General features: G+C 40.4%; 1 protein-coding gene across 1 annotated transcript; it reads right to left on the minus strand.

Moving 5' to 3' along the window:
* Window positions 1–38,963: 38,963 nt before the first annotated feature.
* LOC139473389 (ubiquitin carboxyl-terminal hydrolase MINDY-3-like) lies at window positions 38,964–114,838 on the minus strand. Its single transcript, XM_071255946.1, has 12 exons — window positions 114,647–114,838; window positions 108,550–108,693; window positions 101,466–101,661; window positions 101,063–101,177; window positions 97,837–97,910; window positions 95,784–95,863; window positions 93,091–93,161; window positions 92,777–92,857; window positions 84,179–84,251; window positions 66,098–66,170; window positions 46,494–46,656; window positions 38,964–40,460 (listed from the first exon to the last, which is right to left on the minus strand). The coding sequence occupies exons 1-12, from the start codon at window positions 114,753–114,755 to the stop codon at window positions 40,311–40,313; spliced, it is 1,329 nt and encodes a 442-aa protein (XP_071112047.1). The 5' UTR covers window positions 114,756–114,838; the 3' UTR covers window positions 38,964–40,310.
* Between the last annotated feature and the right edge of the window lie 2,897 nt (window positions 114,839–117,735).

A 117,735-nucleotide genomic window follows, 5' to 3' on the forward strand; every position in this document is an offset into this window, starting at 1 on the left:
ACTTGGAGTGTGTTATTATAGTGAGGTTACTATCTATATGTGTGATAGTGAAAGACTAGGAGTGTGTGGTTACAGTGAGGTTACTATCTATATGTGTGATAGTGATTGACTAGAAGTGTGTGATTACAGTGAGGTTACTATCTATAAGTGTGATAGTGATAGACTAGAAGTGTGTGATTACAGTGAGGTTACTATCTATAAGTGTGATAGTGATAGACTAGGAGTGTGTTATTATAGTGATGTTACTATCTATATGTGTGATAGTGATAGACTAGGAGTGTGTGGTTACAGTGAGGTTACTATCTATAAGTGTGATAGTGATTGACTAGAAGTGTGTGATTACAGTGAGGTTACTATCTATAAGTGTGATAGTGACAGACTAGAAGTGTGTTATTATAGTGAGGTTACTATCTATATGTGTGATAGTGAAAGACTAGGAGTTTGTGGTTACAGTGAGGTTACTATCTATAAGTGTGATAGTGATAGACTAGGAGTGTCTAAGTATAGTGATGTTACTATCTATATGCGTGATAGTGATAGACTAGGAGTGTCTAGGTATAGTGATGTTACTATCTATATGTGTGATAGTGATAGACTAGGAGTGTGTGATCACAGTGAGGTTACTATCTATATGTGTGATTGTGATAGACTAGGAGAGTGTACGTATAGTGATGTTACTATCTATATGTGTGATAGTGAAAGACTAGGAGTGTGTGATTACAGTTGGTTACTATCTATATATGTGATAGTGAAAGACTAGGAGTGTGTGATTACTGTGAGGTTACTATCTATCTGTGTGATTGTGATAGACTAGGAGTGTGTAGGTATAGTGATGTTACTATCTATATTTGTGATAGTGAAAGACGAGAAGTGTGTTATTATAGTGAGGTTACTATCTATATGTGTGATAGTGAAAGACGAGAAGTGTGTGGTTACAGTGAGGTTACTATTTATATTTGTGATAGTTATAGACTAGAAGTGTGTAACTATTGTGATTAATCTGTCTATAAGTGTGATAGTGACAGACTAGGAGTTTTTTATTATAGTGAGGTTACTATCTATATGTGTGATAGTGATAGACTAGGTGTGTGTGGTTACAGTGGGGTTACTATGTATATGTGTGATAGTTATAGACTAGGAGTGTGTAACTATAGTGAGGTTACTATCTATGAACGTGACTGTAGTAATTTAACAATATATGTGTATGAAAATGATGGATAGTGATGCTCAACTGTAATGACGTTGCAAGGTAGGAGTGTGAGTCAAGGACTAGGATATTTAAAACGTCAACGCCAGAGACCACCCAGTCTGGTTTATCCGCCGAAACAGCCTAGTAGACTCGGCATAATTGATAAATGCAATTGAGTTTCTAACGGGTGTGACTTTATAGTGAGGTTACTATTTTTGTGTATGGACGTGATGGAGTAGGTGTGTGTAACTGTTGTGATGTTACAATATGTGTATGTTAGTGCTGGGCTAGTGATGTGCAATTGTAGTGAAATGCTGGTGGTTTAAAAATGTGATGATGTTGAAATGTGTGAGTGTGATAGAGATGGAATAGCGGTGTGTTACTGTAGTGCCGTAACAATGTGTGAGTTTGAGTGATAGACTAAGAGTGACGTTACTATCTATGTGTGTTATAGTGATCCACCTGATTGTATTAAATGTCAACAATGAATCTTTGAGCGCACACTTTACTTAAACCTCGGTATCGGTATTGTACCATGGACAAAGACTATGGTGAAACACCTCCGTAACCCTATGTACGATTAGAAGTCGCAAATCCATCTAATTTAAAAAAATTCAAATGGAAGTAGGAAGTATTCGAATATAACAGATGATTACTGAAATACAAACTGCTATCGAGTGATGGTAATTGATGGATAAGAACACGACGACAGGGGTATGTAGTTAAAAAATGACCGTTTGAGATGACTTGATCAATAATGGGTCATGCCCCCACGATTCGTCAGACATACGTTTATCCTGTGTGGCATGGTCCGAATCAATCTCACAATGACAATTTGAGAGCGCCTTGCCCTTTCGACTTGCAGCGCCTGATCCACTTCGGTTGACGAAGCTGTTGGCCTTTGACGTCGGCGTAAACATGTCCTGATCATGTCCCAGACGTGGTCTGTAAGGGAAAGGTCAAGACTAGTGTCTGGCAATTGCTTTTCTGGTGATGCGTTGCTGCTGAAGGTAGTGAACAGCGATATGATTGGTCTTTTCGGCTCGATTTCTTCAAGCCTGATCTATGGATCCTGAACTTACGCTGTTGACCTACGTCACACTGTGCGGGGTCGATCATTAACATTGTGTGTATACAGAAACCTCTTCTAAAGTCTGCAATTAACAGACTGAGATACATTAAACATAATGGCTACCTCTCGCTGAGTTCTACCAGGTTGAAGCATTCCAGTGGCCCTAAGGCGTTCATCACTATGAGGACGACGCGTTCCCAATCAGATCATATATACTGCAATTGTCAAAATCAAGAATGCCCCCCTTATGGTCCACGTGCAACGTTTCGGGTGTGTTGAGAGCGTAAGATTTTGGTTCTGAATTTGTTCTTTCTTTTGACGACCGATCCTAACTTTTATGGGAGAGTATATCATGTGCAATGCATATTACATTATAACGCCACACCTTCTACTTCTCTAAAACTCCCATGGGTAACACCGAATCTCTCAACAAACGTTTGCATTTGTGTTGCTATTAGAACCTATTAATCGTTGTGACAACGAATATAAAGTAATTTAGAAATGATACACGTTATTTCAAGGTAGTCATGGTCGATGGCTACACAGTGTCTAGTCTGTGCTTAACTTCGATGTATTTTCATTTAAGAGAGACAGAGCTTATCGTTGAGTATGTGTGGATCCTTTGAAATAGACAGTATAAAGATTATGGATGAGAAACAGGTTTTAATCTTTATTTTCTAATCATCTTACTTATTTAAACAGGTCCGATAGACCAGGACAGATACAAATGCACTGAGAAAAGGCGGGGTTTCCTTATACCTTGAAAACTCCATGCGTACCAGTGAGTGGGTCCACTGCTGCATGAACATATCACGTGAAGAATAGGGATTACAACCGCAGGTGAAGGAACAAAACATGTGGCATGAAGTGCGTAATGCGACATACGCGCGTGCGTTGGTATCTATGTCTCTGCATCAAACCAAGGACGCTTGTCGGCAGTCAAGGAGATAAAAGTGGATATAATACACATATAAAATAATATATGGATATAGAATGAATCCACTTCATCATTAAAGAACGCCAGAGAATAACCAGTATCGACTATCGGCTGAAAATTAATGATGACACCAGGCGTGAGCGAAAAGTTTAAGTATGACCTGCCTACTGGTTGCACCCATGATTGGTTTCCATAGGTATTGGGCAAACATGAACCTGTATGTGTGGATGTCCAATTATCATCGGCTGTCAGTAGCATTTTGATATGAATGTAGCATATTATTTATATATTGGCATCTTTACATACACATACATGGAATCCCATATCCACATCAGACGCCAAGTTGTGCCTAAAAACATGCATCAATAGATTATCATTATGGAACACGAATCTTTATGGACTGCGTTGGTGAGGCGTTTTCTGACTGCCACAACAAGAGGGATATGAGAGATATCGGCAATACACACTAAATTACGGAACCCTTTAGGGCCATTTGCTTTTGCTTTTTTCTTGAAATCTCAAGACAATGGGATAAAATTCCAAGATGCTGAAATTGCAAGACTCTATGGTTAAAATTTCAAGATGCTATGTTGAAATTTCAAGAAAATGAGCTACCTCAGTTCATTACACACGTGACGGCAAATTGTGAACAAGTAGTAGTGAATCTTGACATCTAGCATCTTATAAAAAAATATATAAGCAAATGGCCCTGAACGGTGGTCCGTACTAATTTCCAGAATGTTTTAATATGTCAGTACATAAAGAGGATACGAACATCACTGGAAAACAACTTTGACTTGTCTATAAGGATGCCATGCGTTATCATGAAGACTATTTCCCATGTAAAATTTTACTGCTACAGAACTGTTGAAGGCTTATATCAATTATGTTTCTCTGATATCAGTATCAGCCAAGGGGTTTAAAACGTTGGCTTATCACGCCGAAGACTCGGGTTCGATTCCCCAGATGGTTACAATGAGTGAAGTCAATTGTCCGGTGTCCCCCGCCTTGATACTGCCGGAATACTGCTAAAAGCTGCGTAAAACCATACTCACTCGAACACTTGTGTCTTTCTGATTCCGGAAGATAAACAAGCTCTTGCTGCTTTATCCAAGAATGAGCGTGGCGGTCAGTGCTATGTCTGTGTGTGTGGCACACTGGCACACATGGTATCAAGATCTCGCTCTCCAAACACAGAGCAGATATAAAGGGAGCTCACAGTGGAAGATATGGCCCATTTGTGTGGCGTAACTAGGCATATGTGTACCATAGATTTCTGTTATGCAGTGTTCATATTAGAAAGTGTGACTACATTAATAGGGACATGTATCACTGACAACGCCAAGGTCTGAGAACTGAAACCAAGCACCTTCATATCAGTATGGATTGAGGCACTTTCCCGTCTTCAACAGAAAAATCCTCATTGTTCTGTTTGGGATCGAGTGTTGTATATTTAACCTGAACTCGACGAGCTTGATGAAAGGTGAGCCTCGCTTGTACAACTAGGCGCCCATGATAAGGAGTTTAGATACGTTTAAAAGACGAAGGAACCCATTTCAAATTGATCAGGAAATGCTATTTCCTATTTACATTTCCATCTCTGCACTGTTTGCACTAATAATCGGATAAATGCCCATATTAGTCTTGTCCCAGAGTCCTTATTGATTCCCGCCAAGTGTGATATGTAGTTCAAAGCTTCTCTGTGGAGGGCGCCACAAGAAACAGTAATTGTTGCTCTTTGTTCAGTGAGCAAATACCAAACGAATCGATTATTTTCTCAGTTCATTCATTTGTAAAATTCGTGTAAATATGTTTCCACGGCGTATTCTGTTCACATTTATTGAAGCCTCGGGCCCGAGGAACAGCTAAGTAATATCCCTCAATACGTCCCGTTCCTCATATCCCGCCCTCCGCCATCATCGACGTGGACTGTACTTGTAGTTGAAGGATTCCTGATAAATTATTGTTTACCTGTGACCTGTTAACCTACTGATGATATTTGAGGTAAGGCACTAACATAAAACAAATACTGACAAGGAATGATGTCGTAAGGTGTTGAAAGAAGAACCATTACGTATGTATAATATGACAACGATGTACAACTTCTGATGATTTCTACATATCACAGATACAAAGTGACCCAAGAGTGAAAATGTGCAGCTGACAAGATGCATAAATAGACACGCAACACGTTATGTATATGGTCATGTTTGAGTTTACGCATTTACATATCAGTGACCCCATGGCATACTGCTATAGCTATTTCTCTTCATGGAGAATTAAATAAATAGTTATATCCACTGCGCTCAGCAAAAGTAATGGACTGAAACCTTGCTATGCACATGTATAATAATCAAATGAGTGGTCATCCTTGTCGAGAATGCTCCGAAGGCTCACCACGTTCCCTTGTTACATGACTATAGAGAATAATAAATAGTTTATACATCTTTATTTGGCTATTGAGAATATCAAACAGTTTATCCTTCATCATCTGACTATTTAGAACATCAAGTAGTTTATCCCTCATCATACTACAGTTTGAGAGACAAATTAAGCTCTTGTACTTTTTAACTGCTACAGAGGGAGGATACCAATTTTACCTCATGTGCTTTCTCCCTACTACAGGGGGAAGATACTTATTTTTTTAAATTACTCTTTAATACAGTTTGAAGAGCAATATTTTACTTATGGTACAATCTATGGTACCTACTCACTCCCAACTGTAGAAACACATTGTACTATTGTAATTAATATGCTACGTTCTCTTTATTACAGAGAAAAGGCACATTTCACCTGTTTTGCTACGCCTCGATACATATTGTAGACACAATTTACATCTTGTACTTTTCCCGAGCTCCAGAACGTACAAATTGTAGAGATGCAATTTACATCTTGTACTTTTCCCGAGCTCCAGAATGTACAAATTGTAGAGATGCAAGTTAAATCTTGTACTTTTCCCGAGCTCCAGAATGTACAAATTGTAGAGATGCAATTTACATCTTGTACTTTTCCCTAGCTTCAGAATGTACAAATCGTAAAGATACATTTTAAATCTTGTACTTTTCCCGAGCTCCAGAATGTACAAATTGTAGAGAAACATTTTAAATCTTGTACTTTTTCCTAGCTCCAGAATGTACAAATTGTAGAGATGCATTTTACATCTTGTACTTTTCCCGAGCTCCAGAATGTACAAAATGAAGAGATACATTTTACATCTTGTACTTTTCCCGAGCTCCAGAACGTACAAATTGTAGAGATACATTTTACATCTTGTACTTTTCCCGAGCTCCAGAATGTACAGAGTGCAGACACGCATTGTGCCTATTCTACGTTCTCCCAACGTGAAGAGGCACATTTAACCTATTGTGATTACTTCTTACTACAAAAGTGAAGAGTAACGTGTTACCTAATGTACTTACTCATCCCTACAGACTGTATCTCTCAAAACTGAATTGAAAAATAAACACAATAAGTAAAAAAGGCGTCTCTACTACCTGCAGCGAAGGGTAAGTACAATAAGTTAAAAGCGTCTCTCCTATCTGCATTGAGTAGTAAGTGCAATACAAAAAAATGTCACTACTATCTGCATTGAGTAGTAAGTACAATACAGAAAAGTGTCTCTACTATCTGCAGTGAATAGTAGGTACAATAAGTAACACGAGTCTCTCCTATCTGCAGTGAATAGTAAGTACAATAAGTAACACGTGTCTCTACTATCTGCAGTGAATAGTAATTACACTTAGTAACAAGTGTCTCTACTATCTGCATTGAATAGTAAGTACAATAAGTAACATGTGTCTCTACTATCTGCAGTGAAGAGTAAGTACAGTAATAATAAACGCGCACACTAACGTTCGCATGCGCGCAATTTCAAGCATTTCCATTATTTCCATGAAGAAATTTCCAAGTTTTCACAAGGAAACAAATCGAACATAATTTTAATCTAATATGGCCGCAAACAAAATATTATATCACAAAACGGCTGACACATGTTGATGTACTGTGTACGGAGACCATTCTCAGAAATTTTCATCCAGTAGCTTCAGCAAAGTAGGGCTTTGAAGACGTATGTACCCCACTCTGAGTAAAACGCACTCTGAAAAGTTGGGTTGCCAAATCCATGCAACTTATAACCAAAGTTAAAGAACATAAAATGCAAAGCACCTAAAGCAGTATATACATGCAAAACTTGACCTTATTTGGACAAGCGGTTGCGAAGCAATAGGGCAAAATATGTCTTAAAAAATATTTGTTTATTAAGTATCTTCCCTTTGTCATAAGGTTTATGACCTTAGGATTTTTTTAGGTATCTAGTACTCAACTGTCTACTTACACATGCAAAAATGGAAAGAATCGAGCTAGTCGTTACCTTACTATCTGGTATAAACATCGGCGGAATAATAAAAATAATAATATATCCGACGATTACAATAGGGTTTCCAGCCTTTCTTTTTGGAGCCCTAATAATAAAGGCTGTAGGATATCGCCCATATGAATGTAAGTATTGTATCAGTATATGTGCTGAAGAATAACTCTTATTTCAATGAAAGTGAAGTTGTTGCTATCACCTCGGTCATCATGTGATCACTATGCACAGTTGTAACACTGGTCGCCCCAGAAGGTAAAGACTGACAAGCGGACTCCTCATGCACTAGTGGGGAGGACACGTGAGTCAGTTTGATGTTGCTGTTGATACTGATGATGTTAACAACATACTGAATGTATACCAAACCAGGAGGGAGACGTTGCAAACATTAATTAATTATCTAAAAACTTTTAAAAGAACATTTGGGGTTACATTAAATACACATATCCTCATTTGAAGAGTCGAAAAAACGCTTTGCCCAGCAAAGATGAAAAGATCGGCACACGTATGATTTTCAGACACAGACTCTTTTCCACAAACAAAAACCATTGTAAATTAAATTCAACATAGTAATTAAAAGTTAATTTAGCATCGAAAGCTAGCTAATTTGATGAACACCAAAATCTAAAAAGTGCTACTTTAAAAGTAGAACTGGTTCAGCTGGGATCTAAACATGTTAACAATCTAAACGTTTTCAGAATCAAACATATTCCAAATATATACATTCATAGTTGGCACGTTGTGCCAAGTGTAGTTGACTGCTGCTCTACGATGATGTTCAAAGCAACGACACTATTAACGCCGAGATCTTCCAAGTTGTGTGTAATTTCACACCAAGTATCCCTCGACAATCAGTGACTCATATTCGCTCTTGTATTTATTGAAACAACGTGAAACAAAAATTACTCAGACAATCTAATATTTGATAAGTATATACATAAATACTGCTTTTTTTATTCAAATATGATTATGTGAAAAATAAAAGCTTCAGAAAATATTCGCTTCAGACTGTAAAATTCTATCACATAATGATCAGCATTTCTTTCTTCACGCATGCAAGATTTAAATGTCTAATGATGACACTTTCAAGTCTCTTCCCAAATTAAATACTTTTTAAAGCAGCGTTAAACCAGACTCAGTCACCATCGCACTCATTCATTGATTTCCTGTACCGAATGATGCAACAGTAGATCTGTTATAACATCGTAAAGTACTTCGGATAACAAGCGAAAAAGAGATAATTTTGGAGTGCAACTTTTAAGTATATTCCCAACTTTTGCAAACACATTCCCCACTATTTCCTACACATTTTGAATTTTAACGTATTTATATTTGAAACATGTTCAGACTTGAAGGATGTTGCTGGTATGTAGTCAAATCTTAACCCATTTCCAAAAGTTGCGTTCCTGGGACACGCCAGAAACCTATGATTGTGGGTTGGAATCCCGGTTCGTCCCGATTATGTTTCTAGGTTTGTCAGCACCATACCCGTGCTCATGGGTTTCACCGAAGTGATAAACGTCTGATATATGTAGCACTTCACACATCACGGTGGGTTTTTGCTGTGATATCACTGGAATACTGTTCAAAGCGGCGTTGAACCAACTTACTCCCTCTAAACGTGTTTTAATAAACTCCGCAAAACCCCCGTTCCGTTTAATTGTTAAGCACAACCCTTTACATGTTTAATGCCATATCTGGCATGTGTTTAATACCTAAACACTTTTGTACAGTGTGGAAGTATTAACTTTATGGCGTGTTTTTGCCTGTTAATATTTGGAATTTTAATGCTATTTTTTTATCAAGGAGCCTTTCCCGACATGTTTGGATCGGTACTTCAAGACAAGGAGGAACGACCAGATGTAGAAACCTACCGCTCAATTAGCCAAATAAATGGTTTTAGTAGACATATTATTTGTATTCTCAAAGATCGTAACTGCCAAGGATTGCCCCCTGGATTCTGCCTCGCTAGATACAACGCCTGGCTACTTCAGAACACCCTTTCTGCTTCTCCATGCAGATGGTACAAACATGTTAGCATACTCACGGAAATATTTTCAACTATCCCTCAGTAAAGTCGAATCCTATTGTAAACAATGAGAACCAAAGCAAAACTTTATCTGAATGGAAAATCACTGACTTACAAATAATCACTTTGGAATCATTTTCAAAGGAATAATCATATTCTGTACGATATCATATGCAACAAAACAATTAGTAGGCAACAAAAGATATGTATTTTGTTCTTAACCCCAAAAGTGTGGTAGATGTGCTTGGAGTTATTGGGACATGTTTGTTTCAGAGCCTGTATTGCAGACAATGAACACGCCAGTAACACCAAAGCTCCATGGCTATATGTTCTTACAAACTCTGCATGTTTTCCTAATCCAAACATACTGTTTTAGAAAATGATTAATATTTGAATAATAATCTTTTATTAACCATATCAATAATATATAAACTGTCCTATTACATGTGACCGCATCTGTGGTCTAGTGGTAGAGGGTCCACCTGGAGAGCGGAAGGTCCGGGTTCGCTACCCGGCCGCGTCATACCAAAAGACATCATACTAAAAGATGATACTTGTTGTTACCCTGTCTGGCGCCCGGCATTAAGGGGCCAAAACAAGGACTGGTCGGCTCGGAGTCAGTATACTGTGTCTGAGTGGGGTATTCATGTTAAACTGCGGCATGATATCTCAGTGGGCTAGCATGCTATAAATCGGCATCAGTTCGGACTAGTACAAGCAGCAGCAACACAAACACACACACGTGCATGCACGTCGCTATATAAGTGCAATAATCTTGGACGCGACGTTAAACCCCATTTCACCTCACCCCCTACTACATGTATATGTTACAGTAAGACTGGGTGCGGCGTTAAAACAACAAACAAACAAAACAAACAAACACATAATAGGCTCCAGTTATATAGTGTAATCCCCGAATGTAGAAGATTCCTCATTATTTCAGGGATAAGGCTTTTAATCAAAGATATTCAGTCTACAGATATGCAGTATTAGATCTTCCGAGCATTATGAAGTTGTCATGGTTTACAAACTTGGGTTTTGTAATGAATTACATTTACAACTCATGTACAACAAAACATGATTATCATGATAAAGAAATATGCATTGGACAGCTCTATTGTCCCAATTTTACACATACCTAATAACACTACAATGCATCTGTAAGCACAATTTTGGGGCGGCTAACACAATCATCACAAGACAGTAACATGACGAATTCTTATTTTGACAAGTGAGACGGCTGTGGCACCTGCTGTAACAAAGTCTCTTTGCTTTATAACACTTGCACATGTTTGTCTGTGCACTGTTTCAAGCCTTTATTTCAGTCACAGCGGAAGAACCATTCTAGGCCAGAAGGTGTAGTCTTGAGAGCTTGACGAAGTGTAATGGTACCATCCGTGTTAACGTCAGAGTCAATCAAGAGTTGTTAAGGACAGAGGTTAAACAGCTTCAATTGCAGTTCTGTACATGTCAACTTCATCATTTTATGGGTCACCACTCCCCGCATCAACCATGGAAATGGGAACCACAACATTATCTCCAACTTCACTCCAACTTTATGCTGACTGGTGATGTCTTGAAGCTGCTTGCCCAGGCGTGCAGAACTCAACGGAGGAGGGCTGTGGTGATCATGCGCTTAAGGAGCCTGGAAGCTCGTAGAAAACTGACTGGTGACAGGGGGCGGCGGTGGGTGGTTGATGGCAGGTGATCGTTGGTTGGTAGCTGGAGAACATGGCGGCTCCCTGGGGACAGAAAGCGGTGGTGGCTGACTGTTTGCCGGTGGAGATGGTGGACTGGTGGCAGGAAGTAGTGTTCATCGGTGACTGGAGGTGGTTCACTGGTGTCAACCAATCCTGGCTAAGTTGCCGATGCTTGGGTTTTATTTGCTGTGATATCACTTGAATACTGTTCAAAGCGGTGGCTGATAAAGTGCCAGTAGGTCGTCTCCAGAGTAAAGCTTCTCAAGAATTTCAGGTGGGAGGCGAGATGTGAAGCCAACTTTAGGGTCCTCTCCTAATATGGCTTTGTAGGGATTCGGTTGATGTCAGCATGGTGCGCACTGTTTTTTTGTTTTTGTTGCTCAACATATTTGAGTCCCACTGTCAGGTCCTGAGCGCTGTTTTCACTCATCCAAGACACCAGAATGTCTTTTAGGTGACCATGTGCTCTTTCGACAGATTCCTTGCTTTGGGGAATTCTGTGCCATTGTCACTCTGAAAGATGGCTGGTGGACCGAAGAGGAGGAGGGCCCAGCAGTTGAAGGGCCACTTCACAAACTGAACCACCTGACCTGACCTTGTGGGAATGACTGCATGTCGAAAAGACTTGACAACACCACCTCAATAAAAATAATAATCTATTTTAGCGCATGACATAAAACAATTTCAATATGCTTTACATATTTGGCACGAAGCAATAAATAATATGATATATAAATTAAGTGACGTACATGCAGTCTTCGGAAGTATCCCCTTCTCTTGACACACAAGGCAGTATGGCTTGAAGAGTTCAACAGCATCTGTTGTGATGTTGGCATACTTTTGCCGAAGATATTTCAGCATCCTGTCATGACCACGACGGAAAGTAGCAATGTTAACCTATGATGTTAGGTGTTTCTATATAATGGCATAGGAAATTGGGCAATGTTCTGGAGAAATGCAGGTATGAATTAATGAGCGTGGTGTATATGCTTCTTATATGATGAAGGCTATGTTAAACTGAAATTATCATCATAACATTTAGACCTTTGAAACACCTACTCATCAACAGTGAACTCATCGAGACTTTGACAGCTGTCACTTTGTGACACCACGTTTTAATTGCTGCAAATGCAAATAGCTCTTATAATTGTTCAGAGCTGTGGTTGTGATTACACAAATTCCCTGAAATTTATCCAGTAACATTATGAAAAATGAAAGCGTTATTTTCCAGTGATTTCATGAAATCCCTAGAGTTTGTTATGATATCGTGAAACGCCCAAGTTAATCAGTGATTTCAGGGATTGCGCAAAACCACTAGATACACATTCTTATCGTAACACATGTAACATATGCACAGGCACCAATGCTAACTATTCAACATTTCTTAAATAAGTCTTACAATAGCTACAAAAACGCTATTAGCATAAGCATTAGCATTAGAAATCCCCCATTCACCTCAAAAGCCGAGTTAGCTGCACCACTCCGGCCATACCAGAAGCACCTGTCCCCAAGCCACAAGACATGGTCATAAACACATCAACATTACCAAAAATACGTTTTGGCAGATGCATATTCATTCAATCATAAATGAGCACAAAAGCAATCATTTCATCAAACAGATATTCCATTTAAATAATATTATCAATATAATATTCAAACTTGACTGTGCTTTCTGTGCTATCACGGACACTTTCTTCCCAAGTCTACTAACATGAAAATTCTTCGTTACCTTGCTGTGCATGAGAGAGAGTTCCGCGACCAATAGTATCTACCTCCCATTATCCCAACCCTCTATCTACCGATCGCCCCAGATGATGAAACGTCTTATGGTCCTGTGCTGTGTGGAAATCATGTCGTGGCGTCGCAAGGTTAAAAACTGTCATTGCGTCTATACTAAAACGAGTAGCAATTCGTGATGATCTTGTTTGAAGAGGAAGTAGCTGTTGATCCTGTCAGTGAAAGTCAACGTCTTTATAAACCAACCGCGTCTATGGTTAGTTCATCCAACATATTTCATAAATGTCGTCAGGGAGGACTAAGTGGATGTCACTGTGTATATGTCATTCCAATGTCTACACATTTTGGAGCGTTCTTGCTGCAAGGAGTGTTTAGTTGGAGAACAAATAAATGAAAAGCGCGAACTAAAGTTCACCTTGTGAATGAGATACATACATTATTACTGTATAACTGTGACAGTCACTTTCCAATAACGGAAATATTTTGTTCAGCCTTCTATCGATTCTTTTTCCACCAGCGAGTTACACCATTTTATTTACTCGGAAAGTGTGGACATTTGATACGACGCACGTGTTAAACAAGGGGCTGAATAATAAACGAGCTCTTGAGGTCCTTTACAATCTCCTTAGTACAATGTCAATACAGCGCATAATCAGCGCTTCCTTAGCGTTAACATTCGACCATCCTGATCACTGTGCCCGAGCACATGCCATACATGGCGACATACAGCGCGTATGCCACACCATGACATCATCGTACAACTAGTAACTTGCCGTGCTTTCCTCTGTTTGAGAGTGAGAACTCTTGGGTGTCTGCTTGTCCAGATTGTTGTCGACCAGTGCAAGGTGTGTCAGCAAGTGTGATGTATGTCGGCTAGTACGATGTGTGTCGGCTAGTGTGATTCGTGTCGGCTACTGCAAGGTGTGTCGGCTTAGGTGATGTGTGTTGGCTAGAGTGATGTGTGTCTGCTACTGCAAGGTGTGTCGGCTTAGGTGATGTGTGTCGGCTAGTGTGATTCGTGTCGGCTACTGCAAGGTGTGTCGGCTACTGCAAGATGTGTCAGCAAGTGTGATGTGTGTCGGCTAGTGCAAGTTGTGTCTGCTGCTTGAGTGATGTGTGTCTGCTTCTGCAAGGTGTATCGGCTTAGGTGATGTGTATTGCTTGAGAGTGAGAACTCTCGGGTGTCTGCTTGTACAGATTGTTGTCGACCAGAGCAAGGTGTGTCAGCAAGTGTGATGTGTGTCGGCTGGTGTGATGTGTGTTGGCTAGTGTGAGGTGTGTCGGCTAGTGTGATGTGTTGGCTAGTGTGATGTGTGTCGGATAGTGTGATGTGTGTCTGCTACTGTAAGTCGTGTCGGCTAGTACGATGTGTGTTGCCGCTAGTGTGAGGTGTGTCGGCTAGTGTGATATGTGTCTGCTACTGCAAGGTGTGTCGGCTAGTACGATGTGTGTCGGCTAGTGTGAGGTGTGGCGGCTAGTGTGAGGTGTGTCGGCTAGTGCAAATGTGTTGGCTAGTGTGATGTTTGTCGGCTAGTGCAAGGTGTGTCGGCTTAGGTGATGTGTGTTGCCTAGTGTGAGGTGTGTCGGCTAGTGTGATGTGTTGGCTAGTGTGATGTGTGTCGGCTACTGCAAGGTGTGTCGACTTAGGTGATGTGTGTTGGCTAGTGTGATGTGTGTCTGCTTCTGCAACGTGTGTCGGCTGGTGTGATGTGTGTTGGCTAGAGTGATGTGTGTCTGCTACTGCAAGATGTGTCGGCTTAGGTGATGAGTGTTGGCTAGTGTGATGTGTGTCTGCTTCTGCAAGGTGTGTCGGCTGGTGTGATGTGTGTTGGCTAGTGTGAGTTGTGTCGGCTAGTATGAGGTTTGTCGGCTAGTGTGATGTGTTGGTTAGTGTGATGTGTGTCGGATAGTGTGATGTGTGTCTGCTGCTGTAAGGTGTGTCGGCTAGTACGATGTGTGTTGGCTAGTGTGAGGTGTGTCGGCTAGTGTGAGGTGTGTCGGCTAGTGTGAGGTGTTGCGGCTAGTGTGATGTGTGTCGGCTAGTGTGAGGTATGTCGGCTTCTGCAAGGTGTGTCGACCAGTGTGATGTGTGTCGGCTCGTGTGATGTATATCGGCTTCTGCAAGGTGTGTCGGCTAGTGAGATGTGTGTCGGCTAGTGTGAGGTGTGTCGGCTAGTGTGAGGTGTGTCGGCTAGTGTGAGGTGTTGCGGCTAGTGTGATGTGTGTCGGCTAGTGTGAGGTATGTCGGCTTCTGCAAGGTGTGTCGACCAGTGTGATGTGTGTCGGCTCGTGTGATGTATATCGGCTTCTGCAAGGTGTGTCGGCTAGTGAGATGTGTGTCGGCTAGTGCAAGGTGTGTCGGCTAGTGTGATGTGTGTTGGCTAGTGTGATGTACATCGGCTTCTGCAAGGTGTGTCGGCTAGTGTGATGTGTGTCGGCTAGTGTGATGTACATCGGCTTCTGCAAGGTGTGTCGGCTAGTGTGATGTGTGTCGGCTAGTGTGAGGTATGTCGGCTTCTGCAAGGTGTGTCGACTAGTGTGATGTGTGTCGGCTAGTGTGATGTACATCGGCTTCTGCAAGGTGTGTCGGCTAGTGAGATGTGTGTCGACTTCTGCAAAGTGTGTCGGCTAGTGTGATGTGTGTCGGCTTATGTAAGGCGTGTCAGCTAGTTCCTGTTGTATCGATTAAGGAAAAGCGTGTCGATTTGTCGAAGGTGTGTCAACTGTTTCCGGCTGTGTCGACCCCTCTAAGTTGTGTTGACAAGTCCAGGTTGTGTCGATTTATATTCCTCAGCCGCTCAATATGAATAATATCGTGCGCAAGCCTTAGGAATGAGCAACAACAACAGGGTAGTCGCACAATAGGATCCTCCGCGGGACAGATGGACACTTGTCTTAAACAAGTATCCTTTGTCAGCTTAAATGCCGTCTTACTACCATTACAACAGTGCATACTGAAGGCCCACTTCTCAATGCTCATAAGTAGACTTTAAGTCAAAGCGTTTAATTTCCAAATGTGTTTTGGCGTTTGCGAGTAGCCATGTAATGTTCATGTGTTTGTATTGCCCGCACAAGGGATGTTTGAAATAGTCTCCGATTACTGCACTAAAGTCGGTACAAGTAATAGGGCCTTAATCCTCTACAAATACGCCGTATCAGAGTTAAACTGAGCACCATCCAGGACGAACAAAGCATTACACAGCCTTAGATCCATTTGCCGCGTATGATATCAAAGGAACATGTTAAAGCAATGTGTTGATGTAAAATGTTTATTCAGAAAGTGGCTGAAATAAAGTCAAAGTTATCACTTACATATGAGAGAGCAGGTTTAAACTATCCTTTTACTATTTCAGGGATAATCCATTCTCAATTCCCACCTTATCATACAAACACTGTCATCAGCTACCTGCGCCTTCGCTGTGTACAACACCAAAGAACGTCATAGTTCCTGAAAGTGAAATTCAGCATGTACTTATACGTTCGTCAACAGCATTTCTTCATATCTATCTTCAACTAGGGGATATCACACATTCACAAATCCATATAATTAAAGTAGGATGGATTGTATATGTCAATCAATCGAATTTTCGTTTTTCAATAATTCTCAAACAACAATAACCGCTACCTCGGTTACAAGATCAAGGTAAAATACACAGTTGTTGATGAATCCGTCATAATAAAGCATAAATATGTTGAAATACTCACCAATACAAATACTTTTATATCTTTTTTTAAAATATCTCAATATGGATTGAGCTATATCATTAAATAATTGTCATTCATTAAAATAGAGAATCCGATTTTCAGATGTCACGCATTCGTATTCTTGAATGCAAATAAAACAAAGAATCTACAGTAATTCTGCGTCTCATACATGACATATACAAAGGTGGGCGACATGATGTCAGATGTCAGTATTACATATTACAATGGTTGACGGGTGAGGGGCGATTCCATCACTACAATTATATGGGAGCAATTACTTTACAAGGAGCAAGAAGTACTTTAACAAGGTTCAAAACTATCACGCCACGCCACGCCACGCCACGCCACGACACACACAGTTATGAGGCGACTGCAACATGGGTGTTTCCATCCCTACATTTATATGTTTGTAATTACAAAACAAGGGGCAAGAAGTATTCCAACAAAAATTCAAAACTATCACTTAGCCACACTACAGCCCACCCTGCAATTTCCACGCCACGCCACGCCACGCCACGCCACGCCACCTCACACTACACCACGCCACGCCACGCCACGCCACGCCACGCCACGCCACACAGTTATGAGGCGACTACAACATGGTCAGTTTCAAACGTTAAGTGTTGTGAACTTTTCGTCGCCATATTCCTCTTGATAAAGTTCAGATTATACCAGGTTGAAGTGTTATCCACACATAAGGAAGAACATAATTTCTAACTGCAAACAATGGAGGGGATTACAATGACAATGCTGTTCATCCTAATCAACCCTCGTATCTTAGTTAAGGAGCGATTATCGGACTCTGACACAGAACCATTGAAGGTGGACAGTGTCAGCCAGATCTGTGGTCAGTTAAAGATTTGACCGCCTCTTCATATCCGAACATCTCATCCGATTATCTGTACACGCAGCATATCAAAGGCAGGCGACAATGTCCCCTCGTCAGCTGGAGTGTTCGCTATGACTACAATGCTACTCGAAACTTTCTGGATAAGCGTCTCTTTGGCCCCAACTGACCTAGATGGCCAGTCTAACTGGTCGGAGATGACCACTCCAGCCACGCGCGCAGGTGGCCGAGGTACTGTTTGTTGACGACTGCCCCCAGGCAGCGAGAAGACCCGACGGACAGGGAAGACTGGATCGGCACGTATGTTGGTCATTGGAGTTGGCTTCCTTATTGGACATACATCCACCCGAATAAGGCCATAGAGCGTTTAATAAGGCGTGATAGAGACTTCAAACAGAAGGAAAACATTGCAAACATGTTTTGAAAAATTATTTTAAGTTATGGTTATAAACCTCGACATGTTTGCAAAATAATCGAGTAAAACTTTTTTGTTGCTAATTATTCTCAAGAGAGAAAAATGGGGCTTGCGAGTTCAACTACTTCAAAAGCCCCTTCAGTGGGGTGTAAACGTGAGCAAGAATATTTTACATGAGTTTGTTTTCCCTGGCGGAAGGAAAAGCGATTGTTTTCTTTCAAAGCATCGCGTTGTGTCGGTCTCCAAAATCTACAGCTAGATATGTTTATACATGATTTTGGAAAGTTTCACATTGTCACAACACTATATGGGTGTGTTTCGAAACAATAACATTTACAATAGATATTCTTTTGGAAAGCAAATGGTCTTTTGCTCGAATAGTTAGTTTAAGTATCGTATTCTCCCACGCTATACATGCTGCAGCAGGGTCCTATAGTATCTGCACAAAGAGTGCAGGCTCACATACTGGGAAGAGTAAATGGTGCATGCTCACACACTGGATAGAGTGAATGGTGCAGGCTCACACACTGGATAGAGTGAATGGTGCAGGCTCACACACTGGATAGAGTGAATGGTGCAGGCTCACACACTGGATAGAGTGAATGGTGCAGGCTCACACACTGGATAGAGTGAATGGTGCAGGCTCACACACTGGATAGAGTGAATGGTGCAGGCTCACACACTGGATAGAGTGAATGGTGCATGCTCACATACTGGGAAGAGTGTATGGTGCAGGCTCACATACTGGATAGAGTGAATGGTGCATGCTCACACACTGGATAGAGTGAATGGTGCAGGCTCACATACTGGATAGAGTGAATGGTGCATGCTCACATACTGGATAGAGTGAATGGTGCATGCTCACATACTGGATAGAGTGAATGGTGCAGGCTCACACACTGGATAGAGTGAATGGTGCATGCTCACACACTGGATAGAGTGAATGGTGCATGCTCACATACTGGGAAGAGTGAATGGTGCAGGCTCACATACTGGGAAGAGTGAATGGTGCATGCTCACATACTGGGAAGAGTGAATGGTGCATGCTCACATACTGGGAAGAGTGAATGGTGCAGGCTCACATACTGGATAGAGTGAATGGTGCAGGCTCACATACTGGATAGAGTGAATGGTGCATGCTCACACACTGGATAGAGTGAATGGTGCAGGCTCACATACTGGATAGAGTGAATGGTGCATGCTCACATACTGGATAGAGTGAATGGTGCAGGCTCACATACTGGATAGAGTGAATGGTGCAGGCTCACACACTGGATAGAGTGAATGGTGCATTCTCACACACTGGGAAGAGTGAATGGTGCATGTTCACACACAGGATAGAGTGAACGGTGCAGGCTCACATACTGGGAAGAGTGAATGGTGCATGTTCACACACTGGATAGAGTGAATGGTGCATGCTCACACACTGGATAGAGTGAATGGTGCATGCCCACATACTGGGAAGAGTGAATGGTGCAGGCTCACATACTGGGAAGAGTGAATGGTGCAGGCTCACATACTGGGAAGAGTGAATGGTGCATGCTCACATACTGGATAGAGTGAATGGTGCATGCTCACATACTGGGAAGAGTGAATGGTGCAGGCTCACACACTGGATAGAGTGAATGGTGCAGGCTCACATACTGGGAAGAGTGAATGGTGCAGGCTCACATACTGGGAAGAGTGAATGGTGCATGCCCACATACTGGGAAGAGTGAATGGTGCATGCTCACATACTGGGAAGAGTGAATGGTGCAGGCTCACATACTGGATAGAGTGAATGGTGCAGGCTCACATACTGGATAGAGTGAATGGTGCATGCTCACACACTGGATAGAGTGAATGGTGCAGGCTCACATACTGGATAGAGTGAATGGTGCATGCTCAAATACTGGATAGAGTGAATGGTGCAGGCTCACATACTGGATAGAGTGAATGGTGCAGGCTCACACACTGGATAGAGTGAATGGTGCATTCTCACATACTGGGAAGAGTGAATGGTGCATGTTCACACACAGGATAGAGTGAACGGTGCAGGCTCACATACTGGGAAGAGTGAATGGTGCATGTTCACACACTGGATAGAGTGAATGGTGCATGCTCACACACTGGATAGAGTGAATGGTGCATGCCCACATACTGGGAAGAGTGAATGGTGCAGGCTCACATACTGGGAAGAGTGAATGGTGCAGGCTCACATACTGGGAAGAGTGAATGGTGCATGCTCACATACTGGGAAGAGTGAATGGTGCAGGCTCACATACTGGATAGAGTGAATGGTGCATGTTCACACACTGGATAGAGTGAATGGTGCATGCTCACATACTGGATAGAGTGAATGGTGCATGCCCACATACTGGGAAGAGTGAATGGTGCAGGCTCACATACTGGGAAGAGTGAATGGTGCAGGCTCACATACTGGGAAGAGTGAATGGTGCATGCTCACATACTGGGAAGAGTGAATGGTGCAGGCTCACATACTGGATAGAGTGAATGGTGCAGGCTCACATACTGGGAAGAGTGTATGGTGCAGGCTCACATACTGGATAGAGTGAATGGTGCATGCTCACATACTGGGAAGAGTGAATGGTGCAGGCTCACACACTGGATAGAGTGAATGGTGCAGGCTCACATACTGGGAAGAGTGAATGGTGCAGGCTCACATACTGGGAAGAGTGAATGGTGCATGCTCACATACTGGGAAGAGTGAATGGTGCATGCTCACATACTGGGAAGAGTGAATGGTGCAGGCTCACATACTGGATAGAGTGAATGGTGCAGGCTCACATACTGGATAGAGTGAATGGTGCAGGCTCACATACTGGATAGAGTGAATGGTGCATGCTCACACACTGGATAGAGTGAATGGTGCAGGCTCACATACTGGATAGAGTGAATGGTGCATGCTCACATACTGGATAGAGTGAATGGTGCAGGCTCACATACTGGATAGAGTGAATGGTGCAGGCTCACACACTGGATAGAGTGAATGGTGCATTCTCACATACTGGGAAGAGTGAATGGTGCATGTTCACACACAGGATAGAGTGAACGGTGCAGGCTCACATACTGGGAAGAGTGAATGGTGCATGTTCACACACTGGATAGAGTGAATGGTGCATGCTCACACACTGGATAGAGTGAATGGTTCATGCCCACATACTGGGAAGAGTGAATGGTGCAGGCTCACATACTGGGAAGAGTGAATGGTGCAGGCTCACATACTGGGAAGAGTGAATGGTGCATGCTCACATACTGGGAAGAGTGAATGGTGCAGGCTCACATACTGGATAGAGTGAATGGTGCAGGCTCACATACTGGGAAGAGTGTATGGTGCAGGCTCACATACTGGATAGAGTGAATGGTGCATGCTCACATACTGGGAAGAGTGAATGGTGCAGGCTCACACACTGGATAGAGTGAATGGTGCAGGCTCACATACTGGGAAGAGTGAATGGTGCAGGCTCACATACTGGATAGAGTGAATGGTGCATGCTCACATACTGGGAAGAGTGAATGGTGCAGGTTCACACACTGGATAGAGTGAATCCAATTTGGCGGAAAGTTCACTTCAGCGCTCGTGTTAGCGTATTTCCAAAACATCCTAACGATTCTAGGGTTATCACAATGTTTTGGAATGAACATTGGTGATTTAATAAAACACAGATACCCGTGATCACTAATATGGTATTTTGAAAATCATTTCTGCGAGTAAATATCCAAAATTTAGCTTTAAAAAATGCTGTAAATAACGCCGTGAATGGTGATTTGATAATGTGTAAAAAAGGCCGACATTTACGATGTACCTTATTTTCAGAGGTAATTTTCAGGAATTTTGCTTTGCCAAAAATGGCAGTGGATGATGTCACAGAACAGGTTATTTCCCACAAAATTCAAAACTGTGAAGTATATTTGTGTGCGTTATATAATTTTATTCGACTTCAAAGTGCGGGTTAAATCCATTGATGTTATACGAAATTTGTCCATGTATATTTATCATGCTCTGTCAGTTAGAAATTAGTCCATGTTGTATACATGCTGTGGGCCTGTATATCTGAGTGGCACATTATGTACACATTCAGTATATCTGAGTGGTAATTATATATATATATATACAGTATATCTGAGTGGTAATTATATATACATACAGTTTATCTAAGTGGCAATTATATACACCTACAGTTTATCTTAGTGGTAATTATATATACATACAGTATAACTGAGTGGTAATTATATATGCATACAGTATATCTGAGTGGTAATTTATATACATACAGTTTATCTGAGTGGTAATTATATATGCCTACAGTATATCTGAGTGGTAATTATATATGCCTACAGTATATCTGAGTGGTAATTAATATCCATACTGTTTTTCTGAGTGGTAATTATACATACATACAGTTTATCTAAGTGATAATTACATACACATACAGTTTATCTGAGTGGTAATTTCATATACATAGAGTATATCTGAGTGGTAATTATATACACATACAGTATATCTGAGTAGCACACTATATGCAAATACAATATATCTGAGCGGCACACTAAATGCAAATACAGTATATCTGAGGGGCACACTATACGCAAATACAGTATATCTGAATGGCACACTATATGCAAATACAGTATATCTGAGTGGCACACTATATGCAAATACAGTATATCTGAGTGGCACACTATATGCAAATACAGCACATCTGAGTGGCACACTATATGCAAATACAGTATATCTGAGTGGCACACTATATAATAAATCTGAGTGGAACACTGTGTACATTGCAGTGAATTAGACGTACAGATGTATTTCAAAGGTGAAACAGCTATCGCCCGAACTGACAATTTTATTGTCACTTTCATCGTGTCAGAGAAATGTGGTTGCGAGAACTCAAGTTTATGACGTACAAGCAAATCCGACACACGTCGTGCTATTATTCGTTGGTTATCTCTGTCAAGTATGTAATTAAAGTCTCACATTTGGAAGTTTTAATTTTCTCGTCTACTTGAACATGTTAGTCTTTATTTGCTACCCACTCCGAACTGTCATGGCGGGTAGATGTTTCCGGCCGATTTACACTTGTTGTGTGTCACCACATCATCCACTAGCCCTAGCCAGCTAGGACAACAACAGCTAGGTTGGACCAGGCTGCGCACATTTTATGTGGGAGAAGCAAGACATACGTTGAGGTGACACACGATGTTAGACATGTCCTAATTAGCGCATGATGAGGAATGATAACAAAAGTTATCATCACCACCCACCCCCAAACACACCCTGTGCTCACTCAACACCCTTTTTGGACCCTGACTCCTACCCCTATCACAAATGGTAAGTCCATCTGGTTAGTACATATCCACATGTACATGTGCCTATCACTTGCCCCTCTGTTATAAAAGAGCATGCATTCACTTAAATACAATGTTGTTAACATAAAACTAAAATAATAATGGGTATACCCTGGACCGGTAAATTATATTCAGTTCGATGTTTTTACGTACAATGTTGCTACTATCTTATAAGGTTGTGTGCTGTAGAAAGTATCTTGATGAAATTTATGATTGTGAGGTGCACATGCCATCTCTGGGTGGGTATCTAGACGGTTGTGATGTTTAATTGTAGGGAATATATCTTGATGGTTGTGATGTTTAACTGTAGAGGGTATCTATGTGGTTATGATGTTTAACTGTAGAGGGTATCTATGTGGTTGTGATGTTTAACTGTAGAGGGTATCTAGATGGGTGTGATGTTTAAATGTACAGGGGATGTAGACGGTTGGGATGTTTAACGGTAGAGGGGATGTAGACGGTTGTGATGTTTAAATGTAGAGGGTATGTAGACGGTTGTAATGTTTAACGGTAGAGGGTATGTAGACGGTTTGTAATGTTTAACGGTAGAGGGGATGTAGACGGTTGTGATGTTTAAATGTAGAGGGTGTCAAGACGGATGTGATGTTTAACTGTTGAGGGTATCAAGACGGTTGTGACATTTAACGGTAGAGAGTATCTAAATGATTGTGATCTTTAAATGTAATAACTGTTGAGGGTACGTAGACGGTTGTGTCGTTTAAATGTAGAGGGTATGTATACGGTTGTTATGTTTAACGGTAGAGGGTGAGTAGACAGTTGTGATGTTTAAATGTAGAGGGTATGTAGACGGTTGTGATGTTAAGAGGTAGAGGCTATGTAGACTATTGCGATGTTTAACTGTAGGGGGCATCAAGACGGTTGTGGTGTTTAAATGTAGAGGGTATGTAGACGGTTGTGATGTTTAAATGTAAAGGGTATCAAGACGGTGGTGATGTTTAACTGTAGAGGCTTTATAGACGGTTGTGATGTTTAAATGTAGAGGGTGTCAAGACGGATGTGATGTTTAACTGTTGAGGGTATGTAGACGGTTGTGGTGTTTAACGTTAGAGGGTATGTAGACGGTTGTGATGTTTAACGGTACAGGGTATTTAGACGGTTGTGCTGTTTAACTGTAGAGGGTATTTAGACGGTTGTGCTGTTTAACTGTAGAGGGTTTGTAGACTGTTGTGGTTTTTAACAGTGGAGGGTATGTAAATGATTTTGATGTTTAAATATAGAGGTATGAAGACAGCTGTAATGTTTAACTGTAGAGGGTATGAAGACGGTTGTGATGTTTAACTGTACCGGGTATGTCGGTATGTATCTCTGTATATTTTGTAGTGTACAGGGACATAGGTCATCTGTGTATTTTGTAGTGTACAGGGACATAGTTCATATGTGTATTATGTAGTGTACAGGGACATAGTTCATATGTGTATTATGTAGTGTACAGGGACATAGGTCATATGTGTATTATGTAGTGTACTGGGACATAGTTCATATGTGTATTATGTAGTGTACTGGGACATGGGTCATATGTGTATTCTGTAGTGTACAGGGACATAGGTAATCTGTGTATTCTATAGTGTACAGGGACATAGGTCATATGTTTATTCTGTAGTGTACAGGGACATAGTTCATATGTGTATTATGTAGTGTACAGGGACATAGGTCATATGTTTATTCTGTAGTGTACAGGGACATAGGTAATCTGTGTAGTCTGTAGTGGACAGGGACATAGTTCATATGTGTATTATGTAGTGTACAGGGACATAGGTCATATGTTTATTCTGTAGTGTACAGGGACATAGTTCATATGTGTATTATGTAGTGTACAGGGACATAGGTCATATGTTTATTCTGTAGTGTACAGGGACATAGGTAATCTGTGTATTCTGTAGTGTACAGGGACATAGTTCATATGTGTATTATGTAGTGTACAGGGACATAGGTCATATGTTTATTTTGTAGTGTACAGGGACATAGTTCATATGTGTATTATGTAGTGTACTGGGACATGGGTCATCTGTGTATTCTGTAGTGTACAGGGACATAGTTCATATGTGTATTATGTAGTGTACTGGGACATGGGTCATATGTGTATTCTATAGTGTACAGGGACATAGGTAATCTGTGTATTCTGTAGTGTACAGGGACATAGGTCATATGTTTATTCTGTAGTGTACAGGGACATAGTTCATATGTGTATTATGTAGTGTACAGGGACATAGGTCATATGTTTATTCTGTAGTGTACAGGGACATAGGTAATCTGTGTAGTCTATAGTGGACAGGGACATAGTTCATATGTGTATTCTGTAGTGTACAGGGACATAGTTCATATGTGTATTATGTAGTGTACAGGGACATAGGTCATCTGTGTATTCTGTAGTGTACAGGGACATAGGTAATCTCTGTGTATTCTGTTTGTGCAGGGAAATACATAATATGTCTGCGTTTTCTATAATGTGGTACGTATTTGAATGGTTAAAGTGATAGTATTCTGTATCCTTAACGGTTGTGATGTTGTGACCTTGTTGCTTCCTTCGTTTGATTTCTATCGTATAGATCCTAGAGAGAACTTTTATTTCATAGCTGATACATGAGAACAGCGCAGCACGTGGGGAGCATTATTAAACCCACGTGGCCTTCCGAAATAAATGGCGTCTACAACAAAACCGCCATATTTGTTAAAATCAAATTAAACAAACATTTTCGCTTTTGACAAACAAATTACCAGATTGTGCACTTGTGTGATTTGAAGCGTGTGATAAAGGGGGTTCACGCCGGGGATTAATTCTAGCTGACTTGCCTGGGGCACAATTTCATAGAGAAATAGTTTGGCTTTATGTTGAGTGGTGTTCCAAGGCCCTGTTCTGGTCCTGGACTGAGACCTTGAATGGGCAGTTGGGCTTGTGCCCGAAGGACGTGTTGATTGCCTTGTCAGGCACTGAGGCTGACAAAACAACGGAAAGATGTTTCAACATTCTGTGAATGTTGATGTTGAAGGAACAGCAATAATTCATGCCGAAAATAAAAAATATCATGACAAAAGTATGATGACAACTCACATAAACCTATCCACATAAATGAAAAGAACACTGGTAAACTATGAGTGTAACCAAAGACACACAATCATTACTACCTGTTTATTAACAGTTGATATTTGCACAATATGCATTTCTACAACAGATAGTACTCGCACTTATATCTGGATGAGTGAGTGAGTGGGTTGGGTTTAACGCCGGTTTTAACATTATTCCAGTTATATCACGGCGTGTCAGCTTAATGTGGAAGGAAAGCCCGAAGTGATGCAGGTTTCAGGCGTTTACCACTTCGGTGAAACCCACGAGTACGGGTATGGTGTTGACAAATCTAGAAACATAATCGGAGCGAACCAGGATTCGAACCCACAATCTTAGGTTTCTGGCGTGCCCAAGAAACGCAACTCTGCACAGCCCCACCGTGGTGTCAGTTCCCATACGGACCCATCGTGGTGTCAGTTCACACACAGGCCAGCCGTGGTGTCAGTTCACACACAGATCCACCGTGGTGTCAAATGACACATAGGCAGACCGTGATGTTAGTTCACACAGAGGCCCACCGTGGTGTAAGTTCACACACAGGCTCACCGTGGTGTCAGTTCACACACAGACCCACCATGGTGTTAGTTCACACACAGACCCACCATGGTGTTAGTTCACACACAGACCCACCATGGCGTCAGTTCACACACAGGCTCATCGTGGTGTCAGTTCACACACAGGCTCACCGTGGTGTTAGTTCACACACAGACCCACCATGGTGTCAGTCCACACACAGACCCACCATGGTGTCAGTTTACACACAGGCTCACCGTGGTGTCAGTTCACACACAGAGCCACCGTGGTGTTAGTTCACACACAGGCTCACCGTGGTGTCAGTTCACACACAGACCCACCATGGTGTCAGTCCACACACAGAGGCCCACCGTGGTGTCAGTTCACACACAGACCCACCATGGTGTCAGTCCACACACAGACCCACCATGGTGTCAGTTTACACACAGGCCCACCATGGTGTCAGTTTACACACAGGCTCACCGTGGTGTCAGTTCACACACAGGCCCACCATGGTGTCAGTTCACACACAGGCCCACCGTGCTGTCAGTTCACACACAGGCCCATCGTGGTGTCAGTCCACACACAGGCACACCATGGTGTCAGTTCACACACAGGCCTACCTTGGTGTCAGTTCACACACAGGCACACCATGGTGTCAGTTCACACACAGGCCTACCGTGGTGTCAGTTCACACACAGACCCATCGTGGTGTCAGTTCACACACAGGCACACCATGGTGTCAGTTCACACACAGGCCTACCTTGGTGTCAGTTCACACACAGGCCCACCGTGGTGTCGGTTCAGACACAGGCCTACCGTGATGTCAGTTCACACACATCTCACCGTGGTGTCAGTTCACACACAGGCTCACCGTGGTGTCAGTTCACACACAGGCCTACTGAGGTGTCAGTTCACACACAGGCCCATCGTGGTGTCTGTTCACACTAAGACCAACCGTAGTGTCAGTTCACACACAGACCCATCGTGGTGTTAGTTCACACACAGGCCCACCATGGCGTCAGTTCACACACAGGCCTACCGTGGTGTCAGTTCACACACAGACCCACCATGGTGTCAGTTCACACACAGGCCCACCATGGTGTCGGTTCAGACAGGCCCACCATGGTGTCAGTTCACACACAGGCTCACCATGGTGTCAGTTCACACAGGCCCACCATGGTGTCAGTTTACACAGAGACCCACCTTGGTGTCAGTTTACACAGGCCTATCGTGGTGTCAGTTCACAAACAGGCCCACCGTGGTGTCAGTTCACACACAGGCCCACCGTGCTGTCAGTTCACACACAGGCCAATCGTGGTGTCAGTTCACACACAGGCCAATCGTGGTGTCAGTTCACACACAGGCCAATCGTGGTGTCAGTTCACACACAGAGCCACCGTGGTGTCAGTTCACACACAGACCCACCGTGGTATCAGTTTACACACAGGCCAATCGTGGTGTCAGTTCACACACAGCCCCACCGTGGTATCAGTTCACACACAGGCCAATCGTGGTGTCAGTTCACACACAGCCCCACCGTGGTATCAGTTCACACACAGGCCAATCGTGGTGTCAGTTCACACACAGCCCCACCGTGGTGTCAGTTCACACACAGGCCAATCGTGGTGTCAGTTCACACACAGAGCCACCGTGGTGTCAGTTCACACACAGACCCACCGTGGTATCAGTTTACACACCGGTCTACCGTGGTGTCAGTTCACACACATGCCTACCGTGGTGTCAGTTCACAAACGGGCACCCCGTGGTGTCAGTTCACACACAGGCTCACCTTGGTGTCAGTTCACAGGTCCACCGTAGTGACCAACATTTAAGATAGAAGGTACGACCCATTATTCCGAGGGGGGGATGTTTTATCCAACTTATAAACAGCCTGCATACAAGAAATAACAGAAAACATAAGAAGATGCGGTGAAATAATACAGCGTATCGAGGAATAAAACTTATTCGGGTAAAGTCTGCTTGAGAAAGACGACCTGTAAGATCAAAACCCTTTCAACACCTTCCCCGGACGCTCAGTAGGAGAACTGTGGGTAACAAAACTAAACACGACATGTGAGGTTGCAGGTTCTATTCACGTCATGTACAAAATGTGAATTTTAACCAATTAAAAATCAACTAACGAGGTGTCAGTTCACCACATACTACTAGAGCCCAGCTGATACTATCGACAAGAATGAAATGTCATTTGACAAAAGTGAGTGAGTGAGTGAGTTAATGTCTACATTTAGAACCTCAGAAAATGTATCGCTTGGTGCTGAATGTTAAATCGTTATGAGGGTGTGTCTCTGAGCAGTTCTAAAAAATACCAGAATCAACTTTGTCCCAGCAGAATGCTGAGAAAGCCGAGGAAGCCGAAGATAACATTTTCCGATTGTCTTGCAGGAATCTGTGAATGTGAAGACTGCAATGACAGACGTGCCTGGAAGGCTGGCATGCGTTCCTGTGTTTTGTGTGGCCAGTCCCTGAGTTGCCCCCTCTACAGTGGGCTAAACAGAAAAAGTACAAGAAGTAAATATTTTCTGAATCGAGCGCAAATACACACATTTCTATACAATCGCTCAATTCCTCTTCTCTCAGTAACCAAAATATCTGTTCCATATGGTTTCACTAACAACCATTATTGGGGCTGGTAAAAGCACGAAGCCTGAGTAGGCTTCTCGGTGCATTGCTCTTGAGAATAGTCTCACACCCATATATTTTACAAAACGTTTCAATCAGCATTAATTCACATAATAACCGTCCCGTACGCTGACTGTTTCAACAGTTATTGAATGATCCCGTAGGTTTCACCATCTTCAGAACGAATACCTTTTCTAGTGAATCTCAAAAGTCGTTGTAGTAATTAGGAGGGTGGGGGTTCGCTAATTGGTCGTTTGTTTACCCTGAATTCCACCCGTGTCTGCTGGAGTATTGTTTTATACACGAATTTGTATTTGACCGTGGTGGGTTCGACCTAAACGACTGGTGGGACATGCGACACACAAAGGAAGGCGATTTAAACACAAGCTTTAAACGGCAGAGAAATCAATCGTTGTTATTGATCCATTGTTATCAATATACAGTTATTAATAATTATTCGGGAAATAGAGAGAAACTGGCTGCCACAATGATTGCGCATGCTTGGAGACGAAACTGAGGTTGAAAGTCAAGAAGCTTATCAACATCCCTGCGCGTGCCAGATCTCCGCGGCATCATCTGAGGCGTGCTTTTCCCGCCAAGTGATTTCTTTGAATGCAAACAAAACAAGTGCATTGTATCACCACGTAGATATATTTCCAGATCCCTTTAGATTCCAACAACCAAGTGTGAACAAGGAGTTTCTGTTTGTCAGACAGACCCTTCAGTGAATATGCTTTGTAAACATTTACTGTACAAACAGGCAACGCACGTGTGCCGAAGTTTGCATATGAGATTGGATATCGTATAGCAAAACAGCGCTGACACACACACTGCTCACTGCACCTCCTTGCATATGACTTGGGGTATAAACAATACAGTGTGTATAGAAAAACTGATCATTGTCTCTCCCTGCATTATGAGAAACAATACATGGATGGAACGTACGCAGAGCACTCTACATCCTTGCAATATATGCCTCGGGTAGACAACAATATATGGATGACATACACGCAGATCACTCTACATCCGTGCAAGATATGCCTTGGGTAGACAACAATATATGGATGACGTACACGTAGATCACTCTACATCTTTGCAATATATGCCTTGGGGTAGAAACAACATATGGATGACGTACACGCAGATCACTCTACATGCTTGCAATATATGCCTTGGGGAAGACAACAATACAGAATTTGTATCTGATTTTAATGAGAATGAGGTAATCTAAGCATGTGATTAATCCTGTATTTAAAGCATTAATTGTTTATTGTTAAGCAAGTTTATCTCTGCATCCGTTGTAATATGCAGCTACCAGTCGACTCGTCTCGCATCAAAACACTGGCTGTGTACTCGTGGGCAGATGACCACGGAGTACGCTGATCACTGTGTCGGATTAACGAGACTGATTAATGAGTGATTTCGGTAATTCATTGCAAATTTGGTCTGTCGGAGTTGGAGTGCGAGACTGTCGGATTAACGGGTCTAAATAGCACTTATTTAATCGGTTCCCATGATTAGAGTGGGATAAAGCCGATTGTCGGATTAACGAGTGTCGGATAAACGAGACGACTGTATATGGATGACATACACGCAGAACACTCTACAGCCTTGCAATATATGCCTCGGGGAAGAAACAACATATGGATAACATACACGTAGATCACTCTACATCCTTGCAATATATGCCTTGGGGTAGACAACAATATATGGATGACATACCTAAATAGGTTTAGACAACTTAAAGGCAGGGATTCATTATAACTTTATAATGCAGCAAGACATAAGTACAATGTCATGTGTAGAAAAAACGAAATAACTACATTTGTACTTCGAAAAACAAAGGATACTCTTAGCAAACAGTATAGATGGCCCAACCCAGTTCTGGTCAATATCAAGAAAACTTAGAGGTAATTTTTTCCAAGGCAATTGAATGGGTTTCTCACTTTAAAACTCTTTTCGAATCAAATAGTAATGATATGGATATGGACCATGTACATACTACAGAGTGTGACCGAATTCGTGAAACCGATGATGTCGTAACTGACATTTTAGATTCTCCAATTTCTTCTCAGGAAATGATGAATAGCATAGATAATTTGAAAAAAATTAAATCGCCAGGAATTGACAAAATGCTACCGGAATTCTTCAAACACTGTGCAGATATCATAATATCATATTTATCACTTGTTTTTAATCATATTCTACAGAGTGGGAAGTTCCCCGAATCATGGACGGTTGGCATAATTGTCTCCATCTATAAACATGGTGATATTAACAATACCAATAACTACCGAGGTATAACACTTTTAAGCTTCTTTAGTAAATTGTTCATATACATTATAAATAAAAGATTACAAAATTGGGCAGACATAATGGGAAGAATTAGTGAAGCACAAACTGGTTTTCGACAGGGATTTTCTACCATCGATAATATTTTTACACTACAGTCTAATAGAGAAATGTCTTAGTAAAAGAGGTGGAAAATTTTATGCACGTTTCGTTGATTTTTCAAAGGCGTTTGACAGAGTAGATAGAACAAAACTATGGATACTATTGGAATCGCACGGAATTAGCTTGAAAATGAGTAATCTTTTGAGAAGTATAAACACCAATGTCAAAGCCTGCGTGAGAAATAATAACGAACTGTCAGAAAGTTTTACTATTGATTTAGGTGTTAGACAAGGCTGTATAATGAGTCCGTTTCTATTTTCCCTTTTCATTAATGAATTAGCTACTCAAATACAAGAAAATTGCTCCCATGGTATACAGTTACATCCAGATCTTACGGAATTATTTCTGTTGCTGTTCGCAGATGATGTCACACATTTCTCCACGACAGTGATTGGTTTGCAAAGGCAAGTTAATGAACTTGAAAAATTCTGTAAAGAATCAAACTTAGTTGTAAATAGAGAAAAAAACAAAAGTTATAGTCTTTAAAAATGGGGGGAAACTAGCATCAACTGAAAAATGGTTTCACAATGGAGAAATTTTGGAAACCACTTCTTCCTATAAATATCTTGGTGTTTATTTCACAAATCAACTTTCATGGCATTTTCACGTCAATCAAGCTGCTATACAAGCTAAAAAGGTTTCGACTGGTATATTTAGACAGTCTCCATTTCTAAGAGACATCTCATTTAGATCATATTTTTAAAAAAATGATACAAAGATAATTCTAATACTACACTATGGTGCTGAAATCTGGGGTATAAAAATTCATGATCAAATTGAAAAAGTACATTTGTTTGGTTTGCAAGAAATATTTAGGAGTTAAAAATAGTACACGGGTCGATATCCGCTGTATATTCAATCCTACTTAAAAGTTATCAAATACTGGCTTCGCTTGATAAACATGACTAATGATAGAAACCCTAGGAAGTGCTATGATATGTTAAAACTCTACGGCAGTACAGGAAAACGAAATTGGGTAACAAACGTAAAAGAATTATTATTTATTACGGGTTTTAATTATGTATGGTATAATCAGCGTGTAGAATCAGAACCGCTTTTTTAATGTCCTTCATCCAGAGACTAAAAGATATGTATTTGCAAAAATGGTTAGAATTAATGTCCAAATCGAATAAATGTTTATATTATAGAATCATGAAAAGTAATATTGAAACTGAGGCGTACTTCTATAAACTTGATTTTAAAAAAAATAGAATTGCACCAGCACGATTTAGATGTTCCTCTCACAACCTGTATATAGAGACTGGTAGATATAATCACACTGATAGAAGAGACAGAATATGCACATTGTGTAACACAAATTCATTTGAAGATGAGTTTCACTTTCTCCTGGTATGTCAAGCTTTTGTACATTTACGTGATAAATATTTGCCATCTTTCTACTCTGTACACCGAATGTCCATAAGTTTGTAGATCTTTTAACTTCATCTAATGATACTATGTTATGTAACCTGTCAACATATGTTTATCACGCGATGTCACATAGAAACGGAATTATTAGTTAACAACCACGTCACCTACATGTAAATAGGCATTGTACTATGGGCCTGTGGCCTTTTAAGTACTGAATAAAACTGACATACACGAAAAGCACTCTACATCCTTGCAATATATGCCTCGGGGAAGAAACAACATATGGGTAACGTACATGTAGATCACTCTACATGCTTGTAATATATGCCTCGGGGAAGAAACAACTTATGGATGACACACACGCAGATCACTCTACACCCTTGCAATATATGCCTTTATGGTAGACAACAATATATGGATGACATTCACGCAGATCACTCTATACCCTTGCAATATATACCTTGGGGTAGACAACAATATATGGATGACATACACGCAGATCACTCTACATGCTTGCAATATATGCCTTGGGGTAGACAACAATATATGGATGACATACACGCAGAGCACTCTACACCCTTGCGATATATGCCTTGGGGTACACAACAATATATGGATGACATACACGCAAAGCACTCTACAGCCATGCAATATATGCGTTGGGGAAGAAACAACATATGGATGACATACACGCACGCAGATCACTCTACAGCCTTGCAATATATGCTTTGGGGTAAACAACATTATATGGATGATATACACGCAGATCATTCCACCTCAATGTATAACAATACAGGGTGGATACACACAATGTCTCTTCTGGCAATATACCGCCTCTTATTACATAAAGCTGGGGGTTCAAGCAATACACCGTTGATAAACTTACAGATCATTGTCTCTCGTTGAATTATAAGCCTGGGCGTACAATGATATATACACTGGTCACTGTACTTCCTTGCAACATAAGCATGGGTGTAGGAACAGCAAAGCGCTGTTGTATCAATATTAGCCTGGACGTAAAATGATATACACACTGGTCACTGTACTTCCTTGCAACATAAGCATGGGTGTAGGAACAGCAAAGCGCTGTTGTATCAATATTAGCCTGTACTTCCTTGTAACATAAGCATGGGTGTAGGAACAACAAAGCGCTGTTGTATCAATATTAGCCTGGACGTAAAATGATATGCACACTGGTCACTGTACTTCCTTGCAACATAAGCATGGGTGTAGGAACAGCAAAGCGCTGTTGTATCAATATTAGCCTGTACTTCCTTGTAACATAAGCATGGGTGTAGGAACAACAAAGCGCTGTTGTAAACAATATTAGCCTGGACATAAAATGATATACACACTGGTCACTGTACTTCTTTGTAACATAAGCATGGGTGTAGGAACAACAAAGCGCTGTTGTAAACAATATTAGCCTGGACGTAAGATGATATACGCACTGGTCACTGTACTTCCTTGCCACATAAGCATGGGTGTAGGAACACCAAAGCGCTGTTGTAAACAATATTAGCCTGGACGTAAAATGATATACACACTGGTCACCGTACTTCTTTGTAACATAAGCATGGGTGTAGGAACAACAAAGCGCTGTTGTAAACAATATTAGCCTGGACGTAAAATGATATACACACTGGTCACCGTACTTCCTTGCCACATAAGCATGGGTGTAGGAACAGCAAAGCGCTGTTGTAATAATATAAGCCTGGACGTAAAATGATATACACACAGTGGTCACTGTACTTCCTTGCAACATAAGCATTGGCGTAAGAACAACAGAGCAATGTTGTAAACAATATTAGCCTTGACGTTAGATGATATACGCACTGGTCACTGTACTTCCTTGCCACATAAGCCTGGGTGTAAGAAAACCAAAGCGATATTGTAAAACAATATTAGGCTGGACGAAAAATGATATACACACTAAGTAGCCGTAAGCATAGGTAGTTACACCATCCTTATCAATCCACCTCTTTGTATTTAAGGGGGATAATCATGTCTTGTTCATTCTTAATCCATGTATCCCGTGATTGTCACATCTTAAAGTATTCATCTTATGTTTGAATGTTCTACCATTGAATAATGCTTCTTTACACTGTTCGTGTTTGATATGCCTTTTTACCACATACTTTTTAACGCCATCCAAGGTCTTTGATCAAACTTACGAACTCTGTGTATTTTCTTTAGTTTCATGCCTAGTGATAGACATAACTGGATATTTCTAAAGTGGACTATATATTTTGTTTTATCCATCAAATTTGGTACGAGTTTTTCTACGTTAGCTAACCTAGTATTGCCCATCAAATTATGTTGATATTCCGACATTCAATTAAGGATTGACTGTGTATTTTTTTCGGTTCACTGAGGTATGAATCGAAAAACCGATGTGCAAACTGTATGAATCCGCGTAGCGGATTCTTACAAAAGTTTGCACATCGGTTTTCCGATTCATACCTCAATGAACCGAAAAAAATACACAGTCAATGCTTATAATTAAATTCGACAACGTAAAACATGTTTTATCTACAATAGTTTAACCCAAAACAGTTGCATATATCAAAACAGACAAAAATGACGGCATTGATGAACATTCCAGGTGTAGGAATACATACAGTGGCGTGACATGAATCAGGTGATCGTTTAATTTATGCACATAACTTGACACGCCTACACAGTCAGTAGCCAATCAACGGAGAGTGGGATTAAAACAATGTTCATTTGACCTGTCAATTAAGGCAAGAGGCGAAAAGACTTGCAACAGTCAGACTGTAACGAACCGGAAGAAATATGTCCGAGAGAAGGCGGCTGTTTCAAATAACATGGTCATTTACTGCGTGATTCAAACATTACTTCTCTGATTACGGTAAAACAGTTGGAGAAATGCTAGTTAGAAATGAAACGAGAAGACATGAAAGTTGAACCGAAGCGAGCGGTAAAAAAAACTGGCGAGCGAGCCTGCACGTTTGCTGTTTCATTCATTCTCGGCCTTCGGTTTCAAAGGGTAGTTTGGACAATAAATATGCATGAAAGTCGCTAAATGTCCTGTGCATGACGATACACGTGAGCAGAAAGGGAATTCCCTCGACTGTAATATTGGGATTCCCCGACATTCCGAAGTAATAAAAGTAGTGCGCAGCGGTGGGCGTGGCTTAATTTTTTACATTCATTGGGAAATGAATGCAATAACACGTGACCAATTCAGCTAATCAGAATGCAGGAATTTCCATGAACACAACGAAAATTTAATTATTCTTTATTAAACATTAATCTTTCGGGAGCTAGCGGATAACTGTTATGGTCTTTGTGTAACTCTTTTGGATAATCTAGTCAACTTCTAGTATGTACCCTTTATCGGAATCTTTGGGAATATTATTCACATCGATATTGTTTACCCACTCAAAACCACCATTGGGTAAAGGTTGACTCATAGCCCATCTGTACAAATTGTTGGCGTCGAAATAATATGTGCGTAGTAGGTTTACTCAAATCACATCCTTCAACTAATTTATTATGGGCCTTAGAATACCTTTTCGCAGTCATTGATATACCAACTCTTAATCCATTATCAACAAACAAGTGCATATCATAACCGGTGAGTAACTTTAGTTCTACACCAGTCTTCTTCAACAATGCATCCCACGAGAGTCCAGGACTGGAATAGTATCATACCGGTTCCAAGCCATATTGTTTTAAACATGTCTTTTTAAATATCTCAAATATATCGGCGAAAAACAGTACATCGGTTTTTAAGTACAGATCGTGATAATCGCCTAAATTCTTACAACCTAACTTATCCCTCACATTAAGAGCGTGTTCATAATCAGCATCGCTTATTTTAGATTCTGTTAAGTTACTATAGAATTATTCAACGGGTGGTAATATAGTTTCATCAAATCTAGACAAATCATTCATATAGTCGTAAGGATATAACCTTTTCTCAGCAACAAATGACGTGTTAACCATCAGTATATTGATTTGTTACAGCAAAGTCATCAGGATTGTTTGCATTAGGTAAATTGCCCAGGGAAGATAACAGAAACTTTACGCTATCTATGAATCCATGCCCATTACTTTGTTCTGTTCGCGCTTTCCCATCCTTGTTTGCATAATGTATAGTTTAAGTCAAGGAGAATTATATATATCTTTCCATATTATTTGGAATTCACGTTAAACCACTATCAGTCCTTGAGATAGCTTGCATGATGAGATGAGAATCATATCCTCTGAGGTTATGAAGCACAACGGGTGGGTATTGTTTGAGAATTCATTTTAAGTTTCAAGTTATACTCGTTATGCGCGGCTCCTCTGTAATTACCCGTGATGTGACAATGATCTCTTACAGAATCTCCATTCAGGGGTTTATTACAAACATGACAACTTGTTGACTTCTTGTGGGCCCTCCAATCACCCCTCTTCATACATATGGGTTTCTTACGCGATAAATGTTCCCTGATTATTCTCTCTTCATTTTGTAGATATTCCAGGAAGTTTTCCGCTGCATCGGGTCCTAATTCACGGGTGCATTTGTTTTCCCATCATACCTTAAAACTATATATCCAAACCCACAAGGAGTATGTTCTTGAGTTTTGTATGTAAAACTATATTCAGTACTGTGTTCAGTACTTTCTATTCGTTCTAGAAGTGCTTCGAAGTCAGCGTGAATTATGTACGGTACTGGCATTTGATTACAATAATGCCAACATTTTAAGATATTTTTATCCTCTTTTAGCATATCGATCCTCATAGCACTCTGCCCAACACATCTACAGTCTTCTTTATCCACTTCTAAAAGATCTTGTCTGCCGTATCCATGAAGACAGAAATGTTTCATTTCCTTATAGGTTGTTTGATAATATAATAGGTTGTTTATCCACGTATAATGATATTTACCATCTTTTTCGACCAGATTTTGCTAGGGCAGAGCCCAACCTGTGTTCCTTTAGATTCTCCGAAAACATTTATAGCTAAATTATTTTGCTTTTCAACCTTTTGCGAGATTGGTGCAGGTTCATCTATACCTTCAAAGTTGAGTCCATCGTTTAGGGGATAGCTCAAAGGTCTATCCGAATGTTTGTTTGCATGATTAGTTGGTTGGTTTGTTGTTTTACGCCCCACTCAAATGGTCGGTCCCTAACATACAAATAAATTCAGAAGTCCCAGTAATAGACTGAATTACTATGAAACTAGATGGAACAGGACACCAACAAGGCGAAAGCCCACGAGTATGCTTGAGTCACATGTTGCCTAGTTGGGGGTAGGGGGGAGTAGGATGGAATGTGCGTCTTTGGGCCATTTGTTTATTGAAGTGTTCTCTCCGAGTGTGAGTTCTTCGATGGGCTTACATTTTGATTCAACTGCAAGAGATTGCATTATATATAATGTAGGATAATAACTTTATTTTACAAAAGATTGTAAGGATGGGTGAGACCAGTGAAGCTTCAAAAAGGCCTATCAGAAACATTTAATGTGATGACTGCCCAACTGTCATTGTAAATGAAAAATATTCAACACAGATATTGATATAAAAGAATATTTACTGCTGTAAAATATTTGTACAAGGTTTAAAGACACAGATGCACTTACTTTAAGAGTAAAGAATCAAAACAGAACCACAAAATAATAATCTGGATGAGTATCATGAAGTTATTCTTGCTGCAGAAGGTCTATGTCCTGGATGCTCTTTTTTCAGTATTGTTGTCACATGCAAAATACTGTATTCAAGCAATGCTCTTCTTGACAACATATTTATCCTTCATCTGCAGGAGCCAACCATTTCTGTCTTCCCAATAAGAGATTATTGGAATTTCCCAAACAAATATTCCTGACCATGAAATGCTTAAAGAAAGTGTCTCCAGCTGAACATACACAACTCAATGATAAAATTATCAGTCCCCTAACAACACCAGTATTAAATCCTAAATCATATAAAAGAGGTCCCATGACATAAATAGAATACTACAACTCCTCACAATAATTAGAAATAAGTCATTAATACCATGTCAGTCATCAGTGAGTTGTCAATCAGGTGCAATACAAACAAAACAGTTGTTGCTGCCATTACCTTGAAAACAGGCCACATATGATTTCATGTTCATTCTGATTTAGAAAAGATAAACTGATTTGTTTCCAAGAATATGTAAGCACATTGAATGTAGAGTGAGAAATTGGTCTTGTGAGGTACAGCGTGTACTACAAACACAACTGAAGACCAAATCTCTTACTTTCTTAGATCATGTGGTGCTCTGCTAGGTTAAACAAAAATATATGCATAAAGATAACAACAGAATAAGTTATGCATTATGATACACCGAAAATCCTCCTCTCCACCACAAGTGTCATGCAATATGGAATACATTGTATCCCTCAAACAAGACTGGAATCTTTCCTTTCAGTTCTCTAGGCATTGCAGTCTTGAAGCTAACTTTACATTTTAAGTTTGCCACATGCTATGTAACTGAAACAAAACACTTGAATGTCCTGCCATGCTAAAATTATAAACATTTATAAATATTATCAGTAATTCCAAGACTGTTTGCACTGTTTGACTATTTGACTATTTAAAGATACATTCCCAGGACCGAGATTCAGCCTTGAGGAGTACGGAGTATTGTAGCGTGTTTTGGAAGACTTAGTGAAACAGCTATGTGTACAGGATTTCTGGTACATGCACAGTAACAGTCTTGTCGTCTTGGTATCATGTGTGTTGTAGTGTGGAAGCCAGTGAGTGAGTGTGTTGACCATCACCCTCCTCTTCTGCGGGACACATGCTGCTGGCAAGTCACAATAACACTACATCATAAATTACACAATGTGGCTAAGATTCTCAAGGAAATCCACATGTTGAGCAGCAATTTAACACCAACCTCCTCATGAGGTTTCTGATCTTTGGTCAGTTCAGGGAGGGAGTGCTACCAGACTTCCATGTCAGTTCTATTGTTGGCCATTTTGTCTGCAAACAGCACTTGACTGGGGAAGTATCAGTTACTATCTGTACTTCTAGCTCATCTTCTAGTCTCACTGATGCCTCTTGATAAACAACCTGGCAAATAAAAAACAAAGATATAAAAAAGTTATCATTCATTATAGAGGCAGATGCAGGATACTGAAAAAGTGTGTAGGTGTTCATGCATGCGAGGTGGACTAACTAAGTCGAGAAGTAAACAAGAATACATGGAGATAAACTGCCATAGATTGACCTTTGAAGGGAAACTAAACTCTGGCTGTCATGTGAAATAGCCTTGAAACATTTTTCAACATGGCAGACATAGACCTGGTTAGTGTTTGAGACAATTCACTCATACACAAGGGTGGGAAGTGCATAAAGGTTTGGGCTCAGAGGTTGCTCTTAAACCTTGAGTGACCGAGCTACCCACCAGGCCCGAGCAAAAGGTTGAGGTCGCATGACCAGGGCTGGATGTCTGCTTCTTAGTTTCAGGTGGGTGGTTTGAGTAACGCGATTCTCTGAGGAAGTCAATTTGCCAGAGAGATAACACTTTTCCAATTTAGTTTTAGTTTTGGGAGAAGCTGATGTAGAAAGTTTTCCTCGAGGATTTAGATTTTACACAGTTAAGGGCTTTATAGAGCATGTTAAAATTCTCCTTGGATAAGTCCTTGCAATATGTGCATCTAGATTTTGGTGTGCACAAACTCTCTCTACATGCAGTAGATCTAAATGTCTGCATACAATCTTTTAGATCTTGAACAGCTGTGACGGACAAGCAAACAAGTGCTTGGAGCTGATCAGCAAAAACATTTTGCTTGTTGACCCAACACACAGAGAAAGGAAGTAATGTTTTCCTGCCTTGCACATGCGCTGATGCATTGAAAATAGGGATATGAGTTTCTTTGGTAGCAAAGAGGATATGTTGAAAAATCTAAAGCTTTTATAGTGTGATTGATGCCAAAACAGGAACTTATGGCTATGATGTGATAGAGGTAGGATATTCGGAGGAATTAACAATTTTGAGGTGACATCTCTACGCATTTCCGAACATTGATTGGAGATTTTGATATCACAATGGATCATGTTAATTAATTTCTTTAACCTAAACAAACAGACAAAAAGAACAATCGAAGCTCATCAGATGCCGTTATTTGGAAATACCCCTGATGGCCACAGTTTCATAAAAATAAGTATCCCTGCAGTAAAAGCATGTTCAGATTTCTGGGTGCATGTATGATAATATGAATGCAATTGAATCATCTTTCTGTGTTTCATAGGTTGATATTTAATATCATGTAATTATGTCATGTCAATAAGCCTACAACATTAAAAATAAACCTATTACTTACTTGAGGCCATAAATAAAACCCCATTTCCCCATTGCATGGTTAGTGTATACTATCGACTATTGGATGTAGAATGAGTGAGTGAGTGAGTTGGATTTAACGCTGCTTTTAACAGTATTCCAGTTACATCATGGCGTGTCAGCTGAATGTGGGAGGAAAGCCCGAAGTGATGCAGGTCTTAGACGTTTATCACTTCGGTGAAACCCACGAGCACAGGTATGGTGCTGACAAACCTAGAAACATAAACGGGGCGAACCGAGATTCAAACCCACAATCATAGGTTTCCGGCATGCCCAAGGGACGCAACTCTGCACAGCGAATCGCGGCGCCTTAGACGACTGGGCCACCCGTGCCCCTGGATGTAGAATGAACAAAAGGATAAAATCAACAAGATAATTAGTAGTATAACCACTCAGATTACCTCACGAAGACTGCAAAATCACACAATAATGTTCATCCCTGACTCTAAGGGTGTATAGGATATTTAGTGCTCAGTGGTTCCCATTTGGTATTTTTTGTGTTTGGGCTAATTATTCCATCTAAGATTGGGTCATAAATCCAGGTATGATGTGGTGAATGTACTATGTGCTATGTAATATGTGCGAGGCATCGCAGCAAGACGGGAATGATCAGTTGTGTTGCAAAAAGCACTGATCAAAAGATTAACTAATAATATGTTGATTGAATAATCAATACTATCTTGAAGATACATGTTAAAATATGTCGGTTTACTCAAGCAGACAAAATAGACCCATATCTTGGCATAAAGTGAGTGAGTGAGTGAGTGACTATGGTTTTACGCCGCTTTTAGCAATATCTTGGCATAAAGTGCCTATGTAAAAACAACACTTCATTCAAAAGATTACCTAGTAATACGTTGATTGATTGCTTACTGATATCTAACTCTTTGGACTTTTTAAAGCACTGTGGACATCAGGAACATAGTTGTCATGTTTGTTATCTCAGCTTACCAATGAGATTTGACATCTACCGTATATATAGATCGCTGTCTATAAAGCATATCCACTTCACATACGATTTCTCCGAAATGAATATAAACAATATTTAATTAATACAAAATGGACATCTCTCCACATTTTTTCGGAACCAAAGAGGATGCCGGCAAAGGTGACCCACTTTCACCCTACCTATTTTTGCTTGTACCGGAGATACTAGGAATAATGATTAGGAATAATAAAGGCATAAAAGGAATAACAATAAATGATATGGAGTATAAATTAGGTCAATATGCAGATGATACACAGTTATTTTTAGATGGATCTGAAGAGTGTCTTAGAGCTGCAATTGGTACTTTGAATAAAATTTATAGAATATCCGGTTTTAAGGTAAATATTGACAAAACTAAAGCTATATGGATAGGTTCAATGGCAGGAAGCAATATCAAACTGTGAAGACTCGAACATATTAATAGATTACTGGGAAGCTGGAAAAAAAGACATCTAACATTAATAGGTAAAATCACAGTTATTAAGACTCTGGCTCTTTCAACATTAGTTCATATATTTTCAGCACTTCCAAACCCATCTCATGATTTTATTGGAAAATTGAATAAACTATTTTATACATTCATTTGGAATAACAAACCAGACAAAATAAAAGATCTACCTTGATAAGGAAATATGAAGAAGGTGGTCTGAGAATGATATAGATACCCGCAAATTTATTGATTCATTGAAATTATCATTTTTAAGGACAAGTTTACAAAAACCGACTTCGTCAACATTAAAGAACTTCCAATCAAAACAGATATTCCTTTTGGTCGCAAATATTGATAAGTTTATTACTTTGAAAAATCCCTTTTGGAGGGATATATTGAATATTTCAGGTAATTACTACAGAAAACATAAAGTTGACAAACAAAGCATTAATGATATATTATCAGAACCATTATGGTTCAATCACCAATTTAAAAATAATTTCATTCTGAAACATTGGTTTAATAAGGGTATTCATAGTTTAAAAGATTTATGTAGCAACAACAGATTTTTAACATTTGAAGAATTACAAAACCAATTTCAAATTAAAGGTGCTATACTTGACTACAACAGAGTAATGCTAAATATAGATGGCAGATCTTCTATCACAGCTAACTTATACATAAATAACATTTTGAGAGACTTGTTGATAAGAACAAAGGGCTCCAGAATATTTTATGATAAACTTATAGCTACAACTAACTTTCCTCTGATTTGTAATAAATGGGAAAATGAACTTAATCAAAGCCTTGTATGGAATAACATTTTCTCTAATTGTAGATTGTGTACCAATGATGTTAAACTAATAGATTTCCAGTACAGATTTTTAAATAGAGCTCTATACACCAAAAAGGAATTATGGAAAATGAAGTTAATACATGATGATATATGCTCATTTTGTGTCTCTGAATCTGAAAACTTATACCATGTGTATATAGAATGTGATTTTGTAAAGGAATTTTGGTTAGAAATTGAAATGTACCTAAACTCAAAACTTGCATATGATATTCATATTACCATTCTGGATAAGTTATTTTGCTGTAACAAAAACAACTACCTATTCAACCACATAATTCTTCTTGCAATAAAATACATTCACCAGTCAAGCATTAAAGTAAACTCCATTACGCTTTCCTTTTTTCATGAAAATATTGAAAGATGTATGTAAAATAGAAAAATTCATCGCAACAAAAAATAGTAGTAATAAGAGATTCGACAGAAAATGGAAGGAATTATCAGCCTACATATTATAATTTCTCAGTCAATCAATAGATGTACTTACCCATATCGGATCATGTTTTAAGATTCTATAAATTGCTACATATATATACCTCATGTACCAATGTTACATGTATGTTTACTGAATTGAAATAAAAATATTTTTAAAATAAAAAAATATTAAATCAAATTTTGAATAAAATTAAATAGATTACAAACATAAGTCCAGATATATAATGAACTCTTTTTAGAACCAGGGTGTTATTACATGATTACAAATCTGTACTTCAGTTGGGGGAAAAAAACATGAAAACTCTTCAACCCTGTGTATAAGACGACCTCCCCCTTGAAAGCCCCCTCATTCTAGGCATGAAAAACTCGCCTTATACACAGTGATATATGGTAAGTATAAATACATATAACTTTTAACGGCTGTCATTATGATATTTGCGTTTTGCTTTTATTCATTTGCTGTTGCAAGACCGAAGGAGGCCTCAAAGGTGACTTGTCAAATTTTCCATATGTTAAACATATCCAGCAATAGCAATCAGTTGTGCGACACTTATGGTTATTATACAATTCTTCCAATTTTTGCATCAAAATTCTTTGAAGCATCAAGAAGAGCGCTGAATACAAGCCAAACCATTCAAAACTATAGTCAATTTATAAGCACATACAGAATTCGCGAAGAAAAGCCCATATTTATTTCAATACTTCAGTTGCAGTGTTTCCCTTTAAGGTGTCTGAAAAAAAGGACGACGCTCACCCCTTCATCCACTTTCTGGGCCTGCCAGCGCAATATTTCTTTTTCATGACATTGTTAATATATTACAATATCATTCCATGTCACTAATTTTCAACAGAGCCACCTTACATTATGGACTCATATAGTGACATGCATGTGTGGGGGTGCTTGTACTAGTCCTGACTATTGATGGTTTTATAGTGCTAGCCTACTGAGACGGGTCAATTTTACTAAGAGTGTAAATTTCTAGTCGAACATCATCCCATTAAGCTACTTCCTGTCTTTGACCTCCTACTTCCTGTCTTCAAAATGGCTTGCAGCTTTATTTGACTGTGAACAATAATCAATTATTTTTCATTTGCAAGTAAGTGCAAAGTTCAGTTTATGAATGTGTTGCGTCCATACTGTTACCGTGTTTTCGGGGATAGAAAATAACACATAAAAGTACCTTCAGTGTTATTGAAAGTTCTCTTACTGATGCCATGTAATTCCTGGAAGCTTTAAGGATCATTCATAAAACAGAATTGTATACTAGGTCTTCAGTGAAGTATAGGTGTACAGGTGATTGTATAATACTAGGTCTCCAGTGAAGTATGGGTATACCGGTGATTGTATAATACTAGGTCTTCAGTGAAGTATGGATGTACAGGTGATTGTATAATACAAGGTCTCCAGTGAAGTATTGGTGTACCGGTGATTGTATAATACTAGGTCTTCAGTGAAGTATGGATGTACAGGTGATTGTATAATACTAGGTCTCCAGTGAAGTATGGGTATACCGGTGATTGTATAATACTAGGTCTCAGTGAAGTATGGGTGTACTGGTGATTGTATAGTTCTTGGTCTCCAGTGAAGTATGGATGTACAGGTGATTGTATAATACAAGGTCTTCAGTGAAAAATGGGTGTACAGGTGATTGTATAATACAAGGTCTTCCGTGAAGTATGGGTGTACCGGTGATTGTATAATACAAGGTCTCCAGTGAAGTATGGGTGTACCGGTGATTGTATAATACAAGGTCTTCAGTGAAGTATGGGTGTACTGGTGATTGTATAATACAAGGTCTCCAGTGAAGTATGGGTGTACTGGTGATTGCATAATACAAGGTCTCCAGTGAAGTATGGGTGTACAGGCGATTGTATAATACTATGTCTTCAGTGAAGTATGGGTGTACAGGTGATTGTATAATACAAGGTCTCCAGTGAAGTATGGGTGTACAGGTGATTGTATAATACAAGGTCTCCAGTGAAGTATGGGTATACAGGTGCTGCTGCTCTGTCACATGAAATGCAACTATCTTCACCTTCAAGTGGTCTGGGCTTACCTTTCCATGGGAGCATGACCTTGAAAGGCCATTGTAGTGAAAAAGAGTGAAATTCCTTGGAACATCTTGTATAACCTGTCCAGGAAAAAATTCCTGCATGAAGCTGTGTTGGGTTATGATGCCAAGGTTTTCTGCATCTAATTTTGTCTTCATTATATCAACACTGTAACGAAAAACAAACACAAATATCTTTAGCCATTACCATTAACACAAGAATTTTAGTTAGGGATCAGGAATAAGTTTAGAATTTTCTGAAATAAATGAGTCAAATTCCAGGGTACAACATGACAAAAGGATCAACAACTACATTTAAACACAATCTCATAAAAATCAGATCCATTACCGGATATGTCAGAATGACCTTTCATCCAACCAAAGAAAGGATTGCTTACTACACGTACTAGATAAGGAAACTGACAGTCGGAATGTTTTTTCCAATCATGCAACCTCAAAAAGGTTAACACGGGGTATTCCGAACAGTTGTGGTCTGTATGACTGATTCCTTCCATCGACTATCTCCTGCATCAATGGGACATAAAAATTAGAACAGAGAAGGCTTTGCATAGCCCGTGGAAAGTACTGTCATGCAAACTTGGTCTTGGTCTGGGATGGAAGTCGCGAAAGGTCGTTCTGACCTGACCTGTAATTGGATGTCCTAAGATCTTTGTTTAGTGGTAGCAAGAACTAAGATCTGATTTTCAGATTGCTTGAAACAAGGCAAGTTCTACAGGACTTTTCAAATGTCTGATATTTGAACTCACTTGCACAAATTTCATCATCTGAATTTCCCTCAAGTCTTGCTAACCAGCTTAACGAACAGAAATCAGAAAACAGTTTCAAAAGACTAAGTATTCTACACACTCTTTTCTTTTAACAGAAAGTGTGAGACGATATAATGAATGCAAACAGAAAACACCATCTAATTGGAAATGACCTTTCAGATGAGTGCAATAACACAATCCAATAGCTGGGTGAAGAAAGAGGAGTGTCTATTTCATTTAACCTAATTTTATTGAGTTTTTACAGACAGCCAGTAGTGATGAAGTAACTAGCCTGATCTGTAAAGATACACAGGCATCAAGCATGATATTTCCAACCCCTGTCTTGGCATAAATCTGATTTCATGCCAGCTATTGATCTGTTGTTTGTTTGTTGTTTGACACCACATTCACTCGTCATTCAGCAATTCTCCAGAAAACTGTAAATAATTGACTCCAGACCAGACAATCCAATGATCGATATTGTGAGCAAGGATCCATGCCGTCAGGGTAGGATGTCACCAAATAAACCAGGTCACTCAGACTGACCACCCGTTCATTCAGTCGCCTCTTATGACCAGCAGAGATACATCCCGGCATCCACAGGGGATGCCAATGATATGTAGCCAAAGTGAACATGGTATAGTATAAACAGCATTTCAGAGCTATTTTCTGGTGCCATAGGCTGTTTGCAAAACATCAATGTGCAAATGTTTCTTCCTTGGACATTCAACAAAGCCCAATGTTTTTTCGATATTTGTGCACCCAGGGACGCCAAGAACGCCACTGAAATACACGTGATTTTGATGAATGTTGGATATAAAAGCATGTTAATAATGCTTTAAAGGAATCTAGCACCAACCATCGTGGTGGCTAGATGTTAGAACACATGGTTAGACTGACATCGTTGGTTACATACAGTTTAACCTTCAGTCACATTAGGACTGCTTTAGAAAAGGAAATACTACAAGGTTCGTGTAGTGATTTGTCTTTAATTGCTTGGTATGTAAATACTAATTGTGGGATAATAAAAGGTGATTACAAACCTTTATTTTTCATTTTTTCATTCCACTGCGAAACAAAATGGTAGCAGAGCGTGTTTTTTTCAAGGTAAGTTTTTAGTTGAGATTGCATACATCATGTCGGAGGCTTCGATTTAAAAAAAGTCAATCAAAGCTAAAGCTACTTCCACAGAGGTAAAGGTTGCTTACATAGAAGAGGCTAAAGATCCTAAAATAGAAATTGGTGAAAACATCAATAAAATTAAGAAACAAAAGGCAGCGGCTAAAACTGCTTTTACCAAATGTAAAAACAAACTGTATAATTTGATAGAACAAGCAGATCTTCCCTCTCGTAAGGCTGTTAGAGATGGCATTGACCAGGTAAGTTCGCTTCATCTGAAGGCAGTGAATGTCATGGTTGATTTGATTCAGGCATATTCAGATATTGGTGACATTGAAAATAAAAAACAAGTCGCCAAAGAACTTACGTCAATAGAGGAAGTTAATGAAGAGGAGTTGAACAGACAGGTATTGGACAAAGCATAGCTCAAGTTTACTTGAATAACAGATCAGATGCTACTTCAGTAAGCAGTATAAGATCATGTTTGTCAAAGTTATTCCATGTACCAGATAAAACTGAACAAAAAGTACTTTCTGTTAAGAAAACAGCATACACTGACATTGAAAAATGCCGAGACAAGAATTTGGGCAAAGAGAAACATGAAGAACAATTTGAAAGTTTAGAGAACAAGTCAAATGTTGTTGAAGGTTCTAGAGTACATCATGGTGTTCATAGAGGGACACCTCCCATCACAACTAGTCACGAGCTAGGGGTAGATATGTGGAAACAACTCAGAAGAATTTCTGTACCTACATTTAATGGTGACATTAAAATGTATGAGAACAGGAAAGCAGCATTCGTAGCCTGTATAGATATGGCACCAGCAACACCTGAATACAAACTGTTACAGTTAAGACAATGTCTTACCGGAGAAGCACTGAAAGTTATTCAGAGCTTAGGTCATAGTGCGGCTGCATATGACATAGCGTTAGAACATCTTGAGTGCAAATATGGTGGCAAAAGACGTAACATCGCTTTGAAGTTAGAAGAGATAACAAAGTTCAAACCATTTAGACCTGGTAATGCCAGAGATTTAGAGAAGTTTTCAGACTTGTTGGATATTTTAGTGGCAAACCTTAGAGAATCTGACAAGTTAGAAGAATTGGGGGATGGCACGTTATATTCACAATTACTTAAGAAATTAACAGAATCCATGGAAATAAAATATCAGGGGTGGATATTTGAGAACCAGAGACAGGAATCTGTTGAAGTCCTCAGAGAATGGGTTCTGCAGGAAGCAGAATTTCAGGTCATTGCTACTGAAGTCATCAATGGGGTGTCTGAAAAGCAAAAATCACACGAACGTAAATCATCGGGTAAAGATGGTACTTTCTTTGGCAATCGCCAGAACAGAGATCGTAAACGTCAGTGTCAAATGTGTCCGGGTGCAAGTCATGACATTTGGACTTGCACTAAATTCAAAGCCCTGAGCGTTGCTAGAAGGAGGGAGGTTGCAAAGACGTTTAATCTTTGCTTCCGTTGCTTGGGCTCTAACCACTGTGGTAAGAGCTGCACTAAGTTTACTGACTGTGGTATAAATGGTTGTCCCGCAAATCACAATCGCTTACTTCACAATGGTGATAAAATCAGGGATATTGCAGAAAGTCTAAAGGTAAGTAGCCCCCCACAGTCAGAAGATAACACACAAACCACTATGTCAACTTCTCAATGTGACATGCCATACACAGCACTGAGAACTGTTCCAGTAGTTCTTAAACATGGTCGTCCCAGGATAACAGTCAATGCTCTTTTAGATGATGCAATTATGCAGACATATATAAAATGAAGATGTAGCTGCGGAACTTGGATTGCAAGGCCATTATCAAAAAGTATCGGTAAATGTTCTGAATGGTAGAAAGAGTTTTGAATCAATGACTGTTGATTTTGGACTAGAAAGCGTTGATGGTTCTGTTGATATATTAATGTCGGCTCTTACAACGACAAAGGTTACATGAAAAATGCAAGTTGATGATTGGAAAAAACATGGTGAAAAATGGAAACATTTGAATGGGATAAAATTTCCAAAACTTGGTTCTCGTTCTGTGGTAGATATTCTCATAGGTATTGACTACCTTGACCTTCATCGTTCTTATGAAGAGGCAAGTGGTTGTCAAGGGGAACCTGTCGCAAAGCTGACTCCACTCGGATGGACATGCATAGGACATGTTCCTGGGGTTGGTGAATATGAGACACATTTTGCAAGTACATTTTTCACTGATAACAATGAAAGAGGATTACAGAATCTAAACGGTTTAGTGAACAAGTTCTGGGAAGTAGAAAACTTTTCATGTGTCCCAATGAATGAATTCAATGATGGTGAATTGTCTGCAATTGAAATTGCAAGAAAGACACTTCAGTACAACAATGGTCACTATCAAGTAGGTATACCATGGAGATATGACACTCAGAGGCTACCAGATAACTATAACATGGCATTCAATCGTCTTCTTAGCACTGAGAAGAAGTTGTCCAAGGACAAACAGATTGCTGATGCTTATGGTTCTGTTCTAGATCAGTATTTGCAGAAAGGATACATTCAAAAGGTGTCCTCTGCAGAGGTACAAAATAGTAAATGGTTTCTACCTCATTTTCCAGTTGTACGTCCAGATAGGACTACAACAAAAAAAAAAATGGTTTTTGATGCTTCTGCTAAGTGTCAGGGAGTTTCACTCAATGACATAATACATCCAGGACCAAAGTTGCAGAATGATTTATTTGAAATCTTGCTTCGTTTTAGGAAGCAGCCCGTAGCACTTGTTTGTGACATCGCTGAGATGTATCTCCAAATTGAAGTGAAACCTGAAGACCGTCCATACCTAAGATTTCTGTGGCGATCTATGAATTCAAATGAAAACCCACAGGTGTTTGAGTTTAACAGAGTGGTGTTTGGTTTAAACTGTTCACCATTCTTAGCCCAATACATTTCTCAAGAACATGCAAAAGAACATCAACATGATTTTCCACTTGCTGCTGAGACTGTAGCAAACTCCACATATATGGATGATAGTATGGATTCGGTGGAAGATGACATGACTGGGGTAGAGTTGTATGATCAATTGGCTGAGCTATGGCGCATGGCAGGCATGCACGCCAGAAAATGGCTCTCAAATTCGTTGTATGTCCTTGATCGAATTCCGTTAGAATCCAGGGCACAGAAGGTCAACATAAACAAGAATGAGATGCCTTCAGTGAAAACACTAGGCCTTATGTGATGATGAGTTTAGTTTTTGTATGAACGTTCCTGAGATCATTGTGAGAATGACGAAAAGAATATTTCTCAGAGAAATTGCAAGGATCTTTGATCTGCTTGGATTCAAATGTATCTCATCCTCAAATGATGAATACATAACAATATGAACACAGAGTTCAAATATGGCTGTTTTTCTTGGTGATTGTGTATCAAGTAAACTACCTTTCAATCAAAACATCAACATAAGCTCAAAACATTTTGAGGACAGGGTTCCATTATGCACTAAAAGCAATTGTTGCATGTCTGACAGTTTACATAACATGTTCACTTTGGTAATTTCGTATAACCTAACAATGAGTGAGTTTGATTTTACTCATTATATGCCGATGGAATAAATATGTAACAAACATCTATACACAGATGTTCATGCATGTATTTTCTAATGATGTTTTTTTAAGTATTTATTTTTAGCTTATCCTGCATTACTCCATGGACTTTCAAAAAATTCCACAAAAGCTTATTATGCTGTTGCCTTTCACAATAGTCAACCAAAGTTTATTGTGCTGTTGTCTGGAGGTCAGATATTCCAAGTTATCTCATAAGTAATGATCTTGACTTTCAAAGTCAGCAATCTCATATGCTAGAATAATCAATTTAAAACATAAGGTCGCTTGAAAGTCTGTTATTGTAAACATATACAGTAAGTACATGGTAGACAAAATTATATCAATTGGAATATTTATAATGTAAGTTAATTTATCCTCAGTTGTTACAAACTCTGCAAATTGCCTCTCTTTGATCCCATAACACAGAAAGAAAATGTGCCTCTCCACCAGGGTATTGATCAGACTTATTTCCCCTTGGACCCTTAATTTACCCTCTCATTCAAAAGCTGCTAAAACGATTTGTTGTATCAGGATAAGTAAAAGACAATAAATATTTTAATTAACATAAATTATCTTTATCCAGACACCAACCTCTGCAATTTATCCCACAGTTGGTGGAGGCGTCTGCAGTTTGCGATGCTGATCTGTAGGTAACCTGGACAGAATTGTGTCATGGACCAGACTTTGGCTCCTTGAGCACTCCACCATCACTGATCCTGTATCTCCTATCACATTCTTAATCAAACATGCAAAGCTATGCTCCATGGTGAAGTACCTGTGTAGTATATGAAACGTGATGCCTGGGGGATCAAACATGAAGTTGTGGGGAATCACGTCCTCTGATCACATCTACGACAAAACAGTTTGAATATAAGCCCATAGTGGAAGCCAGAACCCTAATCTCATGAGGATTGTGAGCCTGAGGATGATCCACTCCTGCATATCTACATGACTACAAGATAGATGCCATTAACCAAAACGCAATGGTATACTTGGAGACCGGAATCATGGCAAAGGAAGAAATAACTGTTGCCTTCGTCTTCTTGTAGGCCTTGTACCTTCAAGGTGACGTTTCAAAGCCCAGGATGGACACAAAGATAAATCAGCTTTATCTTCCTGTCCCAAGACTGTGGACAAAGATGACAGAGTAAACCCAAACATAATTTCACATGAGACCTATTTGTGCTCTTTCCCATAAGGCCCTCTGTCAAACTTCACCTGCATCACACAAAACATGCACCTCACAAATGCGTGCAGTTGTGATTAAGGCAATCGGAAACACAGTTTTCTGAGTAAGGAACTGTTTTGATGCTGATGCTACTCCCTCGTAAGGTATGGTGGTTAAATGTTGTAAAAACACACCCCTTTCCCACACAGGTCTGACCCGGCGCTTCTGATCCCCAAGGCGATAGCTCGTAAGCAAAGCTGGAGCAGTGCTCATCTCCTTTGATCCAGATGCTGTTCGTACAGAGTTGATAGCTGCTACATATGTACCAATGGTACTTCCCCACAACTTCCTTGTCATACACAAATACAGCAAATAATCATCAATAAACTTAACTGTTGCCTCCAAAGGAGTCATTCCCTTTGTGTGATAGTAGGCTGTAAATGAATCCTAGTAATCCCAGTAATACAGCACTCAATATTGCCTGTGCTGCTCTCAAGGAAAAACTTAAGGTCTTTTATAGAACCACACATGCAGATCGCTGGATGTGCCTACTTGTGTGGATTCATGAGTTGTCTGTTCCAACCCGCCAGTCGCATGCAGAGTCTACTTCAAGTCTTTTTAACTCTGGGAGCCATGGCCGACTGTGTCAATAAGGCGCGACCCAATGCGGAACTCTGGGTAAATGTGCTAGAGACGGGAATGCGTAAGCAGGCTTGCCTTGCCGTGAAATTGCTAGTGCCTTGTGATCCCAAGCTAGTGGATCTGGAATAAGTGACAAATACTGGAAGCTGATGATGACATCTTATGGCGGCAAAGGGATCAATGTTGGGTGTGTCTAACTCTTTGTACATCCACCTGAATAGATCTGGATGCAATGTCCACACTGTGGGAGTGGACTGTCCATGGTTCGACAGTGCATATGCCAACATGATGGCGACACCTTGGTTGTGATGAACTCACACTGTCCATCAACACATAAATGTCCTGTCCAGTAGGTGACCTGAACGTGTTGCTCCCATCTTGGTGATATAGTGTGCCATGTTTCCAGTGGAGAATAGAATCCTGGCATTGATGAAATGGAATTTCAAACACTGAATAGCAGTGTCACTGCTATGAATAATAGAGGTTTATAGATCCTCAATGTGTAGAGACTCATCAACAAATAAGTAGTGAGTGGGAATCAACTCTATTAAAGAGCTTCTTTTAGTGGCATTTAGAAGTTGGTGTGATGAAGTAAGACGAGTTCTATGGATGAACAACTTCTTTATTACAATTTTAGTGGGCCGTTTTGGTGTAGATCCTAACACCTTTATCAAGCAAGTGATGACTTGGTGTTAGTTGATTGAACTTGTCTTACTTCTCTTAAAGAGATTCATACAACAGGATATTCACCACCTCAGGTTTATCCTGAGACTGGTTTCTTTGTTGCAGGCAGAACTGCAGTGACCTTAAAGTTGACCCCCGCCTTGTCATGTCTTTTACTGAGACACGTCTTGTCCCATGAGACACTGCCACTGGTGAACTGAGATGTTCAAGTCCAGGGCCTTCTGAACATTGGCTGCATCCTGTCCAATTAGTCTTGTAGCACCAGAGGGAGGCTTTGATGATCTTTTCATCTTCAGGAACTGAGCGCCAAACTTTATGCACATCTTTATCTGGAGATGGTGATGACGTGAGGAAATGCACACAGTGTACTAGATACCAAGATACTGCCAACGCTGCACCCTTCTATGAAGCGAGACAAAGGCCGATATGTCAGCCTAACTGCAGAATCATGTATGAGGTAGGTTAAGTACTGGAACGGGTTCCGCCTCCCTGATATCAAAGGTAATAGAGTTCGATGTCTGTCACCCAGTCAAGGTGACTATCAAAATCAAACAGTTTGAACTCATCATCCTGGGTCACTTCACTTTCCTGGAGGACGCCTAGGCGCCTCTGATGAGAATGAAGACATATCACACATCAAAGGACCAAGAGGCAGCAATCCTGTTGAAGGCACTCTAGCTGTTGTTTGAGCAAACCTCCAACTGTACATCCTCTCCATGGCTTGCATTTCAGTAAACCTACACTAATCTCTGGATCCATTCCCAAGGTTATTGTAATTGCAAATTACCTGCCCTTGATTTCCATTTGCCAATTTAATTGGCTACACCACAAGGTACCAATCAGAATACTTGTTACAGTGAGTGAGTTAAAATTTAACGTCGCATCGGCACTATCGCAGCCATATAGCGACAAGACCAAGTTAATATATTTATAATTTAGTCATTAAACAAAGTTTTGTTTAAAAACAAGTTGTAAAACATATTTGAGCATACTACAATTAGAAACAATTCATGAAACATATTTGAGCATAACAATATTATATATACAGTTTTAAAACACGGGCTATAGGTCACCAGTAACCAAAGCTAGGCCACCTCGCTGGGGATCATGAGGACTTACAGTACCTCTGCTTCCTGCATGATACCCCAGCAGGATTTACGTCATCACTTTAGCCACTGGTGGTTGTGCACAATACTAGCCAATATTAACAAATACTCATCAATGTGTTGGCTTAAAAACACTGGTTGATGATAGTTACATTGATTATGATAGGATTACGTGTCACACTTGTTACAAACGAGCCTCAATGTTGGGTTGGCAATGTCAATAACATAGTGGCAAGTCTCATTGACTGAGTTTGCGAGAAATTCAACATTGAAAAACTGACTGACACGCAAAAGAAAGCCCTCAAATATTTTCATGATGGAAGGATGTCTTCCAGTCCATTAAAATTGGTGTTGGCCTTGGTAATATGTGTTACCTCCTTTACCCTTTCAGGGATTATTCTGAAAATTTTACCTGTGAGAGAAAAATTCACTGGTCCAAAAGTAATGAGATTTTTTGCCGTGTGATGAGATTTTGCAAATTTTCAGAGATATTTCATCTTCACACAGTGGAAACTGTATTTGAATTTCGGTATTTGTGACTTGAATAATGTTGCAAATGTTGGAAAAAACATCAAACCTTATCAACCCTGTGTATAAGACGACCCCCCTCGAAAGCACCCTAATCCTAGATACGAAAAACTCGCCGAATATAGGGTATGTAAGAATATCGCAGAATCGCGGCCGAAGTCAATCCCTGCCCTTTCTCTTATGTCGACGTTTGATTGGTCGGTAAAATATTAATGACAATCAAAGGTGGATAATTTGCAATCACAAGAACCATGGGAATGGATCCAGGGATTAATGTAGGTTTACTGAAATGCCAGCCCTGGAGATATAGAGGATGCCAACCTATAATTACTCACTCACTTATGGTTATTAGGACATTCATGGTAAAAGCATCTGCAGCAGATGCGACCAAGAGACAATCAGCAACGGTTACGCAAGACAACTGTTCACAGGGAGAGAGCTCGTCAACATGCCCCATGTGAGCAACTTATAATACCTTCAATGAGCACATAGAGGAGATCTATCATCTGCTTCAATATGTAGGTCCCTCCAAAAAAAACATCACCCCATAGGCTGGAGCAACCCGAAATTTACAGCATTAGCAAAATCAACAGCCCTGTTTAACACTCTGCCATGGTGATGGCTAACAAATGACCCAAACAACATCGGGATCCTAAGAGGTGACATGTTACTTCGGGTTCAGACTCTTTTTGAGCCCCAGCTTTCTCACCTTGCACTTGGGCAGAAGCATTTGGGCGTGGAGAGATGGTTTACATAACAAAAAGTTAGCGGACATTGACATAATAAGAATTACTAGTTTTCTGAGTGATGTACTTCAAGGATGCAGATTTTAAGTGTTTGTATGGAGCAACGGAAACAGGATGGCAACAGAGATCTTCTGCCACCTATCTGGTGGGAAGAAGAAGGCGGTCCTCAGCTGTCTCGAATTCTGCCCCACTGAAAGGATCAGGTCGGACTTCAATTTGCTGACTAGCCACACGACATGGTGAAGGAGGTGCTAGATAAAGTACAGCAGCCGGATGAGTACTTCCCTCTACACTTAAGTCTTATACTCTTCAGGTTGAAGTAGGAGACCTGAAAATAAACATGCAGGTAAGGGTCCTGTAAATCAAAACTCACAAGGAAATTCTTCGGATGCTCAGAGTTGCTGTATAGCGTCTCAAAGGATCGGTAGACTGGCAGATGAGTGTCCAAGGCGGCGGTTTCCGTTTGGGACAGCCAACACCTTTCCGACAAAATTGACGTGGCAAACGGGTCCCCTGGGATAGTGCAGTTGGGCCAGAACTGCTGCAGTCTTCCACCTAATAGGGCGGGTATCGCTCAAAGAAATTGCAGTCGGAGGAAAGACCAAGTCGTCCAACACAAGAGAGTCAGCATCTGCTCTTGGAACCATAAGACTGCTGTCCACAGTCACATCCTCTACCACAGGGTTGTTTGCAGGATGAGTTCAAGTTAAAAGTGGAGCAACGCTGGTCTGTGGCAGGATAGCAGCGAAAAGATGACACATAACTAAGCACTCCCCTTTCCGTCAAGGTATGTTTCAGTGGGTTTGTTTGAGGTTGTTTGGCAGTCAACCACAAAAGCATAATGTTCACTTGATACTGCCCTTGGATCATCAACATTCTTCAGTACAAAATGGAAGGCATACCGGTAGTTGAAAAGAACTGACCATGGCTGTGTCAGGGTTGCATTGTGTACTCAAGAGTCCCACAAACTCTGAGTATGGTATTGAAGTTAAGCTGCGGGCGAAGTAAAGTGCAAGTACCAGTAGCATGAGCCAAATAAGCAACAGAAGTAACAAGGGGTTGTTGCTGGAATCACAAGTTGTGCATCACGCAATGTCATGGAATAATCAACAGCAGCAATCAGTGCCTGCTTCAACATCATAGCAAGGGAGAGAGAGAGGCAGTACAAGTGAAGAATGGAAGTGTCACAGGAGAAAAGATCTCTGTCATCAATGGTAAAGGTGGAAAATGTCTTGCCCATCTTATGACCATCGTCATTGGGCGGCGGAAAACTGCAGCAAGTGGACATGATGAACATGATTCTTGAAGGCAGATGTTTTAAACACATCCTTTATTTTCCTAAAGGCCACCGAAGGACACAAGGAAGAAGCTATGGTGCTAAAGAGAAGCTAGAGAGCAGATAAATCCTCACCTACCAGGCCAAAGGTCGACAGTAATGGTTCTGAATTTTGAGGGGAATCAAGGGAAGGTTGGGACACCATTCTGCACAAAACATTGTATACGTCAAGGAGAGCAACAATGGATTGGAGTTGATCCTTCTTTCAGGATTAAAGAAGCCTTCATTAACCGGTGAGAGAGAATGGTGACAGCAGTACGTCTGAGGCATCTTCGTTGTCACCAGAGTTATGAAAAGCCAAAGTTAGGATAGCAGGAGGTGTCAGAGGTGCTGTGGGTCGAGTCTGGTGTCCTGTGAGGGAAGACAGAGCCTGAGGTGATGGAGGACGACCCCAACGATCCCAATGGTCCCGTGACAAATAGTAAGTGATTTGGAGCACCTTGTATGGTAATGAGAAGGTCCTCTGGTCAGAGGTGTCGAAGTGTCAGTCGGCTGCTGTAAAGTCCAGTAGACAGAAAAGGAAAAGGTGGTCCCTGCTCTACGTCCTCTGCCGAAGGCATCACCATTGTTGTAGAAGGAGACGTAGTTGTTAAAAGGTGTTGTAACTGACAAGACATTGACTTTGAAGACGGTTGGGGCGACTGATCGTCAGATGTAGAAAGCTTGTTGAATCATGTAGATAAGCTTGAAGATAGACAGCAAACGGCAAGCCAAACTAGGTGTTGCGCAGTGGAATTTTAACTATTAACCAAAGTGACAGATGTACGTCCTATGGCGACGACATCTCAAACTAAAGTGACTAACTTGCGTCACATCGAACCGAACTATCAAACTAAAGTTACAAATGTACGTCCTATCGCGACTACATCTGAAGCCAAAAAGTGACGATAACTCAAGCAATTCCAATCTCCTCGCTCCGCACGTGCTCGGGAAGCCCGTGCTATGCAATACTTTTTTCCGCGAAGGAAGATGCGTTTCCGCTATCTGTTCCCTCTTTGGCATGTCTTCAAACCACTAGGTTTTATAAATATTTAGTAAAATCTAAATATTTTTTACATTTGTATACTTATCCTGCATTACTCCGTATTGCATTTACTGCTGTCTTTGACAGAGTGACGAACTGTGTGAGATCCAGCTGCTGAAGAAAGTTGTCCCAACCAGCTCAGGAGGCAGCGCCCTCTCACAGTCGGCACGTGACCCGGAAGTCATGACGTCACACAAAAACACATAACTGCTTTAAACATAACATCTGAAACTTCGTGGGGAGGTAGCGTAGCGAAAGGGAGGGCACTTAGACTTCGTAATGCAGGATAAGTATACAAATGTAAAAAATATTTAGATTTTACTAAATTTTTTAACTTATCCTGCATTACTCCGTATTGCATCTTTATCAGACGGCATGGCCGGTGGGCATACCTGCAGATGTGAACCATATTAAACCCTCGTCTAGGTCCGATGAATCCGCACCGCATACAAGTGATGACCGGAACATCTACGACCATTCCTGTCTTCAGGAAACAAGAGTCGATGCAAAAACGAAACGCCCGAATAGGTAACCGAAATACAATGAGGCGTGTTGCCAAAATATATAACTTACCGAAGAGCGAAAGCGAAACGCAGTAGAGCCCTCTAATCTGAGGCGATAAACACCAGAGAGTTCGACGGGCCCCGCTCGGGGAATCGAAGAATCAGCGGCGTCGGCGGCAAAATTTACGACCAATCCCAAGAGCGAATGCGAAACGCAGGAGAGCCCTCTAGGCTGGAGGCAAGGAACACCGGTGAGGTCGACGGGCACCGCTCAGGTATCAGAGAAGCGTTGGCGTCGGCGCCGGTGTCCACATCTACTACCATTCCTGTCGTCAGGAAACGAGAGTTGATGCAAAAAGTAAAACCCGGATAGGTGACAGCAATAGAATGAGTCGGGTAACCCAAAACTAAAACTGACCTAAGAGCGAATGCGGAACGCAAGAGATCCGTCTCGTCTGGGGTGATAAACACCAGAGAGGTCGACGGGCCCCGCTCAGGGTATCGGAGAATCAGTGGCGTCGGAGATAGATGACCTGTTGGGCTACAACCAGGGACCAAAACTGTGAACGCCGGCGACAACTTTCAAGGCTACATCACGGAAGTAGTGGTTGGTGAAGGCGGTGTCCGATCGCCACGAACAGGCTTCCCTGAACGACTGGATGGAACAGTATACCGTGAAGAACCAGTGTAAATACGATCGCCCTGATCTCATTTTATTTCAGGTGATAGCCTTTGGGGGGAGGGTCCAATCCGGCGGCTCATAAGCTTTAAGGATGACCGTCCGGAGCCACAGGGAAAAGTATTCCGGCTGACCAACGACTGCGACGAAGGGGAGACCGGCAGAAAAAGGTGTTTCCTAGACTTGCGGCAGTCTTTAGATCGTAGAATAACCTTCAGTGCCCTTACTGAGCATAATGACGCTCATCCTCATCCTCGGCACCCACACTGGACGAGGGGGGAGGGGACAAGGAATGATCTATCAGGCTGTCCTGGGAGTTGAGTCTTTACGCTGACGTCCCAGTACGGTCCATGATGAACGGCGCCCTGGGTACCGCATTCGAACCGGGCACGGGAGACGTCGAGGGCGTGCTGTACATGGACTCGAGCGGCAGTAGTCAAAACCAGTAGAAATACCCGTCTTCTACTTAAGGTCGTAGAAGGAAGACGTGGGGAGTGGTTAGAAGGGCGTTGAAGACCACATTCAGATCCAACGCAGGCGGTCCGAACTTGGCCTTCAGGTCTTCAAGACTGAACGAGCGCAGCCAGGCCCGTAGGTCGGGAATTTTCGTCTTTCTCCGATCGTCCGAGATGGCCAGAACGGAGTAGATGGCGACCAGGTGTGTGGGGGTGGTAAGCCCTTCAACCGACGGGTGCTACGCAAGTACAGAAGGAACTGATCCAGGATCTGCGGTGACGCTGTCATCGGATCCTGGTGTTTGTCAGAACAAAATGCCTGGAACAAGCATCATTTATCAGCATACAGTCCCCCTGTAGATGGACGGTGGGCTGAAGCAATAGCCTTGGTCGCTATAGCCGAATAGCCCTTGGCTTTCTGCAGGTGTGTCAGGCGTGCAGACGATAACATGCGGGTATGAGGGTGTGGCAACAGACCGTGTGGATGGAGCAGAAGGTTGGACCACACCGGAAGTTCCAGGGGTTGTCTCTGGGTATGTTTCGGAGGTCGATAACCCAACTTCTGGCTGACCAATAAGGCGAGACCAAAGTCAATGGCAGGGGTCGAGTGGCCTGGATCTCTGAAGAACCATGGGAGGGAGAACCGGAGTCGGAAAAGCGTACACGCGTAATCCTTCTCAGGAACGATGGAAGGCTTCGACTTCCACAGCGGTCGTATCCGGCACAGGTGGAATGGAAGACGACAGCTGGCCACATTCAGATATGAGGCAAACAGATCTAGGGTTGGGGTGTCGACCGTTTGACATATTCTGGCCCGAGGCGCCGGAGAGCGTGAGGCGTCGGAGAGCTTGAGGCGCCTGGAACGCCGAAGATGGTGATTCTCGGGGGCGCCGGTCGAGTTTGTAGCGCCGGGAGAGGGGCGAGTACTCTGGGTCCGCAAACACCACACTACGGTGACGTCGTCAGTGGACACGATCAACAGGGCGTGACCGAGAAAGCACTGTCAGCAAGCGACGTCCTGGATAAGCCTTTATCTCGAGGCTGTTGCTGTGCCAATGGTGTTGATCTCTGGATCACAGGTGGTCACAATGTGGGCTGGTGTGGGCCACTAGCCACTGACAAGGTGGCAGGGGAGGTAGTCAGCAACAGGGGTCTGCGATTGCGTACCGTCGGTACGATTCGGAAAAAGGTGTGATAGCCTGCGAGCCAACCTCAAGTAGACGAAGTAAACCAGCTTCACAATCGACCGCCGGGGCATCGACGTAACCGGGTAGTAGGAAGTCGAGGCAATATGGCCATTGCACGAAGTAATGAGATCGTTTTCATCCCTGAAGCGGCATATAAGTACTCCTGTTCTTATATCGAGGTGACAATGGAGGACGACAACACGATACGAGGCAGGTATGCAACAGGGGTCAGTGGGACGGCCGAGGGACTTTAAGTATCAAATCGACACTGTGTCCGGTAGTCAAGGCGGAAGATAGGAAGGTGTCGTAGTCGAAAAGATCAAACCGGACGAAGGAAGGCGATCTTTTCCATCCCTTGAACGCCTATAGGCGCTATCGTTCTTACAGCGAAGGGTTGATGAAACAAGGTTCCTCGTGACAGCCGTGTTGGTAGAGGAGGTCTATTGTTTCCAACATCCGTACATGGATGGACTGCGACAGGCGCCTGGTTGAGTGGTAGCACCAAGCGTACAGTTAGACATGGAAACCAATCTGTAGAAATACATGGCACCCCTTGCCATGGTAAGTTGACCTAATTCCGGTCGGAGTTGTTGACAGTCCGAGTACTTGACACGTGACATGTAAATCACACTGCGCAGTAGCCGAGAAAACCGCCTTGGAGTCGGAACTGAGGTGCAAACTCCACACACAGACAATCCTCAATGAACTGCGTGAGAGGCGATCAAGTGGTGTACCCGAGTTTTGCGATAAAACACGGAACCCCATGGGCGTCGTGGAAAACCCGGTGAGCGCCGAGGAAGAGTCTCTTTCAGGAGCGCTGGCGCTAGGGTAGGGTAGAACAGCGTTGGTGTCGGCGATGTCGACGAAGTAAACTCTTTGTAAGTGGATGTCGTCGTCGAATCTGATACAGACGCTGTTCACATGACGCTCTGTTTCGATGGAAACCCGCAGGTCATCTCTCCGGAATCATAGCGCTTTAAACGACGGGATTATGGATAACGTCTCAGTGGGCAAGTTGAATCAGACCAACTGTCTATTAGTTGAAAAGATTCCACCCAGGAAGTAGAACGATAGTCACGATCCCGAAGACTGACGGGAGAGTAGCGACAGGAGCGGCGACAGTTGTTTCACCATGCTTCTCCGTGTGACGAGTTATGAGACGGCAGCAAGAGAAGAGGGCAGCAAGAGAAGAGGGCAGTGGCGCCGGGGAGGCGATTGCCGATGGTGCCCCTTAAGCCGCAGTAGAAGATCGGATAGTCGGCTCGTTGATCTGAGCTTGATAAAGCTTGTTGATCTGGGCGCCGGAGGTCATCTTAGGCGCCGGATATATCATAGGCGCTTCTTCCGTAACTCTTGAGGCGCCGGAGTAGTCAGAGGCGCCAGAGACATTAGAGGCGTCGAAGATCATGAGATCAAAGACCTTAGAGGCGCCGGGAGCGCCGAAGACATCAGAGGATGCGGAGGCGCCGGAGCGCGGAGACATCAGAGGCGCCGGGAATTCACGAGGCGCCGAGACATCAGAGGCGCCGGGAGCGCACGAGGCGCCGAGACATCAGAGGCGCCGGGAGCGCACGAGGCGCCGAGACATCTGAGGCGCCGGGACATCAGAGGCGCCGGAGGCGCCGAGACATCGGAGGCGCCGGGAGCGCACGAGGCGCCGAGACATCAGAGGCACCGGGAGCGCCGGGAGCGCACGAGGCGCCGAGACATCTGAGGCGCCGGGAGCGCCGGGACATCAGAGGCGCCGGAGGCGCCGAGACATCAGAGGCGCCGGAGGCGCCGAGACATCAGAGGCGCCGGGAGCGCACGGGGCGCCGAGACATCTGAGGCGCCGGAGGCGCCGGGAGCGCCGGGACATCAGAGGCGCCGGAGGCGCCGAGACATCGGAGGCGCCGAGACATCGGAGGCGCCGAGACATCGGAGGCGCCGAGACATCAGAGGCGCCGGAGGCGCCGGGAGCGCCGAGACATCGGAGGCGCCGGGAGCGCCGGGAGCGCCGGGAGCGCACGAGGCGCCGAGACATCAGAGGCGCCGGGAGCGCCGAGACATCGGAGGCGCCGGGAGCGCACGAGGCGCCGAGACATCAGAGGCGCCGGGAGCGCCGGGAGCGCCGGGAGCGCACGAGGCGCCGAGACATCGGAGGCGCCGGGAGCGCCGGGAGCACCGGGAGCGCCGGGACATCAGAGGCGCCGGAGGCGCCGGGGGCGCCGGAGACATCAGCGTTGATGTGGTGGTGTTGGAGACCGTGAACGGTCGTATGTCGTGCCAGGGGAGGCAGACTCTACGTTGGGAGCGCTGGAGCCGCCGGTGGAGTAGGAGACCGTGAACGGTCGTATGTCGTGCCATGGGAGGCAGACTCTACGTTGGGAGCCGCCGTTGGTGCTGGGAGCACTGCGAAGCTCCGCTGAGCGCTGCTGCCGTCAACGTAGGTGGGGGTCGACGAGCACGTTGAGCGAGGTGTGTCCTGGATACTCGCATGAGCTGAAGGATCACAGCGACGAATGACTGCAACATCGGCACTGCCTTGTGAAAGTACAGGGCGTCGTACAATCACGGCAGAAAGGGGCGGCCCCGACCAGATTTGTTCCCGCGGCAACAAGTGCAGCGAGGCAGAAAATCTGGAATTTAAGCAAAACATAACTATGTGGCAAAGCCACAAAGTGCGGGAAGCATAATGTGATTCAGAAACTTTGTATTTCAATGAAGTTTATGAGATCAAACAATGACGCTAAAAGGTAGCGAAAAAGCATAGCTTTAAGCAAACACATAACCATGTGGCCAATCACAAAGTATGGGAAGCATAATGTGATTCAGAAACTTTGTATTTCAATGAAGTTTATGAGATCAAACAATGACGCTAAAAGGTAGCGAAAAAGCATAGCTTTAAGCAAACACATAACCATGTGCAAACACGTAACCATGTGGCAAAACCACAGAGTACGGGAGACATAATGTAACTCAAAAACTTCGTATTATATTGAAGTTTATGAGAAGAAACAATTACGCTGAGAGGTAGCGAAAAGGCAAGGCTTTAAGCACACCAAAACAACATACATAAATGTAATGTATTACCCAAGCCAAAGAGAGAATTCAAAACGCAGAACACGACATTACGTGGCCACGTGGTGAATGGCCAAAATGGCGGGAAAGAAAACAAAATGGCGGGAACAACATTGCGCCCGTAAATTACTGTGACGTGAGCCACAGACGAGCGATAAACGTTACAATTTACGAATGGGAAGACCCTAAGGTCACGGCCCATAACAGGTAACAATGTAGCAGCATATAATGAATGTAGAAACACGCAAAATATAAAAAACAAATAATAAGCTTTAATTTCCACAAGGGATACACAGTACGTCCGTCCGTGGAGGTGACAAAGCAGTTATGTGTTTTTGTGTGACGTCATGACTTCCGGGTCACGTGCCGACTGTGAGAGGGCGCTGCCTCCTGAGCTGGTTGGGACAACTTTCTTCAGCAGCTGGATCTCACACAGTTCGTCACTCTGTCAAAGACAGCAGTAAATGCAATACGGAGTAATGCAGGATAAGTTAAAAAATTGATCATACAGCTGAAGAGTGTCAAATTTTACTGAAGAGGAATGTGTGTTCAACACATGGCAAAAGAGACAAGAATGACCACGTGAGTCACACACGAGCTGAGACTGGGAGAGGTTTTCAAGTTCTGCAAATGGCTTGGTTTGAGAGAAGTGTTTCCACTTTTTGTTCAAGAGAAGACATGTAGAACTTGTTATGTGAAAATGACATTGACATGTTCAGAAGAGATTTTCAGTGGATTGAAAGACTGATAACATAAGCTCACAATGATGTTATCAAGTTGAGCTATAAATGTTCATATTTATTACTTTTCAAACTAACTAAATATATATTTTCTGGGCATTACTATATAGTAACAAAACCATTGAAAGAAACAAACTGAATTAAGAGTAATTAATGTAACACACTGTAGCTGACCCACAGGAAATTTGGTCAAGCTTGTCTGAAAGTGTGTGCACCAAGATTGGAAGCACGGTACTCTGACCAGACTGATTCTTCATGGGACACTCAGCAGCGTGATCGGCAGTACTTACTATTCCTTCTCTGAGACAAGATCTAGAGCACTGAGGACCTCATCCAGCATAGATGTTGAGATAAATCCATTGCCTGAAACAAAAAAGGAAGTCATCGTTGAAGTAAGAAGCTCACCTGGACAAGTACCCTCTACCATGTCCATCTCTGGAAACATTTTGCAAAAAGAACTGTTTGGAAAAAAGGTTAGCCTTGCAAATGCAACTAGAATGTGTTTTTACACAAAAACATATGTCTCCCCTCCTCTGTTTTGCAACATTAGTTAAAGTTGTTATTGTAAATGTGTTTGCAAATCCAAAAAAAACAATAATAGCAAATCACAAACCATGGAAAGATAATGGTTTCATGCAAAAATATTCAAAGCTTTTGAGATTTGGCAGGAAACAAACATGACATTTTTAAAAATAAATAAAAACATTAAAAGGCAATAGTTTCACATGTTTTGTTTTATGCCAAAATATTCATTAGTTTGAGAGCAGGACTCTAAGTTGCGAGTGATATGGTCGCATTTGCGAGTGAAATTTGAGAAATGCAACGAAATATTATAATACACTTATCTCTTGGTGATTACAGAAAAATCATGAATTTGACTCTTTCAACACCATAGGCCGATACACCGGCCAAGAAGCCTCGTGACCCCAGACACCACAGGCCGTAAACCAACCAAGCCATAATCACGTCAAAATAGTATATAATCTTATGAACCTAGCTGTCATATATCATTCATTTTTTAAATCTCTTGTATTTCACAATGTATGAAATACGTATTCCATTTCATTTTATCATTTTTTATCGCTAAATCAAAAAAAAATATTCACCATTTCCTGCAATGTTATTGAAAATATAATTCTTGAACACACACTTCAAGTTTGACAACCGGTCCACGTCGGACATGTCAAAGAGCAAAATAAATAAGTTTCAAGCAAATCTTTAAATATTTTATACAAAGTAATATAAAATATCAACAAAATTATATGCCTTCTAATGGTGCGTCACTTGGCAGTCTTCGACGTACCAGGGTACATGTTCTTCATACAAAGCTTCGAAAACGTAGGTATTTCTTCATGTTACTTAGTGACAGCTGCTGTTATCATACATGACTGGTTAATTTTCAGACGCTTATACCCTGTTCACATGCCAAAATATACACACTTGAGTACCTTTACATACGGAGTAAATTTGCACATATAAGCAAAAAGTAAAAATACTTAGCGTTCACATGAAGAAAGTGCACCGTGTGCAAATTATATTTGCTGATGTAAGTTTCAGAGTAGGTCTCTACAACTCATTCACTCACTCGCTCTTAAAACCAAGATGAACAGGCTACAAGATTTTCCTATATTTCTATCCACTGGTTTAGCACTGGGTCTTACTCATGATAGAAAAGTGTGGGTAAAACAGAGGTCCAGACCCTGGTGGAATGACATCGTAAAAGGAAGGTTGACAAAGATTGGGTTGAAAATTTTCGGATGACAAAGGAAACATTTTACTTCCTTTGTCAGGAACTGCAGGAATCCCTGTCCAATGAGCCTGTGCCAGTAAGGGAACGTTTAGACATTGACCATAAAGTAGCTGTAGAGGTCTACTGGCTTGCATCCTCTGCAGAGTTCAGGACAGTTGCAAATCTCTTTGGAAATTTGTTGCAGTTGGACCTTGTGGAGGCCTGGCGATGGAACTGTCGGTCAGTGTTGGGTGTAGGGGAGGGTCATTCCCAAAGTGCTGAGATCCAGGACCAGGCTGACTGGTGCTGATGCGACTGAGGCGTCATTCTTCCCAAAATCATCTGCATCATTCTGAACTGGTGATCCCATTCTTCGCGTTTTTGGCGTTCCTTAGATTCGATCCTCTGTTGCTCCAGATCAATTCTCTTTAACTCTGCATCAACCTTTTTAGTTTCAACATCCAAGAACATCTTCTCGAACGTCTCATTACTTTCTCCAAAGCCTTTCATGACTGAACCTAGGGCCACTTCCAATCGTGTTTTCTTTTGTCTTTTCTCTATAGTCTTCTTTTTAGGTTCTTTTTCAGTTTCCTTTGCCTTTATTTCTCCATCCTCTGTAGTATTTTCGCCACTACCTTCATTCTGTTCATCTTCCCTGGGCTCAATTACTAAGTACTCAAGTACTCTGAACTGATCTCTCTTGCTTTAGTATCTACCGTTTCTGTCTCCATCTCCAGGTCATCATCATTACCAATATCAGACTTACCTGTATCATCAGATTCGATCAATCCCCGCTTTCTTGTCATGCTTTCAACAACCTGCACAGGTGTGGTGGCTTGCTGATTTCCCAGGATTTATTCAGTCTGTTGTAAAACTTGCATAGTTTTCGGTCTTTGCCACAGGTTTTTAGCTGCTTGTTGCACGCTCTAAAGGATTTCTTTAAAGTATGCATACGGATCTTGCATTGTGCGCTTGATTTTTCAAAGCCCCGATTCTGCAATTCTGATGACAAATGTTCATATATTGCACCTTTGTTCCGTTTGGGATCGTCCAACTGGTCTTCTATGTTTTCATCACTCCAAACACCGAGAATAGCCTCGGTTTCTTCATCAGTCCAAGAACAACCTCATTCTTTATATTTTCTGGTTGCCATTTTACCTCTCTGTTCAGCCTGTAAGCAACTTGTCTTGTGTACATGTTTTGAATGATCGCCTGATCTGAGCTATTAATGGAGATCCTGTCATATGTTGCTATTTTTAGGCATGATGAAACAGTTTTGCGTACTGAAGCAAAATCATCAGAGGCGCCGGGAGCGCCGGACTCATCAGAGGCGCCGGAGACAACAGAGGCGCCGGGAGCGCCGGAGACATCAGCGTTATCGAAGAAGAAGGTGTAGGAGACCGCCGGGAGCGCCGGACTCATCAGAGGCGCCGGGAGCGCCGGACTCATCAGAGGCACCGGGAACGCCGGGAGCGCCGGACTCATCAGCGTTGTCGACGAAGAAGGTGTAGGAGACCGTAAACCGCAGGCACCGGGAGCGCCGGACTCAACAGAGGCGCCGAGAGCGCTGGACTCATCAGAGCCTCCGGAGACATCAGAGGCGCCGGACTATCAGAGGAGCCGGACTCATCAGAGGCGCTGGAGCGCCGGAGACATCAGAGTCGCTTGAGACATCAGAGGCGCTGCAGACGCCGGGAGTGCCGGAGACATCAGAGACGCCGGGAGCGCCGGAGACATCAGCGTTGTCGACGTAGATGGTGTAGGAGACCGTGAACGGTCGTATGTCGTGCCATGGGAGGCAGACTCTACGTTGGGAGTGCTGGAGCCGCCGGTGGTGTTGGGAGCACTGCGAAGCTCGGCTGAGCGCTGCTGCTGTCAACATAGATGGGGGTTGACAAGCACGTTGAGCGAGGTGTGTCCTGGATACTCGTATGAGCTGAAGGATCACAGCGACGAATGACTGCAACATCGGCACTGCCTTGTGAAAGTACAGGGCGTTGTACAATCACAGCAGAAGGGGCGGCCCCGACCAGATTTGTTCCCGCGGCAACAAGTGCAGGGAGGCAGAAAATCTGGAATTTAAGCAATTTAAGTTGGGTTCAAGAACCACAATCAATGCCATGAATGTAAGTGGTATCACATGAAAAATGAGAAAAAATACCTATTGAAAGAAAGAAAATATACAAATATTAAAATTTACAATAACGAGTAGTGTTTCAGCTATATCTCACACACAACATACCTATGCTACAATATAATCATGTTAGGTAATTTATATCAATGTAAGATGCAAATGTATATAATACTACAGTTATCTATAAATGATAGGTAAGTGTATTTGTGTGTCTTGATACACCTGACATGCATGTATGACCAACACTATGAGTCTATTTAGGCACGACCAGACCCAATCTTTGAAATTTGTATGACCCATGGGGCGAGTTGATCCTCTTCATCTGTTTGATATTCCATTAGCACTTTTTGTTTTATTTTATCCTCTAGCATGAGGAATAACATAAGATACAGGCGCTTTTCCTACGGATATTCTGCGAGCGGTGACTGTTTCAATTGCCTTTTTTAGATTTCAAGGTTAAGCAAAGGTTTACGTTCATGTTGGCTCACTTCCGAAACGTTGAAAAATATATTAGTAGATCGAAATAAATAGAAAAGATTCTATAGATATTTTAAAAATCTGTAAAATTAAAATGCAATAATAGATAATGACACACAGACTATTAAGAATGTTTTTGAAGAAAATCTACTTTATTTTTTGTATAGGTTGAATGTAGACATCAAAATATAATTACTTTATGATATATATACAAATAAAGATTCCATCTTGTTTTATAAATCATGCATTAAGTTATATTAAGTTATACATCACTATGTACACCAAAAATAACATATTATATGTTAAAATGTGAAGATATATACAGTTGTGCCTCGTTTATACGGACACTTGCGTCATTTCACAATTCGTCCGTATAAACGAATTTCCGCATAACTGAAACCAGCTTCTTACTGGAAGAGTTACTTCCCTTCAATTATGCAACTCATGACAGATGACAGAGCAAACATATACATCCACTCAATCTTTATTCATACACGTTTCAAAAAGTCTGTCATGGAAGTTTGAACTGTCACCAATTGTCGATTTTCCTATGGTATGTCCAAATTCAGTGCCATAATGCTTACTGATGGTTTCTTAACTTGCTGACGGGTGTTTTTCTTTAAACAGACAAATTTCCTTTTTTTCGCATGCTGTAACTGCGTGACCCTTACGTTTCGCTGATTGACAGGCCATACTTACACAACTTTGACCTCTGACCTCCACAGACGCCATATTTATCGAAGGGGATTACATGTACAATAAACAAGCTCGTCTCAAACGTAACTCAGTGTCACTTGTTTACATAGTAATTATTTCGTTTTCAATGAAAATCGTCCGGGAACCGAGGTTTCCGGATATCTGAAGTCCGTATAAGCGGGGCACGACTGTAATTGATTAATTTTAAAAAAAAACATGTCTGAGTACTCCTTTACCACCTTTTTCATCGATGTAGTACCCGGACATCGCTTAAACAGTACCCTCTATTGAAAATTCTTTATTGGAATGTTTTTTACATTTACTAAAAGTTCTACCTTACACCAAAGATAATTCAAAATGAGTTGTTTGGCGATAATGTATGAAAACTTACGGGCGTGGCAGTCGGTTTGTTTAGAGAGTTATCTCTAGCAGACACATTTTTAAATGGCCTATGGGATAAACGGATTATGCTTGCCTGTTAAGTTTGGGTATCAGCAGTTTACCTAATTACCTATAAATATATGTTTGGTGAGTGTCCGCCTACTACCGCTGTCCGAGTACTGCCTCCCGGCTCTATACATATTTGTCAGTTATTATCTGCTATCAACAAATCGTCAAATATTTTTATTATTTATTGGAATGGGACAATATGTGTACAGTGAAACCCATCTTATCTTGACATCTTCATTTGAAGAAACATTTTGCAAAACTGAATACTGTATATCGGTGTGTATAAGGCAAGTTTTCCGTACTATCGACAGTGATTGGTCAAAGAAAAGATATCTGGCAATAGCAATCAGCTGTACTAAAGTGCTACGTTTATGGTTGTTAATTTATTTCAAATATATACAGTAAAGCTGCAACTTAAATGACATGATATTGGAATAAATTATTCCTGATAAAATAATAGTTTCAAATACAATACTTCTGATCATTGGATCAATAGGGGTCCCAGCACATTCATCCTTCACCTTACCTAACACCTTTTTATTTACTACGCTGTGCAGTAGATTATCTTTTGGGTAATCGCTCGTGTTATACATATCTATTTTTTCTGCCATATCTTTATATACATCCTCGGTTTGTATTTCCATCAACAAAGAATCTGTGTCAGTATATAACACCTCACATCTATCGCCGTATTGCTTCTTAAGTTCGTTGTAATAAAAGTTATACATTAAGTGTTTTGACAAGTCAAGAATACTCATACCAACGTACACCGGTCTGTAGAATTTTATATTACTCTTCTGCATATGTAGTGCAGCTAAGTCGTTATCGAATATCTTGCTTCTGTTAAAAGCCGGACTGGCTATAAGTTTCCTAAGTCTTTCTTCCTCATTAGATCTGACTAATTTAACATCAACACGTTTCCTTAGATTCTCTATAGTTTTCACAAATACGGAGTTATTCATGAACTTATATAGGTTCTTTTCGAAATCGCTGGTAGCAATCTTTCTTAAATCTGTGTTAAGCCTTTAGGGCTCCATCCAAGGGCTTTGATCAAACTTTAGAACTCTGTGTATTTTCTTTAGTTTCATGCCTGACGATAGATGTAACTGGAGATTTCTATAGTGAATTATATATTTTGTCTTATCCATCAAATGGTACGAGTTTTTCTACGTTAGCTTACATAGTATTGCCCATCACGGAGTGTTGTTATTCCAAAATCCAATCTTTATTAAACATAAATCTTTCGGGAGCTAGCGGATAACTGTTATGGTCTTTGCGCAACTCTTTTGGATATTCCAAGTCAACTCCTAGTATGTCAGAGTTAGAAATTGGCACTAGTCCTATAGTCCTTGCCAAACTGCCCAATAGTAAAGGTATCCTAAGGACAAGTAGAATTTTGACATTTTTAAAGGTTTTGCTATATGCTATCATTATAAGGACTAGTGGACTGAAACTGTTAGTCTCTACCTCTGTATGTACCCTTTATTCACATTGGAATCTGTGGGGATCGATATCACATCGATATCATTCACATCAACCAACTCAAAACCACCCGTGGGTAAAGGTTGACTCATTGCCCATCCGTACAAATTGTTGGCATTGAGATAAAATATGTGCGCATCGGGTTTACTCGAATCATATCCTTCCAAAAATTTATTATTAGCCTTAGAATACATTTTCGCTGTCATCGATATTCCATCTCTTAATCCTTTCTCAACAAACAAGTGCATATCGTAATTGTTTAGTAGTTTTAGTTGTACACCGGTCTTCTTCAACAATGCACCCCACGATAGTCAGGGACTGGAATAGTACCATGCCGGGTCCAAGCCATATTGTTTTAAACATGTCTTTCTAAATGTCTCGAATATATCAGCGAGTAACAGTACATTGGTTTTTAAGTACAGATCGTGATAATCACCTATATTCTTACAACCTAATTTATCCCACACATTAAGGACGTGTTCATAATCGGCATCGGTTATTTTAGATTCTGTTAAGTTACTATAGAATGATACAAGGGGTGGTAATTTAGTTTCGTCAAATCTAGACCAATCATCCACATATTCATAAGGATATACACCTTTTCTCAACAACAAATGACGAGTTATCTGATCAGTATATTGATTTGTTATTGCAAAGTCATCGGGATTTTTCGCATTAGCTAAATTGTCCAGGGAAGATAACAGAAACTGTACAGAGTCTATGAATCTAAGTCCATTACTTTGTTTTGTTCTCGCTTTCCCATCCTTGTCCATATAATGTATAGTTTTAGTCAACGAGAATGATATATATCTTTCCACATTATTAGGAATGCACGTTAAGCCTTCATCGGTCTTTGAGATAGCTTGCATAATAAGATGAGAATCATATCCTCTAAGGTTGTGAAACACAACGGGGATGGGTATTGTTTGAGAATTCATTTTTAGTTTCAAGTTACACTCGTTATGCGCGGCTCCCCGATAATTACCCATGACGTGACAATGATCTCTTACGGAATCCCCATTCAGGGGTTTATTACAAACATGACAAATCGTTGACTTCTTATAGGCCCTCCAATCATCCCTCGTCATACACATAGGTTTCTTAAATTTTCCCTGATTATTCTCTCTTCATTTTGTAGATATTCTAGGAACTTTTCCGCTGCATCAGGACCTCTGTAAATCACGGGCGGGTTTGTTTTCCCATCATACCTTACAACTATATATCCAAACCCTTAAGGAATATGTTCTTGAGTTTTGTATGTCGTATTGTGTTCGGTATTTTCTATAGGTTTGATAAGTTCTTCGAAGTCACTGTAAATGTTTATGTACAGTACTGACATTTGATTACAATAGTGTTCAAATTTTAATATATTTTTTCCCTCTTTAGGCATATCGATCCTGATAGCAGTCTGTCCAACACCTCCACAGTCTTCATTATGGGTTTCTAATTGATCTTGTCTGCTGCACCCATGCAGGCATCTTCCACAGAAATATTTTTTTTCATGATGTTTTGTTCGATCACATAATAGCCTGCTTTTGCTCTTTATCCATGTATAATGATATTTACCATCTTTTTCGGTCAGAAATGAATTGATTCTGGGAATATGTTCCGGAGCAGAGCTTATCCTGTGTACAACAATTTTTTCTTATTATAATATGAGGGTAAATCTATATAAGATCCACCTTTGAAAGGCATATAATTTGCTATATCTAAATATAAACTATCGATTCTATCCACACCCCAACCAGAACCACTATTAGTCCAGAGTTCTAAAGTTTCTTGTAACCGCTGAATTGAAGCATCTAATGATGCGCTTATAGAATCAGATTCGGTTATAACTTCTTGGTTGCTCTGGAAATAAGGTTTGGTATATTCGGCATCATTTTTACTCAATGACATTTTAACTGTCAGCTGGTATTTCATACTATTTAAATCATCTAACACCTCGTTAATTTTGCTCAATACGATGGGTTTAACATCATTAACATCCACGTTGTAATTAATATCCATCTTCCAACCTCTTAGATATTTACCAACGCCGGCTGTGGGTACAAATCTTAACTCAACAACTGATTGATTTTTATCAACATCAACTGGTTTATCAACATCAACATTCAGTAAATCCATCAATTCAGCTTTTCTCATTTGAGAATAACCTCTCAGACCATTTTTTTTCGTTTGAGCTTTGAGTTCTCTAACAGCCTGGGGTTTGTTGTATTCCAAACCGAGTAAAGCAATCACTTCAGCTTTTCTCATTCAAGAATAACCACGTAGACCACGTTGTTTTGCCAAAGCTTTCAGCTCTCTGACGTAAGTCATTGTGATATACAACTACATGTGAACTAATATCTAATTGGTTTGAATTCTACCCAATCTATTTATCTCATTGCGGTAATCCTTTTTCCTCTTATAAATAATTTGAAACCATTTTATGTCAGCACCGTGACTCTTACATAAACAGTAACTACCTTTGACCCCAATCCCACATTCAGAACACGTATTTTTAACTTGCCCTTTTCTAATTGCAATGGCATGTATACCACAATATATACCGACACAATGTCTGTTGCATTGAATTGGTTTTCCCATGAGTGTAAATTTACATCTGGATGTGCCCCTCGCCATTGTGATAAAAATTACACTTCTAGTATCATTTCTCTAAATGCGTGTCAGCCAGTCAAGCCCGACATAGCTGAGCAGTCAGGGTTAATAGCTGATAAGACTCAGCGCGTAATAGATCATAGCTTATGCATAATAATATAGCTAAAAATAGACATACCAGTCATGGTTATTTTCAGTTGGTGTGTAATAGATCATAGCTTATGTGTAATTGTATAGCTGAAAATCGCAACTACCAACCCGACAACCCAAACATTATAAAAACTATCTCGCGGTCTTTCTGAGCCTCTAAAATCTAATCTCTCCATTCTGCGCCTGTCCCATTGTGACTGAGCTGTTTCGAGTTGTTTTAATGCTTTTTTATGTCGTTTACGCTCCTCTTCAATTTCTTTAGCGTTTGATTCCCTCATACTAGAAAATAAATTACTCCCCGAAAAAGTTAGAGCATTAACAATAGCTCCACCGACCATCATCGCAATTGATGCCATGCTATGTTTATAAAATATTCAAATGTTTAATTACTTTATTATGTGTTCTTGGATAAGCCTGTGTTTGATTAGCATATCTTTTGTAGCCACTGCTAGGCCTACATCTAGGACCATCATTCCGATATCATAGCCATTAAAATCTAGCTTGGGTGGTGTGGCTTTAGTAATCATTTTAGCTTTACGGGCATAGCCAATGGCCAAGCCGCTGACCACCGCTGAATGATACGTTGCGTTTACCAACATTTTACTGTCTGTAACTGGAGTAGTCATTGCTTTCTAACATTACAGGACGGCTTAACTCTAATTGAACCTCATCTTATTTTTGAACTTGTGGTGTTTTCTCTTCTCCGGTCATAAAACCATACCGCTGCTATAACAACAACCCTAAGTACATAGGGAGCCCAAGTTTTAATCGGGCTATGTTCAGTGTTTGAATTGTTGACCTTTGCCTTCCTCGCTAGCACACCCTTCCTACAGGCTGCGACTTTGAGGATTCTTAGTCACTCGGACTTGTGGTGCTTGTGGTGCTTGTGCAATCTGTGTTTGTGGTGCTTGTGGTGCTTGTGCAATCTGTGTTTGTGGTGCAATCGGGGATTGTGTTTTGTCATTCACTTGCAGTATTTCCATCTCCATTATTAGTAAGTGGGTAAGTATGTTTAAATTGACAATACCTAGCCATTATTAAAGCGGTGGTAAGTGGCGCTTAGAACATTCTGTATCTATGCTAAAACTCACAGCTTACTGCGCTTATAGCTTGTTTGATGAATGGGTCTTTCTCTAGAGATTCGCATAAATACATATGATTTTCTGCCGGGATAGGAAGAAACGTACTAGCTACAACTGTTGTAACATAGCCAAACCTACTGTTTTAGTCATGGTAGCTCCCAGTCAAGACTCGTAACGCTTATAGTTTTTTCATTTTCTCGTCGATCATGTTATCAACTTTTTCAGTGGTATTGGGAACATTTTCCACCGGCTACCAAAGCCACGAGTCTTTCTCTATGTTTATCTAAAGATTTATCTACCATAGGTTCTTGGAGCAGTTGTTCGATAAGTTCCATAATGTAATACCTAAGGAGATATTTAAGACTAACATAATGAAATATGGCATATCCAATACAGCCTGAAAATAATAAGATGTTGCAAAAGAATGAGTATTTCAAACCACAAGTACATAAATCACCGCTTATGTTCAATTTATCGTATTTTTGCTATATTTTGCTAAATTTTCTATTTTGGCTATATTTGGCTAAATTTTGCTATATTTTTACTCAGCAGTTGCTATATTTTTGCTATTTTTGCTAAGCAATTGCATAAGAAGCTGGTTGGTCAGTTTTTAATACGAGTTTACAGTACTTCGTTTCTGCTTACAATTTTCTGAGCTTGGTAGAAATAACATCAATTTCGCATAGACATTCCTCAAATGAATCTTAGTCTTTGCAATGAAACAGGGCTACCCATTTGGTATGCTCTCTGAGATCTTTCAGAACAGAGTTGTATTTTTGAGTAAGTACCCAAACGCTATGCTCCATATGCTGTCCGGAGAATGCTAAATATGAAAGCATATCTTTCTTTTTGGTTAGTTCTTTACTCGCACTACAGTCCTCTATTATGGAAAGGGTTGATTGTCCTTTGTATTTTTCGTGACATACTCGTAAACAGTCTTGTAAATGATCGCCCGGATCAACTTTGCACACCCCAGGATCGTTCATTACCCAATCTCTCGATAGGTATGTTTTATTAACGTTTATATTCGGACACAGAATAATAATATGGTCGAAAACATCCCTATAATGGCTTTGTAAAATATCTAGAATAAAAGCTGTTTTTCCGCAACCCGTTTGCCCGCAGATGATAGCGCAGTGCAGTTCTTCAGGAAAAAAGATTAATAATAGATCGCTTGCATGAATCTTCCATTCTGTATATTAAGTTACGCGTCCATAATCACGTACAAATATATGTTTAATTTACCAGCCGCTTCAAAGAGCTTCATTAGCTGTATTGTAACACCCTCACTGGCATTTTCTATTCTCCGCCCACTGGTCATCATCTGTAGTTCGCATGTCGAGCAATAGCGCATACTTCGTGGTAAGGAATTCAGCTATCGATACATCCCCGAGAGACAGATCTTTCACAACCGCGTTAACTTCTGGCCTTCGTTTTATAGAAGGGAGTTGCCTTGACTATATAGTCGATTAGGCACGCCCTCAATAGTCAATTCTACTTTTGTAATCTTGGGATTGTAGAACTTCTCGGTATCTCTTTGAAATGCTTCAGAAGGGTCCTCGAACAACATTAAAATACCCTTCAACGATCTAGCAGGGACGTTAAAATTGATATTCCACGTCATATCTCTTTTGTTCCTGGTGATCTTTCGGTGTTGAAGCACGCGATCATACAAAATGGCTTAACTTCCGGTATACTGGTTACAAATTTGTCTGGCTAATGTTATATATCTTCAGTGACCAAATCAGATCAGTTGCGCGACGTAGGCCTCCTTCGGGTTCACCAGGCTGGTATAAATATCTTACCCTTACTCTATCCGGAGGTTTTTTGTTCTTTGCCTGTCCTCGCTGCTGAATATTCGGAAGTCACGGATTTCATTTTAATCGCATTGGATGGTTACTTCCCGATTAATCTTGTTACTTCATAATTCAGCGCTGATACAACAGCTGATAATCGTGTCATCCATTCGGCTGATCTTAATCGTTCAATTTCATTTCAATCCCATACTGATATCCAAACAAACGTTCCGCTAATGTCCGGTTAAATCTTTCAATGATAGCTTGACTACGGTGGGCCTCTTTTGCACCACGCCTGATTGTGACATCGTGCTTTGTTGACAGTTTAGTTACTGATCCCATAAACTTGCGACCAGGATCTACTTGAAATAACATGGACCATTTTAGTGGTCCTTGTTTATATATGCGGCTCAGTGCATTAGCTACTTCTGTTGAATCTTTTGAGGTTAATGGTTCGATCAGCCTCCTTGTAGCGACTAGCCACATCCACTACGGTTAAAGTGTATTCATTTGTTTTGCGTCTTACCTTATCATGGGAAAGAAACAAGAGGTCAGCCTGATGAACTTCATTCGTTGTAAAAATATCAAACTTCTTCCTCGGGATATAACGCGGTGCCAGTAAGTATATTTGCCACATTGCTTGTTTCTTTAGACAATCCTTGGCCACATCTTTAGATACCTTAGCTGCAGTGGCTAATGTTTGTATTGCTCCTATACCTTTCCAATATCCTCGTGGGCTATAGTAAATTTTATCCATTATTAATTGATATTGATGTTTCTTTTAATACGACTCATGACGATTGTTGAATAGTATTATCACTTTTGCATACAAAATTCCCTCTGTAGTAGCAGTATAGGTATATCAATCTGGCTCCAGTGGAGTTGCGGCAGAACTGTCATTACTTATACTACTGTTTGAATAAAAATATATTTTCAGTCAACTTCTGTGTATGCATGACCAGATCATTTTATACATGTATCTAAACACATTTTACCATGGCTACGGTCAAACTATTCCCAATGGGACATTTTGTATCCCAACTCTTGAGACCTATAGTGGGTACCCGGGTAGGGTCGGGTAATAGCTGGGTGGGTACCCGGGTAGTAAATTTTGACTCATCCCGGCCCTAATATCGAGCCATTATTGCCAACATAACTATCTGGATTCGGAAACCATATTTTCAGTTAAATGAGCATTGTATTTTCTTTTATTAATTTCATCCAGAATATGGGATTTCAGGTTGACTGGTTCCCTACTAAGTAGTGTTCCACACTATATTTAGAAATAAGGTTTGCTCTATCCCATGTGTAGTGTAATAAAATATAGTTTTGTCCTGTACTATTATAGTTAAGCACGAGGACACTTGGGGTAGAGCCATCTTTATTTCTTTTCTAAGACGCCAAATTTAAGAGTAACCTTGTGTTATTGGTTCTCTAGTTCAGGACAAAACTATAAATTATTACACTTCACATGGGGGTAGAGAAAACTTTATTTCTTTTCTAAGATGCTGAATTTAAGATTAACTTTATGTTTGATTGGAGCTTGCTTTAAAATCACTTGACCTGTGATGTAAACTGAAAATCCTTGAACAAGGTTAACTGACAGGCTCTTCCACCTACTTACATGAACCCTATTGTTAAGGGACATATTTACGCTTTGAACATAATACAACACCACTAAAAAGGGTAGTTTGTTATTTAAATAACTAGCTAAGAAATCTAAACAAATACAGCCTATAATATGAGTTGAGGTGTTTTCTGTCACACCAGCTGCAACGTTGTTTTTGCCACTGATGTTAGAAACTGCAAGCCATTAAATAGTGTGCTTACCAAGTTGGTTGCACTACATGATACCATATCTGACGTATACTGACGACCTTGATATCGCGTCGGCGTTGGACGGACATGGTGGAGGAAGAGCAATATAGCAGCCATTTTGTTTGATTGCAGTAGGTTGCTAAATGCTGTACGCTGAGCAATAGGTTCACATGTGGTTATGTAGGTTATCAAGGATTGCTCCTTCGATTTTTTTTTACTGGAGTGGCACGGACGCAATGGTTTGAATGTTTGTGACAAGTCTGTGGCATGAGAGAAGATTGACATCATCTTGCTGTATTTCTTCAAACATAATGATATTCAAATATAAGACAAGTTTAAAGAAACTATTTTGATGATCATTATATCAAATAGGGCAAACTTCCTGTCCAATTTATATGTCAGTAGAATCATGCAATACCTAGGCTCTTTTGATAACAGACATTATTTTATGAATTATAGACATGAATTATGAACTAAATTTTGTGTCACATCATTTTTAGTTTTTTAAGAATGTTTTAGTTAATTTGAATTTATGTAAACCTTAAGGTTAAGGTTCCTTTCTAAGAATCCTTTTTTTTCTATTCCAAACTAATAAATAAAGTTTGGCAAATCTGTTTTGCCACATTTTAGACAAGAATACTGTGTTCCCTACAACCAAACAATCAAGTCAAATCTGTCAATGCAAAAGAATACTATTTCAACTGTTTTACTGAGACTCACTATCAAGGTTAATTTAAAGAGGGGTTTTTCTCCTGTCCTAAACTAAACTATTTCACGCAGGCTAGCAGCTAGCCAGACAACTAGTTTAGAAAAATCTGAATATTTTTTATATTTGTATACTTATCCTGCATTACTCCTTATCGCATTTTTTGCTGGGTTTTTTTAACATAAAGCCGAAGCAGTGACAGGTCCAGCTGCAGCAGAATTTGTTCCAATTAGTTGTGTAGCAGTACCCTCGCACAGCTACCTTAACTGGAAGTGGTGAGGTCACAAAAGAGCACATTACTTCTTAAAACGTAATATTTGAAGACTTGAGCCAACTTCATGGGCACATAAATGAAGAAATTCAGGATAAGTATACAAATGTAAAAAAGATTTAGATTTTACTTACCGTATTCGACGTAATAAGCGCCCCACTCTAATAAGCGCCCACGGCGATATTTGCTAATATGTTGACTAGTAAACTATCTCAATTAGCACCCCTTCCGATTGATGAATGTACACAGGACTTATTTATTCGTGTGTAATACGTATGTTATAGGTTCTACTACACCAAATCAGAACCAGTTTGGACAGTGCGGTTTTCGTAGGTAGCCTTCAGTGCAGATTGAGAGATATCTGCAGGCTGTGATTGGAGGATATTCTGTAAGATTTTTATGTCTTTCAAATGTACATCCATCCAGTTATTAAAACTGACCATGTTTTTCTATATTTAGTACTGTCTTTTTCAACATGATGACTTATGCTGAATGTGACCACAGTTATTTTCAAGTAGGTGACATTTGGTGCGAAACTGGGGGTGGTGTGTTTAGCTTCCGGTACTCAGAAAAAGGAGCTGGCTAAGCTAGTCATTTTTATTTTTTTTATTGCTGCTCTAAGGCCAAACTGTGCACACACGTACAGGTAATAGCTGTTGAATGCTTAGTTATTTTAAAAAAATTATAACGTTACTATAGAAGTCTATGGGAAAACATTTGGTTGTGTGTAACCTATATGCATTCTTAATTTTAATTATGGGAAATTAAATTCTGGAAAAAATATATCTGTCGTATAATAACATTTCAGGCTGTCAGCATAAACCACGAAATTTACGATCTTTCAATTCTGTTGTTTTTCACCAAAAATAATATTCTAATAAGAGACCCCTATTTCTAACTTTCAGAGCGCCCTGGGTGCTTATTATGTCGAATACGATAATTAACGTATCCCGCATTACTCCTTAATGCATCTTTGTCAAACGGAACGGAGGTGGGCACACCTTCAGATGTAGCCCTAGTAGACAGTCGTCTATGTAAGACTTGAAGTGGATATCAAGGCTAATCAGGGAATTGTTCGCTTTGATTCTGGTCCTGAGCAGCCTCAAGGTGGTCATTCCAGGTGGCATCGGTTGAATATAACAACCTTGAGAATCATGCGAATTTTTTCTGAATCCTTCTTGGAGACCAGAAAAACAGGGGAGAAGAATCCCGGATGTCGGACTGGGTCATGAACAATCTCGATGGCCTCCTTGTGAAGCAGAATATTTATACTGTCGCACAGGAGCTGCTGTTGATGGGGGTTGAAGGCTTCTGCCAGGGGTGAGGATGTCAAAGGAGGATCGTTTAGTAGTGCGAGACGGTACCCCTGTCAGAGGACATTGCTGACATACGCATCCTCCAGGATGGTCTAATTTTTCTAGAACCTGCCTAGTCTCCCACCTATGGGTGAGTCAGTACTGGAACGACTGCAGGGTGGGAGGACAAAGCTGTTACTGTCAATTGAACGTTTACCCTTGGATCAGCATCCTGACCTTTGTGTCGATCTCGGTGGGGTTGGTAGTTTCATTGAGGTTTGCCACAGCCATGCCCTCTGCCGCGATACGATGAGGAAGATTGAGTGTGGTTCTTGAGGGAACTCAACGAGGCTGATAATTTCCTGACTTGGAGGGCTTGAATGACCCGCGCTGGGAGACGTGCTCTTAAGTTTTAAGAGCAGTTTCATCGCCGGTGAAGCATATGTGTATCTGTAATAGCGTTGTTGAGTATGGCTGGTCCAAGGTTGGCATAATTGGTATGACATAACCGTCTGAAGGTGATCAATGGAGGCCGTCATCTAGGACATGAGCTCCATCAGCCACTTCAAACGAATGGACAGGGAAGTCATCTCTCCTTTAGCGAGGTGTTTCAAAGGCGGGAGTGAGGGAGAGCTTCAAAAAGTCCTCATCCAGCGCCGAGGTGAGAACCGTCAACAAAGGTGTCTGGGGGGAATGGACGTTGGGTTGGACCATATCGTGTCCTTCTTATTCACATCCAGTCAGCAACTTGATTCAGATCTAAGTGAGTGTTTATGTCTGGAGTGGGAGGGCCATAATCTGGAACGAAGGATTCTTCAGAATAGTCGGAACGATAGGTGCGATCCTTCTTACGGACAGGTAAATGGCTCTGTGAGCAGCGGCCAGACCAAGACAACTTTGATCTGGGCCTAGAGGAGCTAGGAGACGCTGAACCATGTGATGATCTTGGACGAGATGTGGGTGTGGAGTCCAGAACCATGTGACGTTCTCAAACGAGATGTGGGGGTGGTGTCCAGAACCATGCGACGTTCTCGGACGAGATGTGGGTGTGGTGTCCAGAAGGATTCTTCAGAATAGTCGGAACGATAGGTGGGATCCTTCTAACAGACAGGTGAATGGCTCTGTGAGCAGAGGCCAGACCGAGACAACTTTGATCTGGGCCTAGAGGAGCTAGGAGACGCGGAACCATGTGACGATCTTGGACGAGATGTGGGTGTGGTGTCCAGATCCATGCGACGTTCTCGGACAAGATGTGGGTGTGGTGTCCAGATCCATGCGACGATCTTGGACGAGATGTGGGTGTGGTGTCCAGATCCATGCGACGATCTTGGACGAGATGTGGGTGTGGTGTCCAGATCCATGCGACGATCTTGGACGAGATGTGGGTGTGGTGTCCAGATCCATGCGACGATCTTGGACGAGATGTGGGCGTGGTGTCCAGATCCATGCGACGATCTTGGACGAGATGTGGGTGTGGTGTCCAGATCCATGGGACGTTCTCGGACGAGATGTGGGTGTGGTGTCCAGAACCATGCGAGTAAGGGAGTAATGCAGGATAAGTGAAAAAATTAAATGAATTAAACGCGAGTGTTGTTGAATGGGGAAAAAACAGACTTTCTCAAATAACACAGCATTTTCTGACATATTTCTCTACAATATAATGCACTGACAAGGTATTTCTTACCTTCTGGGTCATATCTTGAAAATATATGTTTAGCATTTAACTCAGGACTCTCTTGTGTCACAAGGCTCTGTTCCTGGAAAATAAAACATCGGAAACATTGATCTGAACAAATGGAACAACATCTGTCACATTACTACAAGAAAAAATAATGTCATTAATCTGGAAATTCATCATGCTGACATTGGAAATGACAAATGAATTGAAACACAACAGTACTCATCATCTGTTCACAATATTTGGACTTTAGCTTGTAACAAGTAACATGATATTTATGAAATGTTTGAAGATAAAAGTATTAACTTGATCAAGCTAAGGAGGCACTTTATGACTGATTCATTACTTTCATGTACTTTTACAAACACAGCAAGTCAAAGGGAGACACCTCTCAACACCTTTCAACAACCTTGCATTCAGTAGTCTGGAGGATGTGCAGAGCCATAATGCTGAGTTACAGCTAACAATTCAGATATCTTCAAAACACTGATTAGCTCCTCAGTGCTTATTTGAGACTTGACAAACTAGACGTCAGAGTTAATGATTTCACAATAATCCTGTGTAAAGCTTTGAGGAAAGAATGAAAACTGGCAAATTTAGCACTGATATGCTTTGTTTAGAATTTTCTGCAAATTTAAATCAAATCCCGGGCAAGCCCCCAAATCCTGCTTCGAGTTGATTCCCAAGTTGAAATGGGAAGGTTAACCCAGATATCTGTACATACATTACAAAATTGTGAAATCATTAAATATGTTAAGTAAAAAAGATCAATAAATAATAATGTATTTTTTAGAGTAAAAATATCATTTATACTTATCCTAACTCATACTTATAACCTATCTCTCTCTCTTCCGAAAAGGTAGTGGAAACTTCCTGTGCTGTTCCCAAAGAACAGAGAAAACAGCTCACCCTAACGTACCCTTGCTCAGTGCATGCAAACCGGGACCACGGGACCAAACCCAGTAACTTATCCGTCTCTCTATTTTCCTACATAATGGTCCGAAACACATCAGTGGAAAGAGGTGAAGGCCGAGAGGGTACTCATGTGTATGAGTCAGGAAAAGTAGAAATGATATTTTTACTCTAACAAATACATATTTTATCATATCCTGACTCATACTTATTGTTTGAATATCACAGTAGGTGGTGGGTTCCACCTGTATGTGTGATTAACGTCAATCTGTTCTATCAACCTCAAGGGAACGTTGTTAATCTTTAGTGTTATTTCTTTATTGGGGTACCACCTTACTTTTTTTGTGAGCAGCAAAAATGGAAGTAAATCATATAGATTTGTGGATTTGTAAGGTTTGCAAAGATTTGTTAAATCTTGCTTGCCTTAAACGATTCTAGTGTTAAGAGAAGATTGATAATCTTAAACACAATCATTAACACTCATGCACTGATTTACATAGTAAAACAAGGGAGCATGGACTCTCGGTCGTTGGTTATGGAACAGTATCCTGACTTCCATGAGTCTGCGTGATTTGTGGGTGAGTGTATCGTGCCTATCTTCTGGTAGGTTTCGTGAGTTGCTGTGCAATGACAAGTGGTCCGAATTGAAGAATGTCTGCTACATCTTCTGTTGTGAAATCTCTGAGGTAATGATTGACGAAGACAGTATGAGATTCCCAGAAGCAGCCTTCTATGATTGATGGTATCGAGTAGTTGTCAAGAAGTGCTAGTATAGAGACATAGCTCTCACTTCATGAGGGTTGGAGGCTCATGGGGGATCCAAACCGCCTGCTCTGTATACTCTCAGAATGACAGCTCTCATCCAAATGAGATAGTTGTTCTGGATACTTCTGTGTGGTTATTCCTTTACAAAGGAATAAAAAACCTCTTAAAACCTTGTCTTCTAGGTTTAGACTTTTGTAGGTATATTTGTAAGGCTCTGACTGGGCCTAGGAATAAATCCTGTATCCTCTGAATCAAGGATGGAGGGGAGCAACATTTGTCTCACAGTATATGTGTTGCTTTTATTGTCAAGTTCAGATTACCTACCAGCTCATAAGGTTGAAAAGTCAACTTCAGGAGGCTCTCTGATCGTGCCTTGAATATTTATAGTGTATGCCACAGTTGAATTGTGTGTCCTGATCATCAGACGTTGGTTTCTTAACTGTGGGGCCCGGTGAAATATTGCATTGATTACAGCCTCATATTCCAGATAATTTATGTGTTAGAGCTTTTCTGCTTCTGACCATAGGCCCGATGTCACTTCTACCTTGAAGAGGGCTCCCCAACCTCGAAGTGAGGCATCCAGGAATAGGTGGTTGTTGTAATCCGGCTCGTTTTACAAGTTCCTGCTCAAACAATTGATTTCACTGTCCATCACAAGAGGTATTTCCTCAAAATGTGTAGCAATCGGAGTCTTAAATCATGGTTTCCTAGGTATGGATTTAGAGAATCTGTGATTTGGGCATAAGTGTAGCCTGTCTCGGATGATCAACGCTTGGGCTGATGTGAGTAGGCCCAGTATCACTTGCCATTCGTTGCTGAGACTTGATTGTAAATTGTTGCTGACAGGTAATTGTTTTCTTTTATCTGACGATCTTTTGGTGCTTGGGTTTTATTCTGGTTCATTGGAAACCTTGAGACCTGACCCAAGGTAATTGAGATCCTTGAATGGTTGTAAGTCAGACTTCTGAATATTAATTAACAAACCTAACTGAGTTAATAATTTCAGGGTGAAACTCAATTGTAGTCTGAGCTTATTGTTGATACTGGGGCTTGAATCCCTTTGTCCAGGTAAAATGCACCATGGATTCCCCATGTGACGAAATGCCACAACTGGTTTGGTCACTCGTATACATTGCCATTGGGTCAAAGCAATTCCAAAGGGCAGGATAGCCTATTGGTAATGTTGTCTTTTTTTAATAGATATTTCCTGGATGCTGGATGTATGGGAGCATCTTGAAGATCGATACCCAACTAATCTGATCAGAGATCGTTGGGTTTGTTCAGTGGCAGTGACAATGAAGCGTGGTGTCTCATTGTGAAAATACTCAGGCCTGTCGTCATTGGCGGCCTACTAAAATCAGTGATCCAATCCCATTGATGTATAGCAACATGTGTGTGATCGTGTGGTTACAGTATTACGTCTAAATAATCATGCGAACCGATCTGTACACTGCACAGCTCATATTAGATCAATTATGACGTAATCTCAGCATAATCAGGTTTATTTACAGGCGATGAAATCTTGACACGTGACATGTAAATCCCTCCTGTGCAGAAATACCGCATTCTGCCGGGGTGGTGTGAGCTCCAATGCTCCATACACTGACAATGCAATGTGAGCTCTATGATAGGTAAACAAAGTCATGAGTGGAGTTCTGAAGCGTAACGGTGTGCAATCAGGTCCCTGTAAATCTGTGACGTTTCCGGTGCAGTAGTAGTTGGATTCCCATGACATTTGATGCATGTAAGCAGCTATGAGAAGTTTTTCGATCGTATTATTGGTATTTCATTTCATTTCCCAGTTGAAGTCTATATTGTTTTGAAGGGCCATGACTGAATGATCCCTCTTAGTACAGGTACACCGAAGCGATAATGTACTGCAATCACTATAGTGGGGTCTGGATCCCTAGGTGAGAATCATGATTCCGGAATGTGAGTACCCGATAGCACATGGCTATTGTGCTGACTGGACTATTGCTGAGTGCGGCATTAAAACAACAATTTTAAAAACTGTTGATGGTATTGTGATCTCTTCTGTTTCGACGTGCATAATGCCGTCTTGAGATTGGTGATTATCACTCCAAATTGTCTCATTGTGTCAACCCACATGGTGAGAGTTTGGTAATTGTCCCTGTCCCTGTCTAATGTGTTGGTTCAACGGTGGTTGAACTATTCCACGATGAGAGGTATGTTGGCAAACGTATGAATGATGATTCTTGAATTTGGTACCCGTTAGTATATGACTAGTGTGTCGAATGTCTAAATGGCTGTTGAACTATGATGATCTTTTCAGTTTGGATGTGTATCGATCTTGAGATTGGTGACCATCACTTCATAAATGTCAGATTTGACATTTCGGTGATAGCTGGAATATTGCTGAGTGCGGCATTAAACAACAATCAATCAAACAAAAGTTCAGTGAATTTTGCCGCCAATTCTTTCCCTCTAATAGGGTTTCATGTTGGTTGAATGATTCCCGGCAAGGGCGAATACTGGTAGACCATCCTGACAAGAGCCTATAGTGGTAGACCTGGTTTACCTCTTTTGACCGATTAGGATTGAAAGTAAATTCTTTCAATGTCTTTGTTTCATTTTATCGTCATGCAAAAATTTCTACTCTTGAGTCAGGTCTGAGTGTGTCATGCCAGCAGTCTCATAGTAGATTGTTTTATCTGTGGGATGGTTAGTGTGCTATATCATCCCCTTTGATACAGAATGTATCAGTGGCTAAACTATCAGTCGTCTATCCGTAATCCACGTCTTTGTACATAAGTTTTTCTTGTGAGATAATTCTTGTGTAGTGTAAAGGCGTCAAGGACCGTGCATAAGGTTTATTACACATCTAATGTTGGATAGTTATTATACTAATGTACTATTTGCTTCCATATGAACGGATGGCTTGGATTATGAAGCACAGAAAATTTTCCGATCTACGCAGATGGCGCGAAAATAGGAGAGTGATAAGCTACTGTGCTTGGTCATGTGGTTTCGGTGAGCCTGCAGGGAGTAAGGGTGTGTCGGGGTGAGTTGTTTTCTCTGTTCTTTGGGAACAGCACAGGAGGTTTCCACCACCTATTCGAAAGAGAGAGAGATAAGCAATAAGTATGAGTCACAATAAGAGGTGAGGTGAAATTGGGTTTAACGTCGCGTCCAAGATTATTGTACTTATATAGCAACGTGCATGTACGTGTGTGTGTTTGTGTGGCTGCTTGTTCTAGTCCGGACTGATGCCGATTTATAGTGCTAGCTCACTGAGATACCATGCTGCAGTTTAACATGAATATCCCACTCAGACACAGTATACTGACTCCGAGCCGACCAGTCCTTGTTTTAGCCCCTTAATGCCGAGCGCCAGACAGGGTAACAACAAGTACCATCTTTTAACGTCTTTGGTATGACGCGGCCGGTGATCAAACCCCGGACCTTCCGCTCTCCGGGCGGTCGCTCTACCACAAGACCACGGAGAGCGGTCAGTCACGATAAGATAAAACAAGAGTTTGCCACTAACGTGGCTATATCCCCCGCCCCTGTTGCAGAATTTATGACATAATTAAATCTAAACAAACTCTAACCTTTTTTAACCGAAATGGAACTTGTCATGGAAATTGTAAAAAAAAGAAGAGTTTGGAACTTAAGTCCATCTTGCTGCCAATTAAACGTAAAAAAAATTAAAATTTCTAAAATTTCTAAGTAGCAAAAGGCACCAGTTCAGCATGTACCTGACAAACCTGCAAAGTATGATGAAAAAATATTGAACAGTTTATGAGTTATGCTCCGGAAACGAACTCTACCCACGCAGAACCTAACAGGCTCTATTACAGGTCAGTGCACTCATGAATGTCCAGAATTTGGCACAGTTGAATGTCTTGCATGAGGTATGTACTCCATTCTTGAAACCACTGAACAGTTTGGGAATCAGGCAGGAAAGTTGGTGCTTAAAGATAGGCAACCCACCCTCACTGGGCAGGTAGAAAAATCACAAGTCAAGTCAAAGAAGGCCTCAAATCGCCCTCACCTCATTCACATTAAGGTGCAGCCAACCTTCTAGAAACTTATCTCGCACTGCCACTAACAATCATCAGAAATAACTTATAACAAGCATATAATACTCATAGAATATTTACCAAACAGAAAAGGTTGCAGAGAACATTATTGATTTCATTTAGGAACTTTTGTACAGTGAGAAGTGATCTTTCTCTCTACATTTGTTCCACATTCGATTGAAAGATGAACAAACATGAGGAGCAACAAATTTATGTTTGCATGCTGGGTTCGCTACCTAAATACTGTAAATCTGGAAATTAATGCATCTCCAAATTAATACGACTGCAGACCCCTAGCCAAAAATGCGACTCAATATCAATGCGACTCAATATCAATGCGACTCCCCCAATCCAATCCCCAGTGGAATGATACATATCCTTACCTTAATCCAATCCAACAGCAAATAGCACCACTTATTATAACTGAGTAAAGCATTTCCGTAAAATCAATAAACAGTGTTTTCCTAAAAACAACACACAGTTTATATGTTTACTCTGTTCACTGGTATTAAGGATGTTCAAAGGCAATAAAATAATTGAACCAACAACAGTTCAATGATTGGTATGTGTTAGAAGGTGTCAACAAGCTTGACACAAGTGGGTAGAACTCTTGACCCCTGCAGTGATAACTCACTGGAATACCCATTGTGTAATTCCCATTCTTTAAATGACATTGCTATATACTTGTTACAACTGCTGCTCAATAAACCGTGCTTTTGTGTTTACATTTAAGTTGGTATTTCCGCTATCCTAAGTGTGCAGTGAGGCTGTCTTATTGTTGATAGTCATTTAGTGACATACATGCGAAGTTAATTAATGCAGGCAAAGACCACTTGCATTTAGTTCACGCTCGCGTTAATTTCAAGATTAACAGTATTGCACACATGCAGCCTAACATAAGAAAATGCAGTCTAATTATATTTGACCAAGATGCATCAAGTGTAGTCAGTTAATTTCTAGATGCATAGATTTTTCATTTCCAAATTATGGGCAAGTGTAGAATTATAAAATTGTACTCTGTTCTGATATCAAGTCAAAGCTTAGTGTGCGTTACTTCTGTTTAAACTAAATTGTTGCATCATAAATCATATATGGTTGTTTTGATAAAATTTCAGCTAACATATTCATTAATGGCAGAGAAATTAAAAGACTAGTATATCCATATAAGGAGGAGGTACTGTTTTGTTCTTTGACCTGTGTATATGCAAACATTCATACAACGTAAGATTGTCTCTGAATTGCAACCCAAATGAAACATCACCCAAAAATGCACTCTAGCCTGACATATTTCATGAAAAATGGAAAATATCAAATACCCCGATTGGCAAAAGACACCAATTCATCTCCAGGTCTGTACACATACAAAGTCTTGTGTAAAAATATGTAATAGTTTGCAAGTTATAGCCCGGAAAAGAACCCTACCCAGAAAAATACGAAGTCAAACTTTTTTCCATGGAAACCAGAAAAATTAAAAATGTTAGAAATCTCTAAGTGGCAAAAGGCACCAGTTCAGCACCCAAGTGATATGTGTGCAAAGTTTGGTTAAGAAATATTAAATGGGTTTTGAGTTCTGCTTCAGAAATGAAACGTGATGGACAGAATGACAGACGGGCGGACAGATCCCATTCCTATGTTCCCCTCATAACACATAACATAACACAATATATAACTAACATGGTGAAGATACAGGTGGTAAGATACTAAATCCGTACGTCACACGTGTGTCATACAAGGTTGACCTTGTTTTATTTGTTTTGATTCGATAACCGTGACCTCTGTCACACCTGGACTACTTTTTTCATTCATAAAAAATCGTGAGAGTCATTCATTTTGAAACGACAAGGCAGACCTGAAGCAATCCCATGAGAGCGATGGATATTTACAAACTTTTTTTAAACAAAACATGATAGTCACACACATGAATTTCTGTTTGCATTCTTTATAGGTTATGCATCGAGCTTCTACATACATTATATAATCGAGCCGTATATATTTACAATGTACGACTACCAACCAATACATCTTGGGTTCCCATGAGAGTGACGCACTCGACCACTTTCGCATCTTTCAATTTGATTTAACATAAGCGTGGTGAAATGAAGCCAGTTTAAACTATCTGGACAGATATTGAGACTTACTTGGGATGATCCGGTTGTGCCAGTGTCCCCTTCGAAGCGTATTTTGTGGCAGTGTTTCGGGAGTTGTTTGTTCACGACTGCACGATCAGATTACTCAAAATGAACATTTCCGATACATATCATTCGAAAACTATGCAGAAGAGTGCCTGACTTCTGATTAAATATCCCAAATGTGAACAATAACGTACATTCCCTTTCTCTAGCGTAAAACGCTGTGAGTAGATCACGCTTGCCCTTTGATCGTTTGAAGCTGTCACTAACATGCAAGCAGACTTGAGTTTGTTGATTTTCAGGTCTTCATTATAGGGTTGTACAGTTAACATGAATGTCTTTGGCAAACACTCTGATTTCCCTCTTCCAAAATGGTACGGACATGATATAAATTCAGCTGATAGATCAAGGAAACAGAACCATTTTGATTGCACAGATGGGACCCCAGCAGTTCGAGTGACCAACTGTTGGTCCGATATTCAAAGCGCGGCGCTAATGTGACTTCTCAAATTTTCTTATAGATGTCCTGCGTACCAGGACACAACTTCAAGCGCATGTTGTTAATGTGTATGCATAGAAATGTTAACAATGTCAAATGTCAACAATGCCCATCTTTGGGCATATTTTGGGCATATATCACTCATGAACTTTCTATGGTATCTAACGAGAATGAGTGTAGTATTCTCAATGTATGTGAGTTTCTGAAGAATGTAAACATGATAAGTATCAATTCATTACTTGAATCCATCACTTACCTTTGTGAATAAGACTGTCAGGTGTGTCTCACTTCCTAGAATCCAAATAGGGTACTTGGGGTTCTTCAGAAACCAGCCTACCTGAATGAAACCATTCCAACATATTAGCAGGGACAAACAGGAACACCAATAAGAGGGATGAAGAACTAAGCTTTGCAATAAGTATATTCAACATAGTTCAACAATTTCACAACTGGAGACGTTAAGCAGGTATATTTTAACGGCACACATTTGACCTCTTCCTTATCCAGATAACAATGCTCCATAGTAGTGGAGTCCAAAGCAAGGTGAGTGGCAAGTCATCATGTAATCACCTCACAGTAGCGCAGGTGCTCCAACAACGTAAGGAAGCCCACGGGGGATTGTTTCTTGATGCCCTGCAGCCCTGGATAATAACACACATGTAATAAGGAAATAATAACATACATGTAATAAGGAAACATTACACACATGTAATAAGGAAACAATAACACACATGTAATAAGGAAACATTACACACATATAATAAGGAAACAATAACATAGATGTAATAAGGAAACATTACACACATGTAATAAGGAAACAATAACACACATGTAATAAGGAAACATTACACATAAAATAAGGAAACAATAATGCGGATGTAATAAGGAAACATTACACACATGTTATGAAGAAACAATACACATGTAATAAGGAAACAATAACACACATGTAATAAGGAAACAGTAACACGCAGCAGGGCAACAGTTGATCAACATTGTAGCTGCAATATATCTGTCATGCATAATGAAACAACCTTTGTATGTATACAAAAATCTCACAATAGTTATCATTGTTAGCATTTCAAAGATAATCACTTGTATTACATCATTGCCATAAATTGTGCATTTTGGATAACATTATACAAATAAAAGAAATCAAATTTTCATCAGAAGTCCTCTTCACTGTCAACTATACATATGAGTTGTGACAGTAATAGTATCCCACCTTCCATAGCACCCACAATGTGCAAGGCTGGAAACCCGTAGTTCCTTCCAACATCCATCCCAGATGCATATTTTGCTCCAGATGTAAAAAAGGTGGTATTCTTTGAATTTATTTACATTGATAGCTATTGTTTGATAATTCTTGTGAATACCCAACCTCCATTACATCATTGCGAGAATATACCCCAGGGATCAGTGGCTTCTGACATCTTGGAAAACCCTGGATTGTTAAAAGTCAGTAATAAAAGTGGGAGTGACCCCAAATCCAAACTCCATAGGGTCATACCTTCCTTCCTGTCTAATGGGGTACCATACAACCTGTTCTAGTTGTTTGACAATTAATGGGAGTACATAATTCCAAACATCACAGGTCTTGAGTCATGAGTGTATTAAGACTTGTCCCTTCTGAACTAACTCCTGTCTAATCAGTGAACTTCCTTGCCAGATGGTACAAATGTTTTCTTGGGAGAATCCATGAAAAGTAGCACTTAAGGTTGAATGAGCATGTGTCTGCTTGGCTTGGTTCACCAGGGTATGTAGCACATATCAACATGTCGACATCTTGTGTGTAGAGTGTCAGGGATATTCTCTGGAAACTGTAGGAGAAGTTGATTTCACAAGTCTAGTACCCTCAAGCTTAGTACCCTCTGTAAGACGGACAGACGGACGGACGGACTGCGCCACGACATAATCCCCCTTTGGCCATTCTGGCCCAGCGGGGGATAAAAAGCAGGATATAGGAGTAATCAAAATCAATGGCAAAACAAGCAAATACAATGTATTTTAGAGAGGTAATATTTGTTTGGAAAAACTACCACGTGTAAAAACAAAACTATAAATTTATACAGGACTATTATATATCAGTTGCGTATTAGTTGGGGATATGGATACACTGGATATTGTAATTCTGGTGACCGTTCAGTACAATCAATGTACAACAGGTTGTAGACCCGTATCACATTCAATAATCAGCTGATTATGAGTAATATCCTGGTGAAGTCAGTCAAAACAACAAACACAGCCACTTTTGTTTCAGGCCAATTATCTGAAAATAGGATTTTTTTTAAATCCCACACTTCATATGCCATTCAAAGAAGCCACACTAATACTATATAGAAAATGCTTATTTATCTGGAAATCTGAACTGTCACACATTTACTCTAGTTGATGCCCTTTACCAGTTATTCAGAAGTACTTCAGGTAACTGTTTACCTAGGCATGTGCTACGTACCACATGCACAGTGATGGGGAACTGGTCATTATACGACAAACCTCATAAGCAACTGCAAATGTTTTGATGAAAGTGGGAATCAAACTTTAGAGTTTTGTTTTGAATTCCCAACCTCTCTATCTACTGCGCTGAACACCCACCAGCAATCGTTGTGAAATATTTCATGTTACTGCTTGAATGATACACAAAACAATAAAACATGCTAATATCACTTGTTAACTTATCTGGACATTCAAAAAGCCAGAACAGGTACAGTAACAACATGGATATCTTAACTTAAGTCCTACTTCTATCTTGTTCAGTTGTTGCAACTTTTAGGAAAATCAGATAGCATCATGGTTTCACTTGAACAGGTTGCAAGTTCATGCAGTTAACAAGAATGTATGAACCAATGACAGCCTTTGTTCCAGTGCTTTTTTAGTTAAAGCTTTGTTATTCAAACCAGTTACCGGTAATTGAAAACTTACATATGTATGTAAAACCGATAAAATTTATCCAACAAGTTTGAAAATAGAGACAAATTCTTTGCATCTCCCATAGAAAATAATTGTTGTTTGACAAAACTGGTTGAAAAAATGGATGTCCAGGATATACTGCAAGATGAACTTCCTGATTACGTGGAGAAGAAAGTACATGATGGAAGTGGCTCCCATTTCGTAACTGAAGCCCAATGTCATATGTTTACTGACCACGTTTTTATTCATAATGATCAAGACAAATGGTCAGCTGGTCTTCAAACAGTATTTCCAATAAACTAAATTGATGAAGTTAATCAAATTGAAGGGCATTGATCTGCCCCTTGACTCACGTAAACCAGACACATCCTTGTCATTGTCCCACACGTTGGAGATTGCCTTGCCCGTCAGGAGGAGGTTAATCAAACTCTGGCTGCAACAAATGTTGAATATTTTGTAAGTACAGCATACCATGCTACAGTTCATTGACACACAGATTCTTGCTGTTTGGATTCTGATTGGTTGTGAAAAATTTGGATTGAAGCTTGCAATTGTTAGTGTGGTCCTTTTACTAGCTATTGTCTTATTACCTCTAGCACAAAATGCAGGTGTCCTTGCAGAATGAACATACAAAAGGTAAATGTTCTTAGCAAAATATTCCTTTCATTTTCACGTGTTAGGGATGATTTCACACAACCCTGAAAACAACTCAATCCTCATGAGGATACAGTTGGTTGGTTGGTTGGTTGTTAAACGCCTAACTCAGCAATATTCAAGCTATATGATGGCGGTCTGTAAATAATCGAGTCTTCACCAGACAATACAGTGATTGATATCATGAGCATCAATCCTAGCATTTGGGATCGATGACATGCATCAACCAAGTCAGCGAGCCTGACCACCCAATCCTGTTAGTCGCCTCTTACGACAAGCATAGTAACCGTTTAAGGCAAGCATGGGTTGCTGAAGACCTATTCATTATTCTACCCTGGATCTTCATAGGTCTCATGAGGATACAGAATCAACTACAAAGATATTCTGTATAATGCTGTTGTGATTATCATGACACACTGATGGTAGTTGTAAGGAAATATTATCCCTTGTGCTAAGTTATGTAAAGAAATGTCAAAATTAAATACAGCACTCTACAAGTGAATAAACATGATAAAGCCAGATTGTTCTGTTGATAGGCTATTTTAAGTAAGTCTAAAGCTTCCAGCAAAAGTCTTGATTTCATAAGGAATTCCAAAGTGTTTAGGCTGTTTACAATTTGAAGTGATGAGCTCCCAGCAGCGAGCTATGAAGCACATTAAAGCGTGTACATCAAAATCTACTGTACAAATCAGCTTTGTCCAGATGTGAGATAGGAACCCTGATCAAGACCACATCTTCAATCACTGGAAGCACAAGCATAGCCACAGTTGAGGCTACCATAACCAGCTTCGAACTAGACATACTCATAAGATCAAATGGAAATATCTTCAGGGCAAGGAAAACAAGCACATCCCAATCATGGAAAGTGAGTGCTTGTTTTCTGACTAGCAGTTCCCTCAATACCTGGTCATCAAGATCTAAAAAAACACTTAGATGCATTAAGAAACAAACGCTGACTGAAAATGGTCTGCAAACATTTCAACTCAAGTAAAATATTTTGTGCTTTGGTCAGCTAACCGTCCAAAACTCCAGTCATTCTTGTTTCAGGAAACTGTGGTATTACCAGGATAGGCAACTTTATCAGAAAAGCCTTGTTGTTATGTACATTTGCATTGCACTGAATCCACAAAAAGAATGCTTATAGCACATACAAAGCACATAAAGTTCTACATTCACATGTCCATATAATCCCGCTGGGTACCCATTCACTGTTGGGTGAAGTAACTTGTCAAAGGCAACATCATGTTCCATAACCTGAGTTTCAGTGTGGGCAATACCTAACTCTAGATGCTCTCATGAGGAGTGCCCTCACCAGAAGTGTGATCCACAAAATTCAAACTCAACTGAACTATAGTGACAAGCCCTTGAAATGTATAAACTGAACAAGAGCACCCCTTTCATAGAAAACATACTGATACCTCAATGTTAATCTCATCATATGTAATATGGCCCTCAAGTTAAAATGGCACTGCAAATGTCACCCAGGCTGGCCTGGTGAAAACACCACATTGTAAGCATGTCATATTCATAATAATTGCATGTTGTGAATATTGGTTTAGTGATAAATGCTTGCATGATGAATGGTAAGATAATGTCTTCACCATATTCCATTTTGTATGTTATAATAGATATGGTGCTGTTTTTTGCTAATTTGGTGCAGTTTTCACGAGGAAAAAAATTGTGGCTTTTTGGTGCAGTGTGTTTCTAGCTTGATCCTGTCCCCCCGTTTATTAGCTCCATGATAGTACCTACCTTCCATGGCCATATGTGCCATCTATGAGAGCTTCAGAGGGATCCTCCACCTCATTCTTCACCTGTTCTATGCCCTGCAAATAGGAAGATATTCTTGCAATACATATATATGCCATACATGCATAATATCACTTAATATCTTTGTACTTTATTTATCATAACTTGGTATCTACAATTTGGATGATTTTCTACTGGATGAGAAGACGTGTTTTTTAGTCCCTGTTATTTAAACACTAAGTAAATTAATGTGACAAAGTACTGACTCTCACATTTGGCAGGTTTTATTTACTGATTCATACTGGTGAATGTGTTAAATGATACTAACATGTACAAGAAGGTATTCAGTTTCATGGCAACAGTTTTCAAAATCCGTTTTTAACCTCTTGAACAAATTAAGGTGTGATCATTAGTGGGAACAAGCATGTGAAGTTTTAGCTTCACTGGTCTTATGGTTTTGGAGTAGAAGATGTTCTCAAATAATAACTACAAACAGGTTTTTCAACTGGCCGCTATGAAAATGGGATCTGAACCTCTTGAACAATTTTTGGTGTGATCATTATTTTTTAGCAGGCATGTGAAATTTCAAATTTACTGGTCCAATGGTAGGGGAAAGATGTTTACCAATGACAAACAGGCTTTACAAATAGCTGCCATGGCGGATATGTTTAAAATTGGGTCAGAACTTGTTGACCATATTGGTGTGTCCATATTGATGGGAACAGACATGTGGAGTTTCTGCTCCATTGGTGAAGAGCATCAGAAAAGATGTTTACAACAGACGACGAAAGGCGGAGAAACAGAGCATGACGAAAGTTATTTTATTCTGGGCAGGTGAACTAAAATTTCATTATTTTCATGGCTATCCCTCACATATGATGTAACTTTTATAAGCAATAAAACCCTAGCCATACCAGGTGAACTGAACAAAAGACATGTGAGTACTTAACATTCTAGGTTAATCCAGATATATTTGTATTTGTATACTTATCCTGCATTACTCCTCAATGCATTTACTGCTAGTTCTTGACAGAGAAAGAGCAGTGTGAGGTCTTGATGAAGAAGAAGTTGTTATAACTATTTGTGTGGCTAATCCCATTACACAGCTCCCACAAAAGTGATGATGTGACTGATCAACACATTACTGCTAAAAACAGAGCAGCTGAAGACATCTTTGGGAGGCATCTCTGCAGCAAGTGGGCGACTTTAGATGAAGTAATGCAGGATAAGTATACAAAATTAAAAATAACTAGATTTTACTAGATGTTTTAACTTATCCTGCATTAATCATTAATGCATCTTTATATTGGACAGTACAGAGGAAGGCATATCTTCAGATGTGATCATCAACAAAACTCTCTTCAAAACTCCCACAAATCAACAACGACGATGTCCGGCATCAACTGACCATTTCCTGTTGGAAGGAAACGAGAGAGTGAGGTATGCAGGATGTCCAGGTATCATTGCAGTTATAGAAATTAAACAGAGCTTAAGTCTAAAACTGACACACTGAGCTAATGCACATAGCATATAAACCTTCTGGTCTGGGGTGACACGCACCAGAGAGGTAGTAAGGTTGGACATAGGGAAGAGTCAATGGCGCTTCAGGAAAATGACCTGCTGGGAAACCACCAAAGGGCCAAAGCTGTGGGTGCCTTCCATGTCTTCCAAGGTCTTGCAGGTAGTGACTTGATCTTGGTCATTCTGCGATCCATAGGAGCTGCCAGCACCGAAATGAAGGCAACCAGATAAGTAGTTTTGGTACTACCCTTGAGGTGACGCTTGTTGCAGAGATAGAGAAGAAATTGGGCCATAAATTTCGGTGATGCCGATATAGGGTGCTGTTTCATATCCTTACAGAAGGATTCAAAGGAACACCACTTGTCATCATTGAGAGTATGTGTCGAAGTTCTGTGTGCCAAGTAACCCTTGGCACCTAGGGCCAGGTGGAGATGTGCCAAGCGTGCAGATGAAACTTGTCTGGAGCTGGGTGTGGCAACTGACTGTTAGGATGTACCAGTAGGTGTGGCCACCCTGGGAGCTTGAGAGGGTTGCGACTGGTAAGGTGTGTTTTTGATCTTCTGCAGAACCCTTATAAGTAGTACAGGTGGCATCTAGGCCTATCCAGGGAATGCTGAATGTGTTGTCTTGCCAAGCCAGAGGGTCCGGCACCAGAGAGATGTAGGTCCGGAGTTGATATATTGTGGCTGGTGGCAAATAGGTTGATAAGTGCCAGGCCAGATCACTGGCACCCAGGGTGAAGGCATCGGTGGTTGCCAGTGAAGGATGTGCTGGACGATGAACCTCAAGTGCTGTCTTGAGAGAGAGAGAGAGAGAGAGAGAGAGAGAGAGAGAGAGAGAGTACATGACAACATGGCAAAACAAGATGGCAGATGGTACAACACACTCACGAAGTAAGCGCGGGAAAGAGCCATAATAAGGCAACAATTTCGCTAATGTAAGCCTGAACTGACCACCCTAGTACACCAGGCTATATATATATACAGTTGAGAACATATTAGATAACCTATGGTATAGGATGCTATCTGGTTCTTCAAACTGGGGAGCTCTATTCTCAAACATCTGTACAATCTGATGACTAGCACTGATGTGATTACATTTGATGTTGTCACTTCCAGTCACCAGGTAGCTGTGGGGGGAAGAGAGCCACACAACTGGTTTGTACAATTTCTGTAGCCAAGACCAGCTCTTCCTATTCAAACAAACAGCAGTAGAAGCATTAAGGTAGTAATGCAGGTTAAGATATAAAATCATTTTATTTATATTTGAATACCTCACTGCTATCTTACAACACCACACAAATGGAAAGCAAATCCTCAACCGATTTTCAATTTTACATATCAAAGTATATTTGATATGTGTACAATCTATGAAAGGTTTGGAAATAGTGTTGCTTCTAATTTTGATGTGTATGACTACTGTGACAGAACAAGGACTGAAATAGCATCTTTTCCCACATCTCCGGGCCCAGCAACCTGTGCATCACTTACTGTCCACTCAATAATCATTATTTTAAATTTTGGAGGAATTTATTTTCTTATTTTATTTAAACACCTACACTGAATCTAGGAAACTAACTAATAAATTGCACTTCAGACCCATGTTCATATTACTGGGTCAGGTTGCCTAAAACAGATGTCCCTCTTGAGAAGAAAATTTTACGTTGCAATTGCTCCCTGGTGTTAGCAAGAGGTGGTGCCAGTCTTACCTTGGTCAATAAGATGGAATATAGATACAACAACACTCCATAGTCTCCCTGGTACTGACGGAAGAGTTTCTTCAGGGATATCCTCAAATGATTTTCCTCATTACATTTTATACATCTGCAAATAACATTGATTTAATGAACAAAAGCAATCACTTTTACATATTCGATACAGCAAAATTGCGCACACCTATTTATCCAAGTACTCACAGGCACCCTTGTTGATCAGTTTACAGCCTAAAATTGATCCATTAATAATGGAACAATAAGTTCACAGCTTAAATTGAAGTCAAAATAATAAACATTTGCTGTATTGAAGGCAAACGTCTACCCAATGGCAACACCTTTGGCCATGTTTACAGTGCATGCCATAGAAACCGTGCGCATGGAAGGGGAGATAACTCACTTGAGCTTGGCATGGAATGTCTCCTGGTCCAGTTTTCTTCTTTTGGGGCTACGCTGGCCTGTTTCCTGAGAGTCGGCTGCTGATGTATGAGCCTCCATGTCACAGTCATCCATACACACAAGGGTGTAGTTGTCTTGAGCCACCTGACACACCATCTCCAACAAAGCCTCAAAAAGATATTCTGAAGCCTCCTCACCTACAAACAACAATTTCATTAAAATACAAAATATGCATTTTTCATCCCTGGAAAGAGCGGAACATGGAACAAGGCTTATTGCTGAATTGTTGTCAGTCAGTACAACAGAAAGAAATGGTGTTGGCTTACAACCAGCGAGAAGAGATAAAAGAGAGTGGAATGGATGTTGGGAATTGCATAAACTTTCCCTAAATGTACATGAAGTATGCAATATAGGTACACCTGAGTCATGGTTCCCGGAGATGCAGAAACATGCATCTGATATGCAATCACTTTCAGTTAGTTCACAGAGACAACACAGCAGACATGTCAAATGGTTATCCATTAGCTCATCAACATCCCTGATATTCAGTGAAACAGAACGCTCGTGCTTTAGGCCCAGGCGAATGGAATTGTTCTCAAGCTGATAGAAAATGGCAAACACTAGCTTGTTGGGCTAGTACGATCCAGACTCATCCTAACATAACATTCCTGACATCTATCAGTGAAATTATATTCTGTGTTATACTTCTCAGGGAATTGCTGTTTTGATTGCATAAGTTCTATACTGACATAAAACAGTCAAATAGAAACAATAAAACATTTAACAAGTCAAAGAATAGCATTTATGATATTATGTATCCTTTCCTCAATAACTATATATTCAATTCAAGGTGTCAATAGAGGTTATCTGATCATCATGGTAAATAGACGGCAAGTTGGTGCAATCTGTTATTCAGTTCATACATGACTTTGCCAAAATTAATGAAAACAATATTTATTGAAATGTTTCTTTTGACATACAGCAAATAATAACAAGAATTAATAACAAGATTACACAACACTTGAAAATATCAAACAATAGTTATCATTGTAATTAATTCAAAGAATACTACCTCTAATACATCACTGTCTTAAATCCTGTATTTTGTCTGTTACAAGTAAAATTTTGACATTTATTATATTTGTAAAGTTTTTCCTGCATTACTTCTCAATGCATTTACTGCTTGCTTTTGACAGAAATGAAGCTGTGATTTTTTTAGATTTGTCCTGCTGAAGAGAAACAAGGCCCATATCACTCACCTGTATTTTTGCACAATCATTACAAAATATACATTTGCATTGTACATATATATAATACTGCAAATATTTTCGTAATTTTGATTGACAGCATGAATGTGTGCTTCTCTAGCTACAAATGTAGCATAAAGATCTGAACCGTTTCCATGTTAAGATCCAGGACCTAAGTTTCCAGATATGCCCCAGGGCGAATCCTATTGGCATAAATGTATTATTCTCTTCATAACAAACAAATGTATACAATGTATGTGTTTTTTTATAGGGTGAGGATAATATTGGTTTGCATGTTATGGTCAAGGTTCTAACTACCTTTGGGAGTGCCAGACAGATGAACAGAAGGACCAGTCCCAGTAGCAGATATCTATCTCTTAGTTCCAAAGAAGAAGTCGTTTAAAGCAATATAGCCAAATTACCCCTATTACACCTAGTGATGCTTCCAGTCAACTTTCGTTAATTTCCAATTAGTGGTTCAGAAGAAGAAGTTGTTCGTTGACGTACAGACTACGGACGGACGACATGTCATATGCTCATCTTGGTCCAGCGGACCCGGTGAGCTAAAAAAGGTAATTCCATTTCAAGAGCAGGACACCCAATCACCAGCTGCCACGTCATCCCGGGAGTGGTGACGTCCCGAAACTTTCATATTAATGTTGGTCAAATATAAATTGTCTGAAGTTTTCATGGGGAGGCAAGTGTGTGACGTGTGGGCTCTCAGACGTAGCAATGCAGTATAAGTATACAAATATAAAAAAAGGCTAGATTACACTAGATTTTTTAACTCATCTTGCATTACTCCTTATCACATCTGAATCCGATGGTATGGAGCTGGGGATATGTTTAGATGTGTACTCAATATATGTACTCCCACGACCAGTAGTCATGTCAGTCATACGGCGCAATCCTTCTGCGTAGATTGTTACCTGATCAACCAATCCTGTCCAAGGAAAGGTAACAAGAGTATGAGTACATCCAGGTAAACAAACAGTAAGAGACAATAGCGTGTCCTAGGGTCTTAAAACTGGATAACCAAGCCAAGAGTGGGAAAAAAACCTGCGTCTGACCTCCAAAAATATCCTTCCATGATGGCACTAATTGAATAATTACTGTGAAGAGCAATCAAGGCAATCAGCCAAATCTCAAGGATTTTTTTTTTAGCTCTCAGCAGCTCAAGATAAGCAATCTCGGATCAATGCCAGATCCCATGTTGGCAACATAAATGCGCTCCCTAACCAGTCCGAGGCACGACGTAACTGTAGAGGGAAGAATAATAAATTTGAGGCTGTATCCAGTACATTAAGTTAAATATACAAATCTTGGGTCTGAAAGATTATACCCTTTGAAGTAAGGTGATCATTTCCAACAAGTGAATGTCGTATAAAATGTTCCCGTTCTTATATTTAGGTGACGATGAAGGGAAGTTCCTCGTTACTCCACATATTGCCATCAGAGGTGGCGTAACAGTTGTGGGAAGAATCATAAAGTCAATGCTTATCTTGAATATATAAATATAATTCTTGGACCTGAAAGATCATACTGTGCAAAGTAATCATTGCGTTGTACAAGCTCCTGTTCTTATATCGAGGTGACCATAAAAGAAGGTGCCTCTTCACCCCGCCTGCTGGCATTGGAGGCCCCCTGAAATTAGTGAGTGAGAGGGTATGGTTTAAGCCGCTTTTAGCAATATTCCAGGAATATCATATGTAGAAAATTCTAGATAACATTACACTTGCATTGCCACAGCTATTGTTCATTACATGGAGTCTGTACAAGGACAGGTATACAGTTTTTTTACACTTTAGAGAAATAGAGGGAAACTATTTATTAATAGTTAGTGAATAACCGAAACTGTCCAAGCAATGGGGTTTTCAATTCATACCATCAAGTCTACGGTATGATAAATAAAACAAGAGGCCCATAGGGACTGTTTCACTCACCTGGATATTTACGCAATATATAGGTATTATTCTCTTCATAACAAACAAATGTATACTATGTATCTGTTTATTATAGGGCGGGGATAATATCGGTTTGCATGGTCAAGGTTCTAACTCCTTTGGGAGTGGCGGACAGATGAACAGAAGGGCCAGTCCTGGTAACTTATGTGCATTCCTCTCATTATACTCAGCAATTGTATATATGGTTATACCGTGGGGATCTTAACTGTGTCCAAGTTATAAACTCTTTTTGGATCCGCCCCCCAATCCCTTTGGAGGGTCAGCCCCTTCATTTGTACAATTGTGAATTCCCATCGCCTGAGAATACTTCAAACAAAATATGGTTGATGTCCATCTCTTAGTGAGTGAGTGAGTGAGTTTGGTTTACGCCGCTTTTAGCAATATTCCAGCAATATCACGGCGGGGGACACCAGAAATGGGCTTCACACATTGTACCCATGTTGGGAATCGAACCCGGGTCTTCGGCTTGACGAGCGAACGCTTTAACCACTAGGCTACCCGACCACCCCCATCTCTTAGTACCAGAGAAAAAGTCATTTAAAGCAATATTGCCAAATTACCCTTACCCAAACCTGTGGTGGACCCGTGAAGATCCAGGGTAGAATAGGTCTCCAGTAACCCATGCTCACTGTTAAAGGTGACTATGCTTGTCGTAAGAGGCGACTAATTGGATCAGATGGTCAGGCTCACTGACTTGGTTAATGCATGTCATTGTATCCCAATTGCGTGGATCGATGCTCATGACGTCAATCACTGGATTGTCTGGTCCAGACTTGATTATATATAGACCGCCGTCATACAGCTGGAATATTGCTTAGTTTGCCTGTGGTGACATAATCTTCAATTTACCATGGTGTCTCTCTGGTCCAAGTCACCCTGCCAGGATACTTGATTGATCTCCTCTATCACTTATCACTGGCTACTCACTAGTAATTACTCAAACTGAACATTCTCACTGGCTTCTCACTAGTAATTACTCAAACTGAACATTCTCACTGGCTTCTCACTAGTAATTACTCAAACTTAACATTCTCACTGGCTTCTCACTAGTAATTACTTAAACTGAACATTCTCACTGGCTTCTCACTAGTTATTACTCAAACTTAACATTCTCACTGGCTTCTCACTAGTAATTACTTAAACTGAACATTCTCACTGGCTTCTCACTAGTTATTACTCAAACTGAACATTCTCACTGGCTTCTCACTAGTAATTACTCAAACTGAACATTCTCACTGGCTTCTCACTAGTAATTACAGTCAAGTCTCGTTAATCCGACATCGTTGGTTGCACATGATTGTGTCGGATTAACGAGTATGTCGGATTAACGAAATTAAATGATTTGTGATCGAAAATCGGACGTTTTCATGATAGATAATAACCGTGTGTACCTTGTAATAAAATCATTAAAAACAAAATATTAATATTGTTATGTTGTTTATTCATTCATTCCTTAATTTATATTTAATGACAGTGCAAAAATAATAATAATTTTCCCATTTATACATAACAATAGAGACATTACTCACTGAATTTATCACATCACCGACACACGTTTCCTCGTGTAAATGCAAGTGCTACTGTCTTAACAACTTGCTTCATCTACTTGAAATAGTCTGTCAGTGTTTTCTGTTTCTAACATTTTGAAGGCACATTTCTCATTGCTGGTTCTTCAGAATCAACATTGTCGAGGTGTAATTTCATTTGCTGTTTCTTATAATAAAGCTTGAAATTCTTTATAATCCCGGCATCTAGTGGCTGAACGTGCGATGTGGTGTTTGGTGGCAAAACGTGACAATTCACATTAGTCATGTCGACAGTAGCATGGGATAGGGCGTTGTCCAACAGCAATACCACGTGGCGTTGCTCCAATCGCATTTGCCGATCCAAGATCAGTAGCCAGGTTTTGAATATTAATGAAGTCATCCATGCTTTCTTGTTACATACCAGTCGACCATGGTGAGTCGACCATGTTTAATATATACCTGTTCGTATTTTAAACTGGCTTCATGCACATTTATCTGGCTTCAATTTGTAAACTACATTTGTATAGCTTTGTACATACAGGTTTGAATAGCTTTTCCTGTTAATTATTAAGTTAATCTCTGCAGCCAGTGCGTGGCAAAACACGGGGTTGTGTACTCGCGGGCAGATGACCACAGAGTACGCTGACCACTGTGTCGGATTAACGAGACTGATTAATGAGTGATTTCGGTAATTCGTTGCAAATTAGATGTGTCGAAGTCGGAGTGCGAGAATGTCGGATTAACGGAATGAATAGCACTGAATCAATTGGTTCCCATCATTTGTGTCAGATAAAGCCGAGTGTCGGATTAACAAGTGTCGGATTAATGAGACTTGACTGTACTCAAACTGAACATTCTCACTGGCTTCTCACTAGTAATTACTCAAACTGAACATTCTCACTGGCTTCTCACTAGTAATTACTCAAACTGAACATTCTCACTGAATACAGGGTGAAAACAACCAAATAACATGCTGTGACAACTCAAAACATTTAGTGATGTTAACAGTAGTGAGGTGAAATTGGGTTTAACGTCGCGTCCAAGATTATTGCACTTATATAGCGACGCACATGCACGTGTGTGTGTGTGTGTGTGGCTGCTTGTACTAGTCCGGACGGATGCCGATTTATAGTGCTAGCCCACTGAGATACCATGCTGCAGTTTAACATGAATACCCCACTCAGACACAGTATACTGACTCCGAGCCGACCAGTCCTTGTTTTAGCCGCTTAATGCGAAGTGCCACACAGGGTAACAACAAGTACCATCTTTTAACGTCTTTAGGTGTGACGCGGTCGGGGATCGAACCCCGTACCTTCCGCTCTCCGGACGGACGCTGATGTTAACAGTAGCACACACAAGAAATAAATGAGGTTTTCCTACCTTATGCATGCGCAAGAGGCTGGGAAAGGAGATACAATTAGTGTCTCAACTAGTTATGAATACAGGATTCATTGGATGTTTCTCCACATTTTTCTTGGCTAGTGAATTTTCACCAGGGCTAGTGAAAGTTACAACGCACTAGCATTGAGGCCTAGGACCTATTATAGTTAATTTCTAATGCTCATATAGATTAAGATGTATAGTTAAACTGCTAATACTGATAGTTTGGATTATTCTCAATCCTTGTCTGGGTATATCATTAAATAGTTGGATATATACCTACACTCTATTATGAATGCAACCACCTGGTTTTGAACCCATTCTAACGCAACAGAAAACAATGCTTGATAAGATGATCTAAGATACATGAGCTTGGTGTATGTCACACATTGCACATGTTGCAACCATCTGATTCTCATTTTGATCCATTTTGAAAATGGGATTTAAACCCCTTGAACAACTTTGGGGGTCTTAACTGGTGGGAACAAGTATGTGAAGTTTTTGCTTCATTGGTACAGCAGATTTTCGATTTTCCAAAATGTCTGTTTGATCAAGATTCTTGAAATAAACTTATTTCTACAAATAGTGACCGTCTCACCTACCATTGCATACCAAGTTTCAAGCCTGTGGCCCTATAAGTTTTGGAGAAGAGGCTATAAAAGGGTTTTCTTAAGCAAAGAAACCTATCTGGCAGCAATACTGAAATTCGAATTTTGACTGACCTTGAACAACCTTGAACTGCTTATAGTAACTAACATACACAAACCATCAATCCATTTGAAGAAGTTGAAAAAGTAAAAGGTTTATGGACGATGACAGAGTATTTGTTAGTGTTATCATATCAAATATTTTGATCTTGTGTCCAAACTGTGCAATACTACAATACCGGGCGGGGTACACAGGGGATGATGACTTTCAGACAACACAAGGTTTTCTTCGTGGTGCCTGTCCAATCTTCTTGTTACCTGTCACATCTGTAATGCTGTCCTTGGCAGTGGGTGAAAACAGAATTCTCTTGAGGAGGTATGCTTGTACTGGTGCAATGACAGCGCACGGTCCCCCTTCATACTGTATCAGTGCAGTGGCTTCATCATCACTGAATACCAAACCTGCAATATGGATATGAACATGTCTATCAAGCATATCTACAAGTTACTCCATATCACCAGGATTACAGTGCTGAGCTGACACTGATGATAAATCATTCTTTGATTATGTGTGGTTAAACAATTCAAAACATATTGATCACAATATGCATATGTTTTTAACTGCTTCCCCTTCAGCAAGATTAGTGATCACAATTGTTTTCCATTAAACACCAATCACATGACAAATGTTTTCAAATAACATTCACTGACAGAACAAAAAATACCAGTCTTGCAACATTTCAAGTATGAATAAAAATATTTTCTTCATTTTTATCATGTAAGTTTGTTACCATTGACATGAACCTGTAGTTAAGGTACAAACAGACAATGTAACGTCTCACAACAATGACATAATGTGTGGAACATGCTTGCTGCATGTAGGATCTAAGATCATCCTACACATCTGGTGGTTGTGCCAACAGTATCGGTATACAGTACAGGCTAGAAATCTTGAGTTATTTGCTGAAAATGTCTACTGTAAGCATGGTAAGATGGGTGGCAACAAGTATTTTCATAATATTTTCCAGTTTTTAATCAAAGTGACCAGGTGATGTGATGCACTTCGTGAGGTTCAACCCGTTTTATTACCATAAGGTCTTGATTATCGATCACGTCATCTTTACTGGGCAAATTGCATTTGAAGCAAATGCAAGTGATATGAGATTGGTGAGTAGAAGGCACATAAATCGTAATAGCCACTGGTGGCCCCATGATAATAGAGCCACAAAAATTCATGCCTAGACTTCTTAGTCTGTCCTTTCCTGTACCTCTTTGCAGAAAGGCATATAGTTCACAATACTGTAAGAAGTGACAGTCTCTTATTCAGATGATATTCTACCTTCGTGAAGGCCAATCACCAAGAAAGAAGACACGGCATGTAACAAGATCAAGAACAGGTTCTCCGATCCCAAACCTTCCCTGGTCAAATATCTTAGCAACACTGCTAAGACTTTTTTGTATAAAGTAAAACTGTATATACCGCAAGCCATCGTCTCCAAGTTGTCACTTCCTACCTAGAACCATATGCTGACCCCTTGCATATACGAGTATGCAAATTATAACATTAATCAACGTCACACCAGCGCATTATATAATGAGCCTGAATACTCATATGAACAAATACAATAGAAATGTAGCAATAAAAAATGCATCTTTTAAGCAGAATGATGTGCAAAGACTATGAATTAATGAGGAGATTGTTACACAACCCAATCTCTATGGCAGAACTCTGACAACCATGAAACGTTTTCTAAATATCAATGATGATTTTGCATCGTGTATTGACTATGGTGAGAATGTCAAATTTTCATCTTGCATCCTTTAATAAGATAGAAACTCTCCTGGGTCTGATGATATATCTTTATGAGTTAGTAGTTATTCCTGTAGCCATAATGCCAAATGGTATAGATCACTTAACACCACATTAATTTCCAGTAGACTTGGCAAGACCATATATTGGATCCAGCCATGTAGAAGTACTGGTCATCCAAGGGTGTTCAATCACAGGAAACTAAAGAAACATTTTGAAAGTCAGCAACAGTTGAATAGTAATGAGTACACTAATGAATCATCCTGACCCAGATTATATAACAGATAAAACAGCTGAAGCCTCAATAGGAAACTTTAATGATGTACTTGGACTGTGGTACTTGGACCTGACAAAGATATTGACAGTATTGGAAGTGACAATTTATGCCAACAGTTTGTAAGATGTAATTTATTACAAGTTGCAAGTTCATGATACAAATAATTTTATTATTAATAGATATACTGTACATTCAAATAGCAGCAGCATTACCGAGTCTGGGTGAGAGGAATGCTGACTGACTGATGTGAGGAAACTCAGTGCTTGGCTGGTGTGAAAGTGACTGTAACCAGGACAGGGCATGTTTGGAATGACAGGTGCTGAGTTCTAGAATGTTGTGAATGAATGGGATTGTGCACATAGGTTGTCATGGATTAGGACAGTAGGACATGTAGGATGTGGCCTTCTCATCTCTTTCAAGATATCCCCATGTGGATTTCTGGTTAGAATAGGCTCACAGAAATATGTGTATTTAGCTTGTCGTGACTAAATGGTTTCCTTGTTTCGTTTACGAGGCTGATTGCATCTGATCCTACCCCGAAGCAGCGTTAGAAATTGGCACTAGTCCTGTAGTCCTTACCAAACTGCCCAATGGTAAAGGTATCCTAAGGACTAGTAGAAATTGGCCAATTTTAAGGGTTTTGCTATGTTATTATTATAAGGACTAGTGGACAAAAACTGTAGTTTCTAACCCTGTGAAGGTGTGGGACATTGCTCGAAACATCATTCACTGGTTTATGAGATCCAGACTTGATCATATATAGGCTGCAGTCATCAAGTTCACAGCTTTGGTATACTTGCATCATACGAGATTCCTAATGGCCATATCTGTTTGAAGTTTCTTAAAAACTGACATGCAATACCATGGCTATTAAAACAAATTGGGGGATAATTTCAAAATAAGCAGATATAATTACCCCTTGTCAGTTTGTATCACGTGTATGGTTTAATATTAAGTCTTTGAATGGCATTTGGAAGTGATGCACATGAGGAAGAGAATTTATTGATGTAAACTTCTTTATAATGAGGATCACAACGTTTCAGAGCATATCCTTACTCCTTAATCAGGTGTTTGTTTGTTTTTTGTTAACGCCACACTCGGCAATATTCCAGCAATATGACCATGATGACAGCAGTCTGTAAATAATAGAGTCTGCACCAGACAATCCAGTGATTGACATCAAGAGCATTTAGCCACACAATTGAGATCCGATGACATGCATCAACCAAGTCAGTGAGTCTGACCACCTGATCCCATTAGTTGTCTCTTATGACAAGCATAGTCGCCTTTTACAACAAGCATGGGTTGCTGAAGCTTCAGTAGGTGAATGATGAAGGAGTAAGCATATATTCTGAAACGTTGTGTTCCTCATAATAAGGAAGTTGACATCCATAAAGTTTCTTCCTTTTGGCCTAATCCTCGAAATTTAATATCAAAACAATCTATAACCAATGAAAAGCACACATCAATATCAATACATTACTTGAAAATAGAAGTTGTATAACAGTGTGGGGCAACCGCATCAGTAACATACATGGGGGACACATGCAGTTTTTTTCAAAATACTGAAAAACTGCAAAATGACACGTACCCTGTCAATTTAGCGAAATGACTAAAATTGGCGGCTGAACAACTTAGAAACCGCAACTAAGGACATGAAGGAAGGAGCTTGTACATAGTGTTACCAAAATGGTGGATGGTGTCCAGTGTTCTTCAATCTAGCCACATCTTTGCAGAGCATAGAGTTAAACAACAAAGAAGTAAACTAGGACATTGTTATGTGGATGTTTCACACATTGCTACATCATATCGAATAGAGGAGAATGATTCATGTATTGCGATACAAACAATATATTGCATGCATTTTTTCATCTGTACATGCTGTAATTTGTTGTGAACCTGAATAAAAATAACTCACAATTTTTACAAGTACTAGTTGTCCGCCATGTAACTTGTTGTTGGATGTTGTAATTGTCAAAATGCATGAGTAATAGACACCTTATATATATAGGAAGTTGGTTTGCAAATAGTTTTGCTTTCTCGATCACATACGTGAATCAGTTGCTAATTTCTGAATTTCCTAATAGTCAGTTTGATCTTTCACTGATGTACACTTGTCAACAAGATGAAATAGGCATGATTTTGAAAAATGCAATTTACTGGTATTTTGGCAATATGTATTTATTAATATTTCAAATCATGTTATATCAGTATTTCTGCGAACCTCTGCATGTTAATCAATTATATTAACATTAAAATATTGTCCAGAATATCGGTTACCTTCAGCCATGCTGGTAAGGAACGAGCACAAGCTCCTATGTTTATCCCCCTTGCTTAAAACCAGGGGGTTTCAAGGTCTTGCCAACAACATATAGACTTGAAACAAATGCTATCAAAAGCAAAGGTAATTTTTAGTTTCCAAAGTTAATCAAAATACTAAGTATTTGTTCAAATGTTTCCCAATGGATGTCATGTAGAGTCGTCGCCTACTATAAGAAGCATCAAACAAACATGGTGGATCAGGTATTCTGTAGGTGTACCAAAATATTTATAAATATGAACAAATGTGATTTGAAAATAGGGCCTACCTTTAGAATACAGTACCACAAACTTTTCAAACACTTGACATACCCTATGACGTAATTTGTGGTATTTTGTTGCCAGTCACACCGGTGAAACAATGCCCTGTGACGTTAGGGGTCATCTAGTGTGCATAAGCTCATCCCAGTGATCTATCATCTCTACACGCAATGTAATTGAATACGCCCAGCGGTGTTGAGAGTTTTGAATATTTGTTTACTAAATATAGCCTGCGGCAGCGAATTTTATAGCAAGCACTTGTTTACGAAAGCACTTTTATTTTTTATTTCATTTTTCTCGTAATTCAGGTGGCTAAAATGGTTTTAAATGGGAACTAATTTACATGTATTATTTTTTCGGTTCATTAATTTTCATTATTATGCGCAAGAATGCAGTATATTGGGGATATTATATTGGCGCCGAACACATCGAAATGTCGCAAGTGTTAGGGTAGGCTACCCCAAACTCTATCCTCAGCCCTTGGATCCCTTTTACAATCAATCAACCCTTTACAATCATTAGGGTTAGGTACCCGTTTAGTGGCAATAGGATTACCCAAACTCTATCCTAAGCCCTTGGATCCCCTTTATGATCAATCATCCCTTTACAATCATTAGGGTTAGGTACCCGTTTCGTGGCTATTATAGATTCTATAGTGGCTCCTAATATTCTTCACACAAAAACGTCGAGTAAAAAGAATGAAATGGTTTTGCGTCAAATATCATGGCTACTGGAAACTATCCTGGGACATTCATACAAGCCACTTTCACCGGCTACATCTTTTCAGTACTGATTCAAATGGGAACACACCGTTGTGTTGTCACTAGCCATGCTCATGCCTCCCTCGTTCCTTACTATTATCCACATTATCGTTACAGTGTTCCCTACCACACTTTTCTGTCACAAAATCCACCTGACAAATTATTAAATACCATGTCATTCATGCGTATTCGAGAGTTCGACGTCTGACGCCTGGAGCCGTTTTCAGTTCACTCCATATCGGCTCGATCATTCCTCACCACTCGGTATCTTGTAACTTACGCAATGGGACGAGTGTGCCAAATGGCATCGGGATCATTCGTAAGTGTCCGTAGAATAAAGATATGAAACACCATGCCTAACCTTTGTAAGTGTCCATCACCTATTCGACCCTTTTCGTTCAGTTCCGTAACATCGTAGGCATGACTAGGTAAATATGCACTCAGTCGGTTAGCTGTCGGGCTAACAATCCGAAGGTCGCGAGTTGGCATCCGACAAATTCTCATTAAAACTGGTTGCTTGTCTTTGAGACAAGTGACCTACGGCAGAGATCGTCCTCACGAGAAGTTGTGGTACTGTATTCTAAAGGTGCTCCGAAAATAGTCGTTTACAGGTTTCACTATCGATTGGTTTGAAACTGAAAGTTGGCTAAACTAATCAATTGAACATCAATGAAATTTATTGGTACAACGTAATGCAGGCAATAACCAAACGCATATTTCTTTCAGCAAGAACCTGTACACATTATACGCTGCTACTTTCATAAAAATGAAAAGCTTCAAACCAACTGCTTGAACATGATCGTTTTGCTTATTGTTGTTGTGAGTTCCAAATTGTACCATGTTAAAGAATGGCATTACAAATTCTAAACGTACTACGTCTGAAAACACCGTTTGTCACTTAGCAAACAACATTCGCACAATCATAATTGACGACACAATGCCATGAAAGTGTATTAGTGTAATGTCACATTATTCTGTATTGTTTACCCTGTGTCCACCTGGAGAAAACTTCGTCCTTTAGTCCAACTCCCCACAGCAATGCTTGCAAATCGCTAACTGATTGGCAATCGACATTTGTATACTCTGTTGAAGCCATGTCTGTCACGCCGTGGCGACAATTATATCAGTATGTGCATAAAACACAAATGACAACCTCAACAACCATTAGGCCTACACATTGGCGCCATGTTGTTTAAAGACGACAGTGTCGCGGACACGTGAGATCGATCTCGGTATATTCGTGTATACCTGTTGAGGTAAACATGTATGTAACAGAGGGTAATTAAATGTGTGTCGCATTACTGACACACCAATTTATTCTATTATTAAAACAAATTAAAAATGAAACAACGGAAGCACGCGAACAATATTCCGTGAACTTCCGTAATGTGATGGAGTTATTTCCCCTTCACCAGCTATGAGCAAGCTCCTTTCCAGCCCGTGACACCTTCGTTGCTCTTTCGGTAACCATAGCATGCAAGCTCCTTCCCAGCGCGTGACGCCTTCGTTACACTCTCGGTAACATCGCTGCCACCAGTGTGTGCGCGGCCATTACTGGTATCGTGAAATTTGCCCTACAACCCCATATGTAGTAACGTTTATACTTTTGTTTATGTCTTTGGGAATGCCATCATATTTCAATTTGAAAAGGTTTAGGACTAACAATGTTTTACTTTGTTGTTTTGATGATCAGATTGGTTCGAGATTGCAGACAAACGGAAAATCACCCAACTTCTCCCTTATATTCTTAATATATCAATAACACGATAGTTTTAATGAAACAGAAATTCAAATTGACAAACGAAGAAAGTAATTTGGCAGCGATAAGTGTATTCGGCGTCACGATAGTCGTCACTTGTTTGTAAACATAACGGTTATTCGGTTGCGAGTTCAACTCCAAGCATGGTTGTGGCCACCTATTCATAGTGGGAAGTTTTGACTGGTGGAAGCGATAGTATAAAGAGCTCCAGGAACCTACTATCGCTGTGAGGAACTTGCATAGTATGGAGAGTTCCGAGAACGGGCTATCACTATGAGGAAGCTCCTTCCAAGCGCGTGACAGCATCGGTACACTCTCGGTAACAATAGTATAAAGAGTTCCGGGAACGGGCTATCGCTGTGAGGAGCTTGAATATGCACGCTCCTTCCCAGCCTGTTATACTCTTGTTACACTCTCGGTAACAATAGTATAAAGAGTACCGGGAATGGGCTATCGTAATACAAGCCATTTTCACATTTATTACGGACTTACAGATATCATCAATTGTTTTAATTATATCGGCATTAAATTAAACGATATCATTAATGTTTTTTAAGATATAAAAAATTAATTAAAGATATCTTGAATTCATTTCTGATATCCTAAATACAATTACTGATATCTTAAAATGTAACTGTGATTTCAACAAAATATTTTGTGATATCTAAATGTATTTAAGATGTAATAGGCGCCCTCTTAACCTTTAGCCTGCTGAATTATTTTCACACTTCTTACCCCTGCCTGCTGGATTAATTTTAGCATAAGGCGCTCTAAAGAGGGTGGGTGATTTCAAACAGTCGGTGCCTCATTAAACAAGGGCCAATTGAAGAAATATTTTGCACATTTATTCCTGATAGAAAACTACACAATTCTATATAAAAATATCCTGGTGTTTTCAATCATACCAAGGTTAAGACCAAAGCGAACACAAAATTTGTAAATTTTCTTGAACTTACCTGAATTGCGTTATTGAAGGTGGTTTGCATTTCATGCTAGGAACCCTCTAATATCGTAACATTTTTGCAAATTGATTTCAATAATCATATCTCCGATATCTTAATTTTACTTGAGTAAAAATTCGGGTTTCATAATCGGCATATATCAGCGCGATGGTAAATTATGAACCATTTCAGTGAATTTATTATCTAAACGTTAAACAGAAAAATAACTTAATTTTCGAGGTCATCATGTCGGTTGCAGAAATACGAATATTCGGTTTAATCTGACGTGTCATGTTATAAAATTTGCAGGAAACAATTAATGACTTATAAATATTCACTAATCCTAATTTCAAGCGTTTTGGTTGAATATTTACGATATACAAAAATAAACAACCAGTGTCATGATGCTAGCAGCCGTCCTAAAATCAAACATGGCGCGCTTCGCCCGACCTCCGCATAAGTTATTGCTATTTTAATATCAACAAAGATTACATTGCCTTTATAAATATAACTTGGCGAAAGTTGACGATCTTCTCAATAGAAGAATGTTTTATTCGTCATATTCCAATAAATATGACGAGAGAAAAATGAAAATAAAGATCGTGAATTCTGACAGCACTATTTCAGTAAGTGCAAAGGTCACCGGATGTGATGTCACAGACAGGGGTAGTCTGCTGATAAGCTTTCGAAACAAAACAATTACAGTAAATTTTGAAATAGTTCGCCTATCACATACAGCAAAAATATAAGTCGATACACAGTATCAGTAATCACCACTAACATGACATAAACATGTGACTTTGACGATATAATTCGCGTATTAGTTAATCCGTTTGACCTTGCATGCTCCCGTGACCCGGAAACGGTAGACGATAAATCAACATGCCACATGCAAGTTTCTCGGTATCTTTTATTTGAACTTCTGTTGATATTTAAGAATCACCATTCAATGTTGTGAATATAAATGGGACATGATTCATATTTCTACGATGTACATGCTGATAAGTTTCACTACAACAAGTGTATCCCACGTAATACGTCTATGGATATCGTCGATCAGCAAGATCACCCTCAACAACAGGTGCGCGAAAATGGGCTTGACAAAACGTGTTTCAAAATAACATCCCCGCGTTGCTGAATATGATAGGGTATATATAAGCAATAAAAGTCTACGTACATATTTTCTGTGTTAGTTCCACATTACATTTAGGATAGTTTTCCTTTCGGGAATACATTCATAGATTCTAGCATGATTTTAGAACAGTTTCACGAAGGATTTCTAAATTTATTCCAAAAATATGAAGACCACCATGATTGCGCATTGATGATAGATTTGTAATTGTTTAATTATTTACAGCTGTTTACAGGTTTTAAAA

This window comes from Haliotis cracherodii, unplaced genomic scaffold (assembly GCF_022045235.1).
Source record: "Haliotis cracherodii isolate W230 unplaced genomic scaffold, xgHalCrac1.p SCAF_28, whole genome shotgun sequence".
NCBI classification, from domain to species: Eukaryota; Metazoa; Mollusca; class Gastropoda; order Lepetellida; family Haliotidae; genus Haliotis; species Haliotis cracherodii.

What these genes read in the sequence shown, in the direction of transcription:
- LOC139473389 (XM_071255946.1), bottom strand. Translation starts at nt 114,755, where the DNA reads ATGGCTTCAACAGAGTATACAAATGTCGATTGCCAATCAGTTAGCGAT. An exon ending in ACATTCCATGCCAAGCTCAA is followed by an intron (nt 101,178 to 101,465) that starts GTGAGTTATCTC and finishes TGTTATTTGCAG; the next exon opens with ATGTATAAAATGTAATGAGG. An exon ending in TGACAGTCTTATTCACAAAG is followed by an intron (nt 84,252 to 92,776) that starts GTAAGTGATGGA and finishes TTTATTTTCCAG; the next exon opens with GAACAGAGCCTTGTGACACA.